Source organism: Cupressus sempervirens, chromosome 1, assembly GCF_028749045.1.
Source record: "Cupressus sempervirens isolate cs-2001-9-10 chromosome 1, ASM2874904v1, whole genome shotgun sequence".
NCBI lineage: Eukaryota > Viridiplantae > Streptophyta > Pinopsida > Cupressales > Cupressaceae > Cupressus > Cupressus sempervirens.
Window position 1 is genome coordinate 389286120 of NC_143118.1, and position 144179 is coordinate 389430298.

At 35.7% G+C, this 144179-nt stretch overlaps 1 protein-coding gene and 2 pseudogenes across 1 annotated transcript; all 3 read left to right on the forward strand.

Moving 5' to 3' along the window:
* Positions 1–17894: 17894 nt before the first annotated feature.
* LOC149577926 (Protein-tyrosine phosphatase-like, PTPLA) lies at positions 17895–99015 on the forward strand. The gene is made up of 9 exons (XM_089826529.1): positions 17895–18064; positions 18147–18232; positions 18344–18391; positions 18947–19035; positions 76346–76399; positions 98063–98130; positions 98239–98288; positions 98434–98531; positions 98657–99015. The coding sequence occupies exons 1-9, from the start codon at positions 18006–18008 to the stop codon at positions 98783–98785; spliced, it is 681 nt and encodes a 226-aa protein (XP_089682655.1). The 5' UTR covers positions 17895–18005; the 3' UTR covers positions 98786–99015.
* LOC149577927 (uncharacterized) lies at positions 77365–78507 on the forward strand (annotated as a pseudogene).
* A 40923-nt stretch (positions 99016–139938) lies between the features above and the next one.
* On the forward strand, positions 139939–143374 carry LOC149577928 (ferric reduction oxidase 2-like; annotated as a pseudogene).
* Positions 143375–144179: the final 805 nt, after the last annotated feature.

Here is a 144179-nt window from a genome sequence, read left to right on the forward strand (position 1 = left end):
TAGAATAATCATTGGGTTGTTTGTGCCATTAATAGTTTGTTGTGCATTTGCTCATTCCATGTGGTGTGCACACCTATGAGCTAGTTTGATGTCTTTATGAAGAGCATAATATTCTCGATCTTTCCTTCATTGATCTTCTATTGTAGGTTTTCTTTTTGACTCTATGACTCCTTTTCATTGTTGTACATGCCCATTTATTCTACACTACAACAAATCCAACCTATTGATTCTTAAAAATCAAGTGTAATACCTAAGAGATCAGAATGGTTACAACATTATTGTGCATTATTTTCTATGAAAAGCACATGAAAATGTAATAGCATATTGAGATTAGTGCATAAATGATAGATTCAAATTTTAAAACATGTGGAATTCCTAAGAGATCAAATTGATTACAACATAATTGTGTGTTATTTCCTATGAAAATCACATGAAGATGTAATAGTGTATTAACATTAGTGTAGAAATGACAGCCTCATATTGTAACAGACTCGAGTATTGATTATGTAATCTTGAAAGAAATAAACAAAGGTTTCCATCATAATAGTTGATCAAGGTACAATCTACATTTCCAAATGTAAAGAATTGGATGTATTTTTATAATAAGAAAATTTAATAACATGTTGAAATTACAATAGAGTAGTGGCATAATTACATAAACATCTTACAAGAAAGTAGTATAACAATTACATGAATATCTTCTTCTCAAAGACATTATATTATAAAGCTAATTAATGTACAAGCCAAATTGGACATAGGGTAGCAATCGGCAAATAAGATAATTTCCTTCAAGGGTTGCTGAATTGACTTATTTTCAAGGTAACATTGGGATAATTTGCACGGTGCTTAACCTAGAACTATATAAATTCTTCAGCCATTGGGTACACCACATCAAACCAATAAAGGTGCTCAAATGTATGACATTGTAGCCACCAGTTATTCACAATAGGATGTACTATTGGAGAAAAGATAAAATCTTTCTGTGTTCATGCGAGTATTTGCTCTATGGCAATTATTCTAATCCTCTCTTTGATTGGTAGAGTTAAATAGACTCCTTGTGGCCCCCACCTTTGTATTACGTATCGATTCCACGTTGTGTTCAAGAGAGATCCAAATTGCAGCCTAAATATTTGACCATGGTAATGCATGGTGCTTGAAATTAGAGTATTGATTTGGTGCCTTCTCAATATTTGTTCTATCCATATTTCTCTAGTTCTAGCCAATAAAAAGGCATACTCTAGTTCAATTGTTATGGATGCCGATTAGAACCATATTTTTCTTGAAACATGTTATATATCTATTGGATTATAGATACAACAACTATGTTGGAAATATGAGGTAGGCAAGGTTACTAGGGGGGTGAATCAGGAACCAATAAAACTTCAATTTATTTCATCAATTAATCTTTCATATAATATTCTGATCTAATTACATGCATGAAAGAATGAAAGCAGTAAAACATTCATAACACTTTGACACAAGATATGGTGACCCAAAAACCTTCCAAATAGAAAGTAAAACTAGGGTGGGGATGATACCCAAAAGCTTTAGTACTCTAGTATAAAGTTGGCTAGTTAAGGCTTACAATTGGTCACTTCTAATGATCTCCCTGTTAGGAGTAATAAGGACTACTAGGTCCACCTTGTGAAAGGATTTACAAAAGATACAATGAAGTATGCACTTGGTAAAGAGATTTGCAAAAGACTATTAAGTCTACCTTGTTAAAGGATTTAGCTAATACACCTATTAGAATGAATCAATGGTTGATCTCTAATATGTAACTTAGATTTGTTGGTTGGGATTCCTTTGAAATGTAATGATCACCTTGTTGTGATAGATAAAACTTTGTCATCCCTTATAGTGCTTGTAGCTTTCTTAATTCACACTTTTGCTCTTCATATGTTTCCTTAGCATTTTTTGATGTGATACAATACATTACATGTATACCAATCCAAAATACAACTTAACAAAGTTAGCTACGATACAAAATTTACCACAATTCATAAAAGTCGGCTCAACTAATGGCACTCTGAAGACAAACTCAGTGAGGTTTTGATACTCGACAACCATTGGCATTGTCATGCTCTCGATAGACATAGAAGCTTAGTTCATGCTAATCACTTCCAAGTACTCTAAACTCGTTCATCACTAATGACTCAGTGAACACTGCAAAACTTGACATATAAATTGAATCACTTGGTTGGCACTGCATGGCTTGGTCACTAACACTAAGAGCTTGGTATAAACTAAATCACTTGGTTGGCACTCCTTGGCTCGGTCAATACTAGATTCACATCACTGACACTACAAACTTGATAGACACTAGAGAACACAGTTGATACTGTGAAGCTCGATTTGCACTGTCACTAATGAATTCGATAGGTACTGCTCAACATGAATTAAATGTAGATTCTAAGACTCAGTAGCAACTATAGAACTTGGTAGTAACTAGATTGCTCAGTTAACACTACAAACTACAAGATAAGCTTGGTAGCTACTAACCAATTGACTAAGTGTGAGTCACTAATTTAAACAAACTTGACCTCAATGTTAATACAACTAATTATTTTTTAAATACTTGAGTCTATAAACATATGCTCCAAATTGTGTTTTAATGGTGGTTGATACATAATCAAGTGCCTTTCTTCCAACATTTGTTGCACAATTATGGATGAGTTTCTTAGTTTATTACAAATTCTATAGAGATTTATGTATTGGATGAAGTTATCTGTTACAACTATTTTGTGTCTCAACATATATGGGTAACATATTACATATTTTCTTTTATTTGATATTATGGACATGTTGCATCATTTACATTTAGCAGTATTTTCTATTATAATCAAGATGATAAATAATGTTCAGACATAACCATCCTTATTTCATGAGGTAATAATATACATCAATTCTCAAAGATTATATGTTCAAAATGAATGTCAAACTTCTTAATTAATCTACTACATGTAATAGAACTACATACTTATAAAATCTGTTGCACAAATTTGATCCTTTATGAAAAATAGATATGAGATATTATGCTACCGATTTACTAAAGTTTACAACCAAACAAATGTTTATTGTTTATGGATGGCATGTGACACCACACCAATCACTCTATAAAAAATATTGTATTTGACTATGCCTTGTTTGAAAGAAGCAAAATAAAAGGATGTGTTTTGTTTAAAAGCCACATTTAGTAAGACACTATAATACAATCAAAATTCATCAATCGAAGGGGTTGATATAGTAATACATAATAATACAGTGAGAGTTCGATGAAACTAAGGATTTAATAAATGGATTATCAAGCTAACATGACCAAAATGTATAAAATGTTTTTTTCCTTGCCATAATATCACTGCTACAATTTATCTGATAATATGTAGCCACACATAATAGAGTTCAAACATAATGAAACAAACATTGTATATACATATCTAGTTTATATATTATTTTTGATGGAGTTTACAGTGAAAAGAGAAGTGTTAATGAGAATCTATTTTTCTGTACAATCATATAATGCCATTGTACAATGATGGATATAAAGCATGAAATGACTGACGCTTGGTTACTATACAATTTTTGAAATAGAGGATCAAACCGTTTATGTACAATCAGTGTACAACTATGGATATAAAGGTGACATGCTACATGGAACACTCATCCTTGCATATGGCTATTAGTACTCATGTTTCTGGTATTTTTCAAAAGGTTTTGACTCTCAACCATGAAATCTACAAGTTCAATCTACTCAACAATTGCCTTGGGTCAGTCTATCTTGTTGTATGTCTCTTTCTTACAAATTAGGTTAAACAGATAATCTTTGTTTAAAGGATCTCTTATAACTTGATGGGCATAATTTCCATCTTCTCCTAAAGAATCAATCAAATATAATTCTTTAGCAGTAACATCAAGCAATTTGGTAACAACATCATCAAATGTAATGGTCCACATGATATATATGTGATCCTCGATATTCATTTGCAGTAGATACCTATAATCATACTCGGAATGACTTACATTACACTTTGGACACATCCACTTCCCATCTATTTCCTTAGTGAGTTTTTTATTACATTGATGTTCTCCAAGTTTTCAAGGGCAAGTTGGATAGTAAAGGTCATTTTCCTTTATAGTTGTGAGAGTGGCCTTCACTATGTAGTGTAGGGGTTTAAACATGCACTCTATTTTTCACAGATATCCAAAATTGTTACCCTTGCTACAAACCCCCTTAGAGTGGTTGTTCTAGGTGTAATTTTTTGTAAGCTCCCTCCAAATTTACTATAAAAATCCCTAATCTCTTGGGCCTCTTCCATGTTCGGGTCTACTGCTAACGTGGTAGCAATGGATGTCATAACCACCTTTCCATTATAATGATTGATGCAGCCATTCTTTACCACAATAACATTTTCTTGATGTTGTTCATATTGCTAAAATATTTGATTATCCTATTTCCTTGCTAGTAGCCCCCATAGAGTGACATCTATATTGGTGCTAGACTTATCTAGTAGCCGTATGGTATGATGTGGCACCTCTGTGTTGTCTCTTCTTCATAGGGTTGATGATGGCCCCACAAACATGACAACTCCAATGATGTCAATGGTCATGTTGTCACTCATATTTGTAATATCAATGATCGGCATAACTGATGCATTGGGATTGTAGGATCATCTTCGAGCACATAAATTGTGGATTCTGTTCACACTATGATTTCCACTCCACTATTCAACTTATTATACATCTTTTTTGCTAGCTTTACGTCTCCACCATAAATTGTGTACATTACACCTTTTTGTATATTTGGGGAATGCATATTAGCAGCTTCATTAAAACTAGTCAAGCATGTTTTAGATCCTTCACTATCTACAATATCAAAGTTGAATACTCATCCAGGACCTCTTTGATTTGTATGTTCCCTCTTATTGCCTTTATCTATAACACAAGATGTTATAACCCATCTTGTTTAGTATGGATTTAGGTCTCTGATAGCAATAGGAATGGTCAGCCTCTAGGTTGATATTGGCGGGCTTTGTATACCAAAAAGTACTCTCTAGCACTTTGTTGAGGTCAAATGTGAGGCATTGTCACTATGTATCACAGGCTCTACCTGGCCTTGTAGTTCTTTTGTTATGGGCTTGGCATGGCCAATAACTTCATGATTTGTTTCAATAATTTTCATGTTTCGTATCACCACCCACCTATACATTGTACATATAATGGGTTAGGTACCTTTCAAATTTAACATTTTAATGCATAGTGAGCATAATAAGTACATAATGATGAGGTTTAGTTGCATTCACCTTGATTTAGTTATTTTTGGGCTACTATACTTATTTTAGTTGCAGTATCATTCTAATACACAATTCATGTTCTTCTATATGGTGGTTGTATTTCATGGGCAAAGAAGTGTTAATTTTGTCCTCCCCATTTGATATGTCTATCCTGTATCACTCAATTTCTTCTTGTCCAAGTCTAAGATAAGAGATTGCAACTATTTGTATGTTTGGATTTGCGAGAGGTTCTCCACTATGAATAAGCTTGATTGCTCCTTTTGTTAAAAAGGAATCCATGTGTTGTAAATAATCACAACTCCTACAAAACCATTACATTAATCTTTAACCTAGTAATACCCTAAATAGAGGAGTAGTTATGAGGTATGTGGAATTGTAAAATGATAATATTCATTCTGATGTATGTGAAGCATACTAATGTGTAACTTAAATGTAAGATCACCTCAACAAGATAAAGGTGACATTAACGTCAAAGATGAAGACATCACTAATTTCAAACTAGATTATTAGAACAAAGTGAAGCTACTAACTAAGTCTCTACAATGCATACTTAAGCTTTCAATACTTATAACAGGGAAAACAAAATGAAATCCAACTACACAAATCTTCTAATCCTTTTTGTACATAAGATTTTTAGGTAGTACTACAATATTTATTCTGATAATAGAGAACTAGACATGATGTATGTGGAATTGTAATATCATAATATTCAACTTGATGTATGTGAAGCATAGGAATGTGTAACTTAAATGTAATATCACCTCAACTAGCTGAAGACATCATTAATGTCAAGGTAGGAGATTAGGAAAAAGTAAAGCTACAAGTAAGTCTATTACATTAAAATTGAAGACATCGTTGATGTCAAATTGGAAGATTAGAAAAAGATGAGGTTGCTATCTAAGTCTCATAGAAATAGGCATACTCAAGCTTTCAATACCTTTAATAGGAAAGACAAACTAGAATCCAACTACACAATTCTTCTGATATTTTTTGTACATAAGATTTTAAGGTAATATTATGATCTTTATTCTGATAATAGAGGAGTAGTTATGAGGTAAGTGCAATTGTAATATTATAATATTCAATATAATGTATGTAAAGCATAGTAACATGTAACCTAAATGTAATATTACCTCAACAAGTTGAAGACAACATTAATGTCAAAGTAGGAGATGAGGAAAAAGTAAATTCATTGACTAAGTCTATTACAAATATGCATACTCAAGCCTCTAATACTTATCATCAAAGCACAACTAAAGATGTCAATAATGTCAAACTAGAAGATTAGAAATGAGTGAAGCTATTAACCAAGTATTTAACAATTATGCATACTCAAACTTGAATAACTCGAATAGGAAAAACAAAATGCAATCCAAACTAGACAATTCTTCTAATATTTTTTGTACATAAGAGTCTTAGGTAATATTATAATCATTATTTGGATAATAAAGGAGTAGTCATGAGGTATGTGGAACTGTAGTATCACAATATTCAATTTGATGTATGTGAAGCATAATAATGTGTAACTTAAATGTAATATCACCTGAATAAGCTAAATACATCATTAATGTCAAGTGAGAGGTAAGGAAAATGTAAAGCTACTAGGTAAGTCGATTACAACTATGCATAATCAAGATTCCAATACTTTTAATAGGAAAACAAAATGTGTTGTGATGTATACAATTTTATTAATGTCAACATGAGAGATAAGGAATGAGTAAAGCTACCAAGTAAGTCTACTACAACTATGCATACTCAAAATTCCAGTACTTTTGATAGTAAAACAAAATGGGTTGTGATGTATACAATTTTAACAGGCTTTTCATACATAATATTCTAATACAAAAACCTTTGAAGGCCATGAAGCTACAATTCATTAAACTTAGCTAAAAATTCCATATACAAAATCCATTGAAGGCATACACAATAAGACTATTAAGAACATATCAATTTTTTAGTGTAATGTAGGATGCTCTCAATGCTATACAAAAGCCTTTAAAGGATTACATAATAAGATTCCTAACCAAACATTCGCTAGAATGCAACATTCAAGGTCATAGTATTTTTGGTGTAAGAAAATTGTACCACCTTGTTAACTGGAAAAAGGTTTATTTTCTTTTGATCTTTCTATACAAAAGTCTTTGAAGGCTTATACAACAAGATTTCTTTTCCAACAAAATATTCGATTTTTAGTATCACATACTATTATTAGTGATGGGATTTGGAACACAAAATTAAAGATCATAGTATTGTCATCATCACAAAATTGTGACACTGTTCTAACAACTAGAAATATGCACAATAGTAAGACATTATTTTTTTCCAACAAAAAATTTGCACTTTAAAACAACAACATTTTTTAGTCACTATCAAAAACCATATCTAGCCTAATTGTCCTTTGGTGGCCCCATTATTTCTGAATATCGCATAAACTGTGCTTTGCATAAGGCTAAGTTTTCCATACTATAAAATTGGTAGTGGCCTATTTCTCAAGTTGTTTTGCAAAATGCTACAAGTATCTTGTACATTACATATATTGCAGTAACTACTTCCTCTACCTTTTTGATATTGTAGTTGTCTACAATATTCATCATAAAGCATGCCCACCATATATCTGTGACAGTTGTATCATAGTTTATAATGATGTTTTTAGCAACAACCTCAATATCGTTAATATTGATTGCAGGGCCAACAACAAAAGTTGATTATGCCTCTGAGGCTATAGTATTTATTGCCTGCTCAACATCTGGACCACTATCATCACCTATTGTGCAGACAATGATAATTTTGTCCTTGTCATATGGGTTATCATCCCCACTGAATGTGTTGATAGTGATGATGTCATCATCATTATGTGTTTCCACCATAAGCTAGTGGTACAAACATGAGGCACACAAGTTGAGTTCATGCAAACGTTTTTGAAATATATTGCAAGAGTTTATGCCAATGTCTTAATGACTAATGATTGACATGACAAATCACTTTCCCAGATGCAAAAAGGCCCTAATCCTTTTCAATAAACTTTATAGAACAAGAATTACATTTGAATAGTATATCTATAATAGATGTTATATATAATGGTTCAACAATATATGTTCACCCATGTGCATTTACAATGCAATACCTATCATACAAATACCTAACCAACACCATATTTAGATGAAGGAAATAAGTAAGCATCTCAAAAATTAGAAAGCATTATAACCATTAAGAATCCTACCATTCTTGGTCATTGTATAAATACAAAAAAGTCAAATCAATGACGATGCAACTTGAATTAATCACTATAGAACTTGTGAATTCTCCTTCACTACTTGATAGGGTGTCTCAACAAGATAAAGGTATCTATATGTTTAGGGGAAATAGTTTAAAAGTTAAGTTAAAGATGACCTATTAAGTGAAAGCCATGCAATACCTATCATAGAAATACCTAACCAACACCATTAATGTAGATGAGGAAAATAACTAAAAATTCTTAAAAATAGAAAAGATAGGGTTTCTCAACACGATAAAGATATCTTGATGTTGAGGGGAAAGGATTTCAATGCTATGTTAAAGATGACCTATAAAGTGAAAGCCAATATTTAAGCAAAAGTTGTAAAGGTGATTCATGTCTTGGGTTTGTTCTCTTGAAAGGAAGATTAAATATAGAACTACAAAGTGAAAGCTAGGACTAAAGAAAAAGATGTGAGGACAATTCATGCATGGGTCTATTCTCATAATCCTAGAAAGGTAACCCAGATGTAATAGGAGACATTGGAAGCACAAGAGGTGAATATCCTATTGAGTTAGATACCAACACATCAGACTAGACCTAAAATAATCCATAAACAATATTGACACTTCATAATGAACTCGAATTGACCTTAACACTGGAGAAAAAGAAGAGTTACCTCAAACAACCACCCTCTATTCCAATAAGATCAGTTGTGCAAGATGAGAAAAAATGATCCCTATTTGTGTAAAGCAAAAAATACATAAGTTGATGTGTAATCTTTTTGATCATGAAGTAGAATTCATTTATAATGAGCTTGATCATGCATGAATTCATTCTAATAATCCAAGAAAGCTCAAATGCATACATGTTGACAAAAGCTTAAGCCCAAGACTAATATATGGACTCTAGGGATGATAATTGCATATTGGCATAGTCTATTAGAATAAGATTAGTTGTACAAGATGAGAAAAATGACCCCTCTTTCTGTAAAGCAAAATTACATTAATTGCTAGGTAACTTTTTTATTATCATGAAGCGACATTCATGAGGCATGAGCTTGATCATGCACCAGCCCATTCTAATAATCCTAGAAAGCTCAATTGCATACATGCTCAGCTAAGCTTATGTACAAGACCAATATATGGACCCCAGGGATGATAAGTCTAAATATAAATCAAATGACAATAAAATGTAACCTAGACGACAATACTCATGAATATTCACATCAAGTGAATGGGCTACTGAATTAGCTACCAATACATCAGAACAAACCTAAATTCAACCATAAACAATAATGACACATCACCTCAAATGACCTTAAGAGCACACAATTTGAAAGCACGTGAAGTGAATGGCCTATTCAATTAGATACCAACACATCAAAATAGACTTGAAATGATCTGTAAACAATAATGGCACATCAGAATAGGCTTGAATTAACTATCAAATAATTTTAGACTCCTAATTAGCTTTTAATAATGAGAGGCCTTAGAAGCACAACTTTCTATGAATGGCCTATTGAATTAGATACCAACACATCAGAATAGACCTGAATTGAACCCTAAATAGTAATGACACATCATAATAAACTTGAAATAACCATCAAATAATTTTAGACTCCCACTTGGCTCGAAAGCACAATTGTCTTGGATGCACAATTGTAGACATTTTAAAAACACGTGAAGTGAATGGGATACTAAATTATCTACCAATTATGCACAACCCTATAAGCTATTTTATGGAAGCACAAAAGAATTACTTGAAACCCAAAAGTGTGTCAAATCATCTCCTTCCAAGATCACACCACATGATATTGTACATGTTGTGGTTCCGCATTTTGATGTTTGGGCAAAACAATACGGTAAAGATCCCAACAACAACTTCTCTTAAGTTTTGCTTCTGATTTATTTTCCAAAATTTGGTCAAGGAATGATTTGAATTCGAAGAACCAATTGGGTTATGTGTATTTTGAACTATAAAAAATTTTGGTTGTTGTGTTGAAATTTTCCTATTTGGTTTTTTTCCCATTAGTATTTCAAATCACTCTTTTGATCACTTATGTGATTAGGTAGAATATTTGTCAATTCTAAAACGAGTTATAGGTTTATGGATTGTGAAAATCTTGTAACTGATTTTAGATGTGATTAGGCACAATATTTGTGAATTCAAAAGTAAGAGTGGCAACTTATGAATTGCATGAAAGTATGATAACATAAATGAAGACTTGTTCCATGATGTGATTAGACAAGAATTATGTGAACAAAACAACAACATCAACAAGTTTTATGTATTGTAAAATCTGATTTGTGAACTCAAAAGCAAGAGTGGTAGCTTTGTGAATTGTGGAAATCTAATAGCAAGATTTCCTTGACGTGATTAAGCAAGGTATTTATGATTTCAAAAATAAGAGTGAGAGTTAAATGAATTGTAAAATATGGTAATAGTAATTAAATCTTGTCCCCTAATGTCATTAGGCAGGCTATCTGTGAATCCAAAAATAGAGCAACAACCTTATAAATTGTGAGCTTTGTGCATTGTGAATATCACAATGGTAAATAAAATCTTGCTCTCTGATGTGATTAGGTAGGATATTTGTGTATTGGTTGGGCAGTGCAGCAAGGCTTGTGGTTCATGACCAATATATTACAAAGTAGATTATGTCCAACAAGTCTGGGCATTACAAGAAGCTCAAGTTCACAATTCAATTGGAATGCTTGACTAGAACTTATAGCCTTGCACTATCTGAAGGAGAGCAATGGGCTCATCAAAGGAGGCTTCTCAAACATTTAGTGAGTGTTATCAAAACAATATTAGCTTTATTGGTTCCATGATATACAATAAGTTAAGTTTTTTTCTAATGCACTTAGACATCCAGAGCCATTTATTCTAGTAGAATTAATTTATGCCTACCTATGTGACAGGTAGCTGATATTTTGCAATTTTAATTATTGAAAATTAAAACCACATAGAATTGCAATTTCATTGTGGAAAAGGAGAATCGACAGATATACACATACCTGTATTATTGTGATGGTGACCTGAAATGATTTGTAACCAATTAGAGGACTTGGATGCACAATTAATTTGTAGACTTTAATTACACATAGTGATATATCTTCGAGGAATGGATGACCAAATTATACATATTAGGAAAACCCCAATACAAATGATAGGGCCCTATAAATCTTGCCAAACAGAATTGATAGTTGAAGGGAATGTATGCTAGAGCTGCAAGAATATTGCAAACAAATAGCAATAGTAACAACAATTGACCCATGGGACCCAAGAGTTTTCATGATTAGTAAATTTTATAAATTGTTTGACAAAACTAATGAGTTCATTGGAATTTGCATGAAGAAAGGAATATGTGTTGAAGCACTCAACATTCTTTTTTGGGACTCAAGAATTGTCCTACTAATTTAAGAATGATTGTGGGTAAGCATTTTCAAGGAGGGGAGATTGTAGTGTTCATACCCTTTACATAAGATAAATCTAGCATTAAACTCATGTGAGCAAGGTGTGATGGACCTTGGACACTTCTAATTAGTTAGCAAGTAGATATAAGAATTTTACATAGTAATTAGTAGTTCAATAGTTAGATTTGTATATTCTTGTTGATAAAATGAATGGCATTATGAAGGACATATTGATGAAATCCAAAGCAATAATCCTATCAAGGAAAATTGTCTTATTTATAAGACCTTACGATTTTCCATCAAGCAGTTACATAGAACATTAGTGAAGGATTGATGGTGATATGAAGGATTATTAATACATGAAGAGCATAGTGGAGGACCAAGGAAATCAAACCATGTCTATTCACAAGCTCAAGAGCCAAGACAATTTCATTAAGTTTTAAAGGAAAATCATTATGAGATAACAACAAAGGCAACTTATTAGAGAAAATTATGTTGTTCAAATCATAAAGCAAGCCATAGAGGTCATATCCTTGACAATTGTTAATCAATGAGGACTGAAGAGTGCATCAAGCAACTTCCTATATCAATTTTGTCATAGAAACAGTTGATTACATTGGGCAAACATAACATAGGCATCATTATCATATTGAATCAAGTAGTTTAAAACAACCATATTGATATACACATCGAAACCTCCACACAATGAAGCATATTGAATATAAGGCAATACAAGATTAAATGACACAGTCCATGAACTCATCATCAATTATGATATACTTAACAATCAACAAGAAGAATAAACATAATTGTTCAAGATAAGACAAGCAGAGAAGAATGCTAAACTTAAATCTAAAAGGGAACTGAAATCCCTAGAATCACAAATCTGGTAGGCAGAAATTGTAAAATGTTGGAGAAAAAAGTTAATTTAATTTCATTAATTAATTTCTCCCTTCTTAAGATTTCCCTTTATGTGCTTTTTGCATTCTCTATTTAATGATTAATTAGTAATTATTAAATAGATTTTACCTTTTAGGTTACCCTTTGTAACTTTTTAGGTTACCCTTTCGAGTTTCAATCTCCTTTTATAAGGATTGATCTTTTGTAATAATCAACATCTTTTCTTTGTTTGAGAATACAATTTGCATGTTTTCAGAGCAAACCCTTGCCTCCTCTTGTCTTTTTCTTCTCTATGACAGGTTTTCTACATATAGGTATTCGAGGGCTTCTTGGATTTGATTTGCGTATTTGCTCAAATCCTTCATGGGATCAGAGCTAGATCTGTTATAGCTTATTCACTATTTGGAGAAAAAGGGAGAACAGGGGTTTGATAGATTAGATCTGGAGTTTTTTATGAATTTCTTAAGAAAATAGGGGGTTATTGATTTTTAGAGCAGTTTGAGGCCAAATGGTGTTCACAGATGGATCCAAAAGGCATCAAAATCCCTGTTGCCATATAAAGTTCATTTGTTTTGGACAATGTTGATTCGGGAGGGAACATTTTTTTGCCCAAAAGGTCATATAGCATCTTGCATGCAATCTGAGGCATGCTTTTTGTAAAAAAATCACAAAAACATTTAGGTTTTTGTTGCAGTGATTTAAAAAACACTGTCGATAGTCATTGAAACTGCTACTAGTTGCATTAACAACCGCGGCCTCACAGATCGCTACGACTCCCATGACCCTCAGTGGTTATCGCTGGCCGCTGCCGCTAGTGAAGCCACCTCCCTCCCACCACCACCGCTATGGCTCTGTTGCCCAAAGTGCTACCAGGCCATCACTCCGCCAGTGGCACATTTTTCTTGATTTAAAAAAAAAAAAAAAAAAAAAAATTTATGCATTTCCAGAAGTCCTGTCAGTTTTTTCATGATATCTTGAGTATACAGATGTCTTTTTTCGATCTAAAAAAAGTGCCAGAAAGCTAGTTTTAAGATGGAGATAATGACATAAGAGTTTTCTAGTTTTGATGCAGTTTGGTTTCCTATTTGGACAGTCAAAGCTGGATGTTCTATTTTTCACTCCGGAGGGCATATCTTGAGCATCTCATCTCCATTTTTTGAAAACATTATATTTTTGGAAAGTTGGTTTAGTTTTCTTTCCATAAATGCTGGTTTGTCTTCCATATTCTACTTTAAGCTCTTTCTATTATAGTTTTTTTCTTTATTGCACTATGATGGATATCTTAGGTGTTTTAGGTCTAGGGATCGTTTTCATGGATTGGGATTTCTTCTTTTGGGTTGTACTATCTGTTGTATCAGCTATTTTCCCTTTCTGATCATTGTTGATATCATTTGTAAGTACATTTATGCAAACACATTGAGATAAGGTGTCACTCCTTGCATTTTTGGGATCTTTTTCATCATTGTGACTTATTGTACTCGCACTACATTATAAAGTGCCATGGGGGATAGTTGTTTTCCTTTTAGTGCCCTCTTCTTTTTTCAAATGAGTGTCTCTTCCATGACATTAACCCCATGATGTGTCAATGACATGTGCCTTTATAGGTGTTTGTACCTCTTCCTCACTCTCGATGTTCTTGGTTCTTTCTATTTTGCAAGAGATATTGGCCCACTTTCTCAGTTGCCTATCACCTCACCCTTGTTTGCATTAGGGGGGGTTCTTTTGTTGTTTCTCATGCTTTGTTGGTTTGATGGAGTGAGCTATGTATTCAGTATTTGATCCCATGTTTGAGGTGATTGTAATGGTTGGATACCTATGCATTTCGGTGAGATGGATCATTTACCATATAGACACTCTTCTTTTGTTTCTACTTTGGTTGCAACCTTCCATGTTTGATTGATCAACTCTTCAGGCTTTGGTGTTTCATGCCATCTGTATCTTCGAGTTCAATTGTTTTCTTTTCTGTGCCTCCTGATTTGATCCAAATTACAACCTTCTCTACCTAGTTAGGTTCTATTTTAATGGAGGTTCTTCATATCAACAGTTACTTTTGATAGAGTTTGCGACTTCTTTATGCTTTTTTGATGTTTCTTCATGATCACTCTTTGTTCCTATTTTCTAGAACATTCCTCTAGTTGGAGGCTTCTGCAGTCCTTCACTAGGTTTTCAACTATCTCTTTTTGGAGTAAAGTATTTCCAATTGGGTTTTCTCTATTTCTTCATTTCATAGAAATTTGGTTGTGATTGGGTACCTCATCAGGCCTTGTTCTCGGGACCCAAGTTTGCTATTAGCATTGCATTGTAGTTTCCTTTCTCTTTTTGCATTGTTTGTAACTATATTGTTGCTCATCTAAGGGGGGGTGTTAGAGAAAAAGGTTAATTTAATTTAATTTATTATATTACCTTTTCTCCCTTCTTAAGATTTTGCTTTATGCGCTTTTTGTATTCTCTATTTAATAATTAGTTAGAAATTATTAAATAGCTTTTACCTTTTAGGTTACCCTTTCAAGTTTTGATCTCCTTTTATAAGGATTGATATTTTGTAATAATCAACATCCTTTCTTTATCTGAGAATACAATTTGCATGTTTTCAGAGCAAACCCTTGCATCCTCTTGTCTTTTTCTTCTTTGTGATTGGTTTTCTACATGTAGGTATTTGAGGGCTTTGTGGATTTGACTTGCGTATTTTCTCAAATACTTCAAAAAATGGCAGTTGATGACAACACTAACACAAACCATATTTTCACCCAATTTATGGAGTTTTCTTCCCAATTTTTATATGAGGAAATTTTTTATATTGTGCTTTCATGAGTTTTCTCACTTGGGTACACTCACCAATAAATCCAAACAAAAGCACCCCAAAAAATACCCTAGATGATTACACAAGTGTTTCGCATCCAAATCCAATTCCAAAATGAATTGTACCTAGGTATGGATAGGTTCTTTTGCCAATTCAATAATATAGAGTTCACTTGGTTTCTAAAAATGATGTTCAATAATCAACACACATGCCCATTCACCCTATTTGCTATGGACATTGTGACACATGTTTATGCTTTATGGCTTGGCTTTGGCCACTAGTCCATATTCTTTCATACAGTTTGGCATACTGCAAAATTCTACAATATATTTTGGACAAGTGGAACTGACTTAATATGACTATGATGTGGACTCAAAGTTCCTAGAATTGAGTGAAAGAACAAACATAAAGAAAAAATTGGGTCTTATAATTTTTTATACATGATCACTACTCTTATGTGAAAGTTTACTCTATGACAGATCATAACTATATAATCGTTTTCCAAGAATCAATGGTTAAATCTAAAGAAATTTTCATGATTAGTAGTTGAGAAGAACACATCTTACACACCATCCTTAACCACAAGATTAAGCCTTCAATTTCATCTTTCAAGTTGAGATAACTGGTCTCTTGTCAACCATCAAAATGAAAGTGACCTGGGTCATAAGGTAAGTTAAATGTAGCAGGGGCATTTTTAATTCCGTTCTCATTTTATTTATCCAAAGGATGATAAATTGACAGATGATGGAAAATACCTTTTCTTTTTGCATTTCATCTAGAACTCTTATATTAAAGAAATGGTGAATCAATTTATTAGTTAAAAATCCAAATTCTAATTTGGGGCAGTACACTTACCTTTGATAGGTGTAAACAACCTAAACCTTTATTTATAATTAGAAAAAAATCAGAAATTCTAGTTTCACCAAAAAATGTTGAACTAATTTCACAATACACTACACAGATGTGGGAACTCTTAGTTGAAGTGAGACTTTTTGAAAACTTAGATGTTCAAGGTAGGTATTTAGGCAACCATGTTTACTTTTACTGTAAAATTGAGATGTCCAAGGAAGGTATCTAGGCAAGGTAGGTATCTAGGAAACCATGTTTACTTTTATTGCAATTTTTGATTAGTATCTATGGGCTATGGGCCCTTGCACCCTCCAATCTTTCCCAGACCTATCCCAATTCAACCTTGGCAGACAATATATATTGAAATCTCAAGTTACAGTTTGGAACCCATGAGGCACGACACCTGGGAAAGCTTAATAATCTCTTCCTACTCTAAATGAAAGCTCACAACCACATTACACACATCTAGGGGAGGAGAATCTGAAGAAACAAGCGGTAGAATGACCTTTTCGATAGAAAATTTATTTAATTTCATTAAACAAAAATAGGGGATTCCCCAAGGATGAACACCTGCAGAACAATTAAACAAAGAACAATCTAATTTCATACACATATGAAAGACATGAAATAACAGAGCACAATCAGAGGCACATAACAACAAAACCGAAGAATCCAAGAGAAAGATGAGTTAACAAGGAAAACCTGCTACTGTGTTGAATGGGTGCAAGGTAAGATTGATATCTTGCCATATACTATAACCTTCCGAACCATTCCAATTCTTGGAAACAAAGAGTCCACATTAGAAAGAAAATCCACACAAAATAAACTATCAAACACTACAACCACTACAGAACTAGGGCACGACAAACCTGTTTTGTTGCGTCTCACAATGTGTTTGATCTTTCCACAACCACTCTAAGGAACCAATTTATAGTGCTGTAACACTACCGACTAAAATATTGGTCACCAAACTTGCATTAATCTTGCTGCCTCTGTGCCGGAAGCATGTGTCGCATGGTTGGATGTAATCAAAACCCTATCACCACTGCGACAACAGTAAGAATCGAAACAACTTGATGGCTTGTGGTGGCCAGAAGAATAGGTGAGAAGGCAATCCACACAACTCTGTTCGAAAGAGCTCCGTGTTGATCCCCAACCATTCTAAATCCTAGGGTGAACCGTTTGTTGGGTTGAACAAGACACTTCTTGACAAAGGATCCCCAGAGAAGTAGCCTATCGACTAAAAATAAATGAAAGTTAGACTATATTTTTAATTCAATTATCTTTAAAATCCACTACAAAACTATAATCAAACACAACATAAATAATTATAAAATGAATAAAAGTTCTATATTTTTTAAAAATTTACATATTTGAATTTAATTACATAAATTTCACCATCACCAAGTTGAAAGCGGCTAATTACTTTCTACCTGAAAGTGATCGAATTCTGACAATTATCGATTTCAGCTAACCATGCGAGAAGGCCCACGCTTTTCAATTCCTCGACACAGGAGAAAATCAGGAACTCAATGGGTCGTCTAGCGAGCCCCTACTTGTTTGCTTACAATGCAACACAGGCATGCGGGTGGTATGTATCGGTCGATTTGACTAGGAATAATTCAGATTCCCCGTCTAAATACATCGATGAAATATGGTTTGCACTAATGCAGGACACTGGCACTGGTAAAGCTGATTCTGAACGTCTTTTCGACAAATTCCTTTGATGGAGCCTATGCGGCCTCTGGTGAACTGATATGTAACCATCCATTCATTCTATCCCTTGCTTTTACACAACTTTTGCAATGTTGACTACGGACTAAAAGATTGACTGCTATAAGTGACTTTCTTCTCTTGTATTGATTTTCAGGTCTATTGCAGTTCTCTGCAGTCATGGAAGTCTTTCATTCAGTTATAGGTAGCCTTTAATTATCTTTAACTGCAAATGTGTTTGTTCCATCAAATAATGTAAGTTTGGGTGTGCCCATCCGCAAATTCGAACTTCTGTCTTATCCAATATTATTTTGCTATAATTTTCAAAGCTTCAGTAAACCCCAATTCCAAGTGATGTATTGAATGTCAATTGAAATTGTGAGATTATGCCCTGTTTAGAGCAGCAGCAAAGAAGTAATGATGTGTATGGTATGCTTGATGGAAGCAAACAGTTAGGGAAGGCCGTTTGAAATTTACTAGTAGAAACTGTTGCGTTCAAATTTCTTGTGATTAGATTTCTTATTTTAAATGCCATTTCGCCTATTTGGTCATCAGACTTGTAGCCTTATGAAAATTAGAGAGCACGTAATACATATTGACGAGTTCGATAGAGTTGCAAATTTATCACAGGCTAGGAGGCCTTATGATGATTATGCAAATTGTTTGAGTGTACGCGTGCATAAGAAAGTAGGTCGTTTCCTTAGCCATTAAAATTGATATGATTTGACGTTTTAAATTGATGACTTGTTTTGTATAATAGGTATAGTGCCCAGTAGAGTACTTCCAGTCCTGATGCAATGGGGAGGACGCACACATTTTGTGGTAGCCATTGTCAGACAGATTCCAGAGGTAATCCTAATTCTGTTCAGTTTACTTCCTTTGTTATAGATTAGGGTAGCTTTGTGCGATTGAAAGAATTTAGTGTAAACTATCATGCATCCTCGTCCTGAAGAAATATTGCAAAATGTGCTTATTTGTCTTGGAACATTTGTCTCAGCCTTTCATCCGAGCCACATGGTTGTCATGTGACACGTAGAAAATTGTGTTTGGTTAGCTGGGAAGGATGGAGACATTAGAAGGTGGCCAAACAATTTATCTTGACTTTCCTAATTTCAGCTTTTGTGTATGCTTCTACAAACAGACCTATTATATGGAACGAGTCCACATGATTAACCATCCGAAGTTGAATTTGTTGATCCACCCTTGTTAAGCTGCCTTGACTTGTCTGCAATATATTTTGTTTTAATAACTAGAGCACATTAATGATTAGACCAAGTGGATGTATGTGTTTCTTGACATAGTCTACAGTTCAGTTTAAAAGCTTGAAATAATAACCCATTAACATTTCAAAAATTTGACGTGATTGTCAAGTAGGATGTTATGTCCTTGTTCTATTGTGGCTAAACTGTCTTAAAGATTGGAGCAGAGAAAAATTTGGAATATAAAATGCATCTACCCTAATGGACTGTTCTATTCAAGCCCAAAACAGACTTTAATGCATTTGGCTCTTGTAGGCATTTTGTAAGTGTGATAGCCTATCTATATAGAGATAACATATACAAGGCCTGCAAGAGCATAAAAGGCATTGATGTAAGGCATTATGCAATGGTATGAAAGCCTCTCTTGGTCATTTATTAATCCTTAGTTGTGATGCATATGTCCCTGTACCTAAGAAAAAAATTAAGTTAGAAAGAAAAGCAGAAAAGTATATTTTCAGTGGACCAAAAAAAATGTTAAGGGTTATAAGCTTTTGATTTTTTTTTTTTCTTGGAAAGTGGCTCATAATAGGATATGGTTTTAAAAGATATCAGAGGTTCTAGTGCTGGACAACCAAAGGAAAGTGAGGAGAAAGGTGACAAAATGGCTAAGGTACAATTTGAAATAAAAAGAAGTTAAACTAATACCTGAAAATGAACTTGTTCAGGTTGGTGCATAAGAAGAAGAATATAGATTAATAAGGCAGTTTGGATGGGAACTCGGAAGATAAAGAATTCCACTCCCCACCCTTAAAAAGCTCCACAAGAGAAAGCAACCAACCAGAAAGGTATAGTCCTGATCATAGTTCAAAATATCGTTATCGGCAACTTATCACCGCGGGCAAAAAATGATATTGAGAAATATCGGAGATAAGTTAGTAACTTCTTGGGAAATATCAGGAACTTTAAATCTAACTTTCTGGTCAAAATTCTGTTTTTCCAATATGGAACCTTCTTTCTCCTCTTTGCCCTTTCTATCCTTTCCAAATCTGTTTTTCAAATCAAAAAAATGTTTGTTGCTCTTTTTGGGCCATCACTACCTTTACCAGACCCATGGGTGATAAGTATGCCTGATTCTGTGATAAATAACCAAATATTGCTGATATTTACCTGTTTTCTCAGCTTTAAATTCCATCTTAACCTTGATAAATTGACGTAGTTTATCTGGATGCAGAAAATGTCGCGATAAGTATACTTATCGCAGATGTACCTACGATATTTTGAACTATGGTCATGATTATTTCTGATACATTTTTGCTTTATCTGCCACTTATTATGATCCTAGAACTGTGCACAAGGTTTTGTCATCAAAGGAGAGCAAGTTTTGGTAAAGGGCCATGAGTGAAGAGATAGTGACTTTGACAAAAACTAGACTTGGGATCTAGTGGAGCTACATCACAGAAAGAAAGTCAAGGGGCTTCAGAATAAAATTCAGTTCAGAAGAAAAATTAAAAAATCTTACAAATTCTCTTACTAGGTTAATTTACACAGAAATTTGCTTGGTGAAGGAGAGCTATAGGCATTTTTACCCCTAGAATCTAGCTCATGATTTGATCATGGTTGTGATCCCTTATGCAACATATACAACAAGTGGGAGATTGTACACCTTGCATGATCAACATTTATTGTCAATGGCTACAGGGGACACCGCACTTGGGTAATTCAATATTTTCATATCTACTTGATGTATGTGAAATTGGAAATATGTATTTATTTAAGGGACCACATGAAGACATGCATTGAGTTGGACTTTGAATAGTACAAAGTTGGCACCATTCTCTAGGTGGAATCTATTTAGCACCAAAATGTGAAAAATCACCTTGGGCAGGTGAAAACTCAAGGAGGCGTGTAAATGGTCATACCTGGATGTCATTGGGAGATGTAACCATGGTTTTGGAAGATACCACTGTGTTTTCATAAATTTCTCAACTTCATAAATAAGAGGCTTATGATAGTATTTTGACATGGTATTGCTTTTGGTAAGGAGGTGCTGCTACTAATCTGCTATAATTGGAGCATTGAGGTCACGAAAGTCAACTTGTTCACAGTGTAGGAATACCATTTTACTGATGGTATAGTGCTGGATATAAATTTGATACTGGATTTTTTCCTGAAATCATTTTCCAAGGCGAGTTTGGTGTACACTATGTGTGATTGCTTCAATTTATTTGCTGATTCACATTTATGGTTCAGATTTGTGGTGATCATAAGTATAATGTAAATCTGATTTAAAACAACAAATTAAATCCAAAATAAAATCTCTGTATATCTTTTCCTCTTCAACAGCTTAAGCTGTTGTCCACCCCCCACTCCCGCCCTCCCCTTATCATTCAATTCATGAAACAAATCCCAGCATTTCTTGTTGTCCCCATTCCAGAAATGCCATGGGGAATGTTTGTTTTCCAAACAAGCAAAATCTCATAGTCAGATAAAGATCATTCAGTGTGAGAGGAACAATAGAAACACAAATTATACTCTAAATTCAGTCACAGAGAATATTGATTTATGCCAATTCTATGTAAGTCAATTTTGAGTATAAATTGTGTTTCTGTTCTTCCTCTCACTCTGAAAGACCTTTATCTGATTATGAGATTTGGTTCTCACAATGGGTTTAGAAATTTGTTTGGAATACAACCATTTCCCATGGCATTTCTGGAATGGAGACAACAAGAAATGCTGGGATTTTCTTTATGAATAGAAATGTAGTTTGGGGAACAAAAGCTGTAGAGGAAAAAATATAAAGATATTTTCTTTAGGATTTAATTTGCTGTTTTATATCAGATTTACATTAGACTTATGATCACCACAAATTTGAATCAGCAAAAAAAGATAGAAACAATCACACAGTGTTCACATAACACCAAGATCATCCTTCAAAAATGTTTCAGGAAAAAATCCAGTATCAAATTTGTATCCAGCACTATACTATCAGTAAAATGGGATTACTATACAATGGACAAGTTGATTTTATTATCCCAAATGCTCCAATTCTAGTAGATTTGTAGCAGCACCTCCTTAACCAAAAACAATACCAAAACTCTATCACGTTGGGAGATTTATGAAAACAAAATGGTCTTTTCCAAAACCATGGTTACTTCTCCCAATGATGTCCAAGTATGACCCTTCACACGCCTCCTTAAATTTTCAACTACCCAAGGTGATTTTTCACATTCTAGTGCCAAAGGTACCACCTAGAGGATGGTACCAACTTTGTAACTCTTTAGAGTCCATCTCGATGCATGTCTTCATGTTGTCCCTTAATTAAATACATATTTCCAATGCTAAATCAAGCAGATATGAAAATATTGAATTACCCAAGTGCAGTGTCACACACAACCGTTGACACTAAATGTTGATTATGCAAGGTGAATCTCTATTCCAACAATCTCCCATTTGTTGTATATGTTGCATAAGGGGTCGCAACCATAATTAAATCATAAGCTAGATGCTAGGGGTAAAAATGCCTATAGCTCTCCTATACCAAACAATTTTTTGTGTAAATTAACCTAGCAAGAGAATTTGACACGTCTTCTAATTTTTCTTCTAAACTAAATTTTATTTTGAAGCCCCTTGACCTTCTTTCTGTGAAATAGCTCCATTTAATCCCAAGTCCGATTTTTGTCAAAGTCACTATCTCTTCATTCATGGTCCTTGACCTAAACTTGCTCTACTTTGATGACAAAACCTTGTGCACAGTTCCAAAATCATAATAAGTAACAAATAAAGCAAAAATAATCAGAAATAATCGGGACTATACCTTTCTAGTTGGTTTCTTTCTCTTGTGGAGCTTTTTAAGGTTGGAGAATGGAACTCTTTATCTTCCAAGTTCCCATCCAAACTGCCTTATTAATCTATAATCTTCTTCTCGTGCACCAACCTGAACAAGTTCATTTTCAGGTACTAGTTTATCTTCTTTTTATTTCAAATTGTACCGTAGCCTTTTTGTCACCATTCCCATCACTTTCCTTTGGTTGTCCAGCAGTAGAACCTCTGATATCTTTAAAAATCATACCCTATTATAAGCCACTTTTCCAAGAAATAGAATTCAAAAGCTTATAACCCTTAACCTTTTTTTGGTAACCAATGAAAATATACTTTTGTGCTTTTCTTTCTAAGTTAATTTTTTCCTTGGATACATGGACATATGCATCACAACTAAGGATTATTAAATGACTAAGAGAAGTTTTCATAACATTCCGAACCTCATGAAGTTGTGTCAACAAATAAGTCTAATTTCTGAACCCATGCTTTTGATGTTGTCTTTCCAGATCAATCATAATAAGGAATAGTAAGTTTCCCAGCCTTTCTCCACAAGTCATTAGTATGTGCTTTTACACCCCTGTGATGTCTATGCTTCATTTATAGGTCCACATAGTCTCTGATAGATATATCAGCCTGAAAATTTGGACCTGCGTACCTTCAATCTTGTATAAATTGATCTTGCTTTTCATTTAATGTAGGTTCATTTTCAGCTTATGGTTGGACTATAGGAGGAAAGATAGGCGTGAGAGATCTAGTATTAGCTTTTCTAGTACGCTGATTTGCACTCCTGTCATTTACTGAATTGTCAGCTTGACAATTTTTTTTGATAAGTATTAATCTTATTTATTCATAAAGTAAATGTTTACATTTGCGAAAAAACGCCTTTAGCCTGGATATTCCTTTACAAACCCCATGCACACAGAAGCCACCTAAGCACCTACCCATCGACACATCACCATCCAAAAACTACACAGAGACAAAAACAAACATTGTAGCCCTACTAAACAAAAGGGGCATACTGATTGATCACAACCCCCACCACAAGCTTACTCCATGAACCCCCATTTTGCTAGCATCTCCTCTCTGGTTTCGTTGACCATAATCCCGCCAACGGTCTCTAGTTTGGTCTTCTTCCTTCCTAGTACGGGCCACAACATCTCCCGAGGAATCTCCCCTACATCCCACTCCCCAATCTTGCTTGGCATATGCTTTTGTTTACATTTGCACTCCTCCATGAATGCTAGCAATTCCATCCATGCTGTCTTGGTTTCACTCATCTGTTGCACAATGGGTGTTGAGGTGCCAAAAAACAGAAAAGGTTGGAAGCCTTCCGCTGCCCCTTCAACACGATTCCATCGTCCCACAGTTGTATGGTAATCCACGTCAATCTTTGCCATGTCCAACCACCACATAACTCCAAGACACCATTTAGGCTCAACGCATAACTCCACCATTAGCTTGGTTATTAGTGCCACCATTGTTGTTGTTGTCACCAACATATCCACCAAGTGTGCAATACGCTGATTTATTTTGTGCTTGCACCAATTTATTTCTCATTGCATCCTAACCAATGTAATTAGAATGTTGATTGCAAGATCCTCTTCCGCATCTCTAACACCCATGTTAACTTCTATCTTCGTAGAAGTAGAGTTTTAGAATCACTTGTTATACTTCTTGAAGATGAGTCCCAGTGCAGACAAGTATTTTGAAAATGGTTTGACATTCTGTAGCTTGTGGGGACTTCCATTTCCTCTATTCTTTGCTATTGTATCACTGCTCTCTTTTGCTAATAAGAAACACCAGCTATCAAGAAAACCGTATTTGATACCATCAATGCCCAATCACTACAACAAAAGACTGGCCTGATTGTGAGGGTAGCATCCACATGTAATAAGGTTGGCTCTGCAAACATTCCACCCAAGCATCAATGATTTGACAACCCCATATAGACATATGACCTTTGGGGCATTTCTCACCGATGTTAGGACACCATAAGTCATCACATTGTGAATTTTGATCTAGACACCTTGAATTTGATATCATTAAGTCCCGACCACAATATCGAAAGATTGACTTCATGATGGGGGCGATACCCATAAGTGTTAAGGGTGGCCCGCAATTATTCCACCCAAGCATTTGAGGATTTATGATAACCACTTTTCTCAGTTCTGGTATGCTTGATTGTTTTGAATGATGCCTATATTCGAGCTTTGTGTTTTGCGTCACACCTTTTCAAACTGAGTCCTTGTATCCTTGATTGTTCTCAATGATGCCTATATACAAGCTTTTTGCTTCGCTTCACACCTTTTGAAACTAAGGACTAACTTAATTAGTAGGCAAATTGGAAGTGTTTGTCACCGCATCATTTCAATAAAGTGATCTCCTAGCTTTGAAAGTAAGGTCGTTGCCATAAATTAGTGAACCATGGGGGTGCCACCCCCCACCCTACCAAAAACAAAATTGCCACGTTTCGAGGTGGGGACGTTTTGGGGAGGCAGGGAGACAATGAAACATGCTGTCATTGCTGCCAAGACTTCGAGGAGAGTGAGGATGTTGGATGTCCTTGGGACATCTTGGGGGCTCTGGAAGTCCCCTAATCATCTTGGGGCCACTTAGGAGTCTCCCATAGCCTTAATTATAAAAACAAACCCTAAACAAAAATTGGTAATAAATGTGAAAATAACATTCATGATGAAGGTTGTGAGTGTTGGAGGCCTTATTTGTGCTTGTTGGCAGGGACTGTGCTACTCGACCCTACTCCTGATGATGCTAGGGGCACTACCCTTGGAACTTGTCGTGGAATTCGCTCTTAAACCCCCACAAGGATGTTGCTTCTTGAGCTTGCTGGGGGCTCTACCTTCAAACTCCCACAAGGGGCATTATCCCTTGATCTTCATGGGAGCTATAGCCCCAATCCCTTGTGAGAGGCACTGCCCCTTGACCTCAAATTTCTACTCACCATTCTTATTGTTAATGCAATCATTGCCATGTTTTTTATGTTTATTAGTTTATACTTCACTTAGTATGCCAAAGTTTCATTTGCAATTCTTATTCTTGACTTTCTTTGAAAGCTCCAAAACTTGGACAGCCATTGTTAATGTTGAATTTTCAATGCACTAATTTTTATATTGTTTAATTTTAATTAGTGTGAACTTTTAAACTTGTTCAAAAAATCCCCAAGGTCGGCCAACATTATGAGACTTGAGTAAATTTATTTGGAGGACAATGTAGACATTAATTTTGGTGCTAACATATGATAATTTTCTGAGGTCAGTTCGGTTGGCAAGGACATGACAAAATCAACATTATAGCCCCTTATTATGTATAAAAAAGGACAAAAATGCTCAAAACTTACCAAAAACTGTAAAAAGAATTTGAATTCTTATAAAACGATGTGAAAAAGCTCTTAAAAATATTGCCGAAAACTTGAAAAAGATGAAAGAATTAAGCACCCTTGATGATTAAATCTTCTTTGAGTAGCATTTCATAGCCTATTGGTGGTTGAAAAGCACAAAAATATTGATACGGGGAGGGGGTGAAAAGGCAAAAAGCCATTTTTTTGCAATTTGTTGCCTCCATTGTTGTCGACTGGGGTATTATTTGAAAACCTAAATTTTGAGCTCAATTTTGTTTTTCTAATTTTAGATTCTTGGTAGGTTTTTGGAGAGCTCAACTGGGTTGTCATTTGTTTTTTCTGGGTGCCTCGATTTTTGAGCCGGTGGATCCGAAAACTGACAACATTTTCTTTCTGGGTTTTTTTGAGCTCTCTTTTGGGCACCCCTTCAAATTTTTTGTCTTCCATTTTTTGGCTCGAAGAATGTGCCTTCACAAATTTTCATGCTTTTTCATTGAAAAACTTGTTGTGGCATCCTTGACTAATATTCTACTCGAGGGCAATTCAAAATTCAATGGTCGAAATTATAGCACATGGAAGCAGCGGATACTAGCAATCTTTGAGTATTGGAATACCGATCAAATTGTTCTAGGTGTTACAAAGCATCCAATTGCATCTAGTACTGATTAGGATACATGGGATCTCAATAACCAGGAGGCGGTAATGCTTCTCAAATTATTCGTCGCTAATGATCAACTCCCTCAGATTTCATCCTGCAAAAGTACTGTCAAGATATCAGAGCATTTGAAGAAACTTCATGAGACTTCTAGCAAAAGTTGAGCTTTTTTCTTGAAGAACACTGTTTTCTATTGTCATGGATGAGTGAACATCTCTTCAAGCTCACCTGAATAGGATTTAGGAAATTTGTGATTAGTTGCTTGCCATTGGTCAAGGTGGAGGAAGAGGATATTGTGGTCATAACCCTCAAAAGTTTGCTGAGCTCCTATGAGCATTTTATGGAGACTCTCAACATCATGTCTATTGGTGTTGATCTAAAGTTTACGGATCTCTGCACACTTCTGCTTTTATAAGATCAGTGGAAACAACAATTCGGTAGCAATTCTAGCTCCACCTCCACAGAGAAAGCCTTTGCTACTAAATCTTTTTTGAAGGATAAAGGCAAGTCTTAACAGTCTTCTTAGTAGAAGTCCTTTTAGCTTTAGAAGGCTCCGGAAGAAGAACATTCAATGCAACTATTGCCACAAGTTTGGTCACATGAAGGTTGAATGTTAGAAATGCTTAGCTGCCCAATCTAAGTAATTAGGTCCGAAGCCCAAAGTGAATAGTGCATAGCACACGAAGTAGACATAATCTGCCTTTTACGCTTTCATTTTTAAAAGGCTTGTAGATCATGTGAAGTCGTCTAGTTGGTATATTGATTCAGGTGCCTCTCATCACTTCACCCACTGCAGAGACTGGTTCACTGACTACCAACCTTTCTTAGATTCTATTATTTTTGGTGGTAGAGAAAAGTACACTGTTGTCCGCAAAGGCAACATTCAGATTCAATTTGCTGGGAGGAACCTCATTTTCATTGATGTGTACTACATTCCAAGGATGAGACTAAATCTACTCTCAGTTAGTTAGTTGCTGCGACATCCTCTATAGTTGGATGTCACCTTTAGTTCACATTAGTGTACCATCACTGGTAGGGCGACTTAGTCTATTGTTGCAGTGGATCTTGAGGATCATGGTCTTCTCCGACTTACTGATTCTGGTGAGTCTTGGGACTTAGCTTTGGCTGCTCAACAGTCTTCTGTTAGCACACTTTGGCATCACCGGTATGGGCAATTAAATGTGCATTATCTCTCTCAACTTGCTCGGGAAGAGCTTGTTCTAAGTTTGCTAGAGATTTAGATTACAGACATTCTCACCAAGCCTCTTGGTCCTGATAAGTTTGTCAAATTTTGAGGACAACTTGGTGTTGTGGATAGATTAACCATTAAGGGAGGGTATTACAATAATAGATAAGCTTCTATTATTAGTTAATGGTTATCTGTTTGTAATCTATTGTAAATATTAAAATGTTTCTAATATTTAGTTAGTTGTAGTTATCTGTTAGCTTTCTTTAGCCTTCTTTTAGCTAGAATAGAATATTTCTATTCTTGATGATCGTTTCCTAAGGAAACATCAATTTATTCTTTTGTATACATTGACCTTTTGGTCTTTGTTAATAACAAGCAAGTATTTTACCAATTATTTCGTAATAACAACCTTCTCCTTCAAATAATGATACTTAATAGGAATGTACTTGGTACGAGAGTGCATGACGGGGTTCTTAGAAATATCAATAGCGCTGGTATTATTGCAGTATATGCAAATAGGATCATTAAATTGAATCTTGTAATCAACCAAAGTGTTCTTCATCCAAATTACCTGAGTGCAACATGAAACAATAACAATGTATTTAGCTTCAGCAACTTCAGCTGTAGATAAGGACGTGCAAGACTAATTCTTGCTCAGCCAAGAAACCAAATAACCACCTAGGAAGAAGGCACAACTACATGTGCTCTTCTTGTCATTCACCGAGCCACCCCAATCTGCATCTATAAGGCTGTTAGAGGCAAATCAGAACTTTTTGGAAACCAAAGACCATATTCAACAGTCCCTTTCAAGTATTTAGAAATCCTCTTAACAGCTGAAACATGTAGTCGCTTGGGTGATACTTGAAAGCATGCAACATAACCAACAACTTGTAGAATACCTGATCTAGTAGTTGTAACAAATAACAAGCTTCTTACCATTGACCTGTAAAAGGTTTGATCAACAAAGGGAGCTACATCATCCTTACTTAGCTTGCATCCGATTTCCATAGGAGTGCTGACCGGATTCCTATTCTCTATTTTAAATCTTTTGTGTAACATATTTAGCTTGTGAAGTGAAATACCTTCTACTGATCGACTAATTTGCAACCCAAGGAAGTAAGACAATTCACCCATCATAGACATTTCAAATTCACTTATCATGCAATCAGCAAATTCCTTGTTGATTTTGGATGTCACTACCAAAAATCAGATCATCAACATAAACAACAACTATGAGAATGTTGTTACTTTCCTCCTTGACATACAAGTTGGTGTCCACATATCCTTTCTTAAACCCTTGCTGCTGTAGATAGTTGTCCAGCTAGTCACAGCAAGCTCTAGGAGCTTGGTTAAACCATAAAGTACCTTTTTCAGCTTGCTCACATAATCCAAATTATTATTTAGCACAAAGCCTTTTGGCTGCTCAATATGAACTTCCTCATTTAGATCACCATTTAGAAATGCTGATTTAACATCCATTTGAAGAACTTTAAAACCTTTCAATGAAGCATAGGCTAGAAACATTCTAATAGCTTCTATTCTAGCTACGGGTGCAAAATTCTCCTCAAAATCAACACTTTCAACTTGTGAGTACCCTTTACAAACCAAGCGTGTCTTACTCCTTATGACTTTACTTTCTTTGTTCAACTTATTGTGAAACACCCATTTTGTCCCAACCACGTTCTTGTCCTTGGGTCTTGGCACAAGCTCACAAGTATTGCTTTTGTTGATTTGCTCTAACTCTTCCTTCATGGCTACAATCCAATTCTCATCCTTGGTTGCCTCTTCATAACATTTAGGTTCATACAAAGACATCAATGAAAAATCATCATCCTCATAGTAATTAACATCCTTTATAGTAGTCCTTGTTCTCTTTTCAGCTATTACTTGATCTAAGAGATGATTCTTTTGAACAAACTTAGGAATTTTGAATAAAGAGGAATCACCAATTTCACTTTGAGTATCATGCTTGGAATGCTCATGCGAGGTTCCAGCGTCATCATGTGAAGAGATTTCACTCTCACTATGTGATTGTGTCTTTTCTTTGGCATTTTCAACACCATTGCTGGTTGTTCCAGCTTGTGTGGGTGGAGATGAAGTAGGTACAAAAGTGCTGGTCTGAACTTTTCTTTAGTAATATTGTCCACAATTTCACTAGAATTGTTAGTAACCTCATGAATATTAACATTAGTGCTTTCAACTATTTTATGTAATCTATTGTTGTAACATTTAGAGGCTTTACAATTTGAGGAGTATCCAAGAAAAATCCCTTCATCAGCTCTAGAATCAAACTTGCCCAAGCTATCTTCATCTCTTCTAATATAACATGGGCTGCCAATTTTAAAAAAAATACTTGACTGTAGCTGGTTTACCTTTACAAAGTTTGTATGGTGTCTTGTTGACCTTGGACCTCAACAAAGACCTATTTTGAATATACACAGCTGTATGGACATCTCTCCAAAATGTATCACTCACTTTCCTTTCAATCATCAAATAACGTGCCATCTCTCAGACTGTTCTATTTTTCCTTTTCACAATGCCATTTTGTTGTGATGTTCTTGGAGCTGAAACCTGTGTTCTAATACCATGTAGTTCACAAAAGCTCATAAATTCATTAGAAGTGAATTCTCCACCATTATAAGAACACAAGCATTTGATCTTCAAATCTATTTTATTCTCAACTAAAGCTTTATAATACTGTGAATTTATCCAAGGCTTCTGATTTTTCTTTTAGAAAAGCAACCTATGTTATGCAAGTATGATCATCAATAAATAGCATAAAATATTTCTCAACTTGAAGGCTTGCTGTCTTTGTCCACAAAGGTCCGTGTGAACTAGCTCGAGTGGTTTGCTGTGGTAAATTCTTTTGGTTTGAAGGAAGCTCTTGTTTCCTTCCCTTCTTCACAATTCTTGCAAACAATATCAGTTGGCTTCTCTACCTTTGGCATGTCTCTAACCACTTCCTTCTTGCTGATCTTGACCAAATTGTCAAAATTAATGTGCCCAAGATGCTTGTGCCAAAGCCAAGCATCATCCATACAGCTTAAACAACAAGTTTCAACATTATAGTCCTCAAGAATGTAAAGATTGTTAGCTTCCCTAGTTGCATTTGCTATGATGTCTTGTAATGACCCCATCTTTTAGCCTTCACGTTCTCCAAAGTCTAAGTGGGGCATAAGAGGAAATTAAATTAATTTCTTATAAAGTCATTAAATAAATTTAAATTAAAAATTAAAAGTAGACTTTATATTTAATTAATTTAATTAATTATTGTATTACAAGGGAGAAGCCTCTAGAGTGTGTATTAATTATTGGAAAGGTGGAAACCTCTAGTAATTTAATTTTCTAGAAGCACAATTAATTATTGTATTGCAAGGGAGGAGTTTCTAGAGAGTGCATTAATTATTGGAAGGGGGAAGCTTCTAGCAGTTGCAATTAATTAATGTTTTAGTTCCTTCTAGAAGGGTGAAGGAAAATGATAAATAGGGGTGAGAGTCTCATTTTTGAGCATGAGATTTTTGTGAATGACATTTGATAAGAGCTTGGATGTGTGAATCACATATCTTTCTTGGCAATAGAGGAGGTTCATCCTCTCTTGTAACATTCTTGACGTCATTCCCTTGGGGTTTGGCCTTTGGAATACATTGCTTTGTACTTGATTTCATCATTTTGAGAATTAATAGAATTTCAGCATTGGTTCCATCTTCAGTTTGCATAAAAAATCTATTTTGGCAGTTGGTTCAGTTTTTGGGCATTCTAGGGTGCCTATTGCAGTGGTATCAGAGCCCATTATAGTGTTATCAGAGCTATAAGTCCTTGCATCCTGTGGAGGTCTTGTAGGGAATTTGGTATCAGAGCTGTCCTGGGTTATTATAGTGGTATCAGAGCATGCTTGCAAAGTGCTTCACAAAGTTATAATTGGTGGGTGCCCATTACAGTGGTATCAGAGCCCATTACAGTTGTATCAGAGCTCATTACATGTCTTTCCCTTTCTTTATAATGCAAGAGTTTGAATTAAAACGAAGATCATACCCTTGATCACATAGCTGACTCACGCTGAATAAATTATGTTTCAGCCCTTTAACATAGGTTACATTTTCAATAATATTTTGACCATTATTCAATAAAAGATTACTTATACCAACAATTTTAGCAGAATAACTACCAACAAATCTTACTTTCACTCTTCATTTGTTTTATGGAATGAAACTATTAGGATAATAGATAAGCATCTATTATTAGTTATGGTAATCTATTTGTTCTATTGTAAAGCTTATGTTTTTAACATTTAGCTGTAGATAACTATTAGTTTTCTCTTAGCTAGAATAAAAAGTTCCTATTCTTTACAATTGTTTCCTAAGGAAACATCATTCCATTCTTTTGTATATGTAGACCTCTCAATCTTTGTTAATAACAAGCAAGTATTTTACCAATTACTTCATAATATGGTATCAGAGCCAATACTTCATTTTTTTTAGAAAAAAATATAATTTCTTTTTGAAATTATTTGCTAAAGATTTTTCGAAATTATTTTTGAGATTTTCTCTAAAGCCCGTCTTGGGTTTCTGTTTTTTCGAGAAATTCCTCTATTCTCACCTGGTTCTTGGGTAGGGTTTGAGGATCTGAAAATTGTGTTCATCCGAAAAGGTCTTTTTTTTTATCAGTGGTCGTTTTTCTTCTGTTTGCAACTGGTAATAATTGTGCCCTCTTTGCACAAATCGGGACTTAATCTATAAACATCGCTCTCTCTGCACATCAAGTCTTCTTCAATCGATCTCTTTGCAAATCGTGGCTGCAGTACAATGGGTTTTGCTTGCGATTTGCTCTACAAATTGTGTCTAGAAACATCGCGATTTTCTGCCTGCAACTCACAATTTTCTGCCAGCAAATTTGTGACTACACAGGCTTCCTTGTATGCTCACGCTGCAGTTGCTAGGACTCATTATTTTCTACAAAATTGCAGCATCCACGGGCTATTTTCTAAGGTTGTGCATCCATTTTTCAGTTGTGGGTTTTTTGGGTAAAGAAATCCTTCTCATTGTATCACATCTTCATTCTCTTTGCCGCCTTAGCTAAATGCCCCTCTGTGAAAAAAACAGAGATTTTGTTTTACCAAAAAACTCCATTTTTCTGCAAACTTTGATTTCCATGGCTGTCGACTAGGGTTTTACTCGAAAAAACTACTTTTTGACCTCAATTATCTTTTCTAATATGAGATTCTTGATGGGTTTTTCGAGAGCTCAATTGGGTTGTCATTAGATTTTTTTGGGTGCCTTGATTTTTGTGCCTCAATTTTTGAGAGCTGCTCTAAAAGTCAACAACATATTCTTTCTGAGTTTTCCAAGCTCTCTTCTGGGTACCTCTTCAAAAGTTTTGGGTCTTCCAGTTTTTTGCCTCGAAAGATGTGCCTTCATAGATTTTCACGCTTTTTCGTTGGAAAACGTGCTATGGCATCATTGACCTATATTTTGCTCGAGAGCAATTCAAAATTCAACAGTTGGAATTATGGCACTTGAAAGTAGCGGACCAGGGCAATTTTTGAATATCGGAATATCGATCAAATTGCTCTGGGTGGTACACAGTGTCCGATTGCCCCTTAGATCAAGATAAATGGGATCTGAATAATCAGGAGGCAGTGATGCTTCTCAAATTATCCACGTAGCTGATGATCAACTCTCTCAGATTCCATCTGGCAAAACTACTGCCGAGATATGGGTACATTTCAAAGGTCTTCATGAGACTTCTGACAAAAACAGAGCTTTCTTCTTGAAGAGGACTCTGTTTTCTATTATCATGGATGAGCCAACCTCTCTCTAGGATCATTTGAATAGGATTTAGGAAATCCGTGATTAGTTGCTTGCCACTGGTTGCAAGATGGAGGAAGAGGACATTGTGGTTATCACTCTCCGGAGTTTACCAAAGTCCTACTAGCATTTTATTGAGACTCAACATCACGTCTTTTGGTGTTGATCTAAAGTTCATTGATCTCTGCACGCTTTTGTTTCAACAAGATCTGTGGAAACAACAATTCAATAGTAGTTCGAGCTCCACCTCCACAGAGCAAGCCTTTACTGCCAAATCCTTTTAGAAGGATAAAGGCGAGTCTCAACAGTCTTCTCAGTAGAAGTCCTTTGCTCCAACTTTAGAAGGCTCCTGTAAGAACATTCAATGCAACTATTGTCACAAGTTTGGTCATATGAAGGTTGAATGTCGGAAGCACTTAGCTACCCAATCTAAGCAATCAGGTTCATAGCCCAAAGAAAACATTGTAGAGCACATTGAACAGATGAAATCTGCCTTTTACGCCTTCATAGCTAAAAACCAACAGATCATGTAAAGTCGTCTGCATGGTACATTGATTCAAGTGCCTCTTGTCATCTCACCCACCATAAAGACTCACTGACTACTAGCCTTACTTTGATTTCGTTATTTTTGGTGTCAAAGAAGAGTACATCGTTGTCGGTTAAGGCAACATTTAGATTAGTTTGTTGGGAGGAATCTCATTTTTCTCGATGTGCACTATGTTCCAAGGATGGAACTAAATCTACTCTCAGTTAGTCATTTATTGCGATATTCTCCACACTTGGATGTCACCTTCAGTCCACATTAGTGTACCATCACTGATAGGGCGACTCAGTCTATTGTTGCAATAGGTCTTGAGGATCATGGTCTTTTTTGACTTATTAACTCTGGTGATTCTCGAGACATAGCTATGATTGCTTGGCGGTCTTCTGTTAGCACACTTTGGCATTGGTGTTATGGGCACTTAAATGTGCATTATCTCTCTCAGCTTGCTTGGGAAGAGCTTGTCCTCAGTTTGCCAAAGATTCAGACTCAACAACTTGGAGTTTGTGATGCATGCTAGGCTGGGAAGCAACATTGAACACCTTCTACTAATGGCGATTCATGGAGAGTTTCTCAGGTACTTCAGCTTGTTCATGCCGATATCTGCGGTCCTATTGCCACTCCTCCTGTTCTTGGGTCCAGATATTTTCTGTTGTTTGTCGATCATTTTAGTAATAAAATGTGGGTGTGTTTTCTTAAAAAGAAATGAGATGCATTTCCAATATTTAAGAAGTTTAAACGTTCAATTGAAAAGAGTCTGGGAAATTTATTATTACTCTTAGATTAGACAATGGGGGAATTTTAGTTCTAATGCATTATCTAGCTTCTTGGATACTCACGGCGTCAAACATCAGTTAACTACACCCCACACACCACAATAGATTAGTGTATTTGAACGTCGGAACAGAACAATCATCGAGATGGTTCGATCTACGCTCGAACTTTTAGACATGTTCTGAAGAAGTTCTGGGCAGAAGCAATTAACATTGTAGTTTATCTTTTGAACCAGCCACCCACAATGATGGTCAAAGGTAAGACTCTGGAAGAGGCCTGGTTAGGTCACAAGCTTAGAATCAGTCACTTGAAGGTTTTTGGCTCCCTTGCTTTTGTTTGGATCCCTGATGTGTCATGCACCAAGTTGGATGCCAAGAGTCAGGAAATTATGCTTGTTGGTACAATAGTTTTCACAAAGCCTACCGCTTGATTGACACTAAGACATCTTGTCTCATGTACAGTCTTGATGTAGTCTTTGATGAGCAACGAGGACCATTAATGCTTGTTTTTCCTGTTCCTAATCCAACAAACCAGCCTCTGAAGGCTCATGATTTGGGAGTTAGCCTTCCATTAGATCCACTTGATGGGAGGGCTCCAGTAGCCCTTGTAACTCCAGCTACACCAGTGATCCCTATATAGACACCTTCAACTTCTCCTCCAGGATCACCCGGATTTTTAGATGCTTCACTTGAGTTTGATCTCAATTCTTCGGATGAGGAACCTAATCACTAAACATCTCTTGATACTAATGTTGGTCATTCTCCTCTCCAGCCTAAGTGGTGAGCTAAGACACTTGCTAATCTTCATGATGATGAGCTCACTGATGGGAGAACTGCTTGGAGACAGAAAAAACTTACAGATTCTCTTAACTTTGCTCTCATGGCCAACATTCATAGTGCGTTTGAACCTCAAACATATTCTGAGGCTAAAGGAATTCAAGAGTGGGAACAAACCATGACATCTGAACACCAGAGCCTGCTAAAGAATAACACCTGGGTTCTTTCTGATCTTCCACTAGGGAAGAAACCCATTGGCTGCAAATGGGTTTACAAAATCAAATACAAATCTGATGCTGCTTTGTATAAGTATGTAGGCGCACTTTTAGTACCCCTATTTCAAAATTTCAATATTTGGTTGTCCTGGTCGGTTTTCCCATAAGTTGCCTGAACTCTCTTTAAACATGGTGTTGTAAAAGATGAAGATCATAATCTTGAGATGCAGATGTAAAAGTTTTATGCCTCAGATTCAGAAGTTCAAATATCAGAGTTCAGATCAAGATCTATATCTACAGATTCAAAATTCAGTTCAAGTGTTTGGTGATATCATTGTCAGAGTGTAAATGTGGAGGCGAAGGCCATTGTGATGATCATAATGGTTCTGAAACAAGTTGTCAGCATTAAGGTTATTATGAATGAGGTATTTTAGATTGAACAGGTTTGTGAAATATACAACATCATAAAGATAACATACTTCATTGCATAAGAAAATGCTTATTGATAATAGGGACGGCTCTAGCCCATGACTCCACTTATCTCAAAAATTGTCCATGCGGGTTTAGTAGATGCTATTAAGTTGATTGTGGTTGATAATGTTTGGACACAAATACAGATATAATGCAAAAGCACGTGACCCATCTGACAAATGTTCAACACCCGATCAGGCAATCATTTGTATGAATATGCTAAGTCTAATCATGGTGCAGGTGATTCAGAAATTATCATGATGATCATGGTAGAAAATGTCTTAAAGTAGCTTGATGGAATGCTAGTATGCATATAGTCGGCTTGGTGAAGAAACCTTACTTTTCTCTCAAATAGAGAAAACCCGATGATCATTGGATTCAATTATGGATTCGCAGAAGATGTTTCCATTTGCTTAATAATATGTACTCCACGAAGGTCGGTTTTTGTGAGACTCCAAGTATTGGAGGCAATCGACACACTGTCTACAGTGAGAAATGAAAGAACCCAATGTTCTTCCTGACAAACTTGGCCAAATTTCTTTAAATTCAGTCTGTAAAAGCATCAATAATGCATAAGAATCGCTTGACAGAATGCACACGGTCAGTCAATTTTCAAATCAAGTGCCTTTACATATTGGGAGCCGCGGTTTGAAAAGATTTTCATAAGATCTTTGCGGGTCCCCGTGCAATGGTATTAAGTTTGAAGAATATATATTTGAAAAAGGATTCTTGACAGCGAAGTCACAATGCACAAAGTAACCATTATATGCAATGGGAATCATCTAACCAAAGTAACAGAGAAGAATATTGGCGACATTCTGACACCCTACTCTTCACGGGGTATTCAAGCCACGACATTCAAGGTGGAAGGCAAGACTCTTGCATGCGATGGCACTAAAAAAACTGACTCCTCTTCACTAAAAGCTGGGATTGCGAACAACATCACAATCTGAGGCAAGGATAGCAAATGGAAACGGTGAACAGACCTTGAGTCGGGATATTTATCTGCAAAGACATCAGTTTGGCTTCTTTCGAATGATATCCTGCTATTTTATTATAGTCGAATTTATTTTAGTACCATGGTGACTGTTTTTACTGTGTATGTTTCTCTATATGATCATCTATATCTGGTATTAGACGGGCTCAACATTGCTATAGGCAAAAATAAAGAAGCCAAATACAGAGCATATGCATCCATCTGTCGTGGCACTCTGACATTACCATAATAATTGTTTATTATAACATCTAAAAACACCCACGGGTATGAGATAAAGCCACATGGTGATTGGTTGGAGAATGAAAGTATGAGCTTCATCGAATTGAAAGCATGGAATGGTGCAAATCAAAGAAAGCAGAGTGCGGGAAAATAATAAAGGCCTACTTTTCTGGATACCATATAGAAAGTGGTTATAAACTTTAAAGAAATACTTCTATTTGGGAATCAACCAAAGGATATAAACGCATGATATCTTGTTATCTAAAAGATGATGCTTGCCGAATGGTAAAATATTAAAAAGAAAAAGGCAGAATTCACGAAGTTTTTTTAAAAAAAAGATTCAGTTAGAGAAACTGAAAAGCTATGGGAACTTTCTATCATGATAGCTAAGAAACATCCTGTTGCAATGCGCTTAATTCCTGATCATTTCCCAAAGGACGGGACATTATTTTCTAGATCTGAAGTGACACCAAGAGATCATAATATAGAATCTGGTTCAGAGACTTTTCAGAGGCATAGAGGCATTGAAAGTCTATATTTTGTAATAAATGGTAGCTTGATATTCATATCCTGATTCAAAGTTTTAAACAGTAAAAGGACTGTTCGGTTTCCTTTATGAGGAAGTGAAAAGACAGGATCGACTTGATCCATATTCCATGCATTTTCACAATATATTGTCTCTTGATTTTTGGTATTCAGAGAAGATGGAAGATCGTGAGTTCCTGTGAACTCTATGGATTGTAAGGAAATTCTATAAATGCTCTAGGAAACTCAGTATTGGGGGTCGGCAAAAATTGTTGGCATGAGGAGAGGTTGCAGAGATAATCATACTTGGTGTCAATTCTTTATTGTTCGTGTTCTTCTTTTGCTGCGTACAGACGGAGAGCTGGAGTAGGGAAGGGGGGCATTTTAGTTTAGATATTTCATTCCATTGCAAGTAGAGAGTCGGAAAACTTGTAAGGGTAGCATAAGTGATTCTATTTACTTTGCTGGGTTTTCATGTTTGTTGTACCAATAGTTTTGATTTGCATGCGAATAGACAAAATAGTTGTATGTGAAGCTGTAGTTGCTTTCTAGATTCCATTTCATGTTGGTAATTACAGTGAAAGTAATTCCATTTACCTTTCATGTATGATTCTTCTCCTATTCACTCTGTTATTTAGATGCATATGAATAGAAAGGACAATTATATATGGAGTTGTGATTCCTGCTTGAATTCCATTTCACGTTAGTAGTTGCAGTATAAGCAATTCTATTTGCTGTCTATATATGATTCTGCTTCCATTCTCATTAGTAGGATATGCATTCTTAGATTAGATAGGTTTAGGTTAGAAGATAGACTTTATGATAATCTGTGATCAACATTCCATTGGGGGTTATATGTTATCCACTTTATCCTTGCCTGAATTGTTTGTGTCTACAAGCAATTTGGTTAAAACCATAAGAGATAATCTGATGATCAGTAAGAAAAACATATTCATTGAAGATTAAACACACTCAGTGAGCTGTACCTGTCAATTCAGAGGGAAACTAGTTATTCTCAGAAACAGTTTCCCAACTGTTGCGTAAAGTTGTTCTTCATTACAAATTGGGCAAATTAAAAGGAGAATCAGAAGAAGAACAATCTATTTACCAACAAAGTACAAAGCTCGTTTACTTGCGAAGGGCTTTTCTCAGCGTCAGGGCATTAATTATTAGGAGACCTTTGCTCCAACTGCAAAGATGAGCACAATTAGATTAGTCCTAGCCATGGCAACACAATTTGGCTGGAAGGTCCATCAAATGGACATTAAGAGTGCTTTCCTAAATGAAGATCTCCACGAAGAGGTCTACATGATGCAACCTCCTTGTTTCAAGGTTGCTGGTAAAGACAATCAAGTTCTCATATTGGTGAAAACTCTCTATGGCTTGAAGCAGGCCCCTAGGGCATAGTACATAAAAATTGATAAGTACTTTAGTGATCAAGGCTTCCAGAGGAGTTCTTCATGCTTAAATTTGCACATCAAGACTACTGATAGTGACATCATCTTTCTGATTATTTATGTGGATGATTTGATCATCACTGGCAGTTCAACATCCTTAATTCAAGGAATCAAGTAGAATTTATGCTAGTCTTTTGATATGACGGATCTTGGGCTCATGCATTATTGCCTAGGTGTTGAGGTTTAACAACAGTCTTCTGGTTTTTCAACAAGATTCTGATTTTTCTTCTTGAGCTTTTTAATTTCAGCCAAGGCTGCAACTAGTTGAAGTTCTAAGTCAACTTCATCATCATCCATAACCGCGTCATCAAAAACGTCTTGGTCTTCAAGCCGAGCGTCCTCCATAGCTATATGTGCCATATGCTCTTGAAGATCTTTTCCATATGTATTATGTAATTGCTCCCAAATCTCTTTGCTGTATTGAGGTGGAGAAATTTGTCACATAGAGAATCTGCAAGACAACTTATGATAGCACTCATTGCCTTTGCATTTGCTGTCACCATTTTTTCAGAATTTGAAAGATTAAAGGGTGGAACATATTCAGCTGAAACACATTCCCAAACCTCAAGTCCAAGAGCCTTGATGTAAGTCATCATTCTAAAGCTCTAAATGGTGAAATTCAAGCCATCAAATCTTTTTGAGGATCATCCTCACTGCTAGAAGTATTATCATTGCCATCTTTAGAGTATATTACTCTTTTTGATTTATCACCTTTCCAATGACGTTTGGAAAATCTTATTATTCTCCTAGCCTTTGTGTTCCTTTCATTTGGGCATCGTCTCTGACAATGGGACATTTAGACGAAAAGTGGCCTTGCTTCCCACAATTGAAACACTTCAAAGAGATCTTGCCTTTGTTCTTGGTAAGAGCATTTCTCAACTTCCTCACAAGGTCTGAAATTTCTTCATTTGAACCTTCATCCGAACTTTCAATTTGTTTTTTCTCCTTGGCCTTACTAGTGTTAGAAGCTTTGAATGCCATCTCACTTTTGGAAATCCCTTCAACAATAGTTCTCATCTCAAAGGCAGTTAGAATGCCATGCAATTTATCAATAGTAAGAGTATCCAAATCAGACATTCCTTCAACAACAAATACATTAGCATTAAATTTCATGGTAATAGAGTGAAGAATCTTTTGAACCACAATTTGCTCCTCAATGATTTCTCCCAAGCCTTTCAATGCATTGACAACCTCATCAACTTGAAGAAAATAGGCTGCAATGTTCTCATCTTCTTTCATGCGAAGACTCTCAAAGACAACTCTATGTGTTTGTGTAACATCCCATTCTCTCGGGTCTTAATTAACAATTAACATAATCAAAGAAATACAACTATTACTTCAATTTCATAGGAAGACAGTTATATCAGTCATTTTCATGTGGAAGAGATTTACTGTTAAAATCAGTTAGACAAAATTTTCTTAATTAGATCTTAAAACACCATCAGGGAATTTTACTATAGAAATTTAAATCCACATACCAGGGAATTTGAATCGATAAACCATTGTAAGAAGGCTTCTGCAATCACCCAGATTAGTCCACAAATATCTCTATAACAAAATCATATAACGACTACCATCCAATACTGCTATATCAAAATCAAATGACGATTACAATTAAAAACCACTATATAAAATTAGGGCATCACAAACCACTGTATCAATTAGGAGATCGATTACCATTGGATCATTTAGGACTTCTGATACCACTGTATCAATTAGGGCTTCCGATACCACAGATTCAATTATTGCTTCTGATACCACTGATTCAATTAGGGCTTTTGATACCACTGTATCATTTAGGGTTCCAGTTACCACTGAATCAAATAGGGTTTCAGATACCACTGTATCATTCCTTTCCTTCTGATTACTTAACTGTGGTAATAACTCAAGATTAGAAAATATGCTCATATTTATTATTCGTATAAATGAAAGACAATCCATAAATCTATCTCTTGCATCTGAGTGTAAATTAACTGTAATGATGAAATAACTTGATTACTCTTACCTTCTTGCATATACATCATAAAAGTAAAAATACCTGTTACCAACAAACAATTGAATGTATAGCTTATCTTGTCTTGTTGTATATCCGATATCTTGGGGAGAGGTGAAACATTGTTAGGGACTTAACCACCCAACCTTGGACCAAATCTTATCCCCACACGATCTTTAATGAGAAAGGCTCTTCCTACCCGTAATAGACGGGTCATCTTGCCATCTACTGGGCATCCTAGTATTTCTCACACCATATGATTTGGCAGTGGGAGATTACAAAAACAGGATTATGCATGAGCTATTATTTATTCATTATTCTAAATTTAATATATCATATCTGACTTTTATTTTCTAAGCCATTGCAGACCCCTTCTCACCTCTTCACCATTCCATGACACTTGTGCTGGTGAATTCCTAGGTGTTGGAAGTCTTAGAGCAACCGGCTCTTTCTTTTGGTCCATAAGTTGGTAAAAGAATATTATAAGTTTCTAGCTTATCTCAAACTGTGACTCAAATATTATGTTCTTAAAAACTAGCAGAAATATCATTGATTCTTATCATGATTTTATTGCAACTTCAGCAACTCTTCCCCAAGAGGTTTTATCCGATGATTGTAACTACAGTTTAGCTGTTATGTAATTCAAAAAACAAAAGGAAAATGATAAAGAGTATACAGCTATGCTTAGAACATGAATGATTATGTACTTCCAACTTTTTCACAATCTGTGATTTGAAAAATTAAATTCTTTAAAACATGCAGAAATAATACCATCCCGATCTTGATGACAAGTAGTAATAATAACTCCTGATGATATGGATTCTTTACTATGCTTAATGGTAAGCAACTCTCTAGAGTTATTTAGTTATAAAGGAAGATAATCTTCAGCTGTAACTATGGAAATCGTTTTGCAATAACAAAGGAATATAACAATAACTGGGACTGGCTACCACATAACCTGATATAAATCCAGAACTCTCTGGAGTCTTGCGAAGTGATTTGTATCAACTCTCCTTCGGTTTGCTTGCAGGCGAATCCACAGTGTGAAAATACTACATAAATCTTCAACAAGAATAGGACATGTAGGAGAGGCTGGGTTAGGACAGCGCTGCTATGAATGAAAGGATTCTGAATGGACTTACAGAACTTCAGTAATGCATTGATGGTGAAGGGTGCCGCATAAAGTAGAGAAGAATACGAAATTAAGAAAGAATGAGAGTTCTCATCTCTTTTTTTCTTCCCCAACTCCAGTAACACAAAGAAGGTCGGATACCATTCGGAGATGATAATAGTACTGAAAAAGATAACGTAGTAAGGAAATAATGGGAGGTGAATGAAATATATATAAATCTGTCTCTTCTCAGGGCTTTCACATAAAATCCTGACTTCTTGGCTCCCTCCATTTTCAAAGATAATAAGCCATTATAAATAATCACAACTTTTAACCATCTTCTCAATTCAATGAATTCGTGATTAACGATCAACTAGCATGTTATCTTTACTCGAAATTATAACGACTAACGATCTTACAATTTCACAGGATTACAGCCAATTTAACTGTCATCTGACTTCATGTGAACCTCAACGGCTATATTTCAAATTAGGTAAAAAATTGGGATGTAACAGTTTGAATCTTGGCATTCTTGACTTTGACATCCCCATGATAAGCATTAAACAAGTTGTCCCATACTTATTTGGTTGAGGTACAATGCATAACTTTGACAAATTCAGATTTAGTCAGCCCACGTAATAAGGCATTCATAGCCTTAGCATTGTTCTCAAACTCTTTTTTATCATCAGGATCAGTGGGTGGTTGAGCTGGAATGGTGTAGCCATTAACCATACTAAGATAAACATCACAACCTAATGACATAATGTATGTCTTCATGTGCACAACCCAAAAGGTATAGTTAGTTCCATCAAATAGGGGTGCATGGTTTGTGGCAAGACCTTCTAAAGCACTCATGGTGACACATGACAAACTTACTCTTAAGATATACTGAGAAGAGGAGGGGGTTAATCAATGTTTTATAACTTTTCAATCAGTGAGAAAACCAAGTATGGGCATAGAAGATTGGAACACAAGGAATTATCTCGTGGAAACCCTTTTGGGTAAAATCCACGGTAAACTAATCACAAACGAACTGGGTTACAACCTCATTAAAAACTTCAAAGCTTCAACTCCTGTCAGACATTAGAAAAACCCAGGCTACAACCTGATGCTAGAGAGGCTACAACCTCTTTCAACCAACCTCATTTTACAACAAACTTAAAATTTGACATGATTTAGCTTAATGTCTTTTCTAGTATCAATAAAGACTAATATAACAGTGACAGTGCTATATTTCTTTAGAGAACATGAGAACTGATGTTAACAGACATTTAACAACACCTTCAATTCCACTCCCAACAGCTTCTAGTTAATCCCTGTCAGCAGATTCTCAGTGCTTTTCTATATTAAGTACCACAGGCTTGATAATGCAAGTCACAAACTACCAGCTTCTGCTGTTCTTTTGCATTAGAATCTGTGTTGCAATCTCTGCTCAGAGTACCTGAACTCTACCCCACGTATATATCCCTTTTGAGATGGATTATCAAGTTAACCATATGTTTGACTAGCACAGATAGACCTCGTGCTTCACATATTCAATTTCTTCATACTAACCGCTAAAAATGGTGACTAAAATTTTTGCTTAATCTCAGGGTTAGTGGATATTCTTGTATTTTTCTAGTTGTACCCAGAATCTGTCCAAAATACCAACCTCCTTCAAGAAAACACACGTAGACACCTCAAAAACATGTATTTGCCAGCACACCCCATTTTTTTTAATTCCTATTTTTGATACACACTGTTATCTATATTCTTCTTCTGCACTTTAGCTATCAACATATCTGTTATTAGTTTTTATATATTCACCCTCAGAACTCTCCTTTTTGTAAATCACCCACTCTCCATTAAGAGCACCATTTTTTTGCATCAAAGCTCCCTTACTTTCATCAAAACACCAACGTTATCCCAGAAAATCATACCCTTCACATATGACAGATGCCCATTACACTTATTTTCCCTTCTGCAGTTCTTTCGATTACTACCTTTGTCGCGCTCATGTCCCCATTGCATGTTTGACTGTATCATCCACACGACATGCTTCAAGTCATTTCCTTTTTTGACTCTCATAAATTCCATCATTAGACTGCTGATACTTGTCTCTTTTTGTGTCAACAGTCATGGCCCACAAATTGTCTTTCTGAAGTGATACCTTAACCATCATGACCTTGAGAAAAGAGATGCGGTTAACCCTTTGCAGTTTAACTCTCCCTAGAACAAATACCTTTTGTCAATCTGAGTTACACCCACCTCTGTCAGAACGGCATCCATTTGAAAAATAAAATGCTTGAATATATGTTCACAATGACACCTATAGCATAACGATAGTCAAGAGCTGGATACTATATGTTCACTTCTGTGTATCCTGCCACATGTTATTATGCCTCTAAAACTGAACACGTAGATATTCTTCAAACTAATAAGCAAAAGAAATTGATATTGACATAAAATCTCAGTTAGATATATGAACACACCTAGATTTGAAAAGTCAACAATTGACATGGCAAAGAGAATGACAAGTAGGCACCTAAGCAGCTTAACCAAACAACCTGCTCAACCGAGTAGCTGAAGCAACTAAAACTGGTTAAGCTAGTGAAGCAGCTCAAACAGGTCAAGCAAGTCAAGCACCTCAAGCAGCTGAAAACACTTAAATTGAATTCTTTAACGTCTACACAAACATGATCACCAATATTTCAACATCAATGACGAAAACATCCTACAGTGGTCAATTTAAAAAATGAACTAACCTTCAATGGCAGGTTAGAGGGGAGAAAAGTGCAATTGTAACCTTTGTGTTTGTCAAATGAGTTGCAAACTTGTAAAGACCCTTTTTTGGGATGATCAAAGGCATTGTGAAATGCGTTTTTCTTTTTAAATGCCTTTTGTTTAATGTTTAAAATGGTTTTTCCTCATGGCTTGCGGCTGTGCTTGGGTTCCTGGGTATGTTTAGGGTTCTGCCTGGGAGCCTCCAGTCACAAGTGTCTCTTTGAAAGAAAGACCGACATGGGACTTGGGCAGTACCTTCGGTGAAAACCTAAGGGATCTAGACCCATATTTGTATGGAACCCACACATGTGCAACCACCATATCCAAAAGACCCATTAACACAACTTTAATGACACAATAAACTAATCAAACAGAAATTGCTTTGTTCACATACACTAGTATACATTGGTCACACAAGTACAAAATGGACCTTACTAAAGGAAACAACATTTTTAAATATATAAACATTGTCGAGTGGTTTTGGTCCTCAAAACTGATCCTTTGTGATATCCATGACATCAAAACAAAAATCACAATATGAAGTGATGAACTATGGTAGAAGTGCACTTGCATCCTCAGCCCAAAATCACTAGCTCTTTGTGGATTCATTTGCTTGAATCTTAGACAAGTTTACAAAAGTTGCTAGAGCCTAGAAGCATTAGTTAGGATAGGGTTTAACTTAGCTATAGTCATAGTGTTCGCTGAATTTTCGGCTTCAGATTTGAAATTCAGCGAACCCATAAAAATTGAAAAACAATTGTCCAAGTTCGTCATAAAATTCATTTGAAGCCATTTTTGGATTTCTGGACAAGACAAGCTTCTAAACAATGGCCTTTGTCTGCTTATCTAGAGCTGGGTTAGGGCAAAAACTCATTGGCAAAAATATTGTGTCCGGCACCGGTGGAGGGTCAAATCTAAAGCCCATATGTGTAGGTCATGTTAGATTGCATTTGTCTGCTCTAGCCTCTTGTCGGTTCCAACCTATTGCCGTTCGTCTGCTTTAGTCTTTTTGTTTGCTCCATTCGTTCCCTATTTACACCTTGTGCATATACTTTGCCATAAAAAACTTCATCAGCCACGGCCATTTGCAGCCGACGACTCGCTTTCATAACATGCTTATTTATTTGTTGAGGTTCGAAACTTTAATAGGATTATAATATTAAAGGTTATTTTAATTATTATGTTTTAATATTTTAAAAGATTATGATACTAAATGTTATTATATATTTATTGTAAAAAAAAGTTTATATTATGTATATATTTTATATTTATTTATTTATCTATTATTAGTAAAATATTAATATTTTGTATGTTTATTTATATTAATTAATTTATCAAAAAAATAAATAAATTTATTATAATACTATTTTAATTTTGTAATATTCACAATTTTTTTTATTAGTAAATATTAGAGAAAAAGATTATTATTATTTTAATTTAATTCTCTTTATTAGCAAAGAAAAGTAAATAATATACAATATTCTATAATTCTCTCCACAAAGATACAAACCCTCCCATAGTCAGGAAATGGGTTTATATAAGGCGAATTTATTGTCAATTTTTTTTTGGCTTACCAAACTTTATCCGAATTTCATAGTTGGCAAACTTGAACTCGAACTCGAATCTTGTGACTTAGACTATAAATCTAAAAAAATTTATTAGGAAATTAATTTGGTAAAAAGTTGTAAAAACAAAAAATGCTGTTCTTGCTTTCAACATGACCCAAATTTTCTTCATTTTTTGTTTTATGCCCCCAGTGGGGTAAATGGGCATTGCCAAATTAAATCCTCTGAGATCAAATGGATCATCATTGCATGTGCCATTTTCCATAAATTTATCATGTCTAACCATCTTCCAAAAGTCCTTTGAACCCTTCAAAAATGCTCAACTTTCATTCTTTAAATATTTTCAATTTAAAGTGTTATTTTTCTTGAGTTTCATAGACTTGTCTATCTGACTTTTGGTACTCACAGCTCCACTGGTTGTGCTAGTCTCAGCAAGTTTGGCTGGTCTGACCAGGCACCTAGTTCATGAGTCCTTGGGCCTTGGTTTGGTCTGCTTGACTTGAGATTTGTGGAGACTGGGCAATGTCCAGTGAGTCTTATACCTATGGTTGTTGCAAACATAGGGACAGAACACTTAGGTCTTAAAAAGTAAATGTCTATGTCAGAGCAGTAAAAATAGAAAAAATTGGAACAGAAACAAAAAAAAAAAGAACTTTATAAGCCATAGATCTGAAAATTAAAATTTGATTTAAATGCTGAACCTGAAATTCTGATCATAACACAATTTCACTTTGACTATAAAAAATGAATTATCTAATGGTTAACCAACTTTGATATGCAAACAAAACAGCAGTAGTAATCAAATTTCAGTTCTAGAAAACACAGAGAATAGCATTTTCAAGAAGGTGTAGATGCCAATTGAGGCAAAACAATCTGCAACCAAGTTGTCCCTGCATTTGGCTGAAATACAACTTATTTTTTAGAACTGTGCTTGAAAAACTATGTTGATTATGTAATATGTAGAAGGAATATAGAAACATCCAAAAACAACCCTGAAACATCCCAAAGGTGATCTGTACTGAATTGGGAAGAAAGAACTCCCAAAAGGGTACTCAAAGCACAAAGTCACATCCTCAAAACAAGTTGGAAATGCCTACTGTTTAAGAAACAATATTTGTTTATCAACATGGTACGATAGAACTCTCGAAGCCATGCGATAATACAAAGAAGCCATGTGATAGTTGTACAATAAAACTCCAGATTGCATACGATGGCCTTTTGTATCACACAACAAAACACTAAGAGCCATGCACCACAAGTCTCCATTGCGTGCAATGAAACAAGGGCTCAGTGTTTCATTGTATGGCTTGCTGCCTTCCTGAGGTACAATTAAACTACCAGATTTCATACAAGGAACTAGGTTAATTAACTGCATAAAGTAAGCCTCTACACCAGGGAGCACCAAATGCATGCATCTTGAGGAATAGGCAGTCGATAGCATCAATACATCAAAGTAAAGCAATAAGCGCATCTAACATACTATCCTCACAAATACATCTCTAATCCATCACAATGGCAATATAACATCAAGTACAACATGTGCATCAAGTAACTATTATGGTAAAATAATGAATGTGTTATTAAACAAACATCATAAATGATTTATATATACAAGCATACACAAGAATGTTTCTATAACAAACAAAGAGAGAGAAATAGAAACATTATGAAGAGACAAAGAGAAAGTTTCCATATTGAACAGAGAGATTATGGAAACATAGAAGAGGAATGACCACTAGAAATAGGAGTAAATCTATGGAAGAGAGAGAAACCAAATCAGAGAGATTTAAGTCTAATACCCTCCCTAAATGGTCAATCCAACTTCAAAACAAAAAAATTGCAGGCGAATCCTCAAAAGGTGTAAAAGACAAACTCAGGCTGATCAGTGAGCTCTGCATGTTCTGCAATATTGTTCCATGGCTGAGACCCTCCTTACTTCCGCTATTCAGAAGCAATACAAGTCCTACATTGTCGGATTACATGACCAAATTTGTGGCAATAGTTGCACCGAATTTGCTTCTTCTTGGAGCTATCGTAAGATTGAGAGGATGACTAAGATGGGCCTTTATCCTTGTGAAAGGATTGGGCTGAAAATTCTTGTTCAGAGGACGATGGAGCACCGCTAGTAAATTGTTGTTTCCAATGGTCTTGCTGCAGAAGTTTGGTGCATAAATCTGGAAATTTAAGGTCAATATTAGTTGTCGTAATGTTGACTGTCTCAATAAAGTGCTCATAGGATGGTGGTAAACTTTTCAGAGTAATGACTGCCATATCCTCTTCCTCCATTTTACGACCAATGGCCTCTAGCTGATCTCTGATGCCCTTAATCTTTAGAAGATGTTCTTGTAAGGAAAACGCTCATTCATAATAGAGAATAGCTGATTCTTCAGAAAGAAAGCTTTTCTTTTGTCTGATGTCTCGTGGAGATCCTTCCATATATTCCAGATTTCTATAGTTGTCTTGCTGAATGACACTTGAGATAGCTAATCATCAGTAACTGAAAGCTTAATGAGCATAATCACTTCATGATTGTGCTCATCAAACTTCTCTTGAGTAGGAGTCTCGGTACCGAGAATAAGCGCCTCAAGGCGATGGTACTCAAAGATCGTCATCATTCTCTGCTTCCAGGTGTTGTAGTTCTTTTTGTTGAATCGTTGACTGCCTTCAAAGAGAAGATTGGGGAGGGATGTCACGACACGTTTTTGATACAAAAAACTTGAATATTTGAAAAGTCATGAACTTTGAGGCAGATTAACGGAGGACTCAGAAAACATGAAAGGATATCCAAAAGAGAGCTAAAAAACTAGAAAGTCTTTGAAATTAGATTTTGAATTTATTGGCTCAAAAAGTGAGGCATGAAAAATGATGCACCTAGAAAAAACAGAGGCTGACCTTATTGACATTTGCAAAAACCCACCAAGAATCTATAAATAGATTTCAAATCCGGAAAAACAATTGAGAGGTTCGAACAAAACCCTAGTTGGCTTGGAAAAAGGGAGCAAAATCTAAGAAACAATGGCAGAAAACTGTGAGAGTGTAAAAGGGAAAAAGTAGAGTAGTAAAGTGGTCAAATTGACCAAGGAGAGGGTCGTTTATGCAGGGCAAACAAAAAATGGCACAAGTTGAGACTCTACAAAAATGCACAGGTTGCAAAAAAAAAGAATTGTGCCCAAACAAAGTTGCAAAAACACATCCAAAAAATAGCTGGAAAATGCATGAAAATGGCCATGATTTTGCAGGGAAAAAATGACAAACAAAAAAGGCTTGTCATTTGCAAGAATAGGGCCACGAAGTTTTGCAAATCCCGTCCAAACCCACAACCAAAAACTAGGTGTGGTTATAGGAAGACGTCTACAAAAAGAACTCAACCAAAGAAACGAAATTGACCAAACAAAAAGATGCCTAGTCTCAGTACAGAAACACTAGATAGCTTTAGAAAAAACAAATTCTTGCAAAGAAAACATTAGAACACATGCAAGCAAAGGATGTTGAAAATCGTGAGTCTAGAATTTCATTAAAAAATTAAAAATTTTCAAAAGCTATTTTGAAAAATAACTCAAGAATTTCAATAATAAAAATGTTATTTTTCAAAAATTTATAGCTTTGATACCATGTTATGGTAAAGTAATGAATGTGTTATTAAACGAAGATCATAAATGATCTATATATACAAGTATACACAAGAATGTTTCTATAATGAACAAAGAGAGAGAAATAGAAACATTTTGTAGAGAGAAAGAGAAAGTTTTCATATTGAACAAAGGGAGAATATAGAAACATAGAAGACGAGTGAACATTAGAAATAGAACTAAATCTACGGAAGAGAGAAAAACAAAAGTAGAGAGATTTAACTCTAATAGTAGCTGCATAATCCATAAATACCATACATCATGAATACTTGAAAGATAACAAGAGCACAAGACGAGAGAGAAGGCCAAGGCAAGGTCCTACAACTAGAAGAAGACAATTCCTATTCTTTGATCCCTAGCAGTGGTATAGGTAGCAACGCCTCCCAACCACATGGAATTATAATAACCCCAACCAATTATAACTTTGTCAAACACCAATTTCTTCTCTAATTCAGTCGTTTGACATTTCGTCAAACACTTTGCAAGCAAGCTCTTATACCACTGTAATTTCCTGTGCAATTCTGATTTTTATTTCCTAATTGCTAACTTGAGAATTTTGTCGAACACTTTGCACACAAGGGATATATATATTGTAGATCTGAAGTCTGACTTCTTTCTAAATGCCACACTTTAATTGGTATGCTTACAAAACTCCACTCAACCAACAACAAATGTTTTTGTATTTTTTTGAAACATAGAGCATTGACTATAAATGAGAAAATATGCATCTACATCAATAAGACATTAGGGCGACAATTCTGATGTAAACTTTGATATAAATCAGATTACAAATTATCTCTAAATTCTTCACATGCCTGAAAATATTTAAATCTAACCTCCATGCATTACATATGAAATAGATAGGAACTTGAAAAACTGCTCAAGGGAATTTGGATTTTTACTGTAGCAAGTTCCTGTATCAGCAATGACATTGTAGCGAATTACTATAGTGACAACATTGTAGCAAGTTATTGGAGCAGCGGTAATGTAGCAGTGTTATTGTAGCAATGTTACTATAGTAGAGTTCTTGTAGCAATATCCAACTTATTCCTTACTCCACAAATCTGGCCCTAGGCCACACATTTGGTACATTGAAAAGATGGATTTGTCTTCTCCAACAACTGCAACCCTTCGGAAGATATTTCACCACCTCAATTGTGCAAATCAATGGGAGTGTTCGTTCCCAACGATCAATGTAGCAACTGTAGAAATCCTTGGCTCCACAAGTTATTCAGAAGTCATTCGATGATCAATAGTGAGGCTGCCCTCCCCATTTATTCTTTTCCTCCAATAGATGGACCTCCTCCTAGAAGATTCTTTTAATTTATTTAATTAAATTTAGTCACTTTTAATTAAATTAATTAAATATAAAGTCACTTTTTAATTTTAATTTTATTTAATGACTTTATAAGAAATTAATTTAATCAATTTCTCCTTATTTCTCTACTTAGCATTTAGAGAATGTAACGACTAAGTATTCCACTGAGATGCTAAAAAGATGGGGACATTACAGGAACCCTTAGGCCTACCCCACCATGCTCATGGAGATATCACCCTGACCATAGTCACATTAAACAAAAGCATACAAGGCTAACACACATGCCAAATAGTGCATTGCGACAACTCAATGATCATGAAGACAATGTAGTACAACAGGTCACCAGCTAGTTATGCTATAGGATAACTATTTAGGGACTCTAGTGGAGTGTAATTTGCTTGGCATTGACAAACCCACATTGTATATGGCATGGCTCAACTCCCTTAGGAGGCCTCATACTTGGTATGACTTAACTCCCTTGGGAGGCCACATACTTGTTGTGGCTGAATTCCAATAGGAGGCCTCACACCATGCCCTCGTACCAACTTCCACAAAAGACTAGAGAAAGTATAGACACTACACCCTTACATTAGCTCTTATGGGACGCTCAGAGATGTACAAGTGTTCTCTTATCTTACCGTTAAGTTTTATTATCCAATTGTTAACTATTTGGTTATCACTTATTAAATCTCTTCACATTACTTGGTCGTCCACTTCCGCACTGGGGTATACGAGAGAAGCCACTCCACACATCTATCCTACATACCCATGCTGACCACCCGACGAGTGTCCGTAAGCAATGCAAGTTCCCAAACTAACCCCCCAAATGAATAATCTTTCAACTAGCCTAAATCTTGGAGTTCGGATCTTGCAAGATCTCACCGTATGGACACGCACGTGCTTGTGGGTGGGAATAACCAACTCCACAAAATAATCAATCAAACCAATGCAAGGGTTGGATATGAGAAATACAACAAATGATACAAGTACAAATAACTCACCTAATTGGGCATTTGTCAAGAGTATAGATTCAACACAAATCTCAATGTCCATAAAGTAAATACAAAAACGAATGGAAACATGGAATACATATCATTTACATTATCCAAACACACGCTACCAAAATCCCAAAAAAATATGGTTGGCACACATAATGAGGCAAAGATTAAAATATTACAATAATAGATAAGTCATCTATTATTAGTTAATGGTTATCTATTGTAAATATCTTAAGCTTTAGTTTGCTTTCGTTTTTTGCTTTCTCTAGAATAGAATGTTTCTATTATTTACGATCATTTCCTAAAGAAACATCGTCTCATTCTTTTGTATATATGACCTTTCGGTCTCTGTTAATATCAAACAAATATTTACCAATTACCTCGTAATATGGTATCAGAGCTAATGTAACAAATGATACAAGTACAAATAACTCACTCAATTGGGTATTTGTGAAAAGTATAGATTCAACACAAATCCCAATGTCCATAAAGTAAATACAAAGAACGAATGGAGACATGGAATACATATCATTTACATTATTTAAACACACGCTACCAAAATCCCAAAAAAAAATGGGTGGCACACATAATGAGGCAAAGATTAAAATATTACAATAATAGAGAAGTCGTCTATTATTAGTTAATGGTTATCTATTGTAAATATCTTAAGCTTTAGTTTGCTTTCGTTTTTTGCTATTTCTAGAATAGAATGTTTTTATTCTTTACGATTGTTTCCTAAGGAAACATCGTCTGATTCTTTTGTATATATTGACCTTTCGGTCTTTGTTAATATCAAGCAAATATTTACCAGTTACCTCGTAATATGGTGTCAGAGCTAATACTTAAATTTTTTTGGAAAAATTTATAATTTCTTCTTGAAATTATTTGTTTAAATTTTTTCAAAAATTTGAGTCAATTTTCTCTAAAACCCACCTAGGGTTTTCTACCTAGAGAAATCTAGAGCTAGGGTTTTGCGACTCCTCTCTGAAAATTGCGATTTCTTTTTTGTCTGGTTCTGCAAATCACGGGTTCGATTTTGAAATCCACGGCACATCTCTGGGTTTTTCCCTTGCAAAATTGCGGCTTCATTTTTTGAGATTCATGGCCTCCTCATGGTTGATTTGTCTGCTAATAGTGGTCCAAAATAGCATCTGAAAGTCAGGGTCTGCAAATCATTTGATAAATCACGATTTCTCTACAAATCGTCTGCAAAATCGACTCTGAAAATTGCGTTTTTTGCTAGGTGTCTTCTCTACGTTTTTCTCTGCTTGGCGTTTTCTCTTTCAACCTGCAATCTCGACCATTTGAGGAGTTAAATCTCCACTCTTCAGGGCGGTATCCGCCCCTAGACGAACTCTGCAACAAAAATCAGCCTTTTCTTTCCAGGAAATTGCCATTTTTTTTACAATTTCGACCTACCAAGCCGCCAGCTAGGGTTTTTCCCGAAACCCTAATTTTTGGGGTCAGGAATTTTTTTGATTGCAGATTCTTGGTAGGTTTTTCGAGAGCTCAACTAGGTTGTCATCCGTTTTTTCTGGGTGCCTTGGTTTTCATGCCTCATTTTTTGAGCCAACGGATCCAAAAACCGACAACATATTCCTTTTGGGTTTTTTGAGCTCTCTTCTGGGTCACTCTTTGATTCTTCTGAGTCTTCTATATTTTTGCCTGAAAGAATGTGCCTTCACAGTTTTTTATTAAAATACGTGCCATGGCATCTCTGACAAATATTATGCTCGAGCATAACTCCAAATTCAATGGTCGCAATTATGGAACTTGGAAGTAGTGCATCATTGCAATTTTTGAATATTGGGACATTGACCAACTTGTTCTGGGTGTTATGAAGCGTCCGACATCTCCGTGTCTTGATCAAGATACATGGGATTTGAATAAGCGAGAGGTAGTGATGCTTCTCAAATTATCCGTGGCTGATGATCAACTTTCTCAAATTTTATCCGACAAGACAGTTGCCGAAATTTGGACACATCTCAAAGGTCTTCATGAGACTTTTGACAAAAGCAGAGCCTTCTTTCTGAAAAACACTTTGTTTTCTATTGTCATGGATGAGCACACCTCGCTCTAGGTACACCTGAATTGGATTCAGGAAATTTGTGATCAGCTACTTGCCATCGGTTGCAAGATGGAGGAAGAAGATATTGTGGTTATCACTCTTCGGAGTTTACCAAAATCCTATGAGCATTTTATCGAGACTCTCAACATCACATCTACTGGTGTTGATCTGAAGTTCACTAATTTGTAATGTCCCCGTTTTGGTTGACATTGTTTTGCGTGCTGAATCAGTCTATCATGGACTCTCGTAGACTGGTGGTTGTGATGAGAGGGTCATTCTGGTGTTTATTTGAGGATTGGATGACTTATTATGCTCTTGGAGATATTATTTTATCATTACTTTTTTATACGCGGCCTACATGTTATAATTTTAAGTTGAGTTGCACTTTTTATTTTATAAAGTTATTTAATTATAAAAGTGCATTATAATGAGTTTTTATAATGGATGCTTCTAGAAGTTCTTAGTAACTTCTTAGAAAAGTGAATAAATAGAGGGCTTGGCCTCTCATTTGCATATACGGGATTTGGTAACTCAACTACATCTTCTATGAGCATTTGTAGAGCTTGATAGTCTGCAAATATTCAGCATAATCTTTGAGAACGATACCTCTCAAGAGATTGCATAACTGAGGAAGTGAAAGACCTTCTGAAAGGTTGCACATTGGAAGTGGTACTCAGCCATTTCATGTTGTTCTTCATTGGTATATTTAGTTTGGACAGAGATTTGATTGAGGGTTTGATTTAAAAAAAAAAAGAAGCAAACCCGAAAAAAGCAGGCCAAAAAAGCAGAACTGAAAAAGCACTTCGAAAAGGCAGCTTTGAAAAAAGCAATCCGGAAAAGCAGTTCAGAAAAGCGGATCCGAAAAAGCAAAATGAAAAAAGCAAATCCGGAAAAAGCAGATCGGAAAAAGCAAAGCAAAAGGGGCAACATTGAAGAAAATTATTACAACCATCTACAACCAGGTTCCTTTGTTAGTAATGTTTTTTAGGTGTTATAAGTTTCAGCTGTAGGTGTACATTATACCAACATTATCATTTTTTGTAATCCATGTAAATGCCAAAAGTCTTGGCCATATTTCATGAGCATTATGTTAGAAATTTCATTGCAATTAAGGAGATAATAGTTGTTGGTGTCATTTGAGCAATTCAATTTCATTATTTATCAACTAGTTAGTTTGCATACCAACTGTTTGTTAAAATGCCAGTTAGCTGTAGGTGTTCATTTCTCATCCTTAGATCATATATATGCATTGAATATTGTCAAAAGTAGTTGCACATTCATGTTAGGTCATTGTGTAGTCCATTTTGAGTCTTCTAGCAAAGATTCTCATTGATGCAAATTGAAGAAAGTCATTTAAAGCAAGCTGAAATACTATATCAGTCATATGTCCCTTGCATGTGAATTGTTTGATGAAATTTCTTGAGCTTTTATCAGCATTTTGAGAGCAGATTTGAGTAGGGTCATTACATGATCTCTGCACCCTATTGCTTCAGCAAGATCGGTGGAAACAATAGTTTGGTAGCAGCTCCAATTCCACCTCCACAGAGCAAGCTTTTGCTACGAAATCCTTTTAGAAGGATAAAGGCAAGTTTCAGTAACCATCTCAGCAAAAGTCTTCTGCTCCAGCTTTAGATGGTTCCAGAAAGAAGAGCATTCAATGCAACTATTGCCACAAGTTTGGTCACATGAAGGTTGAATGTTGGAAACGCTTAGTTGCACAGTCTAAGCAGTCAGGTTTGCAACCTAAAGCGCACAGTGTAGAGGATACTGAGCAGGCGAAATTTGCCTTATACGCCTTCATGGCTAAAAGACCTGCAGATTATGTGAAGTCATCTGCCCGGTACATTGATTCAGGTGCCTCTCGTCACTTCACTCATTGCAGAGACTAGATTACTGACTACCAACCTTATTCAAACTCTGTTATTTTTGGTGGCGGAGAAGAGTACACGGTTGTCGGTAAAGGCAACATTCAGATTTAGTCTGTTGGAGGGATCTCATATTCCTTGATATGTACTACATTCCAGGGATGGAACTAAATCTACTCTCAATCAGTCAGTTGTTGCAACATTCTCCACACTTGGCAGTTACCTTCAGTTCACATTAGTGCACCATCACTGATTGGGCGACTAAATCTATTGTTGCAGTAGGTCTTGAGGATCATGGTCTATTCAAACTTTCTGATTTTGGTGATTCTCAGGACTTAGCTATGGCTGCTTGGTGATCTTCTATCAACACACTTTGGCATCAACGATATGGGCACTTAAATGTGCATTATCTCTCATAGCTTGCTCGGGATGAGCTTGTTCTTGGATTGCTAGAGATTCAGACTCAACAGCTTGGAGTTTGTGACGCATGCCAGGCTAGGAAGCAAAATTGCACACCTTTCTCTAGTGGTGATTCTTGGTGAGGTTCTTAGGTACTTCAGTTTGTTCATGCCGATATCTGCGACCCTATGGCTACTCCTTCTGTTCTTGGGTCCAAATATTTTCTGTTGTTTGTTGATGGTTTCAGTAGAAAAATGTGGGTGTATTTCCTTAAAAAGAAATCAGATGCATTTACTATATTTCAGAAGTTTAAACCCTTAGTTGAAAAAGAGTTTGGGAAATCTATTATTACTCTTAGATTAGACAATGGAGGGGGGTTTTGTTCTAATGCTTTCTCCATCTTCTTGGATACACATGGCATCAAACGCCAGTTAACCACACCCCACACCCCACAACAGAATAGTGTAGTTGAACATAGGAATAGGACAATCATCGAGATGGCTCGTTCGATGCTTGAACACAGACATGTTCCGAAGCAGTTTTGGGTAAAAGCAGTTAACACTGCAATTTATCTGTTGAACCGATCACATACAATGGCGATCAAAGGTAAAACTCCGAAAGAGGCTTGCTTAGGTCACAAGCCTAGAATCAGTCACTTGTCCCTGATGCATCACACACCAAGTTGGATGCCAAGAGTTAGAAACTCATGCTTGCTGGATATAGCAGTCTTAACAAAGCCTACCGCCTGATCGATGTTGAGACATCTCGTCTCATTTACAGTCTAGATGTAGTCTTTGATGAATAGCGAATACCATTCATGCCTATTTCTCCTATTCCTGATCCAATAGACCAGCCTATGATGACTCATGATTTGGGAATTCGGCTTTCATTAGGTCCACCTGATGGGAGAGCTCTAGTAGCTCCTGTAGCTCCAATTATACTAGTGATACCTGTACAGACACCTTCGACTTCTCCTGCAGGATCACCTCGCTTTGTAGATGCTTCACTTGAGTTTGATCCAAATTCTTCTGATGAGGATCCTGCTGATCAAGCATCTCCTAGCACTATTGTTGGTCATTCTCCTATCCGACTTAAGTGGTGGGCTAAGACACTTGCTAATCTTCATGATGATGAGCTCATTGATGGGAGAACTGCTTAGAAAAAGAGCAAAACTACAGATTCTGTTAACTTTTCTCTTACGGCCAACATTCACAGTGTGTTTGAACCTCAAACATATTCTGAGGCTAAAGGAATCCTAGAGTGGGAATAGGCCATGACATCTGAACACTAGAGCCTGTTGAAGAACAACACCTGGGTCCTTTCTGATCTTCCACTAGGGAAGAAACCCATTGGCTGCAAATGGGTCTACAAAATCAAATACAAATTAGATGGCACTTTGGACAAGTACAAAGCTCGTTTAGTGGTGAAGGGCTTTTCTCAACATTAGGGCATTGATTATGAGGAGACCTTTGCTCCTACTGCAAAGATAAGCACCATCAAATTAGTCCTAGCCATGGTTGCATAGTTTGGCTGGAAGGTCCATTAGATGGACATAAAAAGTACTTTCCTAAATGGTGATTTCCATGAAGAGGTCTACATGATGTAGCCTCTTGGTTTCAAGGTTGCTGGTAAAGACCATTAGGTTCTCAGATTGGTAAAAGCTCTCTATGGCTTGAAGCAGGCTCCTCAGGCATGGTACATCAAGATTGATAACTACCTCAGTGATCAAGGCTTCAAGAGGAGTTCTTTAGACTCAAATTTGTGCATCAAGACTACTGACAGTGACATCATCCTTCTAGTTATCTATGTGGATGATCTGATCATCACTGCAGTTCGACATCTTTGATTCAGGGAATCAAACATAACTGATGCCAATCTTTTGATATATCTGACCTTGGGCTCATGGATTATTGCTTAGGTGTTGAAGTTTGACAATAGTCTTCTAGTATATTTATCTCTCAATCCAATTATGCCAGGGCCCTGTTAGACAAATTCCAAATGTAGGATTGCAAACCTGCATCCACACCTATGGAGAAAGGTCTCAAGTTATCAACAAACTCTGATTCTCCTTCCATTGATGATACTACATACAGGCAACTAGTAGACAACCTCATCTACCTCTCTGCTACTAGGCCTGATATCAGCTTCGCAGTCAAGTATATTTCACGCTTTATGACAACTCCTAAGGTTGATCATTGGATGGCATTAAAGCGTGTGCTTCGTTATGTGAAGGGCACTTAAAATTATGGACTTCTGTACTCTCAAAGTTCTAATCCTAAACTCAGTGGGTTCACAGATTCAGATTGGGTAGGCTCTGTTGATGATAAAATGTCAACATTTGGATATGTGTTCAGTTTGGGATCTAGTGCAATCACATGGACCAGCAAGAAGCAGTAGGCAATTTCTCTCTCTTCTATAGAGGCCGAATATAGAGGGACTGTTAAGGTAGGATGTGAAGCTGTTTGGCTTTGTCGGATGCTTGAGAATATGCAGATGTCACCAGCAGGACCGACTACTTTGTTTGTTGATAATGAAGGCATTATCAAGGTAGCATGGAATCCAGTCTTCCATGAACGAACCAAGCATGTGGATGTTCACTGTCATTACATACGATAGCTGGTTGAAGAAGGGACTGTAGATTCGCAGTATGTTCCTACCACAGATTAGATTGCAGACATTCTCACTAAGCCTCTTGGTCCTGATAAGTTTGTCAAATTCAGAGGATAGCTTGGTGTTGTGGATAGATTAACCATTAAGGGAGGGTATTACAATAATAGATAAGTCGTCTATTATTAGTTAATATTTATCTATTGTAAATATCTTAAGCTTTAGTTTGTTTTCGTTTTTTGCTTTCTCTAGAATATAATGTTTCTATTCTTTACGATCGTTTCCTAAGGAAACATCGTCTCATTCTTTTGTATATATTGACCTTTCGGTCTCTGTTAATATCAAGCAAATATTTACCAATTACCTCATAATATAAAATGCTCCAAATTCCAACTTCTCAAATTTTAGTAAAAATTAAAATCCACTTCCAAAATGTGGTCAAACGAACAAGGATCTAATAAATTCCCAAACCAAGTTCAAAATCACAATTCGGCAAGAACCAAAAGCCCTCATTCTCAATTTGAAAACACATCTTCGGATTAGGATATAAAATACCTTGGAATGTCCTCTAGTGATTTTGTCTCTACGGTCCTACTCTTTGTAGTAGAGGCTACTAACTCACAATTCTAGTCAAGCCAAACAAGGCGACATATGAAAACTAGATGGTGCACAAAACAAGGCAACACCAAAAACACCCAAAAATCAAACATCTCAGAATTTGATGAAATTGAAAACCCACTTCACAAACATGCCCAAACTCCAAAAAATCAAATAAAAATAAACTTCCGGGAACACATGCATAATCTGTCAGCATAATGTTGCCAGAACTTACAAAATTTTAAAGGGGAGAACATAAAATACTCACACTTGCCCAACCGGATTGAGAAATCAAACACAAACATGGGGGAATGCTAATTCTTAGCCCAAGATCCTATTGCAATTTATTTCATTCGAATCAACGAAGCCGATTAAAAATCTTTATTGAATTGGCTGAAATCTTTGGCAAAACAGAGCAATCCAGACATGAATCCACTGCGAGTGGTCTTGTGAGGAACCGGTGAGCCAAACTTAGACAACGAGCAAAACAACAAAATGGCCAAAGAGGGTTTGGAGGAATTTCTCCAAAACCATGAAATAAAACAAGTGAAAAGTGAGAATGAAACTTACTTTTTGGCATAATATGAGCACTTTTCAAGTGACTTATAAAATAGATTAACCCACTTAATGATCTATTTTCTCCTTTTCCCAAATTAAATAAATCAGTCCTAGATATTTGGAATTCAATTATGGCAAATTAGCTGACCAATAAATTAAATTAAATCAAATAAATAGAATCCCCCAAATCAACATTTAAATTAATAATTTCCACGACAATTGTGGAACCCTAAATGCATAGACAAGTTCATGGGTCTAATCGCATAATGCATTAAGAATATGGATTTACCAATTACCGGAGGGTTAATAATAACAAATATAGGGATCCGTCACCCATACAGGGACGACAATGACTCAACTTAAAAGGTCAAAGTCACTATCTCTTGGTACCCACTATTGAGGATACAGGTACACACTTAGATCTTGAACTCAGGGTGAATGTACCTAGTACTTGTTCAGTAAACAACAAACATCAAGTGTAGATGCTCAATATATAAAAAGCTGAAGCACATAATGTAAAGACTTGAACTAGCCACTAACTAGAACGCTGATGCACAACTGTATTTTGTGTTTTCTTTTTGAAGTTTTTTCTGATTTTTTTCTGATTTCTGGGATATATGAGTTTTTGGTTTTTGATATAAATATAAGCTTGCTTGAACAATTGAATAGATTCAAACATAACACCAAAATGAATCGAACACAAATTAAATTGATTTCCAAGTTGCATCCAATATTAATAGTATATTGAAACCTGTTTTGATCATTTCTTGAAATGTGAGATTCGTCCACAGAGAAGGTCCAATTCATTGATCTGATTTGCCTCCAAGACTCAGCCGTATGCCTCTGCAACATTAAATCCTTGGCCCAATGTGAACCGGCCCCTTAATTTGGTAAACACAATCTCTGATATTTAAATCACAGAGTTCCCAATCAAGCTGCAGCTGGAAGTGTAGGTGTATAAACACTAAATGAAATCGCAGACCAGTTGGGAGGCAAGAATTCCTCAATTTGCAAATCCCTAATGCTGGATTGGATAGCGTCCAGCGTTTCCGCTCTCAAATCTGACTTTCAGACGCCTGTAGGAAGTGTGCACAGCTTAATCGACCAATACTTATGAGAAATCATGCTTCCAGAGCAGTTTTAGACTTTGCCAAATATTTTCCATGGCAATTGAAATTCTCCAATATGCAGATGTCAAACTCCCAGGCAAACAATCCTAGTCACAAAAGAACAATTTGAACTCCTTGATTTGCTACCAATCTCCAAGACAGGTTAAATCACAGGAGGAGAATGTTGCAAATTATTTACCTCAGCATAATTTGTACGTCACAATTAGAACTCTGAGTAAACTCTCCAAAACCCTAAGCCAGATAATCAATTAAGAAGATATAATAATTAAGTCATATTTATAATGCAATTTGAGCCAATTAGCTTCACCCACACCCCTTTTACTTACAAGCAACTTTTATAATATAAAGTCTAGTCACTTTATAAGCACAATAATAATTAAGTGTACATTAAATATTCATTAAATTCTTATACTCAAAATAAATGTGACTCCATCAATAATCCATCATGAGATCAAGTACCCAAATGCCAGACGATTTCCCCGCTTGAATTGCTCAACCAAAAAATGCAATTGGCCAAAGGTGACTTACTAAAAATAGTAAGTCCCAAAATAGAAATTTCTTGACAAAGATTCCCAAAGCCAAATGTCAACTCACGAGGGTCACAATGATGAGCTGACAAAACCATACTCTAGAAACCTACTAAATCGGGGATATTACAGTCCTCCCTCCCCAAGATTGCTTGTCCCCAAGCAATCGCAATCCGGGGTGCTGTAGAGTATCCTTAGGCTCCTAGGTAGCATCCTCATCCGGTAAGTCTTGCCACTTAACCAGAACTCTAATGGTCCTCAGTAGCAACTGCCTCTCCCTAGTATCAAGAATTGCCTCTGGAATCAATTCTAATCTCCCTTCATCATCTAATGGAGGCAATACAAGAGATGGTACCACATGTCGACACAAAGACCTTTTGAGGCGTGAAACATGAAAGACATTATGAACCCTACTATCCTCAGGCAATTTGCTGCACAATACAAAAATGACCATAATATCACGGCTTAAGTTTCTCTAGACCACTCTTCTTGATAGAAGACTGTCGATATGGCTACAACATCAAATAAACCATGTCACCCACCTAAAACATCCAAGCTGTTCTCAGCTGATCAACATATTGCTTTTTCTGATTCTGCGCTCTTTGTATGTTGTCTCTCAGAGACCTCACTACATCTTGGCTATCTTGAAACAATTCACTTGCACTCGGCACTCTACTGTCACAACATAACAAATCCATAAAGCTAGGTGGATCATATCTATATAAAGCCCTGAAGGGTAACATTTGAATGGTCATGTGATGAGTAGAATTGTAGCAATACTCACATAAGTGAGTCCACTTCACCCAAGCCTTCTATTGAGAAGAAACATAATTCCGCAGATATCCCTCAACCCATTTGTTCACAATTTCAGTCCGACCATCCATTTGCAGGTGATAACTGGTACTAGGAGTCAACTTAGTCGCACACAATCTAAAATCTCCTACCAAAAAATGACTCATAAATCTGCTATCACGGTCACTCACAATAGTTTTGGGTAGACTATGCAATCTGAATATCTCCCTGAAAAATAACTTAGCTAACTGCACAACTGAATAGGTAGCAATGATAGGGAAAAAATGAGCATACTTCGTGAGTCTGTCTACTACCACATATATGCAGTCTTGTTTATAGGCTTTAGGAAAGCCCACAATAAAATCCATGGAAATCCCCTCCCACTTCCTCTTAGGAATAGGGAGCAATTGTAATAAACCTACAGGATACATGTCTTCCAATTTTTTCTTCTGAAAAACAAAACACTCTCAAACATAGCGCTGAACATCAGCCTTCAACCCCTTCCAAGTGAATCTTTCCCGAACCTGTCTATAAGTCTTGGAAAACCCCGGATGACCAGTCATAGGAGAATCATGGAATGCTCGTACGATAATTCCACGCACATTTGACCTCAGAATCAAATACATCCTTTCCTTGTAGATAATCAAATTACCTGAAAGTGAATAACTATCATCTTGAATGCTACCATCCAAAATACCTGAAGCCCATTGATCCATGGCGTATTCAACTATAATTAAATGTCTCTAGTCCCCTGAAATCTTAGTAACTATGCAGAGATGAGGCCTCCTTGAAAGAGCATATGCAACAACATTTTGTGTCCCCTTAATATAGGAGATATCAAAATTGTAAGGCTGTAGCTTGCTGACAGACTTCCGTTGCCTCTCATTTAAATCCCTTTGTCCAAGGAAATGCCTCAAGCTATTATGATCAGTCTTAATGCAAAACTTGTTGCCCACTAAATACTGCCTGAACTTGGCCAAAACATGCACGATGGCTAACATCTCCTTATCATAAACACTGAAAGATCTCTCTGGTCCCTGCAGTTTCCTACTCTCAAAAACAATGGGATGTCGATCTTGGGACAAAACTGCACCAATACTCTCTCCAGAAGCATCACAATGTAAATCAAAGGGCCTAGAAAAGTCAGGTAAAGCCAACACCAGACATGAAGTCATGATAGTCTTAAACTTCTCAAAAGACTCTTGTGCTTGAGCCGTCCACTGAAAAGCACCCTTATAGGTCAGATCTGTAAGGGGAGCTGCATGTCGTGAGAATCCTACCACAAACCTATGGTAACAGGCACAAAGACCTATAAACCCTCAACTGTGTTAGGCTCTCTGGTGTAGGCCACTCCACAATAACACGAATCTTATTTGGGTCCATGCAAACTCCATCAACACTGATAATATGCCCCAAATAAAGTAACTCCGTCATACCAAGAGCACACTTGGACTCCTTGGCATACAAGGAAGCCCGATCCAGTATACCCAAAATTGTATCCAAATGAACAACATGATCATCCCATGTCTTGCTTTAAATCCACATGTCGTTGGAAAACTGCTAACACAAATCTATGGAGCTGGCTGTCGAACACCCTATTCATAGTAGACTGAAAAGTAGCAGGGGCATTGGTCAAGCCAAAGGGCATGACCAAAAACTCAAAATGCCCACAGTGACACCTGAGTGTTGTCTTCTCTATATCTTGCTCTCTAACCCGGATTTCATGATATCCGGATCTTAGGTCAGTTTTTGAAAAATACTTTGCCCCATGCAACTCATCAATGAGCTCATCGATCTGTGGAATAGGATACCGGTTCTTAATAGTCTTCTTATTCAACATCCGATAATCAATGCACATCTAAAGAGTGTCATCCTTCTTCACCAAAACATCTGAAGAAGCAAATGGGGACTCACTCGGCTTGATATGCCCTATGTCAAGCAACTCCTGTATGCTCTTCTCAATCTCACCTTTGAGCTACTTTGGATGCCAATAGGGCGTGATCATAATGGACTTAGTGCCCTCCTCCAACTCTATGATATGTTCAATCCCTCTATCCAGAGGTCTACCAGGAGGTAAGTCACTAAACACTAAAGAGCGTTTGACTCGCAACTGCTGAATGTCTGGGTGATAATTTGGCTCCTCAATACTCTTCATGGTAGGCATAATCCTACACACCACTGCCCAATCTATAACATCCTCACGAGGAACTAGATGCTGTATGCACCGAAGGAAAATCTGCTTAAGCTCTTCATTATGGATTGCCTTGAGGATTTGTGGCTGCCCATCCTTGATGAACCTCATCTCCATCCTCTTTGTGCTCAAGTAGATATCCTTAAGAGTATGTAGCCATGCCATCCCAAGAACTATGTCTGTCCCACCCAACCATGTAAAAATCTACTGTGAAAGCATATGTATTAAGTCTCACTGGAAGATCTGCAATCTTGTTACACCTCAAAGTGTAACCATCAGCTACCTGTACTTGTAGGCCCTAAAAATCCTCTGTTTGCATACCTCTCCTAGTAACTAATCGAGCATCTATAAAATTATGAGTAGCTCTAGTATCAAATAATGCAATCACGCTTTGTCCAACTATGAGCTTGTGCATCTTGAAAGCTCCCCCCTTCATGCTAGACAAGTAAGCTACCTTGAGGTTGAAATCATCCACCTCATCCTCATCGTCATTAATCTTATGCTGGTCTTGCTCAAAATTCCCAAATTGCTCTTGGAAACCATTACAAGCCTCATTATTATAAAATGACTCCATCATCCTATTTTTCCCCTTAGGCTTCATAGGGCAATCATGGTCAACATCATAGGGACCCCTGCAGTAGAAACACAACTTCCTCCTTAAATCATTAATCCTCTCTCGATCCAAAGCAGCTACAACAGGATGCTTACCATCAAATTTCTCCTCTCTCCAAGGAGTTGTCCTATCGTAAGAAGACATAGCAGGCTTCGAGGCAAATTTGCCCTTGGGTGTAGAAACCTCTAAGTTATGAGCCTTCTTCATAGCTTCCTGTAGTGGGGGGGGGGGTCTTATGACTTAACCCAACCCCTAAGTGGCTTAGCAAGATCCTTAATAAAAAGCATAACCCTCCTCTTTGATATGTCATATACCATCACTGACAATTTTTGGAACTTACTGATAAATGCCTCCAAACCAGGTGTCTATCGCAACTGAGCCAACTCTCTGAAATAAACCTCAGGGTCCTTGTCAAAACACTCTATCAATCTGTCAACAAACTCTTGATATGATGTGGTCTGATTATGATGGAGAGATAATAAACCGTGGTACCACCAGTCATGCACAACTCCATCAAGGTGTAGAACAACAAATCTGATATCGTCCTCTTCAGTCATAGGACATAAAGCGAGGTAGGTGTCGAGCTTGTGGACCCAAGCTGTAGCAGTCACTCTACCGCTCCCATCAAAATGAGCTAGTTTCATCTTACCGACCACCTGCTGAAGCTCAGTGTGCCTAGGCCGTTGTCTGTTAGTAGTAGGCCTACCTCGGGAATGTACACACTTTTGTGTCAGATATCTGTCAAAACTCAAATTATCCTTTAGTGCCCAAGGAAGAGCACCCCACTCATTAAAATTAGTCAAAACATCATCAACAAATGGGGTTGCTTCAGAAGTGGTACTAACTGCATCTAGCTCTCAAAAAGGTGGGTCTCTGGGCCCTGTCCTGAGCACCAATATAACATCTCCTATCCACCCTATCATCCATCTTGACACGATCCTCGACCCTTTGTTTATCATCAGCATTGGGCCTCTCATCCACTTGTGACCTGTGAGAACCAACTGAAATATCTCAAACTCTCTCTACCCCGATCCTGTGGCACAACTAACTACTGCAGGTTGTCAGACAGTTGTTGTAGTGCACCTCTCATTTGTTGTCTTCTAACTGCAATATTCCTAAATGTCTAAATGGCTTCTCTATCACTTAGCATCTATGGCCCGAAGTCCAATGCCACCAGAGCCTCCCAGACTACCAACCATAACAAACTGAATCTTAGGCTTTCCTTCTCTGGGAGGAAAATTATGACCCCTATGGGTATAATGCATACCTGGAACAAATCTTCGGTTACTGTCCATGTCACTAAATGCATAACCCAACAATTACAATCAACTTTTGAACAAACTGAGCCCAATTCTTGTAGGCTGGCAGGAAACCACTCTAATACCACTATAAAGACCCGAACCAGCTTCTAACTGAAACACTGATGCACAATTGTATTTTGTATTTTCTTTTTGAAGTTTTTTCTGATTTTTGGGATATATGATTTTTTGGTTTTTAATATAAATATAAGCTCGCTTGAATAATTGAATAGATTCAAACATAACACCAAAATGAATTGAAAACATATTGAATTGATATCCAAATTGCATCCAATATTAGCAGTAGATTGAAACCTGTTTTGATCACTTCTTGAAATGTGAGATTCATCCACAGAGCAGGTCCAATTCGTTGATTTGATTTGCCCCAAGACTCAGCCGTATGCCTCTGCAACATTAAATCCTTGGCCCAATATGAACCGGCCCCTTAATTTGGTAAACGCATCCTCTGATATTTAAATCGCAGAGTTCCCAATCAAGCCGCAGCTGGAAGTGTAGGTGTATAAACACTAAATGAAATCACAGACCAGCTGGGAGGCAAGAATTCCTCAATTTGCAAATTGCTAATGCTGGATTGGATAGCATCCAGCCTTTCCCCTCTCAAATCCAACTTTCAGACGCTTGTAGGAAGTGTTCATAGCTTAACCAACCAATACTTTATGAGAAATCACGTTTCTAGAGCAGTTTCAGACTTTACCAAATATTTTCCACCGCAATTGAAATTCTCCAATATGCAGACGTCAAACTCCCAAGCAAACACTCGAACTCTTTGCAGTCACAAAAGAATAATTTGGACTCCTTGATTCGCTAACACAGTCCTATCAACAATTCAGACCCAATCTCCAAGACACAGATCAAATCACAGTAGGAGAATGTTGCAAATTATATACCTCAACATAATTTGCAGGTCACAATCAAAATTCTCAGTAAACTCTCCAACCCTTAGCCAGATAATCAATTAAGAAGATATAATAATTAAGATATCTCACATTCTCCCAAGAAGTCATACTTATAATGCAATTTGAGCCAATTAGCTTCACCCACACACCTTTCACTTACAAGCAACTTTTGTAATACAAAGTCTAGTCACTTTATAATATAAAGCACAATAATAATTAAGTGAGCATTAAATATTCATTAAATTCTTATATTCAAAATAAATGTGATTCCATCAATAATCCATCATAAGATCGAGTACCCAAATGCCAGACGATCACCCAGCTTGAACTGCTCAAACAAAAAATAGTAACTAGCCAAAGGTGACTTACTAAAAATAGTAAGTCCCAAAATAGAAATTTCTTGACAAAGGCCCCCAAATCCAAATGTTAGCTTATGAGGGTCGTAATGATGAGCTGACAAAACCATACTCTAGAAACTTGCGAAATTGGGGACATTACACATAAAGACATACAGTCACATGAAGGAGAACATGACATGGGGTAGATCTTGCAAGCAAGTGATTACGACTCTGTTCCCACTTCGTACTAGCACCAATGGGCAATCCACAAATAGTAGTGGTGTAGTACAATATAACAACATATAATTACATGATATTTAATTTAATTTAAATCATTCAAATAATAATTTCTAATACTTAGAGCAGATATATCAAGTGGAATTAAAGGACAAATGTTCACAACATAGAGGCACAAGAATCATGAATCCAAATGACATCTTTTATATGCGACTATAATCCATAATCCTAAACCTGAAAATAGATCAATCATTTCCGGATTATTCTAAGCATATAATAATTGAAATAATAACTGAATTACCCAACATCATATATGTCATAGTATAACATAAAATCCCAGACATTCATCTGGAAGCAACATCAATAATCCCAAATATAAAATGCACTAGATAACATCATAAGACATCATCATACATATATGGTCAAAATACCACTAACAAGATGGTCAAACACATGAGTTGACATTACTACAAGAACCAAATCAGGCGCAGCAGCCTCAAGCATCACACAATGCAACCACTATTCATATCTCAAGGGTACTCATGGAACAACATCGTAATACCATACCAATCCAATTAACCACTAGCACATACCTCAGTGGAGCCATCTAATACATCACAATCTCATAAATCAGGCATAGAGCAACAACATTAATCAAACATCCCAAGGTTGTAGACCACTCATTGGTCCCAACATAGTCGCTTAGAAAACAAGCACATCACGTTCACATCCATCAAGATGGCATACATAAATCAGATGGGAGAGGGACTACAATGCATATCTCCTAGTTATCATGCATTGCTTATATATTCAGGCATATCTACATTGTACGCATCTGATTAATGGAATGGGCATTATATTCATATATTATTGATCATTATTGAGTCAATCAATTGATCATATCATTTAGCATATCTCTTGTGCTATTAATTGAGCTTCTACATTTTGGCATTTTCATTCTTTTCCTTAGGCAAACTCTTACATTCCCCATCCTACCTTCCTATTCATAGAAATTTTGTGATAATTCAGGCATTCCCTTTTGATGTTTCTGCACTTCTCTGCCTTGCTCCTTTCATGAGTGCAATGCTCTCTCACCCAACAAAAGGTAAATGATCATGCAAAGGTTAATCTAACATCAAAAAATTCTAAATATGGAAAACATATGCATTAGTGAAACAATACAAACAGAACCTTACATAATCTCCAAACCTAGATGCAATATCTTAAAATCTAAATAAACACAGAGTGCACTCTATTGAACACAAATAGTCATAACAAGTAATGATGTTACAAACTATTAATGGTTATTTGCAAACAAATTTGCATTTCATCAAGGATTCCCATATAGTATTGCATTGACAAAAACTTACGATCTCAGGCTGAAAACATATCGATCAATTAAAGTGTCAGAATTTATCTATTATTTTGCCACATGGATCAGGAAGATGGATATGTTAATGTCAATGTTTGAATTGATTCAAAGTTATACAGACACACAATGCAGTTGTGTCAACAAGTGGCAGAGAAGCCTATGCACACATTGACACATGCATGTAAATTATAATTCTCCTTACCCCTCCGTTTGTTTCAACACACTTTTTGGTTACTGAATTTGGTCAGCCTAGGAGCCATAAAATAGAAACAGAACCATAATCATGATTTGTAAGTTAGATGTTCACTATACCAGAAACAAACACTTGTCAAATTCAAAACCCCAACCAATTTACAACAGACTTAACGATTATGTTACATAACAAAAACACAACCTACCATGGGAAACTTACATAGGCTCGTGTCCCACTCTTTCCCTTAATTTTTAGAGTTATACAAACCTTTTTCAGGCACAAAGACAATAGACATTACTAGGAGCTGGAACAATTGTATCATTATTAGAGTCTTCACTGTTGCAGCACACAGAAAACACCACAATAGCATCTGCCAGGAGCACTATGTGCAGATTTTCAGCAATTTTCTCTGCAACTCATTGAAGACAGGCTTGCCTCCGCTTCACTACTTGCAGGTGGTTCAGGATATGGTCAAAGAAGCACATCAAGTTTTTATGCAATTTGTCAATATCATTATTATCCAGATAAGAACCAGCTGTTGAAGCAACATAGAAGCACAGCTCATAGATTGGGTGGCATCAAACACATTCTTTTGTGAGGCCTCGCCCCGACCCATCGTAGCATAGTGATACTTTATTATTATTTTGATACTCACGACTCCAGATGTCGAGGCATTATCGGATACTTGAACATATTATATTATTTCATGTTGTGTGATGTTTACTTTCAGATATTTGAGTTTGTCATTTAATGCTTTATGAACATGTATGTTGATGAAATAAGTAAATGCAGGATTAGCACTTTGATTATGAAATTTTAATGATTAAGAATATGAGTAGGATGAAAGAAACCCTGATTGATTTTAAGATGTATGTTTTAATTTATGTGATCCCTTGATACGTATATACATATGTGCATGTGATTTTATGAGACTACTGATGTGTGCAATGAGTGTGCAAGATATGTTAGCCGAGAAACTCAACGGAGGAACGAAACTGATTCCTATGTGCTATTTGTGGAAACCTTGTTGTTCAAAACTTAATTATATTGTGAGATGTATGAATATATCTTTCCGTGATCAGTGAATGTTAATGTTTCATAATTGTGTTCTTATAGTGTCACTTGACACTCGTGAATTGCTTATGCATTCGGGTTATTTGTGTAACCTTTGGATCTAAGTCAGACTAAGTTAGTGACCTTTTCGCTAATTTAGTTACCCCTAATCCGGATTAGTGCTTAATCTGCATTTTGGAATTTGTTAGATAGTCCTAAATATTCCTAGCATTTATTTGGTCCCTAATCAATTCCTAAGGCCTTAAAACATGAAATCTTTATACCCAAGGGGTATGGTTATGGGTTGGGGGCATTTTCCACCCCCTAAGCCCCTTTTGTTGACTTTTGAGGTCACTCAAAAACTCTATTTTTGCCTTTGTGCGAAAATTGAAAGTTGTTACCATGAGTTGAATAACCTCAACTCCACTTAGAGGTTAACTTTAGGTTTGGTTGAGTTAGAAACTTTTAGATTTTTAGGTGAGTGGGGGAAGTTATTGCCCTTTTTGGTGGTTGAGTTTGGATCTTATTTAGAGGCCCTTTTTGGAGTAGTTTTGGTTGTTGCCCAATCTTTACTTTTAGAGAGGAGTCTTGGAAGATTGAAGGCAAGGAAGGAAAAGCTCTTCTCAAAATTGTTCATTTTACCATAACCTCTTTGTGAAGGTAGGAGTTCTTCATCTTCTTTGTTCAGATTGTTCATGCTTGTTTCATGCTTATGCTTTTGGTATTGTTTATTGGTATGCTTGTATGTATGTTGGGTATGTTTGGGAAGGATTGAAAACTATGTTTTCTTGAGTGCCTTTCTTTCATGATTTTGCTTGAATTTCGAAGTTTTCTTATATGGGTGTTTTGGCATTACTCACCCTTGGATAGGGCAGAAGTGGCCAATTTCAGGAAAGGTATTTTGTTGAACTCCAACAGTGTAGAGTCTCTTCTCAGGACGTGAAGAGGGAGAGAGGGTAGGGTGTTATGGGCCCCTACCTGTCAGCACAAACCTTGTATGAGTTTTGACATGTAAGAATGGAAGAACGGAAGTTCTTGAGTTATAGCCCCGATTGGGCATCTATTTTGGTGTTGTGTCTGACATCTCCTGTTGGAAAAATCCACCTTTCCCTAGTTTTGATTCATTGTTGAATCCTGTTGTGAAAACCTACTATGAATATGAATGTTTGATTTTGTCTCCTTGTTGTGCTTGTTTGTCACCTGGTCAGATTCTGTTGCCTCCATGATCTTAGCAATGTATTGCAGAAAATGATATGGACCCCTTGATAAGGGTCATGAAGGAAATTTAATTGGATTGTTGTAATTTTGGGATTGGAATCCTATGTAAATTGTATTTAAAAACTTTGTTGTAATGGCAACGGCGCCAGGTTTTCTTCCTGGTTCTTTTCTGGCTGAGCCTTTGAATTAGGTTGCCAATAAAATAGTGATTGAGTATTATTCTTCTCATGAGTTTTCTTTGTAATTTTCGGTTATATGGATGCACATCAAAAATAAGATGAAATGATGATGTTCAATTAGGCAAAATTCAAGTTTCATATATGTTGAAAACGAAAATTATATTATGAACATAGGTTCAGTTTCGTGATTATTGAAAACAAAACAATTCTTGCATTGTTGTTAAAATGGATCGTTCAAATTCTTGGTATATTTAGTTTGGAACAAGTCCTATTAGATTTATTTTGAAAAAAATATAACCCCTCTTGACAATTAAATCAACTTGAAAATCTATACTTAGAAAAATAAAGACAAAAAAAAATTGTCCCAAGAGAGCAAAAACTCTGGTTTTTGTATGGGAAACAAATTAATTCCCCTTTTGGTGATAGAGAATCTTTAAAGATTCCTCCAGTTATTCTTGTTGAATAACATAAATAAATTATCCAATGGATGAATAAAAATGAATAATATCAATCAAACAAAATATTTAGCATATTAAACTTACTAATATCTATTTTCTACCAAATAAACTTTTGCTTTAACTCCTCCTTAGTTGCCGCCAACTTTTGGAAATGTTTTAAAAAGGTTTTAAAGCAAAGTCAATTTCATCATACTTAGGGTGACATCACCCTGTACTTCCCCCCTTATCCTTTTTGGAGCAGCATAGTTCATGGGAGGAAGCGCACAGTTCTTAGTTCCCTTGGAGATTGCATTAAATGTTTTTCAAACCTGTCCTTATCTTGAATTTGGGTCGCCATTTTCCTTGGTAGTTTCATGCGCTTGCTTGTCATGTGGGGCACGCTGCCCATAGTGCGCCCAGTCTGCGCTTGGGCAGTGCACCCCTGTCCTTGTTTGCTAGTTTGGAGGGTGTAGGGTGTAGTATTGGGGGGGCCCCGGGGGTGGTTGGTTAGTAGTAGGTTTGGTTTGTGTTTGAGTTTTGTTTAAATGTGGGTAGTATTAAATTAAGTTTAGTTTAGTAAGATTTAGTTAGATTTAATTTAGATTAGTATTAGTGCTAGGTTAGTATTAATGTTAGCATAGTTAGTATTTTAGCTAGCATTTTATTTATTAAAAAGTTTTTTTTTAGTTAGTTGTAATTTATGACCAGTTTAAATTTATGTTGATAATATTTAATTTAATATTAGTATTAGTGTTTTAAGCTTTATTAAAGTAGTGATGGACAAGAGTTTTTTAAAAAAAGTGTCTTATAGTTTTCAATTATTATATTTGTTTTATTATGTTCTATAAATTAAATAAATTATGGAAAGGTTAATTAAATTTTGTTTTTTAGTGTTAGGATGTTGAGTTATTTGTATTAATTAGTATTAGTAAGAAGTGTTTAGATTATAAGATGAAGTTAGAAATTAGTTCTATTTTAGTAGAAATTTTATCAATATATTTAGAGGTGTTAGTAAACTTCGTGTGAGCTAGTATCTTGCCTTATCATGTTAGTATATGATAGACTATTAGATAATGTTTGTTAGTTTTGTTTAGTTAAAATCTAAGTTCAGTTTGCTTTGTCATTCAATTAATTTCAATATATTGTTATATCTTAATATAATAACAAATCAAATGTTGATATCATTTTAATAACGAGAGTTCAAATTTAAAGATTGATTCAATCCTCATGATTACAAACTTAAGAGGAAATGTAATGAATCTATTCTTGCACTTGCGTATTCAACTCTTGTACCCTAGTGAATCTAGTTATCTATTATTATCTTTAAAAAAAAAAAAAAAAAATTTGTGTTTTTGCCCTCGTATTTTTGGGCATGACATCCTTACCCCCCTTGTATAATCAGGATCAAGCAACAAATTATTAATCGCTTTTCTAATTCCCACACTTTTAGCATCGTCAGGGTCCATGCCCAACTCCACAAAAGCTGAATATTGGAGTTTTTCGCCTCATACTCAATATATGCAATGAAATCAACAACCATTTCCTCCCCAAAGACTTGACAATATTGAGTACTCCACATCACACGGCCTACAGTGATGCCCCTCTTTTTACCATAGCCACCTTAATTCCTACAGCTGCAGCTACCATCCACAGATGCCATGACAGCATTTAAACATAATATGATTAAACTCCTGTCCTGTCGACACATGAAATATCACATCACACCTGTTCTCAGGATTTCATGCCCATTATTGTGTCTTTCAATCCATTTTGATGCAATAAGAGAAAATCAATTATGAGCTCTGGATGACTAGCAATCAATAATTTTAATTCATAATTTGATATTAAGGTTATGAAATGGATGTACAAGTTGTGTCTGTTTCAATAGAATTTCTGAATTTGTCTGCTTCCTTTTCATTTTCCTCAGACCTTATTTCTCACCATGCTTGTTAGTTTTACATTTTCAGTTGAACCATACTATTGTGGTTTTGGTACTGTGTTATTGGTGATCACTGATATTTGTGTGGTACTGTGTTTTCATTTTGAATTGAAAGTATAAATTCTTTTTGATGTATATATATGAAAAAATATACAATCCAAAGGTCCATACTAGTGTTTTCTACATCTTTGATTGTGAAACTTTAATACAAGGATTTGTTCCCTACAAATATTTGCTAAACCACTTGTATATATTCAGGTTCAAAAACTACCTCTTGTGTTCATAACTTTCATGGCATGGTCTTTGTCTGAGGTATGCACTCTTCACCATTCAATTCAAAATCCTTTGTTCAGTTTCACTATATATGTTTAATCAATACCATTACTTGTTGATGTTATAGCAGCAGTTCACTTTCTCTCTTAAATTCGAGATAAATAAATAACTGATAGGGTCAGCTGGAGTGGTGTGACACTTCATTTCGAATAATATTTTTGAAGCTGGATCAACACAGAAATTCGCCTCACTTTGTAATGTCATTTCTTTGTAAGAGGCAGACTCTTCATTGTCAAGACAATAAAGGGTCAAGACAAGTTTACTTACTTTCAAGAGGAATTCACATTCATATATAGATCACTATTTTTGCTTGAAGAAGATCAATATGAAGGGGAATTCATTTTTATCTGTACATTCTCATCTAGAGAGGTGCTATCATTATTGTTTCAGTTTGGCCTAGCGTTTGGTCAAATTGTAATCAGTCTTCTAATAAATATATAAATGATATATTTGTTGCTTGGTTTTTCTCCCTCACTTAGGTGGGTTTTCCCAGGGTATTTGTTGTCTCTTATTGCTCATTATTTAATGATTTTCTGCTTATCTTCATTTCTGGTTTAAAAAAAAATTAAAATGGTATTAGAGAAGGCTTAAGAAATGATCCTATCATATTTAAGAGGTCAAGGCAACTTGCTGAGGTAATTATTTCAAGAATTAAAGATGGTAGTTCAAGCGTTTTGACATGCAGGTTTCCACGCAATTTCTGACATTCAAAATAGTAGACTACTGTCAAAAGTTGGAGGAGATTTGAAACCCATCCAATGCAATCATTATATGCACTTTCCGTATATCACTTGTTTGTGCTCATTTCCTTGAGGAATTTGCTGCTAATTATTTTGAACTAGAATGTGGTTTTATGGTGTAGAACGGATAGTAACATTGTGCACCCAGGGCAGCATAATCTTAAAATAAGTGGGGCTAGAGATTCTGAAATTATTTGAGGGTCTATGGCTACTGTGAATAGAGGCGAAGAGTCCAAAGCCTTAAGTTTATTTGAAGTAATTATTGACCATTTATATTATCAGAGAAGAAGGCACAGTTACAGGTGTGGCATTCTATGGCATTGAAGTAACTGTGCATGCTTTTTGCACTTCTGGCTGATCTTTTCTTGTTGTTTACTCTGAGCACAGAGCTCACTTACAGGGTGAGAATGCACAACATTGCCTTATGCTGTGATTCATTTAGGAGAGGCAGCAGATTGGGAATCTGCTGGATGCATCTAGGGCTTCTTATGATGCTATGGAGTAGCAGTAAGGGGTAAGGGGAAAGTCAATTTCATATAGATTGGACAGGGACCTGGACTTGCATTCTGACCTGCATGGAAGAGGATCCTCAAGGAACAGGATTTCTGTGCAACATTTGCATCCTACTTACTGGCTGGTATTTCATTGTGCCTTGCAGTCATGGGTGCAGAACAAATGCTTTGAGCCTATAGTAGTGGCAGAACCTATTGATCTGGTAAAGGTTCCACTGGACCAACACTACATGAAAGTTAGTTTAGGAAAAGAGCAGTGCTTTGGTAATTTGCTTGATTCTTACATTAAATATTGATTAGATCAGTAAGCTTTCCCACTCAATTGGGTAGCAGAATGACAAGGGTATGGTAGTTGTGCAGTTGTGGGTGACAGTGTTATCCTGCTGTAGTAGTCCCATGGGATCTGATTTTCCCATGACATGGTGATTTGGCTCAATAATGCCCAGTTTGCTGGGTTCCAAAATAATGTGGGGTCAAAGAAAATGCTTGCCTTTGTAATTTCAAACATATTTCATTCCTGCTCCAGACAGGATGGGTGCTTCTGCCATCCCTATGGGAAATTGTGCCAATTATTACGTACAAATACTAGGCTGTGCATCTAATGAATATGCCCTCTGCAATGCCCCCAAAAGATGCTCATGCTGATCACAGATGCCTGATCCTCTGTGCTAGAATTGTGAAGTACTGTTCGCCAGAGAATTTTGTGGAAACTACTGGGAAGCACCCTGGGGAACATGAGGCTCCTAAGGATATGGGCATATATCCTGATGATACCTCTAACATTCAGAGGGAATCAGATGTACCATTCAAGTCTACTAATCTGAAAGATCCCTGATGGATGCCCTTGCTGATCTGCTGTAGTTTTTAAATTAATAAACTATATTTTCCTGTGATTTCTTTGATGGTCTTTGAGAATAGACAGAAGTTGCAGAAGGTTTTGTTTTTTGTTTTGTGTTTTTTGATAGTTTTCACAATAGTAATGAATAATGAACAATAAACATGAGAGGAGACTGAAAATAAATAAGAGCATAGAGCCAAATCAGAATTGCTATAAATCGTACCAGGCAGATTTCTGATTTATAAAGCCAAATAATATATCCAATGCAGTTCCAAGGAGCTTACATCCAACAATGATGCCAAACTGTTGCAAATGGCAGCCGTAAGACTGCAAGGAATCACGTCCCAGCTGAAAGAATCAATCTGTAACACTGAAACCATAAATTTGCAACCTGAATCCACAATAAAGAATGGTGTACTCTATCCCTGATAGCAACGCACACTGTCTGAAGAATCTAATGCCAATAACTGCTGAGGGCTACGTCCTAGCCAATCTAGAACCTGGGGTTTGCGTCCCAGATGATGAATTGCTCTCTTAGAGCCAATTCACAAAAACAAGTTTTTCAATATGCAAAAGATAATCTTAGAATGAAGCTTCCATCTCCTTATAACCCCCTCTCAATTGCAAATCGAACCCTAAGTGTCTCCAAGTGGTGTTGTGTAGTGAAAATGTTATAATTTCTTATTTTAAAGTAGTCATGTTACTAGAAAATGACATTTTTCCTCATAGACAGAATTCCATTCACTGAAATGCCCTGAGACCAAAGAGAAAGATTTAGAGAATTTTGAGACCTTTCCAACGAGCGATCACACCATAGGATGCGCATCTAGATGAGGCCAAAAAACTCCTTATTACTCCAAAATGGCTAGAACTTAACCTTATTTAATTTATTTAATCACCAACTTAGGAAATATTTAAATATATTAAAATATTTCCCAAATGGTTCCAAAAGGCCCAAAATGATCAATCAAACATGAATCTGACCTTGTCACCTGTCTATGACTGATGCTAGACAAGATGTGTCAACTGGTAGTCCATCCCTAAAATCTAGGGATGCTCCTAAAAAGTAGGAGACAGCCCCAATCAACCAAAATTGAGTCCCAATGACTCTCCTGCTGTGTGCACCTCTGAGAGAACTGTCACTGAACTGGGAGTTCCTCCTAAAAAATAGGAATGCCTCCTAAAAAATAGGAGATGCACTCTAAGTCTCCAAAACGTTCGCCGAGGTCTCTAAATGCCTCCTAGACAACTCCTAGTCAATCCCTACAAATTAGGAATCTCTCCTAAATTGTAGGAAACTGTTGTCTACTGCTCCAAACTACTTGGGAAGCTCATGCATGATTCTCAAAGTCCCTGGGTTGGTTCCCTCTACACTCTACTGGCCTATGAGAACCAGATAATAGACCAACCCTGCTAGAAATGTTGTCACTAAAGAAGGGCAGAAATTGGGGACATGACAGTCCTCCCTTCCCAAAGATTGCTTGTCCTCAAGCATTGTCAATCCAACTCCACAAACATCAAGCAAGTCCATACCATAACCAAGAATGATCCCAGGGTCCCAAGCCATCCTAGAAGGTTTGTAGTTCCATCTTCTAGAAACATTGTCTTGCACTGCACCCAAACAAGTAACCTCCTGAAAACCCGCTGAAGGAAGAGCAATCAAATACTGTACCAACTCTGTCAACTCCTCAATGAACTGCTCTCTGAAAGAACCAAACTGGAACACTAAAGGCGAAAACTCTAGTAAGCCTACATTGGCTTCCACATCCTCAACTATTGAACTGCAAATCCAAGTGATTCCAGGATTCCAAATCTGCCTCAAAAGGGAACCACCATGCTGACGCTTCGTCACTCTGATATAAATATTAGTGAACCACAAGTTGTAAAGCAACTCATTAGGACCCTGAAGCACCAATGTATCAATGAGACCAGTCCCCGGATCCCAAACCAAAATACCAAATGTGCTGAATGAGATGAAGAAGTATCTCAACCGCACTCCATGAAACATACATACAATGAAGCAGACCAGCAAGGTGTGAAAGTGAACTCCCATAAACCAATATTCCAACCCACATGACCACCTAACAATGCTGCTATAATTCTGACCAGCAACTCGAATGATATCATAGACATCATACCAATGCCAAACAACAAATGTCCCAAAGAAGCACTCCTTAATGCCCTCATACTGAATCATGGATGTGGTCAATGCCAAGTCAAGTAGTAAATGATTCCAGCTTGGACAACCACTAGTCCATAAGGAATCGAAGACTATGGAATCACCAAACAACAAAGATACCACTGCCATATCAATGGATGTAGATGACAAACTCGAAGATGAAGTATGTATGCCATCATGAGAAAAACCAAAGCATGTGTCATTTGTACCCAACATTGTAGGATTATCAATTCCTGAATCCCATATCGATCTGAGAAATATTGCTCCACCCAACCACTGCGCTACTCTGATGTAAACATCTATATACCAAAAGTGAAGCAACTCAACATGAATCCACTGAAGAAATGCCCAACACATGTTGATACCGAGATCCCAAATCTTTGCATTGACACATCCCTCCAGCATGTTGATACTTATTATGTTGCTGTTGTGAAATTGTACCTCATCTAACCAACTAAGAATTTCACTCCAAATGAAGCCACAATTACTACCAACAACCAATGCTATTAGGAATTCACAAATGAGCCAATCATCGGCAAGGAAAGTTTGTTGAATACTTTTCCAAGTCTTCCAAACAGCTGCTGCAACTTTACTTATATTTCCACAAATTAGTGTGCCTTCATTAAAGGTTGTTAAGTAAATGTTTTGTTTAACCATGTAACCAACGAAGTCCCTTATATTCTGATCTTGAAAGCCCAATGTAATATTTAAAAAGTCTGAATCTTCAATCAAAAGGTACATCGCTGCCCTATCATATGGAAGAGGTGATTAACCCATTGATGAATGAGAGATGTTTCTAATTCTCAACAAAGACAGACTCTTTGTGGCTGGTCCACTAGGTATGCAATTTAATATATCATCAACTCTTGGTAGGGAAGGATCAACTTCACACTTGAACACCCCAACTTGAATGTAACCAACCCAAGGTTCAAAGTTTGACTCATGAGATGAAAGAGAATTGCTGTTCAAAGTCAGAAAATCAGAAGTATGTTCATACCTTTCCACAATGTTTTTGCAGTCTTCTCTTGCCTCTCCTTCCAAAGTAGGTGACTCCTCTAAAGGTGCTGGTCCATGGGGTGTGTTCAAACGAATATAACATGTCCCATTAACTGCCTTAGCTGCCCAAAATCTGATCCATACCTCTATCTCCATAACTGATATGTTTTCCATTACTAACAAACTCCAAGGTGTAGTATGCCAAACAAACCAAACATTATCAAAATGCAATATCTTCTTAGTAAGCAGCCTCTTAGTCTCCCTAATCATCTCTTTAAGACAAGATGCTTCGTATGATCTTAACAATTGTCCTTCCATTGTAGATGATGCATGACTAACCAAATCAGAATCAATAATGTTCCATTCTACACAAATGAAAATAACACTTGTGGCTGGTCCATCAAGTGTGACACTAATATCATCATTGTTTGGAGCCTTTAAGGGGCTCTTTAAAAGAGGAACGTCATAAACTTCATGATGCAAACTAGACCAAACTGAGTTTTCTAAATCATAACTCTTTTCCTCTTTACACATCTCAACATGCTCTTCTTGTGGACTTACCTCAAGAAGCTCTTCCCTTGTATGCTCAACATCCTCACTTTCTTCCTTTGGAAGAAATAAGGATCTAATGTATGACTCTTTTTGTCTTCTTGCATTATCAAGCTGATTGCATCTTTCCTTGACCTCTTGTAAGTGTTGTCTTGCTTGGGCAGCAAGCATCTTGGCCTTCTTAGCTCTATGTGACCATCCATTGCACGTCTCTTGAGCCTTTTTCACATCTTCCAAGGTGGGGTAAACACAATCAAAACCTTTATGGTTTGAATCCACAATATAAATCTCATGTGCAACACACTTAACCTGAGTACCATCATAGGAAGACTCAACAACCTCATTACCTTCATGTGAAATGGATGATACCACATGACTAGAGCTACTATTGCAAAAATTAAAATAGGGATCAGACTTTGGAGACATACTTTCAGCATCCCTAATGGACTGATCCATGATTGTAATCTCTTCCATTTTGTGATCAACTTGATGAATCAATGGTGTGCTATGTGTCTCCTCCTGATCTAGAGTTATTTCTTCTTTAGGAATCCCACATGATGACTGATTTTTGTTTTTCATAGGCTGCAACTCATAAGATAACACATCTTCATGCCTTTCTTCCGCATACCCTGCAAGTGACTGATCCATTATGGTGTTTTTATCATGAACATCGATAGGTTGACACAAATCTTCTTTCTCACATGAAAACATATCATCAACTATGGCATGGTATTCCTTTTTTGCAAGCTTAACCTTATGACAAATTTTTGGATGCATGTCAATGTAATCTTTGAAATGAAAGTTCTCCCTAACATATTGAGGAAGAGTATTATACTCCTCAAGTATGCTAATTACTTCCGTTTTCCTATCTAGTGGCAATGGATCCTTTCTAGAAGAAGATGATGATCCACTAGCATGTCCAAATTTCCTTGACATAGAATCATTGAACTGCTGCAATTGAAGCTTGAATTTTTGTTGTGACTATTCCCATTCTTTCCACAGGGTTATATCTCTTAACAATTTTGCCATAATGATCTACCACGCTGACCAACTGAAACTAACATGCCAGAGCAAAAATCGAACCTGTACTATTAATATGAATTATCAAAACTTTTGATCCAGTACCCAGATGCCAAAATGAATTATCAAAACTTTTTAGCCAGTACCCAGATGCTGAAATGAATTATCAAAACTTTTTATCCAATACCTAGATGCCAAAATCTGTTGTGACAATTTCTCACAAACCCTACAGGCTGGCAAGATGTAGGCTTTGATACCACTGGAAGATCCCTGATGGATGCCCTTGCTGTTCTGCTGTAGTTTTTAAATTAATAAATTATATTTTCCTGTGATTTCTCTGATGGTCTTTGAGAATAGACAAAAGTTGCAAAAGGTTTTGTTTTTTGTTTTGTGTTTTTTGATAGTTTTCACAATAGTAATGAATAATGAACAATAAACATGAGAGGAGACTGAAAATAAATAAGAGCATAGAGCCAAATCAGAATTGCTATAAATCGTACCAGGCAGATTTTTGATTTATAAAGCCAAATAATATATCCAATGCAGTTCCAAGGAACTTACATCCAACAATGATGCCAAACTGTTGCAAATGGAAGCCGTAAGACTGCAAGGAATCACGTCCTAACTGAAAGAATCAATCTGTAACGCTAAAACCATAAATTTGCAACCTGAATCCACAATAAAGAATGGTGTACTCTATCCCTGATAGCAACGCACAATGTTTGAAGAATCCAATGCCAATAACTGCTGAGGGCTACGTCCAAGCCAATCCAGAACCTGGGGTTTGCGTCCCAGATGAAGAATTGCTCTCTCAGAGCCAATTCACAAAAACAAGTTTTTCAATATGCAAAAGATAATCTTAGAATGAAGCTTCCATCTCCTTATAACCCCCTCTCAATTGCAAATCGAACCCTAAGTGTCTCCAAGTGGTGTTGTGTAGTGAAAATGTTATAATTTCTTATTTTAAAGTAGTCATGTTACTAGAAAATGACATTTTTCCTCATAGATAGAATTCCATTCACTGAAATGCCCTGAGACCAAAGAGAAAGATTTAGAGAATTTTGAGACCTTTCCAACGAGCTATCACACCATAGGATGCGCATCCAGATGAGGCCAAAAAACCCCTTATTACTCCAAAATGGCTAAAACTTAACCTTATTTAATTTATTTAATCACCAACTTAGAAAATATTTAAATATATTAAAATATTTTCCACATGGTCCCAAAAGGCCCAAAATGACTAATCAAACATGAATCTGACCTTGTCACCTGTCTATGACTGATGCCAGACAAGATGTGTCAACTGGTAGTCCATCCCTAAAATCTAGGGATGCTCCTAAAAAGTAGGAGACAACCCCAATCAACCAAAATTGAGTCCCAATGACTCCTCTGCTGTGTGCACCTCTGAGAGAACTGTCACTGAACTGGGAGTTCCTCCTAAAAAATAGGAGATGCACTCTAAGTCTCCAAAACGTTTGCCGAGGTCTCCAAATGCCTCCTAGACAACTCCTAGTCAATCCCTACAAATTAGGAATCTCTCCTAAATTGTAGGAAACTGTTGTCTACTGCTCCAAACTACTTGGGAAGCTCATGCATGACTCTCAAAGTCCCTGGGTTGGTTCCCTCTACACTCTGCTGGCCTATGGGAACTAGATAATAGACCAACCCTGCTAGAAATGTTGTCACTAAGGAAGGGCAGAAATTGGGGACATGACATAATCCAATTGATGTACCTAGTGATTTTGCTATAGGTCAGAAAAAGCCTCCGCGGGCTTGACAGGCTATACAGGAGGTAGAAAAAGTTGCAGCTTCTTGAGGCAATTTTAGAGAAAGTAAGAGACCTCAAAAGTTTTTAATTTATGTCACCCTTGTTGAGAGGGAGTCTTAGAATCAACGATCCTTGCTAAAATGAATATTTCTCTGAGATGGAGAAATATGAGGTGAGTGCCCTTTGAGAGATGTTGCTCTTTCCACACATGGGAGTAGCCATGACAGCATCACATTAAGTGACTCCATGACGACATCACATTAAGTGACTCTGTGTTGAGAACTTCTGCACAAACTTCTTTCCTCACGTGGGAGTAGCCATGGTGGACATCATATTGAGTGAATCCATGGTGTTATCAGATTGAGATATTCTGTGATAAACGCTTTTTCAGAGATGGGTGTAGCTATTGTGGGTGTCATGTTGAGAGACTCTATGACATGGATATTTGGAAAGATACCTCCCTAGCTAAGAGGGAGTGTTGATGTTATAGCGGCAGAAGTTCTCTTTTCCTCCCAAATTCAAAATGAATGAATAACTGATAGGACCGTCTCAAGTGGTGTGACGTTGCATTTCAAATAATAGTTTATTGAAGCAAAATCAATGCAGAAAGTCACCTCACTTTGTAACGTCATTTCTTTGTAAGAGGCCAACTCTTCATTGTCAAGATAAGTTTATTTACTTCCAGGAGGACATTGCATTCATACATAGATTGATGTTTTTTCTTGAAGGAGATCAATACGAAGGAGAATTCATTTTTGTCTGTAAATCCTCATCTAGAGAGGTGCTACTCATTATTGCTTCATTTTTATGTAGTGTTTGATCAAATTGTAATCAGCCTACTATTAAGTATATAACTGATATAGTTGTGGCTGGATTTTTCTCCCTAAAGTTGGAGGGTTTTCCCAGAGTATTTGTTGTGTCTTATTGTTCATTATTTTGTGCTTTTGTGCTTATCTTCATTCCTAGTATAAAAGATTAACATAATCTAGACTATTTTAAGGAAATTCCTTTTTCCAGAATGTATGTATTTTGGCAATGATTTATCATAGTAAATGCATAGCTATGAACAGATCTGGTTTATACAAAGTGGTCTCTGACATTATTTGAGTATATAGTCAGGTTTTCCCATTGAAGAGAATACAATATAGCAAGCATGCGATATTGTACAGAGAATATTGTGAAATAATATTAGATGGCCAGTTGATAACAATGATGAAAGGGAGGAGATTTCATGTTATATATAAGATAATTATCAACATTTATGAAACAAATGAAAGTAAAACTGGTAGGAGAGCAGGAATTTCCATGGCATTAGAAATATTAGCTTGCTACTATTTGTAATCTTCACTTGCTAGTATGGTCAAGTAATTGAATGGCAAAAGTAAGCATGCTTCTTTCGACATTTTGACTTCAAAATTTAGACAAAATCGCAGAAGTAAAAGAGGAATGAATACAAAGCCAAAATCAATGCAAATTGATTGCTAATAGAAAGAATGGTATCTACAATTTTTCTTAATGCATGCCTGTCAGAGTTGCAGAGACAATAAAATTATAAATGTAACAGCCGCAAATGTAATAAATGAGTAATATAAAGTCAAAAGCAGTGAGACTGGAACTTCGACAAAAACTTGAAATCACAAGGAAGAAACCCCAAAACAGTAGTTGATTGGGCAATGAATGGTTTGCCAAAAATTTAAACCAAGCCAGATGTTATTGGGGTGCAAAATAAGGAGCATGAAAAAAAAACTGGTAAAAAACTGGATGGCATTTGAACTAAAGACTGAAGCATCCAATGTTTTTGTGTATTTTGCACTGATAATCATAAGCAGTTTAAAAATTGCTAACTTGAAATTAAAAAAATATAAATGATAGCAAACATGTGAAAAATGGCAGTACTAGAAAGAATCCAGCTTGTCTATCATTGGGGACAAAAAGATGAAAAAGAAACAACGTATTAGTTATAAATCAGAAAATTGTCATGACCCCATCTTGTTTGGAATTGCTCATAATCACACCAGCGATTATATTGACAAGTCAGCAAAGCTTTTAATTCAAGAATGGAAAGTCTCTTTCATGTTTAATGTGTCTGAGCAGGCCGACTTCATAAAAGAAATAGTAATTAATATGATAAAGGCCAACTACTAATAAAGGGGTCGACCTGCTTAAAAGGAAGTTATAGAGAATATCCTTAACATAGTGACTAGCATTTGCCTAGAAGATGTGACAATTTGTTAAGGAACTGATTTGTTTGAGAAACAAAAGGTGTGATCAAAATTGGCAAAAGCAAGGGGTGTGCCTTGTTGTCCTTGTTTATGATTTGATGAATAAAAAATGATTCTTTTCAAGGTAGAATCTCTTGGAGAATGCTCTTCATTTGTGAAGATCCTTTAAAATGAAATGGATATCTTGGAAGCTATAAATGGAAATGGAAAATGGGACTAAGAAAGGCAACAGAGAAGAGCTGTGAGAATTGAATCAGATTCAAGATTACCAAAACTCAGAAATTAATATAGCAAACTGAAGTTTATGTATTGGTATAATATTGTGGTATGGAGTATAATGCATTACATGATGAATCGATTAAATTGTTATGTCTTCATTTTGATTATGATATATGTGGATATTTCATCACCTCTAACTTATGACTACTTAGTAATGAAGTAGGCATGTATAATGATGATGAAGCTTCCTTTATGACCTACAACCATTATGCTCCCATTATGGAGGAGATATATATTTCATACCAGAAATACATGTAACATAAGGGGCTGTTCAAGTAGAGTAGCCCTGAGTAGGGCTGGTTGGCCAAATGACGGGTCTCATTCCACTCTTTGGCTTAATGGATATGCTCGAGACACCTTGTATGATCCGTCATTGTACTTCGCAATGCAGATAAATAATTGGGGGATTCTTAAGATAACCCAATTTGTACTTTATATTAATTATGTTAATGTTTAGGACTATTTATAATATTGTGCACTTGCATAAATTTATCCATCTTTCATAATGATAACTAACCTGGGTGCAGGCTCTAATCAAGATATAAAGTTGACAATTGACATTACTGTATATACTCCAATATCTTATTTGGGGATTCTAGGGCAAATCAGAGCAAAGTCCCAGTAGGGGACATTATAGAAACCACCTTATTTTTGAGAAAATACACAACTTAGTGGTCAAAATAAATTTAAGTCTGACAGAGCAAAAAGATTGCAAGTATGAATATGCAAGGCAATATAAGGGGCAAGTTTTTTGCGAGAAAAATGAAACATAAAGAAAACAAAAAATATGCGCAATAAATAGGAGGTATTGGAAAGAAAAGCACCACTTAAGGGTTCCAACAAGGGAGCAGCTGAAAGTAGGCTCAGTTCCTTAATATGGTTACTCTTGAACTTTCCTCAAATTGCCATCATGGCAAAGCAATCTGGTGGACCTTGGTCCATGAATTTCCATAAGTGTCACCTTTACTTTTAGGTGTCCCCATGTTATCTAGAAGAGAGCTTCCTGGTCTATTAAATTTGAACTTGCGCCTATGGTGTGAAACTCCGTGCTCCCCATCACTAGACCCGAATACAGTAGGCAATATATTGTATATTAATATATATATTTGTTCTTTAAAGTAGTTAATGTGTATACTAATTAAATCAATAAAAAGTATATTATATTATTATAAGTCTGCCCTATGATTCTTATGATTTATCTGATACCAATTCCTCATTATTTCTGACCAAAAGTTCACCCTTGAAATAATAAATGGTAAAGCTTGGGAATTCGACCTGTCTAAATGATGAAGGTTGCACAATTGAAAATAGGAATATCATCCTCCTTTGATCTTTTTGTTTATTTTCATCTTTGTTTTTAGAAAACCCGTAGAGCATTTAGCAGAATCTCTCAGACATATATGAAAACTTGATAACATCCATCACTGCCCCACTCTTGCCACTTCCTCCACTCTCCTAAGTCTGAGGTCTCTATCACATTTGAATTAATAAATAGGATATGACTACCTTCCTAAGATTAGAGAGCATGCATATGAGTAAACAAAAACAATACCAGCTGTTTTAATGATGCACTTTTCTTCCAATAGTGTGTAAAAATTTTTTTTTCTTTGAAGGTCATCTATTTGTACATTCCATGTTCTTTGTTTGTTCAAAGTTTTGACACAAGGCAAAGTCACCATGGCAGAAAGTTTGTTGAATGTGGGGACTCCCTAGCATCCACATGATGGTCAGGTTGACAAGGTATTTCTTTTCTTTCTTGGGGGTGTTGAGGTGTTTTCTTGTCATATGTTGCAAGGGGACCTGGGTTGCTTCTGCTTTGGCAAGGATGTCTGAGGGATGTTCCTCCCTATAGGCAGCAGCAGTGATGGTGGTAGGGAGACATTTTATTCCCCATCCAAACAGCAACACCTTTTGAGGGGAGATGCTTCTCCATGGGAGATTGAGATTTTGACTTTTTGTTAAAGGCACCACTCCTTTTATATGATATTTTTTCGTTAAAAAAAGGGTAGGGTAGTGTTGTGGCTTCACAACACATGCCCCATTTTGAGTCAAAATGGGGACCCCCTCTTCGCTTTTAGGGCAAGGGATCTCATCCTCTAGAATAGGGCACCTAGTTAGGCACCTCGATGAATGGGTCTTAGTCTATGTCTAGTTAGTCGGCACCAAACAAAGTTGGGGAACTAGAAAATCAATTTTTGACAAGGCAAATAAATGGTGCACATGTGCACACCCTTGAGGGGTGCTCTATGGGCGCCCAAGAAAATAGCTCTAGAGAAGAGCATATGCGCACCCTTGGTCTCTAGATGCCTATAAATAAAGGGTCTTCCTCGCATTATGTTCATTTAGCATCCTCGCATTATGTTCATTTAGCATCTCGGAGCCCCCCAAAAACTGCACCTTGGCACCCTCAGACATCCGCACCCTTGCAGTACATCCAAATAGTTGTAGCTCATCCACCAACTCCCTAAGGTAAATCTTGGTGCACACATGCGCGCATGCACAACCTACAAAGGTGTACAATATGCGCAGGATGCACATATATGAGTTAAACACCCATCAAAGGCACCACGCATGTGCACTTGGTAATGTGTGCAAGGTGTGGTCACTAAGAGCATTACCAGGCCAGGGTGCGCACCATGCACACATGCACAGGTGCGCTCCGTGCACACATGCACAAGTGCGCTTTTTTGGCCCTTTTGGCTAAATCTGTTAGTTTTTTGCTATTCTTTTGCTAGTGTCTCGTTAATTTTTTCCAGTTCTTTCGTACTAGTTAGCGTCTTTCAAACTTTCCACATCAATATACTGACATGTCTTTTGTGCAAGTTAAAATGACATCATGCTCATCATCTTTGGCGGCAAAGATAGCACTTAAACCAGTCACCTTCAAGTTCCAAGGCACACCGTAGAAATCACAATTTGTGGATAAGCACTCAAAAGTCCGTGACACAGAGATGTGCCATAGTGATTGGAACACATTCCCGGTTTTGTGCAACAAGCCAAGGGAAAGGTTAGAGATGATATTGTCGCTAATTCTAAGCAGGTTAGTGAATGTCTCTTCCCACCTTGTGTCCATCCAATCTTTAGAATTGATAATGGCACTAGCCCACCATTACATGCTAGGGGAGAAGGTTGTAATAAGTGTTACGAGGGAGATGGTTTTGGATATACGTCTTGATAATTTAGGGAAGGTTTTCCACCTACCACCTGCAAACTAATTCTAGAAGATTACATGACATAGCAAACAGGTTGTACAAGGAGCATGAACAAGAGGCAAAAGGCATAGTGCAAGAGAGGTCAACATGACCTGGGGGTACATGATAGATGATATTGGCTACAGTATAGAGCTTTTGAGTAGAGTTATGGGACTTGTCATCTTGAAACCTGAATGGTCCATTTCATTGAAATCATCAAGAGGAGGGGGTTACCAATTGACTGGGCTACCATCATTAGCAATAACGTGGACGAACAACTCAATTAGGTAAAGATTGACCCTCACTTGTACATGACTTCCTATGTGGTCTATCTTTTGGGTAGCTAGACCAACCGATTATCCAGGATTAGTAAAAAAGGAAGCATGCAAGACAAAACTGCTTGGCCGTACATAGTGTACCCTTGGTACAAAAGAAACTCCTATTCAAGAGCCCGGAGTACAAATTGGTAAATGATGGCTTCGTCTTTGCTATACTTTGGTTCATTGAAGGGGACTTTGCAAAGAGATTGTTTATAGAGGCTATTGCGAGATTGTTTATAGAGGCTGTTGCCTGAGTAGCATTAGTTCATTCAGTTCAACACATTCACATGTATCTGGGTGGCAGGGACCCTTCTGTGTCCAAAGAAGCTTCCCTGCTATTTGTTCAACCGATTAATATTATAGGAGATAGCTAGGCAATTGGCCTCAGCATATGACAGGGTCAAAAAGCAACACGAAGACATGGGTATGGCCCATTACCATTGGAACTTTCAAGGTCAAACGAAAGTAGGATATAGCCACATATGAGTTGGAATGGGATCAATGTCCCTTGGATGATTACCCAGTAGCTTGCCCCTACTTTGACAACATTGGAATGGTCCAACATCTCGTAGGGAAGCAGTTCATACTTGATGCCTCTATTGAAGATCACCAGATGAATTGCACAGATGACTACAATGTTCGAATAAGGAACTATTGTAAGATGAGTCTACGAATACCAGAGAGAGCCCTCAATTTAAACATACCATTAAAGATATGGAATAAAGACACCCCAGATTTTTTGGACCCATTATACAATAGGGATAGGATCTTTGAGAGGCCTATAATGAATGCCGAGATTGGCCGAGAGAAGAACGATGACATACAACATAGGGCCAAGCATGTCATCCAGCTAACTAGAGATTGGACAAGGAAGCCTTTTCACTTGGAGCCAGTTCCTAATGCGCCAACACTACATGATACAATTAGGCCCAAGAAAGGCAAAGGAACCAAAGTCACTGTTCCAACTTACTAGGAAAAGTCCCTGATATGACCAGAAACAATTTAAAAACATGAGTGGGAAATGGCCTTCTTATGTAGTGACAAGGTCAAGGGGAAGAAAAAAAAGAAGGCAATGTAGGAAGGAGCCCAACCAAAAGAGGCTCAGAGCAAAGAATCACTGGCTTAGGGCAAAGAAGCTCAGCCTCCACCTATCGAAACCTTGACCCAAACAAAAGCCTCTCCGTCAGTACCTAAGAGGGCTAGGACCAAGACAGTGGTAATAAGGGAGAAGAGGAGGAAGCTTAAGAAGAAGAAGAGTGCCTCATCTCCTCAAATCCCGAAGACCATACTTGAGACAAAAGAGGAAGAGCAAGGGGACAAGATCGAATATCTCCTGCTCAATAGGAAAACCCAGTCAGCTAGGGTCGTAGAAGAGGAGAGACGGAGGAGTGCAACCTAGACGCATCCTTTCATTCCAGCACAATCAATTCGACTTGAGGATTTCATTGACGAGGAGGGATGGACAAAGTCCATAGAAGAAGATGACCTTGATGTCCTTGACCTCTCAGAGTTCGATTTTATGCCCATTGGGATACATTTGGAGGGCAGAGTGATAAGTGACATGCCTCGGAGAGAATCTCTAGGTGAGGACTAGAATCAATTGCTTCCATTGACCAGTGGGTATACCACCTCCACCACTAGGAAAGCCACCTTCGCCTCCTCCACCAGAGCAAGAAACCACCTTTATGCCACTGCCAATCACTGGATCAAATAGTCAAATAGCTGGCAGGGATGATTTTCAATAGTTACATAGTGACAAAGTTTTAGAGGAGGGGTAGATTGCTGGAGAGAGTAAAAAACACTTGTGGAAGGTTCAAAAACTTCTCCTTAGAGGACAATAACAACCACTCCATCAGTCAAGCCATTTAGGATAGAAAATACCCGAGTGATCCGAAGCAGCTAACCTTCATTACGAGGAATTGGAGCAGTGACTTAATAGCACATATAGCTATTCTTCCTCCCCATGCACATATTGAAGACATTTCCCTTAAGGACTACCAGATGCAGGAAGTAGTATTAGGAAAGGCCACCCAAGATACGACCAAAGTTTTGACTACAACAGGCCTTAGGTGCTTTGGTACCTAGATCAAGATGGGTCGAGATATTGGAATTAAGAAAGCCAAATGATCTGCTCTGGGAGTATGTAAAGGAGGTAGTTAGTCCATTGGACCCTGCTCATCCCGAGGTCACTTTAGCAATTGCCCTCGATAAATGAGCTTCGGCCACAGGACATGGCGACTCATTTTTGGATGCATGCTAAAGGTGGTGTCACAATTTTGAGGACAAAGGAGTATTGATTAATTAATCTAACATGGATGCACTGCTAGGTATATAGATGAATGCAGATAGACTGGTTACCATAGTAGACTAGGATTTTGGGGTAATGGATGAAGTGGCCACATGGACCAAGGACTTGGAGGCATTGCAAACAATTAAGGGCCAGAGATACTAGATGCTACTAGATATTTATTTTGTGGAAGAGTTAGATAAAGTAGATGATTGGATTGAGAGGATAGTAGCAGGAAATAGGGTGATGATCGGGATGTATGAAGATATTGATGTAAAAAATAGAGCCCTAGATCAAATTTTGGAAGTTAATAAGAATTATAATGCGGCGAGTCTGGAGATTTTTGAAGCTGACTCCAGGACTTGATTGTGTTTGAGCGAAGCAATGGTGCAATAGTTCGGAGCTTTATTTTAGACTTCAGCCTCAGAAGATGATGTTAGGCATATTTTTAGAACTAAGGTGGCACTCACAGAGTCATACTGCAAACTAGAGAATTTTGTAGAGATCAAGCAAGAGGTCAGCAAGTATCGTCGAGAAATGTGAACAAACTATGAATTTTTGGTCTTGCGGATACCCTTGAAATCACTACTATTATTCAAAAGTTCAAAGCAGCTCACGTAGACATCATTTTGGTACAAGGGTCACAAAACCCAAATGCTGGAAATTGAAATTTTGACACTTAGAAAAATTCTATGAATTTTGGTCTTGCCACCTATAGGTGCGCTTTTCACAAGGTGTGCAAAGCACATATGTGAGTTTTTCACCAAGGTGCACCAAACATTAAGGTGGGCTAACAGTTTTGATCAGTTGTGGTAGCGCCAACAGTTAACTGCCAATTGTTATTTTTGAGCATTCCATGCACCAAAAGCACATTTTGACAACAATTTAACTTCTAGAAATGCCTAGAGAAGGCTGAGCTTGCATTTTTTGAAGCTCTAGTGACTCCTAGATCATCTCATGACTTCTCTCTTCTTATCTTCTTTTATTGTTTTAAGTCATGTAAATGCTCATGCACACATTGATATAAACGAGGTTGGAGACCTACTTAGCACCATTTTAGAGAGTAAGTTTGTATATAGTTAGCTTTATTTTATTAGTTTTCAGCATACTGTTTGCATTAGAAGAGCTCTCACTCCTAGCAGAAAACAAGGAGGTTTTCTTATAAAAACATGGATGTAATATGTACTCTAGGCTGATATTTTGATGCAATAATAAATGCTATTGTTGCTCTCATTCTAAGTGTAGTAAATCTTGCTGGATTGTGTTATTTTTATGAATTCATGTTCATGAATAGTAATGGAGCTAATGGTTTTACTGTGTTATGATAATTGTGTGATCTTTTAGTTTTGGTGTTTGCCTTATGTTAACAAATTCTACTGTTGTGATGAATTGGAGAAAGGATCACTATTGTTCTTGCATAGTGTTTTATCTCGTGTGTGCGCACTTTCCGTGGTTGCACAATTTGATGACTTGTGAAACATCTTTCAGTTTTCATTAAAGTTTTCATTGACGATTGCATCAGTGGAGTTGAGGAAGTGTTGCTCCTAATTTCATTGGTTTCCTACCAGGTCGTTTTGCTAATTTAATTCGCAGATGTGTTGTCGCTTTGGCTTACATCTGTTAGGAATTTCCCTTTCAGTAATTTTCTTTAATCTCTCATTATTTAATCTTCGTTATTCGCTTTTCAAACACGTGGTTAAGATAGGAATTCATATAGTTGCATTGATTAGAAATTGTATTCATCATAAAATGGAAAATACAAAAATACATTGGTTTTGTGGTTATGTTTCATCAAAGTTGTGCAGAATTGACAGATACCAGCAAAGGCCTCCTTGTGAACACCCACATTTATCTTCAATTGAGCTACCCAAGGGGTTGAAAAACAACATTCGAAACCTTGGAGTTGGTCATTGATCGGCTTTTCAAGAGAGAGATTTGAGAGGATTTCTGCCATTAGCATCATGCCAAACGACCGCTCAACAGGGAGTAAGCTAAGGACAAGAGGTGTTCTAGTAATGACATTCTAATGCTAGTGTATGTGCTCATTTGTGGTACTGTATACCACTAATAATAACAGAAAATAGCATTTTGAATAAAACTCAAATTGACTATGGGGATCTGCTTAGCAGATTGCATGTTGAGGATGAGATAACGTGAGCAGAGGATTCCTGTTTTAGCACTAATTTCTAAGCAATAAGCGGGGACTGTTTCATATTTGAGAATCTAGTCTTTGTTTGTTCAACAAGAAGTCTAAAAGATGTAACCATGGCTTCTAATAAATTTAGCATCCAGGGAAAGTAAACAAAAAACAAGATGTGGTATACTCCAGGCACAAGACATAATATTAGAGGATATTATTAGTTCACAGGGCTCATACTCAAGGCTTCACAGACCACTCTGGGCTTGGGATCAAACTAGGAGAAAAAAACCTCTGGACAATAACATTAGAAAAACAAAATAATTTAATTAATTCCATAGTCTCATCAATTTGATGTTTTAGAGTACATTCTATGAACTTGCTGAAGTTGCCAAAATTTTATAGACTTATGCATGGTCTTAAGTGGACTCACTTGTCAGTTTTGATTCATTTTTTGGGGGTTGGCTTGGTAGTAGGAGAGTACTATGGAATCGGTCACCTATAGGAATATTGTTTTGCATAGTTAAATGACATGATAAGTAAGGATATAAAAATAATTTTGTGTAAATTTTATAAGGTCCCCTACCATTCTATTCATAAAACAAATCCCAGCATTACTTGTCTCCATTCCAGAAATGCCATGGAAGATGGTTGTATTCCAAACAAGTTCCTAAACCCATTGTGAGAGCCAAATATCATAGCTAGATAAAGATCTTTCAGTGTAAGAGGATCAACAGAAACACAATTTATACTCTAAATTCACTTACATAAAATTGGCACGATAGTTACAAATCAATGATACTTATGAAAAAAATCCTGCTTAAAAAAATCTAAATTTCATGTCTTCATTTTGAAAAGATTTAGATTTTAATATCTAAATTACTGTTTCGAGTTTGGTTACAAAGAATTGGTTTGCTGGTACAGAAATTTTTTGAAAAGGGGTTTGGGTTTAGTAGTGTGTAAGCTTAGAAGCTTGAATTAAAATTAGAATGTCACATATTATCACAAAAACATTTAAACAACAAAAAACACCATAAAGTTGTAACCATAGCATCATGAATCATGATCACACCCATCATAGCATCATATACTTCAAGTTCAACATCAAAGATTCAAAACATTAAAGATCAAATCATAATATCAAGTTCAAGTATCATTGTTTGAAGTTCAACTAGTGGATTAAAAATTTGTTGATATTCTTCTTTTTCATCATCTTCTTCACTTCCCTTTTAAAGATCTTCTCTTGGCAACATATTTAAGGTAGTCTTAGGTGGTCTTAGCCTCTTAATTGTTCTTAGGTGGTAGCAATTTTCAAGTCTCTAAGTTCGAGAGTGAGTTTGAGCAATTTTAGCTTGCTGGAAAGTAATATATGTCTTGGGTGTGAGCAAGTGGTTGAGCTAAGTTTGTTAGGAATATAGAATTGAAACTGAGTGATTCTTGAGGAAATGAGCTAGAATCATTAGAAAATCCTTGTTCTAGATTCAATTTGACCTCAAAAAGCCAAGACAAGTTTGTGGGAGATAACATTGCTGAAGGCATGTTGAATCCTGAAATTTGGCTGAGTCTGGATTTTTTTGGAAACCCCCCAAAATCTAGAAGTTGCATTTTAACTCCTATGAAGTTGAGACCTGTTTCAAACCAAAGTAACGAGAATCAGAATCGGATCTGAATAAGCAATGCCAAATCAAATCGTGAATTGGCCACAAATCAGAATCGAATCAGCCACGAATCGGAATTGAAATGAATTGGCAAATTAAAAAAACCCTTGAAATTTAGTAACTTATTTCATAAACCCTTTATTGCTGATTCGATTTATCGATTAACAAAAAATCGTTTGGCTTGAATCACCGTGATTCTCGTTACTATGTTTCAAACATCCTGACAGTATTTATACAAATATAACTTACAGTATAAGAAAGGACTTAAATGTTATATTTGTATAAATCCTCCTACCCTAAAGCTGAAAAAGGATTGAGTTCAACATCAGATTGACCGGTTAGTGATTGCTCCACCCAGGCACCAATGGCAATGAGTTGGTCTAGGTGGCTGAAAATCAAACCCTGTCTGGACCAGCAGTCGAACTGTACCAGGACCAAGTACCAGTTCGAACTTTTCCTGGTTCAGCAGTCAATATATGTGAACTGGACACCTAGGATTTTGTTAGCGGTTTTTTTTTGGGGGGTCTTGTAGTCATTGATGTAAGTGAGCTAAGTTGATAACCTATGTAGGCATTGATGTAGGGATTGAAGATTAAGTAGAAATTGCAGCTGCCTCTGCCTTATGGAACTCCAGTTTAGCAGGTGACACATTTAATACGTCTACATTTCTGTTTGGTGAAAATTGTTGAAATGGAGTGGCTGTGGTATATTTTCCTCTGGTAGGCAGTGCAAAAATTAGCAGTCTCTATTTCTACATATGGCTATTTAATTGTCATCAATAATATGAGGTGTTCTATTTTGGTAAACATTTGAAATGTATATCTAAATGACATTAAAAAGGTAAAAATCTTTTTACTCACTAGAAAGTGAGAAGTGACATTCTCATTTTTGGGATTTTTTTGTTCACGTCATGAGATTTTAGCACCTTCTAATTTTCACTCCACAGGTCATTCGATATCCACAGTATGCATTAAACACAATAGAACTTTGCCCTGGCTGGCTTACTTGGCTCAGGTATGAAGATTTAATAGCTCATTTCCTGGAATTGATCTTTTGATCGTCCGATTTGATACCACATTTTGTCATTGTCAAATCTTTGGAGCTAACATGCATTTTTTGCAGATATTCTGCTTTTATTATCTTGTACCCCATAGGAGCACTAATTGGAGAGAGTAAGCTTATAACTTCATAATGTGCACTGATTCTCTTGGCATTATTTACGTAAAAAGACAGTAGACCCAATTTAAATTGTTTTCCTTGTGTATTTCTCTTCTAGGTATGGCTTCATAAATTGAAACTCTATTTTCATTTATGCAGTGCTGGTTATGTATAAAGCACTTCCCTATATACAGAAGAAAAATCTCTATGGCAATGCCTTCAACAAGTTACCATTTAGCTATTACTCATTTATTGTGGTATGTAAATCACAAATTATATTATATTAGTCAATTTTGTTTTTCTGTATTAATCCAAGGACCAACTTAACTCCACCGTTTAATATTTATGCATTTGATTCTTTGTTGATGATTGACAATTGCAGGCTGTACTGGTATGTTATCCATTTTTATGGCTAAAACTATACATGTATTTGTTCAAGCAAAGGAAATCCAAGTTAGGGAAAATGGGACAAAGTAGGAAGGCTCTTACACCCAAAACAAGGGTAGAATAGCTGAGCTCAGAGGTTATTGTGTCGAAGGTTTGTATTTCTTATGTATTTGTCAAGTGGACTATTGAGAACTAAAAAAAATCTGACTTGTAAACAATAGAGAACACTAAGATAAGACAAACAATGCATTAAATAAAACTGTTGTCTATTTGTGAATGAGTTCTTATGCTAGGTGTAATTTACCTAATATTTGCAGTCTTCAATATTACAAGGCTAACAATTTTTAGAGGAAAGCAACTGATATTATATGCCGATATTGATCAAGTGATCTAGGTGCTAACATATAAAGATGCGCTTGCACTTTTGTGGAATTAAAAAAGCCAAATGTTCAGAACTTACTAAGAACATTTCAGGGCCAAGGTATAGGATAAAAGGTTGAATGATTTCAAGTTTGGCCAAAGGAAAAGTTTAGGTTTTCATATGAGATCTAAATAATTACAGTTGTTTAATATTTTCTATATTTCCATTGGGTAAATTGGTAGAATGTTCTTAACATATTTAATAAATTGGTTAAAATATATAACATTTGTATAGTTTATTTATTAGTCTCCATATTTGTTTTCCTTATCTGCAGGAATCTTACAAAAATGAGTTGTGTGATTCCTGCCACGTTGCAATTCTCTCCTAGTGCTTGTGCTTTGTATATTCTCAAGACTGCTTGGATAGATAGATTATCTATGATGTTATATGCATTGGATTAGGTCGTAAGAGGCCTGCTTTATCGTATGTGTTAGTCCATACTTGGTGTTCGCTGTTGGTTTACTATTATATCCATGCATTCATATGTATGGCTTAGAGCCATAGTATTTTTTTCCTATTAATTATACCATTGGACGATTTGAAAATTGTAATCTCCGCTGCAAATGGGTTTTGTAATGCAACACCTTTTGGGATTGCCACAACAAGTAGTATCACTGCCTCAAGTTCCACTTCAACAGGAGCTGCCGTTGCTACCGTTGCTTGCATCCTCCTTCTGTGTTCTTCTAGATCTTCCATGGAATTGGCTAATCCCACCTCAAATGGGTTTCTTCTTCAGATCTTTTTGTCCAGGTATGCCTGCGAGTGATCTTCCACGTAAGACCTTCACCTGGCCATCTTGGACATGTCTTTCAAAATTGTCATTTGCAAGCCTCATAGTAATAGATACCTGCCAAACAATGTCATCAATTATGAGCCTCTTGAGAGACTTAGTAAGTACTCTAGCGTGACCATTGAAGAAATCACTATTCCTAGCTTTCCAAACTGACCAAAGAACTCACTTGAAAGAATAGACAAATTTTTTTTTAATTCTTTCTTGAGGTGTTGGACCTGTCCTGCAATGTTCTTCCAAGAACTAATATTAATACCAAGAGGGAAACCAATTAGGTTCCAAACTTCTCATGCAAATAAATAATTAAACAAAGATGGCCATGACTGTTTTAGGGAGCCTACAGAGAGGACAAAATTGAACTCCCCATTTTCTTTAAGATCAAGGAGCTTGAGGAAAAAAAGACTCAAAATGAAGCATCTTTTCTTAGGCACAATAGGCTTGTACCAAACACCGCGAAGAATGATTTGCCACATAGATGAATCAAGGTCAAAGTTCCAGGAATCAATAAGTTGGGTAATGATAATAACACTATCAGCGAGAATAGAGTAACCCATCTTAGCCTTGACTTGCAGGAGGGGAGTGCCATATGATCAAAGGAAGCAAGTGTATCTATTGACTATAGGGTCACAAGGTTGAGGAAGAACCAATGTCATTAGAATATCTTATTTATTATCATTTTAATGGTCAATATTGTGTAACTCGTAAAGATTAGAATGTTTCTAATAACAACACTTGTTAGCATAAATTAGTTAGTTATTTATTAGTCCCTGTCTTATCTATAAGGCAAAGAACTAAATGTTCCCAACTGGGGTCCATAATTAATTTTTATAATCAAAGTCACCGTATTGAAAAAGCTAAAAAATGATTTATTTTTAAATTAATTTTTAGACATTAATAACTTATTTTTGATTGGTTGATCTGCATTATCCTAGGGGTAAAATTGATTTATTGTATAAGAAATTACCAGAAGTTAAATTCTAGAAACTTCGTCATTGTCACCGCCTAAAAAGCACACTGGCGCACTGGAAAGTTTTTTCAACTTAGACATTATAGGCTCACTGAATGATTCATCTGTGGGGGCAAACCGAGTGAACCCATTGGCAAAGGTGTTCTCATAGGTCTTCCAAACCCCAGTACTGGTTATCAGCTTCAAAATCCTACATCTAGCCTTGTCAAGCACTTGGGTAATGTTTAGATTGGACAGAGGAGTAGGGGAAACAATCTCTTCTGCATTTCCACGGTAACAAAACTCATGGGAAGGATCTATTACTTCATTCCGAACAACACAAACCCAGATCTGTCCCACCAAATGCCTCAGCCACATTAAACGTAGTGGCCCTTTGCGGAACCCTAGCCAGGTAGCTCTTCTTCCGCTAGCTCAACAACAAAATAGGCCTCAACAGATGGAAGCAAGCATCTACGCAGCTAACAAAATGGCCTTGTTTAAAAAATTTAAGTAATTAATTTCGTCAATGGACACCCCCTCCTTTGTTCGCATTGTGGAGTGGGCAGAATGACTCTACTTGGAACAACATGAACGACATAAGATTATTGTCCTAAAGTGACTAATATCACTTTCTAGTTCTTGACGTTGAATTTAATGAAAAAACTTTTGAATTTTCAAACAATTGTAATCAATCTTACTGTCCATGATAATTATAAATTAAACATTGTTTTCATTGGACATAATACTGAATTTGGGTTTGCGTTTTGTGCAGTCACAAGGCAAAAAAATAGAAATAAAAATATTACTTAACCTTGAATATTGTCACTGGACATAACGCTGAATTTGGGTTGTGTTTTGTGCAGTCACAAGGCGATAAATAAAAAAATTTATTACTCTGTGTTTTCATTGGGAACCTTGAAAATTGTCACTGGACGTAACACTGAATTTGGGTTACGTTTTGTGCAGTCACAAGGATAAAAATTAAAAATAATTATTATTGTGTGTTTTCGTTGGGAATTCGGAAACATAATGCTGAATTTGGGTGACGTTTTGTGCAGTCACAAGGGGAAAAATAATTTTTTTTTTATTACTCTGTGTTTTCAGTGGGAACCTTGAAAAATATCATGTAACACCTTTATGAAAGCATGGCCTAAAATATCTCATTTTAATAACATTATTTTCATTTCATACAACTTAAACAAGATTCTTAACATATTAATCTTAAATGATTTTAAAATAATAGTGTGTTATGTTATAAATTTTTTATTATCTTGCAATTATCAAGAATTATAGTTTAATTGTAATGGTTTATTTTATATTTATACCAATTGTTTCTTTTTTGTTTTATTGTGATTTTTTTTTTCTTATATGTTAACAACAGTAATTTGGTTGGAAAAAATCTAAATATAATATAATATATTTAATATTTGTACACAAATTAATTAAGATTCATAAGGTTAATGTTTTGATGAAAAATAGAGTCAATTTATGATGTTGCTAGCTTTATTCATTATTTTGAATACAACTTAGCAAACATGGAGAAGTAGAACTCATAAGACAATTTAATTTATTTTTAAGTTTTTTTTTTCAGGTTAATTTTTAAATTAAGATTAGTTTTTATTAATGCCAATAGGCATTCTACAATGGCAGAAAGGGTGAATTATGAATACAAATGGCATTCTACAATTACTTTTGAGCTAAAATTTGACAACCATTTGCATCCCAAAATATCAATATTTGTTGTAAACATAATATACTTTACAAAATAATTTCATAAATGCCAAAATATTAAGAGTAAATTTTAAGTATTTTATAATTGATATCTATTGACATTTTTTAGATAGATTTATTTAAGATATCGATACTAGTTATTAACTTAGATTTATTTTTGTTGACTATTTCTTATTGAAAATTTAGCTACTAATTTAAAATTACATTATGTTATTTAACTTAGGTATTTCTAATTCTTTTTAAAATAAAAATATTATCTATAAATTTAATTTTCATAGAGACTTTTTTAATAGCTATTTGTCAATACTTACCTCTTTCATAAAACTTCTTTGCATTAACATAGTTTATGATTTAAAATCATCCAATTGATGTTTCATTTACTCATTGCATATGCCAAGGACTCAAGCTTCTTATTTTCTTATGTTCTTGCATAAGTAGTATAATTTGTTAATCACTACTTAATTAATGTTAGTTTCATTTCCTTCACATTAATCATTAGAATTGGTTTATAATAAATTTAGATTAAGTTTCATTGTGTTGAGCATTTTGTTGTTAGTTACATTGCTGCAATTTATTGCTTTATTCACATACAATGACACTTGAGAGATTACATCAACAACCACTGTTATATGAAAAGAACTGGTTTAGATTAGTCTCATTGTTCATATCTTTCATTGTTGTTTTATGCTTCTAGTAGAGACTATAATTACTTTGTTGCATGCATGGTGTTAATACCATCCAAGTATATATGTCCGTGGTCAATAAATAAATGAGCCTCAATTAGGATGGCAATTTACTTAAGGGGTGATTAATTTCCATGTTAAGAGTGCGAATTGAGTTGTCTACACGAACTATTTATCCATAATGGAGATTAGCCGTCTATTATGTGACTCCAATCATTTCCATCAACCACTATATAAATCTTCTAATGGCTCATCCATTATCCAACACCTATTTTACTCCTATCCAATCCTTTTCATAAATACTCACCTATTTGACCTTATCACCTATTTCATCTCCCTTTATTATCACCTTATAAAATTAATTGAACATACCTTCAATAGCCATAGCCCATTTTAGCACATCTTTAAGGGTGTTATCTAACGAGTGAGATGCATAATTTTTTATTTTATTTTCTATCACACACACATCCATTACCTTTCAAAACAATAAGAAAAAGTAGAAAAAAGAGAGGAAAAGAGTAATAATTTGCCTTTTGCTGAAAATCACTTCTTCTGGTGGCTTGAGAAATTACCTTAATGAAAACTTGACAATCATGCATTGTGTATATTCCATTTATCCCTTGCATTGTACACTTGGAGAAAGTTTCATCTATGCCATCCTATCCACCCCTATATTGTTTTGCTTCATTAGCACTCATCCACCCTATGTACGTTGATGTTCCTTTTTAAATTTTGATCTTGAAAAGGTTAAAGATATTCTTCAACATTAGGTATTCATTTTGTTTATTCTTATTTAAACCCTTCAATCCTTATCCATTATCAATTACCACATTTGATCTTGCTTATGCCATATATAACCTATATGCATTATATCCAAATCCATACCTTAGTCTTGATCAAAACTAAGTACATAATTGATGAAGGGTGCTTCCCTTATTATCACAAACACACCCAACAAAACATAGGAACAAACAAGAAATTTCAATAATCAAACATTTGCAAGAATAGGTACACCTGTTTTCTATTATATTCAATGAGATGAAGTTAGTATATAAAAATTTGAGCATTTTCATTACAAATATTTGCTAGACAAAGTCACCACATACACCATCAAAATTGACCCAAGTAATCCTACGACCTTTTATACAAGAAAATTTTAACCACCCTAGAAGGTTCTAGAAATTATAACCCTAAATTTTGAGGGTGACCTTACCTAGAATATTATTAAGTTTTTTTTCTTACATTAGAAAAGACCCAAAACAAATTTCCGAAGTCAAAACAAGGTTTGAAGGAATTATACTTTTCCATTCTATGTAATGTAACTTCTGGAGGTCATAACTCTTGACCCATTGTTTGATTAGTTATTATAAACCCATTTTAAAAATGATAGGAAGTGCTCTACATGAATTCAAATAGTTAGTCAAGATTTGAACCCCTATGAAGACTTTAAATCCTTCAAAATAGAGTTCAAATTTTTTTACCCTTTGGTCAAGATATTTTTTTTTTCAATATCGTCAACACCAGACTTGATCTTGCAACAAAACAAAATTGGAAGTCTGATATTGCTAAAGCAAACTCCATGGAAGAAATTAGAACATTCTGAGTTATAATGAACAACTTAATAAAAATAGAAAGTTTTCAAAAATAGTAACTTTGCACAAAGATGCCCCTTATTGAAAAATTAGACAATATTTTTTGGTGATGCAAGATTGCTCTTACACCTTGGATGCTCTTAATCATAAATGCAAAAATGTATTCAAAAGTCTCTTAGCATGTCCATTCCTTTGGACTACATTCCATTAAAATTTACCATGTCATCACCTTATATTTCCATGTCTAATCAAATAAATTGTTTGTTGCTAAGATACCAACACTTTGAATAAACACAATCAAAACATTATACAAAATATTGTTCTAAACAAATCACAAATCAACACAATCTATCGGCAACATGTAGCCTAACCCATCAATTGCATCATAAAAAATAGTGACAATTATCCACTATTTTTCTTGTCTTATACAAGTTTTTGAATCCTCAAAACTATGCATTTCCTATCATTTTTCTATACAAGGCGTTTCATTCTAAAAATTAGACATTATCTTTTTAATCTATCACCTATCTTATATAGGACAAATTCTTCCTAAAATTGTACTTCATCAACATCATACTTTTAAGAACACTTATGGAAAGATCTAAATGTTTGTTGACTCATTTTATCTATCGAGTCTATAATATTTGTCTTTAAGGTGGCCATCCAAGATCTAGAGGCCTAATGAAAAGAACAATAATAAGAGAGAAATAACATGACAAGAACAAAATACATTCTCATTAACAATGCAATAGATGAATTAATTGGATTCACTTTAATGAATCAACCAAAATTGAAATTGAATATTACAAATAAGAACCCTTGGTCAAGTAGGCCAAGGTCATACTTAGGAAGGAATAATATTATGGCAGTTACATCTTAATATTATGAGATGATACATAAAGTCAAAACTTATCACCCACTTAAGATGGAAAAGTGAAAGTGTCACATGTCCACTAAAGGTGGACCACTCTCTAAAGTGGAAATATGTTTGTACCACACACCTACTTAAGGTGGATAACATTCCAAAGTGGAAAGGTGTCTGTGCAACACATCCTCTAAAGGTGGAAAAGTGAAACAAATAAGTCCACCAAAGGTTGAAGTCTCACTCAAAGTAGAAAAGTATTAATGTGATTACACCACTAAAAGTGGGAGTATTATTATGTGGTCCATAAGTAACTTAACACATGTCTTTAAAATTTAGGAGAATACTTTGTTATGTACCTAATTTTACACACCAAGATAGTCTTATCATTTATTTGATTTATCTTAACGATATATTTCATGTGCCACTAAAGGTTGTCATTGACTAGAGTTGATATTATAAGGAATGATTGTTTATTATTAGTCCCTTCCTATATATAGGCAGAGAACCAATATTCTCATTAGACCTAGTCTATAAATTTGTGCAAGTAAAAAAAATTGAAATTCTAAAACTTGGAAAGATTTTATTTTCAAATTAATTTCTTTTTTCAGATTGGTTCCAATCAAGTTTTCTGGGATTAAATTTATTTATTTTAATTGAAAAATGACAAGAAAATAGATTATTAAATTGCATTAATTGTCCTTATCAGTCATTTTAAAGAGTTTCCTTCCACCTGTGTACGTAAGTACATTTTTTTTGGGCACAAACATTGTACAACACGTATGAGATTTTTCTTTTTCATCAGGTTGTTGAAAAATCATGTACAAAAGTTGTCTTTTTAGAAACATTTGGCCATTATAGGATTTCCAAACTTTTATAGGCTAAAATTTGAATATGCTATTATAGAAATTCAAAGATTCTAGACATAGGCTCCAACAGAAAGAATATTCTCCAACGTCAAATAGAAATAGTAATCTAGTTTTTAAATTTTTATTTTTTTATGTAACTTTGTTTTTCATGCACAAGTTTCACTAAAAAAATTTATTTTGGAGTTATGCTTAAGATTCTCTCCATTAGAAATTTGGGTGTTCGCTAAAGAAGCTAGAAAAACATGTTTAGGAGATTTGAGGCGGTAGAGTTAATTTTAAAATAGAAAAAGAAAAGTACAAGTAAAACATAATATATTGATTTTTTTAAAAAATTTCTGTGGAATAGGCTTATTTGCAATAGCTCAATGCTTCTTTCAATGAGGTTAACAATTCAAAATCTATGTTAGTTCAATTAATTAAAAATATTTACTTTTATTTTATTTGAGTTGATCAATTTTTTTAGGAATGATTTAAAATTATTTTGGCTAGTGGTTATTGTTCTTTAATTTATTTAGAAGTAATACCATGATTATTACATTTATCTTTTTTTTTTTTAAGTTGCCACTTTGATTCTTAAATATAGATTAACAATATTAAAAACAAAAAATAATTTTTGAGCACTCTGCAACTCCTGCTCTGGTTTTCCCACTCTCTACTTTTTCAAATCTCCACAAAACCTCATGGGGGGGTGGATTCACCTCCCCCTGTCCCCCTAGCGTATGACCCTCCTAGTTCTGCTCCTTTGATCATGCTTGCTCGTTAGATCATAATGACCTTTGTTGTTGGATCTCATAGTGTTTCTGTTGCTTAGGTCATAATCACTCCTCAACCTATGGTCACCTCTATTGTTGGGTTTGACAGTGTGCCTAAATTGTTGTCTTCATCCCCCACCTCTCCTAGATTGGTTGGAAAAATGTGCTTGTGGGGGCCCCTCGAAATATGCTCAAATATATCCTTATGGACGCTATGTCTACGAAGGAGGGAAAACAAATTTCCCTTATGGACTCAATTGTTGACAAGACCATGATAGATTTGAAACTTTCTTTGGTGGGAAGGTTTTTTAATTTTAGATCCTCTATCAACATGATAAGGAAATGGGTTTCATCCCATTGGATGTTCAAAGGAAATGTTGCAACCTTGATGATGTGAATAGGTCTTTTCCTTTATTAGTTCACTACCATGAAGGACCTCTCATTCTCTCTAGCTCAAGGATTTACAATACACATTTCCCAATGCTTTCTAAGTAGAAGCCAAGGTTTGACCCTTCAATCAAGATTAGTTATATGGTCCTTGTGTGGTGACGCTACTTGGCCTTTTCCTTGAGTACCAAGATGAAGATATTTTTTGTTGGATTGGTGACTAATTTTCAAACAATAGAACGACACATTTTGTAACCCTCTCCAAATTTTGGTTGGTGTTTTTCAGGTTCTATGTTGATGTGACTATAAAAAAGACTCTACCTAATTTTGTGGTGTTCAAATCAAAGTTTGACAAGTACACCCAATCACTTGTCAATGATAATGCCACCTTATACTGTTAAAAATGCAAGGTCAAAGGACATGCTACTACAACATGCAAGAACATTCCCTTTATGGAATAGAAGGACAAAAACAAAAATCACCTCCTTAGGGGTTGCCAAGATATCCCAAGCAAATGCTCTATTAACATTCTCAACTTGGGTGTGAATACCAACTCTACCCAGGTTGTGAGTGTTACAAGTTCCCACTTTGGTAAACTAGGGATGGAAGAAGGGGGAGATTCCTCAACCATTTGTGATGATCCCTTTGGCCATTGTTGGGAACTTGGACAACGCTCAAACTAACACCTCAATTAAAGATGATTCTAATGGTCCACCCACACCTGTGGGAGCCCCTAGGGAAGACCACATTAGCATCAAAGACATCTCAAGGGATATGACCCTCAACCCTTTAGAAAATGGGATCCCTTAGGACACCATTGTTCTAGAAAAAATTCAAATTGATCCTGAAGCTAAGGAGCTAGATGACATAGATGGGGACTAGCAAACCTAGAAAAAAAAAAAAATAACAAAGAGTTGATGTGAGCCTAGAGACTTTAAGAGGAAGATCACTTGAAAGACTTTGGAGGTCGAACATTATGGCAAGGCAGATTACTTTTGGTAGGTAACTAGCCCTCAATGTTACCCAAAAAGATAAGAAATGATCTTTCTCTCCTACTTGGAGAAGTGTGATTGACACATTGAAGGAGCATTTGCATCATTTTCCATATTCATTTGCTCATGAAAAGTACGATTAAGGGTTGAAGTTTAATATTTTTAGATGCATTTGATCTACATATGCAACACATCTGTAAAACCCGATCTTGGAGAAGAGAGTTTCATTCCAACTTCTTGCTCCAAGTGTTTCTCTTTGCTCTCAAAGTAAGTGTAATATTTGGTTTTGTATTCATTTTTTGATCATTTTTCTTATTTGATGCATTCTTTTGCTCTTTGTTTATCATTTTTTTAGTTTGCAGTCCTAGATTTTTGCTCTAAGTTAATAAATAAAATAAAAAATCTCATTCTTTGAAAATGCAAAGGTTCTTCATCCGAAAATGTATTTTCATACAAGAGTGAAGCACTTAAACATACCAGGTTGAGTCAAAACAAGAGGTATGCTCTTCATTTTTTGTTTCTTGTTTTGGATAAACTTTGCATGTTTGTTTATTTCATGTTTTTTTTTTTTTAAAGAAGAAAAGTTGGAATTTTCCCCAAAAGAATGCAAGTATCTTTCATATTTCCCTTTTCCATACCCAATCCATCTCCAAATTTGTTTAAACTTCATATTTCTCAAATGTGTAATCAGACTTCTAAAACCTAATTACATATTTACACAAAATAAAAATATTAATTTTTTACCATATGTAAATGCATCTTGAAAATCCAATTTTGGGAAAAGGTCATGTTTTTAAAACACAAAACTCTCATCCATGATATCCATATGCTCCCATCTTGTATTCTTAGCCATTCAAATCAAAGCGATATTCTTGCCTGTATGATCTACTTCCTAAAACTCATTTTTGGCCATTATTGCCCAAATTACAAATTGTTCAAGCCATTTCCAATCTTCTAGAGTATTTGAAAAGTAGCTAAATCATACTTTGAACACTTATTCTTAATAGATCCATTATTGTGTTTCAAATCCCAAAAGTCTTCTTGGATCTGATTCTATCAGATGATGTTTTCACCCTTTGGAACTTTCATGTTGCAGCTCAAGACATGTTTGAGAAGTTTGTGCATTCAAAAGGAAAAGGATAAATTAAATACTAGTATGAAAATGAACTAACACATCTTGCTCCATCTCAGGTTTTATCCTTCTTTGATGAGACTACAAACACATAAATTAGTCATGTTGACATGATATATTTCTTAAAAAGGATTGGGAAATCCTCACAAGACATATTGCAGATCAAAAGAAGTAGTGTTTACTTGGTCTCTATCTTTCCCATGGAAATCCTTAAGTTTGAGTTCGTATGGTAATGTGCAAATAATTTTGATGCCAAATCAAGAACAATCAAAGTTGCGTATGGGAAATTTGTCCTCAGTCTACAACTGGATGTGATAGAAAATGTTTTTAAAGTTCCATAAATTTTGAAGTGTATCGATCTGACCAATGAGAAATCTTCGTAGCTATAGAATGAGAGAAAGCATGATGACATCAAGTACTCTAATGGTAAGTAGTTGATCAACACAAGAGAAAAATTATATAGATGGCCTTAAGCAATTCATGAGATTGATTTCTCCCAAGAAGTCAATGATTTTATCAATCTTTTGAGCAGAGTTTGTGGCCTCAAAGAATCCAATCACTTTAAATTGTGGATGTATAAGTCCGTCTACCAAATCTTGAAAGGATAGAGCATATCTATTGATGACACAAGGAGGGATGAAAAGCTAGGGCCATAGGCACACCTAACTATTCAATCATCTTGTTGAGTAAACACAATGCAAGAAAACAACACAGAGAACAACTCCAAGGAGACAAGGAACAACAATTTTTTTTATTGATTCATCCAAGTATTTGCTTAAATGCCCAACTATAAGGCCTTTTGGGTTAGGACTATCAAGGATTTTACAAAATCCCAAAGCTAGACTTTTCATAGGTACTTAAATCATATTTCTAGCTCTTCTACTTCCCACCCACCTGTTAGAATACCTATGCTAACCTAAACCTAAACAACCCTATTTATGCTTGCCAAAATGATTTACATAAGATTTTAGATCATTATAAAATAGAAGGTCAACCTTAAAATAGCCTACACACATCCCAAGACAAGATCCTAAAATCAAATTAATGATCCAAATTAAATACATAAGTTAGCTCAAACTAAGAACTAATCACAAATAAAATCAATCAAAGAAGGAACCGAGTATTAGAAAACATCAAGTTCACTCGACACATAAAGCAATGCTTGGTCACCAAAGCACTCAACCAATACTGAAGCACTCAACCAACACTGAACAACTTGACCAACATTGAAGCACTTGGCCAACAATAAACAAATTGGCAACAAATGCAAATCAACAACCACTAGAACTCAACACTAATAGGTATAATGAACAAAGATGAGCAGGAAAGAAAGGCAACCTAGGTTGCTCTTGCATTAGAGAACCAAGGTTCAAAGAAATGATTTTTTTGAAGCATTGAAAATTCACAACTTGAGCTGAATCCAACTCAGATTGAAATGTCCATGCAACATCTTCAATTGGTTTGTTCTTCCACTTCACTAAATATTCATAGTAATCCTTTCCTCTTGTGCTTTTACCAACTATTTGATCCAATATTTGTTCAACTTCTTCAATCTTCTTCTTAGGATAATCATCTGGTACAACAACTTCATCATTTGATTCATGATACTTATGTAAATGAGAAACATTGAGTATAAGAGATATATCCATGTCATTAAGCAACTCAACTTCATAAGCATTACCAATGTCAAACTTTCTCATCATCTTACAAGGACCAAATTTCTTCATTTTCAAATTACTATATGTTCCAATAGGAAAATTTGTCCTTTAAATGAACCATCACGTCATCACCAACTTCAAAAACATGATTTCTTTTAGACTTATTTACGTTCTCCTTATACTTTTGATTACTTTGTTCTAACTTCAACTTTTGTTCCTAATGCAAAGACTTCATAAAATCAACATATAGTTCCCCTTCAACACTTCTCTTCACCAACAACATCCTTAAAATTTGATAAATGTCTAAGCTGCATTCTAGTAACAATGTCAAAAGGTGTTTTTCCAGTACTCCTATTCACCTAATTATTACATGCAAACTTGGCTTGTGCCAAAACCATATCCTAATTACTCAATTTATCTCCAACTAAATATCTCAATAAATTACCCAAGATTTTATTCACAACCTCTATTTGTCCATCTGCCTATGGATGGAATGTAGAACTAAAGTTGAATTCAATATCCATCTTCCACAAAGTCCTCCAGAAATAACCAAAAAATTTATTGTCTTTGTCAAAGATAATATTTCTTGGTAATCCATGCAATCAAGCAATCTCTTTGAAGAAAGTCTTAGCAACATGTACAACATCTGATGTCTTCTTACATAGTATGAAATGTGTCATCTTATAAAATCTATCCATAACAAAAAATAAGGAATCATACCCTCTTGTTGTCTTAGGTAATCCAAGAATAATATCCATACTATTGTTACTCCAAGATTTCTCAGGACCAAAATTAGGTGTATACAATTCGATATTTTGAGTTGTTTCTTAGCAACTTGAAAAATTCTAGAACTCCTAAAAAACTTCTAAACATCCTTATACATCTGTGGCCAATAATACTTATGCTTAAGAAAACTCAACGCCTTATCAATTCCAAACTGTCCAACCAAACCACCACAATAGTTTTCTTTAAGTAGACTAACTCTCATAGAATTTCTTGGTATATGCAATTGAATTCCTTTGAACAACATACCTTCTTGAATGAAATACTCATCATAATTACTCATTTGATTTGATAGATTTGGTGCTCTGCACTCGCTCCACACCTTAGAAAAACTAGGGTCCGTATTATACAACTCCTTCATTCCATCAAAACCAAAAATTTCAACTTTCATCTTGGTCAATAAAGAACATCTTCTACTCAATGCATCAACAACTTGGTTAGTAACTCCACTCTTATGCTTTATTATAAATCTGAAACTCTGCAAATCTTCAACCCACTTCATATGTCTCTGATTCAACTTATGTTGACTTCCCATATACTGTAAAGCTTTATGATCAATTTACAACACAAACTCCTTAGGAATCAAATAATGTCTCCACTTCTTCAAGGCTTGAACACTAACATAAAACTCTTGATCATGCACAAAATAATTCCTTTTAGTATCATTCAACTTCTCACTAAAGAAAGCAATAGGTTTACCTTCTTGACTTAACACAACTCCTATTGCACTTCCACTTGCATCACATTCAACTTGAAATACCTTTTTGAAACAAAGAAAAACTAATATAGGTAACTCATCAACCTTTTGTTTCAAAGTCTCAAAATTCTTATTAGCTCCATGTGTTCGCTTAAAATCCTCTTTATCCCCTCTCATAGTCTCGGTTATAGCATTACAAACATAACTAAATTCTTTATAAACTTTATGTAAACCTAGCCAAACCATGAAATTTTCTTACCTCACCCACATTCTTAGGTGTAGGCCATTCCAAAATTGGTTTAACCTTCTCAGGATCCATTCTCAAACCATCAACTGAAATCACAAATCCCAAATACACAATCTCTTCTTGCATGAAGGAACACTTTGTCAAATTAATCAACAACTTCTCTTTCAATCTCTGCAATACTTGTCTAACATGCTCAAAATAAGATAAGATAAATTTATTAATGTCCAACAAGAGACCAACAAGGGTCTAACGGTTTGGAAACAACACAAAGGGAAAACACCAGCAGGGGGAGCAACAAACGGTGTCTACAGAAAGAGCATGAAAGAAAAAAACAAAAGAACCAAGAAAAAGAAATAACAACATCTAAAAACTCCTCACAAGTGAGTAGTCTAGAACAAAAAGGTAGACATTAGAGAAATCAGGTACTTTGGAAGGTCGCCTCTAAGGTCTACTAGAGGGGCATTGCTAAGTGTAATCTCTGTGGGGTCTCATAGATCTGGTGTAAACCAAGATAGTGCAAAGAGGTCGCTTCGATCCTCGGGTAGGAACTGTAGGACTAAAGAAAGAGGTGATGAGCTGTGTAGGAATCAATGTCAAGAAAAGCTGGAGCTGTAAAGTGTGCTCACAAAGTTACATGGTCTCCTAAAGGTAGAGTGCAAGACAATGCTGGTTAATATATTTGAAGAATGAGGAAAGAGACTAACCCTCTCTAAACAAATAATAGAATCTCCCTTGGATCTCATAATAAATGAGATAATGAGAAAATTATGTGAGACTTGGTGTCGACTTCCTCGAGGTGACAAAGTTGACAGATCTTGTCCTCCCTACCAATTTGGTGATTAGTTTGAATACGTTCCTTAGTCTTACCAAATATTAGAATATCATCCAAGTAAACAATCACAAATTGACCCAAGAATTGCTTGTGAACTTCATTCATCAACCTCATGAAAGTACTTGGTGCACTAGTCAAACCAAAAGGCATAACCAACCATTCATACAAACCATCTTTTATCTTGAAAGAAGTCTTCCACTTATCACCTTCTCTGATTTTAATATGATGATAACCACTCTTAAAATCAATCTTAGTAAAATACTTTGGTCCACTCAAACAATCCATTTTGTCATTTATCCTTGGCATAAAAAACCCATGTTTCACCGTGATTTTGTTAATAGCTCTAGAATCGGTACACATTCTCCATTCTCCATTCTCAGTTCTTTTTAAGTGCCAATACAATAGGTACAACACATGGACTTAGATTTTATCTGATCATACCTTTTTGCAACAACTCTTATACTTGTTTGTTAAGTTCTCCATTCTTTGTAGGTGTCAATCTATATGGTGATTTATTTAGAAAGCTAGCTCCAAGAATTAGAACCATACAATGATTTATACTTCTTATTGGTGGTAAACCATCTAGAATATCCTTAGCAACAATCTTCTTGCACTCATTCATCAACCTTTTAGTTTATGTTGACACTCTACTTACACTATCTTTTTCTTTTGTCACTCAACCTCTATCATCTTCTATTAATCGACCTCTAGCTATTGCTTGATCATCACTACATTCTATTTCTTGGCCACTATTAACACAACTCGGCCCTCTAGGAATTATAGCAAAACAAATTTGGTTCTTTTTCATCTCTTTGTCAAATTTGTTTTTATTAACCATGCAAACTCTAACAATAGTACAATTCACTTCATCAGGATCTTCAATGGAAGGCAACACTATTTTCATTTTTCCATTCACCCAAAGTGTATATTGATTTAATCTACCATCATGCACAACATGTCTATCATATTGCCAAGGTCTACCCAACAAAATATGGGAATAATCCGTAGGCATAACATCACAGAAAACTTCATCAAAATAGTTTGCAATCTTGAATTTTACAAGACATTTCTCACTTACGAACAATTTATGCTAATCCTTGACCCATGAAAAATGATAGGGTTTAGGGTGTCTCAACCTCTATAACTAAAAATTTTTAACCAACTTCTTTGATGCCAAATTTGTTGAACTTCCATTGTTAATGATCACTTTGCAACATTTTTCTGCCATCTTACATTTGGTCTTGGAAAGACTTCACCTTGGGATAGGTTCCTCATCAATTGTCTTATTGCACAAGGTTCTTCTCACCATCAAGTTTTCTCCATCCTCAGGTCCACAAGGTGAACCCACAAGATCCCCTTGAATCACAAAATTTTTGTTACCTTGTTCATTTTTACTAGAGTACCTACATTGAAATAATCTCTGCCCTTCTTTTCAACATTTCAAATAATTACCATGAAAACCTCCTCTAGATTAAAAATAAAACCTCTTCCTCAGTAAGAACTAGTACTTCCTCAGTATGGATTACCACCTTTTTTCTTTATCTTGCTCTTCTCATTAGTTTTCCATTTAGATTTGTCCTTATATTGCATAGAATTGTCAGATTTGCCACCTTCTGCATCAGATCTATCTCTGCCTCTCTGGAATCTACCACCTCTACTTTTTTGTCTTTGTTCATGCTTTTTTGTTAAGATCTCTTCAACTTTCAAGGCATATTGATATGCTTCTACCACACTTTCAAATTTCAAAAAACTTATTTCATCTTGAACTCTAGATCTCAATTCACTTAGATACCTCACAACTTTCTCAACCTCATCATCCACAAGTACAGATCTGATGTCCAATCTATAGAATTCCTTAGCAAACTCCTTCAAAATCATGTCATTTTGTCTCTAATTTTGCATCTTTCTCAATCAAAACTTGGTAATCAGTAGGAAGAAACTTGTTATTCACTTTGTTCACCATTTTCAACCAACATCTTATCCTTTAATTTCCTCTTCTCTACCTATCAATTTGAAAATGCTCCCACCATAGTGAGGCATGACCTTTAAACCTAGTGACTACAATCTTCAACTTCCTATTATAAAGAGTGCCTTCAAACTCAAAGAACTTCTCCATATCAGAGATCTAGTCCAACACAAAATTGGTGTCCAATTTTTTATTATAAGGAATGACTTCCACACTAGGCTTTAAATGTGCCCTAGATAATAAACCCAATAATATTTCTTCATGTTGATCTTTCTCAGGTTCTAGATTAGGGTTTGGTGCAATTGCTTCATCATTACTCACATCATCAAGATGTGCTCCTCTCCTCTTGGCTATCTCCACAACATCTAATCTACCTATAATTTATCTCAACATATCCATAATAGTAGTGTCAACATTTCCTCTACTTTGAACCATCTTGACGAACATGTTCTTGCAAGATCATAACCTTCTACAAGTTATGGTCAAATCTACAGATCTACCACCCTACAACCAAATCCAACTTAGTGTTCGACATGATCCAATCTCCTCAAAGATGAACTCAAGCTCTGATACCACCTAATGCAAGGAGAGATAAAAAGCTAGGTACAGATGATGTGACAACCAATCCTGCTTCTACCCCAAGCTCTCTTAGGGTTTCCCCAGGTCATTCACTCGACCAAATAGGGCTTCTAATCACCCTATACTCATTAGGACTCTATTCCAGAGGTCCCAAAACATTCAATTGATGTCCATCAATAAGGTAGAACAAACATGCTTGCTAACGTACCAATATCACAAGTAACCCCAAATGTTCACTTGACTTCCCCAATGGATGATTGGTCATCTACGAAGGTACTTGAAATTCCTTCAAGGTCCTCAATCAAAACCAGACTTGAAACCCTAATTAGGTTCCAACTATCGAGCAAAAATGCACTCAAATGCTTGTAATAGGGCCACAAGCAATTAGCCCTCCAAATGAAGTAAAACTCAAATGCTTTGAAAAACTCCTTTACAATGGGTCAAACAAATCACTAATCCACACAACCTTTTTAGAGACCTTAAGGATTTTGGGGGTCTAGGGTTCCCAATATGTCTGTACATTGTAGGCACAAATTTAGCCTTAAAACAAGGTTTTTAAGGGTTTGGTAAGCAATTTGAGGCAAAGATGGTTTTTCCTAGCTTAGGACTTCTCTAAATGATTGTCACTAGGATTGAGGCTACTCTACAACAATGCCTAACATACTCCAAGTTCTGGTTGAAGTATCACAACGTTCAACCACTCTAAATCCACTTGCTCTTACTATGATCCATAGCCAAGTTACCATGACTTGCCTAGGGCATCACCTCAAAAACAACTCCTTAGCATTCTATTGCCCCATCTTCACTATACAAAATGTACATGAAATCATGTTCCAAATTCCAAAAGGTTGTACAGAACCTATGGTGGGAATTTGATGCAGGAGTATCCTGGGTGGAAGAGCAATCTTACATCACCCAAAAATATTTTATTTTTAGTCTTTTCTATTTTAATAAGGACTAGTAGATAGGGTGGTTACTATTTATGGGAACTTGCTATTTTTAGTAAGTTTGTCATATGAGCTCAGAAAGAATGTTCTCATTTTCTACATGAAGGTTCATTTTAGACATATAAGAATACCATACAAATCTCATTGCTCTAGCTTAAGTATCAAAGAAGTTATTATAGATTTTTAGTGGAAATATTTGCAGAAAAATATTCAGGCTCACCATTGGAGGCCTTAGAGTGCTTGGATGAGGTCTAAACACTTGATGGAAGGGTGCTTGCATTGTTCTGAACCTATAGTTTATGAGTTGACATTTCTGAAAAGTGGTTATAATAGCCAATTAGAGCAATGATTTGTAAGTTATGGCCTTTCAAAGTTGGGCTACTCGAAATATATAAAATAATTAGAAAAGATGTATTTGGATGAGTCTATATGTATTGTTAGGGTCTATTTTTACTAGGTATTAAGTTTCAATATCTAGAACCTTCTCGGGTGGCATAAAATTGCCTATTTAAGAAAGACCCAAACATTATCTTGTACAACTTTGGTGGTAGTTCGCAGTTTAGTCTTGCAGATTACCATAATGAAGGTGCCCATGTGGGTTAGCATTTTGTACTTGTGAATTTTGTGATTTCGCATTTGTGGCACAAATAAGAAGTCCATATTTTGTTCTTGCATTTATTGTTGTTTCTTTGTCTAAGTTATGATTTTATGGTTTTAAGGGGAGCACCCTTCATCAAGTGGTATCAAAGCTAGAGTTCTTGAGTGTGTGGACAGATCACCAACTATGAGGTAGTTCACACCGGGATCATGATTTGTGTTGAGCGTGTAGACAGATTGTTGATTGTGAAGTAGTTTGCACTAAGGTTTTAACAAAAGCACGAAACTGCCTCCATAAAGAGAGTGTGATGGAAGACATGTAGGTGTTAGACTTGAGGGTTTCCTAGCCCTTCAAAGATAAATGAAAGCATTGGAAGAACAAATGCATAGAGGAATAAATCTTCCCATAAGAGATGAAAGTGGGTATGAGGATGAAGTAGAAGAAAATACCAAAGCACAGGCAGTTCTAAACCCAGAGGAAGAGGCAATTTTTAGTCCCATCTCCAAGATTGGAAAAAGATATAAGTTTGAAGTTTCCACATTTTTGCTCAAAATATTAATCTAGAGGAGTTGATCAATTAGATCAATGAACTAGAAGAGTAATTTGAGTATGAAGCTATTGAGGATCCTAATAGGGTCAAGTTTGCATAGGAAAAATTGAAGGGACATTCAAAAATTTGGTGGTAGGAGGTTTAGTTGGAGTGAAATAGAAAGGGAAAGTACAAAATCACCAGATGGGAATGGATGGTAGCTAAATTGAAGCAAAAATTCATTCCCATGGATTACAAGCTTGATCTATTGAAGAAAATTCAAGGGTTGAAGCAAGCAAAAAAGTTTGTTCAAGAGTCTATCAAAAAGTTCTATCGAGTTCTCATTAGAATTGATCACGTAGAAGTTGATAAGGAGAACATGGCTCATTATCTTTATGGGTGAAGGAAAAGAATTAAAGATGAGCTGGTGTGGTTCAAATGAATAGTATTGAGAAGGCATACCAATTTTCCCTAAAAGTTGAGAAGAAATTGAGCAAGAAGTTTGACAACAATAATAGTGGAAAAGGTCACTGTGGAAGATCTAGGAGATGATCTTATGGAGGCCATAATTATGATTAGAAGAGCAGGGATGAAGCTATAAGTAGCAATCTGAACTAAAGGGGAAATAATTCCAATCATTTTCATGCTCATAATAATAGATATCAAAGAGAATGAGGCAAAGAACAAGGATTTGGAAGAGGAGGCTTCCATGGGAAATGTTTTCACTACAGAGAAGAAGGGCATAGAGCATTTGAATGTTCCTAGCACCAAGGAAGGACATATTGAAGAATAGAAGGTCAAGATAGAGTTACACATGTTGATGAAGATGCCATATCCTCACATTCTGAAGATATTGAAAGAGGAGAAGTCCTAGTTAACAGAAGAGTCCTACTGAGTGGTGAGAATGAACTTGATAAAAAAAGGAGCTTGTTTTCAACAAGGTGCAAATGTGAAAATAAGTTTTGTGATGTCATCATTGATGGTGGAAATATTGAAAACTTGGTGTTAGAAATGATGGTCACCAAGTTGAAGTTGAAGAGATAGAAACACCCACATCCATACTGTATTGCTTGGGTGCAAGATGACCACAAGGTCATGGTTGATGAGGAGCACTTCGTGAAGTTTAAGATTGGAAGCTACTAGGATGAGGTACTATGTGATATCATACCTATGGACATATGTCATATATTTTTGGGTAGGCCATGGTAATTTGATAGGCATGTTGTACATGATGGGCAAGAAAATACATACACTCTAACAAAGGATGGAGTGAAACATAAATTGAAGTCGTTGAAGGAGAAAGAAGAAAAGGTATGTAGTGCTGCCAAAATATGTTTTGTTGATGGAAAAGAGTTTCTCAAAGGTGTGAAGCATGAGCATATGTATTTTTCTATAATACCAAAAGATAGTAAAGAAGAAGTAGATGAGGTACCCACAAAAGTTGCAGATATATTGGGAGAGTTTTATGATATTGTATTAGATAATGTACCTGATGGATTACCCCCTATGAGGAAGATTAGTCACTAGATGGATTTGGTTCTAGGATCTAGTTTATCAAACAAGGTAGTGCATAGAATGACACCAAAAGAAAGTAAAGAGTTGAATAGACAAGTTCACGAGTTATTACACAAGGGGTTGATTTGAGAGAGTCTGAGTCCATGTGTTGTACCAACTATATTAGCATCAAAGAAGAATGGAGAATGGAGGATGTGCATAAATTCTTGTGCTATCAATAAGATCACAATCAAGTATAAATTTCCATTTCCAAGGATGTATGATCTTATGGAATATTTGAGTGGAGCCGAGTATTTGAAAAAGATAGATCCGAAGAGTGGGTACCATCAGAGAAGGTGATGAGTGGAAGACTACTTTCAAGACAAAAGAAGGATTGTGTGAGTGGTTAGTCATGCCTTTTGGGATAACCAATGCATTGAGCACTTTCATGAGACTCATCAATGAAGTATTGAAGGAGTTTATAGGTAATTTTTTAAGACATTGGAGGAGCATTTGATTCATATTCACAAGGTGTTTGATAAGTTAAGGGAAGAAAAGTTACTGATAAACCTGAAGAAGTGCAGTTTTATAAAGAAGGAGTTGGTGTACCTGGGATTTGTAGTCTCAGTAGAAGGTTTGAAAATGGGCCCAAATAAAGTGAAGTCTATGCTTGAATGATCTACTCCAAGAAGTGCAACAAAGGTAAGATCTTTTCATGGACTAGCTAGTTTTTATATAAAGTTCATAAGAGGTTTTAGCAATATTTGTGGACCCTTGAACAAAACAACGAGAGGGGATAGGAAAGCATTTAACTGGATGGTAGGGGTAGATAAGAGTTTTAATATGTTGAAATAAAGAGTTACTAAATAGCCTATTTTGGCACTTCTTGATTTTAACAAGGTGTTTCAAGTAGTTTGTGATGCTAGTGGTACTACAATAGGAGTTGTTATGAGCAAAGAAGGTAGACCTGTTGCTTACTTCAATGAGAAATTGAATGATGCCAAAAGAAAATACTCTATTTATGATCAAGAATTTTATGCTATAGTCCAAGCATTGAAAAAGTGTAGACACTATCTTCTTCCTAAGGATTTTTTTTTGTATACTGATCATCAAGTTTTGCAATATTTAAACAGTCAAGGAAAATTGAACCAAATCCATTTGAAGTGGGTTGAGTTTTTGCAAAGTTGTATGTTTGTTTTGAAACACAAGAGTGAGAAGTCTAAAAAAGTTGAAGATTCTCTTAGTGGAAGATGACTTTTTTTGACAAAAATATAGATAGAGGTGGTTGGGTTCAAGGAACTCAATACTTTGTATTCAAATGATCCTCATTTTAATGAAGCATGGAAGGCTTGTATAGAACATATTACACTTGACCGGACAAAGTGGTTGGATTTCATGATCTAGGATAGTATATTGTTTAGAGGAAGCCAACTGTGCATTCCTAGAAGTTCAATGAGAAAGAATCTCATCAAAAAGAAGCATAGTGGATGATTGGCTAGACATTTTGGTAGAGATAAAACCATTGCTTTGGTTGCTAAGAATTATTACTGGCCATAGTTGCAGCAAAATGTGAAGAAGTTTGTACAAAGTTGCAAAGTATGTCAAATGGTGAAAGGAGTAAAGTAGAATATAGGGTTGTATCAACCATTACTTGTACTAGAGAAGCCATGAGAAGATATTAGTATGGATTTTGTTCTTGGATTACCAAGGATGCAGTGTGAGCATGATTCTATTTTGTGGTGGTTAACAAATTTTCAAAGATGACACATTTTATTCCTTGCAAAAAGACTAGTGATGTTGTTCATGTGCTAGAGTTGTTTTTTAGAGAAGTGGTGAGGCTACATGGTCTTCCAAAGAGTATAGTTTTAGATCGAGATACCAAATTTGTTGGGTATTTTTGGCATACATTGTGGAAGAAATTGAAGATGGAGTTGAAGTTCAATTCATCACATGATCCATAGACTGATGGATAGATAGAAGTTGTGAATCACAATTTGGAAAACTTGCTAAGATGTTTTGTTGTAGATGAGCCAAGAGGAGGAGATCTAATTTTACCACATGCAAAATTTGCATATAATAATTCTATGAATAGGAGTACTGCTAAATCACCATTCTAGATTGTATATGGGAGTAGTCCTATAAATGCTTCTAAATTGAGGTAGTTGGATAAAGGAGAGGTAAGTAGTGCTAAAGTAAAATAATTTTTTGAATATTTGAAGAACATCCATGAGGAGGTGAGGAAACACATCATAAAGATGAATAAATAGTATAAAGTCAAGGCATATGTGAAAATGAGGTATAAAGAATTTCATATTAGAGATAAAGTTATGATTCATTTGAGGAATGAGCATTTTGCATTGGAGGCCTTAGAGTTCTTGGATAGGTCTAAAAACTCGATGGAAGGGTGCTTGCACCATTCCAAGCCTATAGTTAAGGACTTGGTGTTTCTGAAAAGTGGTTATAGTAGCTAGTCAGAGAAATGGTTTGTGAGTTATGGCCTTTCAAAGTTGGGCTACCCAAAATATCTAAAATAATTATAAAAGATGTATTTGACCGACTCTATATGTATTATTAAGGTCTGTCGACCCTAGATATTAAGTTTGAATGTCTAGAACCTTCTCGAGTGGCATAACATTTCTTATTTAAGAAAGGCCCGAACATTGTCTAGGATAGCTTTGGGTGGTAACTCACAACTTAGCCTTTTATATTACTATAATAAATGTTCCATATGGGTTAGAGTTTTGTACTTGTGAATTCTATAATTCCACTTTTGTAGTGAAAATAAGAAGTCCATATTTTTTTCTTGCATTTGCTATTGTTTCTTTGTTTATGTTATGAGTTTATGGTTTTAAGGGGAGCACCCTTCATCAGAAGTGGCCCTATGATCCCATTATTGCAAATAGCTTGAATTAGAACAAAAAGCTAGTGGAAACCAAATTAATTTAATGAAGCACCCAAAGCCTTACTTTAACACTTCTAGTCTAAAAAATCCAAATCTAATCCATATACAAGCTGAGAACACTAAAAAACATAAAATTGTTACTAAGAACTTGTTGCTCAGTCCATACAATCCAAAAAATAACTTCTCTGACCCCTTGAATAGGTTAAAAATGGCCTCTTAACTATTTCAAATAGTTATCTCCTCTTCTTGGAAAAGTTGCACAAAATGCAAGAAACATTGTCAATGTTGCCATTGATAATATTAACAACAATTGAGCAACTTTTACATCTTGTTGAGTTAGAACCTCAAACTTGGCCCAAAGTCCATGAAACTTTGCATAATGTCCAAACAAGACTTAAAACACCTAAATATGTTCTCAAAACCTCTATTTGACCATTCTACACTTCTAGCCCCCAAAATACCTAGTTTGGCCTAGTGAGAAACTAGAACCAATTTTGATCTATTTGGGCTTGTCAAACCTACCAACCACATTCTTAGGACTACATGACTCCCTATATTCACCTAGTGGTGTGGCTAGCATCACTAAAAGCCAAAATCCCAAAGGGATCCCTAGGTCTTCCTAAGCCCACCTAGGTGCCTCTGCACCATACCCCTCCACAGAGAAAAGGCTATGTCACTCCTGTGGATAAGAGGTTTGTGCTGATGCCCAAATTTTTGAAGTCTTCTATAGAAATCCATGTGGCTTATGAGTCTAGAGAGATAAGGTGCTCCATGAACACCATGTTCCTAGTGGCTTTCTTAACTCTTGAGTCTAATACCTTTTCAGCTTCCAACTTGTTGGTAGAAGGGACTACTATAGGTTCCAAATCATTTTGGAGTCCTTGACTACTGTGAACATTAGTAGGCAATAGTCCTTTAAACTGAACCAAATATTGCACATTTAAAACTAGAGATATGCCCAAATTTGATAGTAAATCAATCTTTTATGCATTTGCCCCATATTTAGCTATGATCTTGCAAGGTCCTACTCTTTTCATCTGCAACTTAGTAGGTACACTTTCTACAATCTTGCCTTTTAAAAGTGTACCATGACATAATCTCCAGTGGAGAACTAGATATACCATGACATAATCTACTTTGGCTTTTAGCCTTTGTGTATTGTCTTGGATAGTCTTCCTCATTTGCTCATGTATTTTTGCATTGTTTGGGAAAAATCATTAGCATACCCACTCCTATATTCCATCCCTCCAAGATCCCTCAACTCACACACACCTCTAGGATGCATGCCATAGACAATTTCAAATGGGCTTCTTCCTATGGTCCTATTCTTGCAATCATATATGCATACTTTTCTTGGAAGATAACCATATCCCATGTTCATCCATAATCCTTAGTTAGGCACCTTAAGAGGTTACCAAAAACTCTGTTAACCACCTTAGTCTGACCATCTATTTGGAGATGGTAGGCTGATCCAAATGTCAATTATACCAAGTCTACTCCACAAGGTCTTCCAAAAGTGACTCAGTGACTTTTACATCCCTATCTAAAACTATGCTTAATGGAAGACCATGAATCCTCACAACCTCTTTGAAGAATAGATGAGCAATGTGGCTTGCATCATTAGTAGTTTTACATGGAATAAAGTGTCCCTTCTTGCTGAACTTGTCAACAACTACATAGACACTGTCATAACCCTATTTTGTCTTGGGTAATCTTGCTATGAAATCCATGCTCACACATTCCCATGGCTTGTTAGGAACTGGTAAGGGCTGATAAAGACCTAGATTACTCATCCCACCTTTAGTTTTCATACACACCATGCATTGTTCCAAATACTTGGTTACATCTTTGACTAATTTAGGCCAATAGTAGAATCTTTGGACCAAGTCTAGAGTCTTTCTTACACCAAAATGTCCACTTAGACTCCCATTGTGTCTTTCTTATATTAGGTTCTCTATTATTGATCACCTTGGCACACACAACTAATTACCCTTAAAGAGGAACCCATTTTGTAAAGTAAATTCATAATACTTGTTATGAAAGTGGTTCTCAAAATCAAAACATACTTTGTATGCCTCTCCAAGTATTCATCCTCCTCATAGAGACTCTTAAAGCTCTCTATCCTAATGGTGTGTAGCTAAACTTCTTGGACAGTTAATAACCTCCTGCTCAAGGCATATTCTACCTTGTTCATCTGCCCCTTCTTGTGCTTGATTGTGAAAGTGAATGCCTGCAAGTATTCCATCCACTTCAAGTGCCTAGTACTCAACTTTTCTTGAGTGTTGATGTATCTTAAGGCCTGATTATTAGTAAATAAAACAAATTCCTTGGGCAAGAGATAATCTCTTCACTTCCTAAGGGACTAAACTAAGGCAAAAAGTTCAAGGTCATAAGAAGAATATTTCTTTTTTAGCTTCATTGAGATTTCATTAGAGAAGGCTATTTTCCTACCTTATTGACTCAACACTCCCCCTATTGCCAGGCCACTTGCATCACACTCTAGGGTGAAGAGTTTTTCAAAGCTAGGTAGTTACAAAATAGGTTGGGTAGCTACTTGTTTCTTGAGCATCTCAAATGAATTTTCAGCTTCTAAGGTCCATCTAAACTTGGACTTGGTCCCACCTTTTATGGTCTCCAGCAAAGGTGCACATAGGACACTAAAATTTCTAATAAAATTCCCATAGAATTGACAAGACCATGAAAAATCCTTATCTCAATTGATGTAGTAGGTGGTAGCCAATTTAATATTACATCAACCTTCTCTTGATCCATCTTTAGGGTTCCCTTAGGTACCACAAAAACCAAGTACACTAGTTCTTTCTTGAAGAAGTCACACTTCTCAAGATTGATGGCAACCTTCTCTTCATGCAACCACTGCAACATTGCTTCAACATGTTTGATGTGTTCCACCTTGGTCTTGCTGAAGATGAGTATATCATCTAGATACACCACCACAAATCTTCTTGTAAAGTCTTTAAGAACTTCATTTATGAGCCTCATGAGTGTGCTAAGAGCAATAGAGAGATCAAATGGCATCACTAGCCATTCATAGAGCCCATATGTGGTCTTGAATGCTATCTGTGGTCTTGAATGCTGTCTTCCATTCATCTCCATCCTTAATCCTAATTTGGTGGTATTTACTCTTCAACTCCAATTTTGTGAACTGCATTTCTCCTCCAAGGCAATCCATGAGATCCTCAATCCTAGGTATGGGAAACCTATACTTGATCGTGATCCTATTTATGGCTCTTGAGTCTATACATAATCTTCATTTTTCCTCCTTTTTTGGATAATAGTATAATAGGAATTGTACATGGGATTATGCTTTTCTTGATTAGACCTTGGTCCATTAATTCTTGCACTTTTCTTGCCACTTCCAAGTTTTGGTTTGGAGTGATCTTGTATACTTCTTTCTTAGGTAAGGATGCACTAGGAACAAAGTCTATTTGGTGGCTTATGACTCTTCTAGGAGTTAGGGTAGCAGGTGTTCCATCACTTAATATGTTCTTTTATTTTTCAAGCAATGCTTTTACTTCCTTTGGTAATGGTTCTTTGACTATATTCTCCTCTCCTTTGGACTTCAATACTACTACATAACCCTGGCTCTCCTCATCCTTGAGGTCCTTGAATTTTTTTTTTCTACTACACAACAAGACACTTGGCACTTTGGATTGTGACACATCTTCTTCCAATAGGGATTGGATCTTAAAGGGTCTACCATCCTTCTTAAATGAGATGGAACTTTCCCTTCTATCATATACTACTTCTCTATAAAATTGCCAAGGTCTTCCTAATAGAAGATGGAAAGCATCCATGGGTAGGATGTTAGACAACAATCTGTCCTTATACCCTGCTATAAAAAAATCCACCCATGTCTATTCATTTACCAATATACTTTGACCCTTATTGAGCTAAGTCACTTTATAGGGATTTGCATGAGGTATCTTGGTCAACTAGCTTATTTACTACCTCCTCTAATATTATGTTGTCAGTATATCCAGAGTCTACTATCGCCTTGCATACCTTTCCTAGGATCTTACATCTAATCCTAAGGAGAGCCATGTTATGCATAGGCTCATCAAGGGTTGGTTGCTTTATCAACACCCTTCTAAACATAAGGTTTTCACCCTTCTCTAATTCTATGTGGTCCACTTCAGATTCCTTGCTACAATTTTCCTCTTGAGCATATGATATCCTCTTGTCATGGTTAGAAGAAGAGGTCTTATCAAGGCATCTATATGTTGGGTGGCCTAGTTTTCCACAATTATAACACTTCACAGTGGAAAAATAAGAGCTATTCTTTCCTAATCATCTACCTCTATTTGAGCCTCCTTGGTTACCCCTTCTGATACCATAACCTCCTCTAGGGTTCCTTCATTGGCTTTCTTAGTGAGTTTAGTCTCACCTTGGTTCCTCTTCTCATTGCCTCTTCCTTAGTATCCTCCTCTTTGTGCTCTCCAATTTCTACCTTTTCCTGTATCTTTGAAGTTGGAATCTCCTTTCTTCTTGTTCTTTTCCTCTACCTTTAGGGTGAGATGATGACACCTTTGAATAGTGATAGGTGCCCACAAACTAAGCTCCTCTTAGATGTTCCGCTTCAAACCACCCAAATACCTAGCCACCTCATTACAACATTTGGGGTCAAATTGTGATGACAATTTGCGATGGTAGTCTAATTTGTGGTGATTTTCATGTTTTTTTTACAATTTTCCCCGATGAGGTAGCAATACCAATGTAAGCATCATAATTGTGACAACCGCGTAAGTATAAACAAAAAAATGAAAATACAACATAAATCATTCCCCATTTTTTTATTATTATGGAGAGTTGTCTGCAAAAGAAGGTGGAAAGCTCCAAATGAGGGTGGAGATCTATGAATGTCATCGTGTCCTTTTGCTTGGTGTATTTTTGTTCCTATGATACATCTCTTCATTTCATTTTTGTTTCCTTACTCTATCATTTCGTTGTTGTGATCTCTGCATTTTGTTGATGTACCTTTACTCTGTGATTTGGTTGTCATGGCATTGTGATCTCTATGTTTCATTTTCATGCCCTTTCTTTGTGATTTTGCTCTGCAATTTAATTGTTGTGACCATGTCATCTTTGCATTTTGTTGTCGTTCCCTTGCTTTTCAATTTTGGTGCCATGCCCTTGCTTTGCAATTTTGTTTCCATTTCGTGCCCTTGCTCTATGATTTCGTTGTCATGTTGTGCCCTTTCTCTATGATTTCATTGCCATATCCTAGCTCTGTAATTTTCTTCAAGGGTATGTAAATGTTGGTTTCTTTTCCTTCAAAATAGGTATCCCTCTTTATATCTCCTTTTGAACATGTCTATTTAGAGATCTTTTCTAGGTGCTTATTACATCTTATCCATACAACAAAAGAATTGATCCTGCTGCATACACATTCCTTAATCCAAAAAAAAAACCCACTCGACCCATGCTAAGTGACTTACCTCAAGATCCTCCACAAAAATAATGCAGACCAGGAAAAATGGGCAAAGTTCACAAGAAATTATTCAAAAACATACCATAGTAGATATTTTTAGAATGAAACTAGCTATAATCAGTTAAATGGATCTAGTTGCTGATTAGTTGGGTTGATTACAAATTAATGTAGAACTATCATCAAATTAGGTACAATAAAATGAACAATTAGTTGTTCCCAACTAGTAGAATCAAATACAGTTTTCCATATAGATAAATTTGCATATGCAAGGAATTGAAGAATAACTTCAGTAAAAAGTTGAGTATAAGGATTTGAAGAAGTTATGCTTCTGTGTAAATGTCATAATCATGAGGCTCATTCCCTTATAGAAGCCTCTACCACAATGAGATTACTTCTAAACTATGCAAAGGATGTTGTAGTGGTTCCCAACTTTGAAACACTCTTATAATGTTAGAGTAAATAATTAATTATTTATTCTATTACTTAAGCTTACTTAGGTAAATGCATTTATTTAATATTTTGTATTTAAGGCATGTAGTGGTTAGTTGTTGACAACATGGGAGTTTGTTCCCTTCTAGCATGTTCCACCTTTTTGTGGAAGTCTGCTAAGTTGTCATCCTTATCTTCTACCACCTTTCAGCTTGTTCTAAAAGCTTCCTTGAGGTCTTTATAAGTGACCTCTCTCTTATTGTAACACATCTCATTATATATCATATTGCATATTGTAAATACATATTCTTCTTGTGTTTGCATATTGTCTTTCATGTCCATTTAGGGTTTTTCCCTTGCTCCATGCTCTTCCTCTCTTGGCTTCTCTTTGATAGATTCTCACATGCAAGTGATCTTGGGCATCTTTGAAGTTGGCTTTCATCAACTCCAACATGGTATCAGAGCCTTCCTGCTGTTGCTTGGTTGAAGAATTTTTGAAGCTATGATTTGAAGTCACAAACCCTAGTTTATTTGTGCATTTTTTCTTCAAATCAGGGGACCAATGAATTTTTGGAGCACTTTAAACCCAAACGAACATTGGCATTGGATCTGGAAGGGCTGTTTGCAATCAAGATTCATATAAAGCTTTTCAATTTTGGAGACAGAGCTCCGAGAGGCAATTTTTTTTTAGTTGCAGGCCATTTCCGTACGAATCATACGAATTTTTGAGCAAAAAAAAATTTAAAAAAATAGTGTCAGGCTGCGCCACTATAGGGCCACCTGCGCATCGCTCATTAGGCGATGACTCTCATTTTCCCCACCGTGGCCTCCACAGGTGGCGCCCCCCTCCTCTGCTCAACTATGTCAGTGATCTGCAGTAGCTCCACCCCCAAGCTCCTCCGGCCTGCATCAGCGCTGCTCTGCTCTGATCACTCCTGCACCACCTACCTATGTGGTAGTTTTTAAATTATCAAAATTCTACATAGTCAGTCATAGTCTGGACAGTGACAGCTCAGCAATTGTGCAACCCAGTCAATGTTTGTTGCATGTCCAACACGTGACATGTGGCAGGGCTACCATGTGGTACTTGGCCACATGGCTCCTGCCACGTTAGCACCTTTTCCACGTGGCTACCACATGGAGTGCCATGTGTCATGCCAAGTGGCTTTCTTTTTTGCAACGACGACCTCCAAGCCATCAATTTTAATGCCTTGCCTTGCTGACATCAGCATGATGTCATCCTTACATCAGCAGACCTTCTTGCACCTCTTCTAGGTCCTTTTAGACCTACTCTCAATTTTTTGGCCATAACTTGAGCATATAGAGGTATTTTCTGATCTGAAAGAAGCACCGAAAAGTTGGTTCCAAGACAGAGACTTTGGTGCAAGTATTTTTAGGTTTTGATGCTTTTTTATAGCCCATATTTTTTGTTGAAGTCTGAAGTTGTTTTTTTGACTCTAGCGAGCATATCTTTTGCGTCCCATGCCCATTTTTTGAAAATTTTATATTTTTGGAAAGTTGGTTCTCTGTACTTTTTAGAAATGTGGTCATTTTTCTTAGTTTTTGGACCATGCTCTTTCTATCATAGTTTTGGCATTTTTTCTATATGGTGGATATCTTGAGTGTTTTAGGCCCAAGGATCATTTTCCTAGCATGGTTTCCTTTTTTTTGGGCTGTACTTTGTTTTTTGCAACTTGCTTTTAGTTTTGATCATTGTAGCTATCATTTTGAAGCACTTTTATATATCACACTATGATAAAGTGCCACTTTTGCATTCTGGGGGTCATGAATGTTGTTTTGAGTCAGTTGTACATGCACTATTTTCATAAAGCACCATGGGGGGATAGTTGTTTACTATTTTAGGCATTCTCCCTTTGTCAAGTGAGTGTCCCTTCCATGACATTAGCCCATGCAGAGTTAGTGTGACCGTGTCTTTATAGGTGTTTGTACCTCTTCCTTACTCATTGTTCTTGGTTCGTCTATAGGAGACTTTAGCCCACCTTCTTAGTTGCCTATCATCACACCCCATCTACATTAAGGGGGGGTTATGCTATTGTTCTAATGCCTCTGTGGTTTGATGGTTCAATAGTGTGAACTATGTATTCAGTGGTTGATCCTATGTACAAGGCGATTACAGTGGCCGGCTAGATATGCATTTCAGTGAGATGGATCATCTACCATATATACATGCTCGGTTTGTGCCTTCTTCTTTCATGGAGGTTCTTTAGATCAACTGTTTCTTCTTGTTGGCAAATTTGCGGCTTCTTCATGCTTCAGTGATGCTTCTTCATGATCACTCCTTGTTCCTATTTTAGGGGACATTTCCCTAGTTGGAGGCTTCTTCAGTTCTTCACTAAATCACCTCTTTTTGGGGGAGGGTTTTTCCCACATGGTTTTCTCTCTTTCCCCATTCACAGAGATTGCATCTTTTGCATTGTACATGGGTACCTAACATGGCCTTGTTGCTGGGACCCATTCTGCATTTTCATCTTAATTTTGTGAGCTTAAGGCATTTCCCTAAGTTGCACTAAGGGGGGGGGGGGGTGTTAGAGTAAATAATTAATTATTTATTCTATTACTTAAGCTTACTTAGGTAAATGCATTTATTTAATATTTTGTATTTAATGCATGTAGTGGTTAGTTGTTGACAACACGGGAGTTTCTTCCCTTCTAGCATGTTTCACCTTTTTGTGGAAGTGTGCTAAGTTGTCATCCTTATCTTCTACCACCTTTCATCTTGTTCTACAAGCTTCCTTGAGGTCTTTATAAGCGACCTCTCTCTCATTGTAACACATCTCATTATATCTCATATTGCATATTGTAAATACACATTCTTCTTGTATTTGCATATTGTCTCTCATGTGTATTTAGAATTTTTCCCTTGCTCCATGCTCTTCCTCTCCTTGGCTTCTCTTTGATAGGTTCTCGCATGCAGGTGATCTTGGGCATCTTCGGAGTTGGCTTTCAGCAACTCCAACATATAAAAATTTGATACTTGGGATCATCACAAGGAGACTATGCTAATACTTGAAACACTCTTATAAGCATTTGATATTTGGACTGTAAATTCTTAGAGACACTTGCAAGTGATTCCAATGTCATAGTAGCTACCATAACACTTTCTTGGATTCTATCCAGTGGCTCCCATAATATCCTCTATGTTGTCTAGCTCTTGTTTCTGCCATGTAGTCTCTTTCAAAAGCCACTCCTTCTCCTTCATTGTCATGCCTTAAATTTTGATTATCAAACTTTTGAATATCTGTCTCTACCTTATCTAAAATTAACTTCACATTGTGTTGAAACTCTGGCATAGGTGTTTGATCATCGATATCTTTCATTTCAGCATTCAATTTTTCAAGATTGGTCAACACCCTCACTTGTAGACCTCTCATGTCAAGCACTTTCTGTACTATTTCAACACCATGTTTTTGCTTATGAGCTAATAGTTCTTGAGGTGCATTTTCTTGTAAAACATTCATTTTGTTGAACAATTGTAAACTCTTAGAAAGTGCATTTTTGTTTTCATGTATGTATGTATATATAATAATGAATAATAATAATGTTTTAATGTATATTAAAATAATAACTAACATTACCATTGGATCATATAATAATGAAGTAATCAACCAAGTTAATCATAAACTACATCATTTTAACTATTGTTTCCACTATCATAGTACCTACCACAATATTTTCTTGGATTCTATCTAGTATCTCCCATAATATCCTCTATGTTGTCTAGTTGTTGTTTTTGCTGTGCGGTCTCTTTCTAAAGCTGCTCCTTCTTGTTCTCTTTCTAAAGCCTCTCCTTCTCCTTTTCTCTTGTGCCTTAAATTTTGACTATCAAACTTCTAAATATCTGCCTCTACCTTATCTAAAATCATCTTCACAGTGTGTTATAACTTTGGCATAGGTGTTTGATCATCAATAGCTTTCATTTCAGCATTCAAGTTTTCAAGATTGGTCAACACCCTCAATTCTGGACCTCTCATGTCAAGCACTTTTTATATTGTTTCAACACCTTGTTCTTGCTTCTAAGCTAATAGTTCTTCAAATTCATTTTCTTGTAAAACGTTACTTTTGTTGAACAATTGTAAACTCTTAGAAAGTGCATTGTTGTTTTCATGTATGTATGTATGTATGTATGTATGTATACAAAGAGATCTTGTGGATTGTGGATTATGGATTATAAACAAGAAAGAAAAGAAAACATGACATTAACCATTATCCATTTATTTTGGTTGATTGTGGAGACTTGCATGTGAAAGAGGGTGGAAAGCTCCAAATGAGGGTGGAAAGCTTTGAATGTTGGTGGAGATCAATGGAGATCTAGGATTTTGTTGTCATTCCCTTGTGATCAACATGCCGTTGTTTTGTGATTTTATTTAAGTGGAGAAGAGGTACCTATGTAAATGTTCTTTTCTTTTCCTTCTAAACATGTATCTCTTGTTCATATATAATAGCTTTGGTCCGATTCATGGATAACTAATTATGATGATTGTATGCATATGTCCACATATGTATGTAAATTAGTTCACTATGTGAACTACTTTACATGCATATATACACACTTGAATAGTACTTGTGCTAAATTAAATTAATCATTCATGTCTCGAATTCACACAAGCAATTATCCTTGCATTCAATTGAATTTATTCATATCAAACTAAAAATGCAAAAATCTGTATTTATAGATTAGATTATCTCTTAGTGATTGAGTAAAGATCTCATGCATAATATCATCAGGTAATGATTGGATTCATTCACATTAAGTCATAATAGGATCAAGCAGATGATCTATTTATGTTACTCCATAATTATTTTATTGAACATTTTATTTAACATAATCAATAATACTAGAATTATCTAGCTACAACTAGTACTCTTGTTTATTTTATTTAATCATATATATTTAAGACTATTATTTTTCTTAAAATTAGACTATATATTTTCTATCACTAGAACACAAATATAGATCTCTGATAGTTATCTTTTTTAATTTCAAGATCTTCATATTTAATGTGAAGAGTTTCCACTACTAGATAGTGGAATAGCCACCATGTGGAGCCATATAGCTCTTGGCTATTTCCACCAAATTATATTTTTATTATATTTTTGTCCTTCAAAAAAATTATAAGTGAATGTTCTTCTAATTTTCCATATATTTAATAATTTGTCACTTGTCATTTGAGGTAATTTTCTATTATGAGATAGAGACATATATCATAAGGATGGACATGCTAATTTTGATCATCCCACTTTCAAAGCTAATTCCCTGATTGACTTAATGAAACTACTTGCAACTAACACCCTTATTTTCTACAACTTGTCCGATCAGCCATTCACACAACCATCTTCCTCCTACCCCACCATAGCATGCAACCCTTTTTTGACATTTATATCTTACTCCCACCATTTTAGAAGACCAAGTCCAATGATTTGTATCTAGCAAATTGATGATATAAAAATTCAATATGGAGGAGGATATATTGGTGTCACAAATGAATCATCCCATATCCATAAACAACAACTAATCTTCTGTTAGTCCCTCTCCTCTAAAGAACCAATACATGGAGCCATTATCATCATGAGTAGACTCACTCTCCTTAGACAAATTCAATTGAAACTATTCATGCCAAACTAAGTATGCAGCAATATGTACTCAAAAATTGTATTATCTCTTGGTCATTGAGTAAAGATCAAATACAATTTTCCAAGGTGAAAAAATTGCATATGCAAATGTATGTATGTATGTATGTGTATATGTATGTTACATATACATGTATGTATAAATGTATCTCTACTTCTTGTTGTCGTACCCTTGTGATCTTTGTATATGTATGTTTGTATGCATATATACACATATACACACACACACACATGTGGGTGTATGTATATTTATATATATGTGTGTCTATGTATGTATGTATGTATGTATATAAAGAAAGAGATCTTTGTATATACACATACATACATACATAGACACACATATGTGTGTGTATGTATGTATATATAAATATACATATACATACACAAATGCTTCTCTAATCATCTGTTGGGAGAAATATAAAGAGATGCATGTTTAGAAGGAAAATAAAATAACATTTACATAGGTATCTCTTCTCCCCTTGAAGAAAATTGCAGAGCAAGCACAACTACATTTCTGCCCGAACACCACAAATTATACCACTATCACAAATTGCCATCACAATTTGATCCCAAATGTTGTAATGCTACAAAAGGTACAAAGATCGCAAGGGCATGATATGGCAATGTAATCGCAAAGCAAGGGCATAAAGATCACAAGGGAACAACAACAAAATGCAGAGATCACAAGGGCATGAAAATGAAATCCTAGATCTCCATTGATCTCCACCAAAGGCATGACAAGGAAATGCAGAGATCATAAGGGCATAGAAATGAAATGCAATGATCATAAGGGTATGGCAATGAAATACCCACCAATGTTCAGAGCTTTCCACTCTCATTTAGAGCTCTCCACCCTTTTTCACATGCAACTCTCCACAATCAAAACAAATGAGGAATGATTTATGTCATCTTTTCATTTTTTTGTTTACATCTAAAATCAACTTCACATTGTGTTGTAATTTTTCCATAGGTGTTTAATCCTTGATAGATTTCATTTTAGCATTTCAACATCCAAATTTTCAAGTATCCTCTTCATTATATAGTCCTTTCTACCCTAAAAACCACTTTTTTACTTCATTAAAATTAGTACTTGAACAAAGCCAATGATAAAAAAAATCCCATATTCCAAAATCCAAACAATAAAACAATAAAACTCACTTAACCCATGCTTAGTGAGTTATCTCAAGATCTTGCACAAAAATAATGCAAACTAGGAAAAATAAGCAAGAAATTTTAGAAAAACATATCATAGAAAATATTTTCATAAAGAAACAAGCCATAACCTAGTTAAATTGGTCTACTTTCTAATTAGTTGGGTTGATTACAAATTCCTATGGAACTGTCATCAGATTAGATACAATAAAATGAACAATCGGTTGTTCCCAGCTAGCAAGATCAAATACAATTTTCCAAGGTGATAAAATTGCATATGCATATGCATGTATGTATGTGTGTGTATATATACGTATGTATCTTGTCGATTGTGGAGATCAATGGAGATCTAAGATTTCATTGTCATGTCCTTGTGATTGTTGCATTTTGTCGTCATGCCATTGTGATCTTTGTATATGTATGTATGTATGTATATACATATGTACATATGTATATGTATATATGTGTATATATATGTATGTATGTATATAAAAAAAGAGATCTTGACACAACAGAAAAGCAATAAAACTCACTCAATAGGTAGCATGGCCATAGGTATTATCACAAACTTTTAAACATTACTATATAAGGAGTGAGTTAGGATGTATATAGGTTAATGTTACATTAATTATAAACTACAACACAAAGGTTCCACTAGGGTATTACAATATTTTAACTATAGAAAACTACCTAATTTGCCTGAGTGGTTGTATGTTGTCAAATAATAGTATTAGGTGAGTAAAGCTCACCAATGATTATAGGAATACAACTACATCAAAAAAATTAGAAACCATAACTACATATTTGTTAGACTGAGTAGTTCAAGGGTCTTGATCCCATGGATATGGGTGTGTAGGCTGCCTAGTAGGAAGAGTATGCCTCCAGTGTGCAAACACCCTGGACATAGTTAGGTAGCACTTGACTATTTTAAGACATTATATGTTAACTCACAAGGATTATATTTTAAGACATTATATGTACCCAGTGTACCTGGCTTTTGAAAATAGAAGGCTAAACTCTACATGTTAACATTAACTTGATTGGTCTATTTAGACCAATTGATTATTGTCACAAGCCTTTAAACATAACTATATAAGGAGTGAGTTAGGACACATATAGGCTAACCTTACATTAATTGTAAACTACAACACAAAGGTTGCACTAGGGTATTACAGTATTGTAATTTTAAAAAACTGCCTAATTCACCTGAGTGGGTGTATGGCAGAAAAGAGATATATTAGGTGAGTAAAGATCACCAGTTGCTATAGGAATAAAACTACATCAAAATAATTAGAAACTACAACTACATATTCATTAGATTGAGTAGTTCAAGGGTCTTGATCCCATGGATATGGGTATGTAGGCAGCCTAGTAGGTAGAGTATGCCTCCAGTGTGTAGATGCCTTCGACATAGGTAGATAGCCTTGGAAATAGCTAGGTAGCACTTAACCATGTATATATGTATGTATGTATGTAACTATTCTCTACTTAATAGTGCCATTCACATGGAGGGGTAGTTGAGCTTGCATCTTCTACAATACTTCATTTCCATTATTTGCGCTCTTTGAATAAAAGGTATATAACTTTATCACTTGTAAGTATAATTTTCAAATAGTACAAACCACAATAGTTTCTTATAATTCTATGGTTCTTTTTATATGTTTATAAAATTGAAGTTTAAAAATTAATTGCATTTATGTACATCTTTTTCAAGTTTGATATTTCTCTTTTTCCTAACTCATAGTCCAAGAATAATTTTTCAAAACACATACTGACTAGTTGGAGATTGAGCCAAAAAATTGTAAAATCGATTGTGCCAAAAGAGCTAAATAAAATGATTCGTGCATGATAATAATATTTTTATGCTCTTTTTGGTACAATTGTTCTTACATCTTATAATTTTTGGTGAGAAAAAAATTCCAAATCAACTAGGTAGGTGATCCAAAATTAAATCATAATTGGTTGAGGCATGTTTAAATACCTTATTTCACATGTTATTGAATGTTATTTATTTATGTGATACTGTTAATGAATGTTAAATGATGAACTAATGTTAGATGTTAGCCTTGGACATTATGAGATTATTTTATGGATGCCCATAATTGTTTTTTACTTCATGTGACAATGAATGAATGTGAGATCCGTCTCTCCTTAGCTACTCTTTCTAGGTTGTACCAGTTCTTTAGCCCAAAATAGATAAATCATGATTTGAAATGAAAACTTGGTGCTTAACTAATGAATGAGAAAACCAAGTGAAAGACCTTGTGTGATGAAGGATTATATGATTTTCTACATATTTCACCACATAGTAGTGCATTGCAGGTTCACATACATTCTTAAGTAGACATTTGTGAGCACTAGGTGTGTGAAGGCTCCATGCAAATACATGTAGAAGTAAAAAAGGTTATGATGAACATTTTTGATGACATGTTTGCCAAGAGCATACACAAGTTCATCAAGGTGACTTCACATTATTAAATTTTCATGTTTTCCAACATCAATGCTCTTCCTCCATATCCCACACAAATAAAAACTGCTACCTCCAACATTGCAACCATATGATAAATGGGAATAGCACATACCCGAGCCATAACCTAGTTAAATTAGTCTAGTTGCTGATTAGCTAGGTTGATTACAAATTCCTATAGAACTGTCATCAAATTAGGTACAATTGTTCCTAGCTAGCAGGATCAAATATAGTTTTCCAAGGTGATAAAATTGCATATGCAGATGCATCACTTGAATGCCAGGAATGAAGTACATTCCCCAATTTATAACGAATGGTTGGATATAAAGGCTCCATATACTAGCCCAATAGTGGAAGCCAAGTATGTAACCATGCATGTATTTCCATATTTAATGTCATTATTAATAGGTATTATATTTCCCCTACATACATACATTGTGTGTGTGTGTGTGTGTGTGTGTGTGTGTGTGTGTGTGTGTGTGTGTGTGTGTGTGTGTGTGTGTGTGTGTGTGTGTGTGTGTGTGTTGCCCATTAACTCTGCATTATTTTTGTGCAAGATCTTGAGCTAAGTCACATAGCATGTGTTGAGTGAGTTTTATTGTTTAATTTTTTGGATTCTGGAATATGTATGTAGCTAGATCAAATTTTCAATTGTGATAAGATGTAATAAGCACCTTGAAAAAGATCTCTCTTTATACATTCATACATACATACATACATGTATATGTATGTATGTATGTATGTATCATGTGGAGATCTATGATTTCATTTTTGTGCCCTTGTGATCACTAGATTTTGTCACTAATACATTTGGCATCGATTTGCGATGGCTATGTGTCGCAATTACGACAAAAATTTGTCACCATTGCGACAGTAATAGACATTGTTATTTTTTAGTTGCAAATTACGACATCTATCCTATACCATCGCAATTATAATGCCTATCCGTCACTATGCAACCACTTTATTATGACATGAACCTCGTCACAATTCTTGTGGCCAACGTCGCAATTGCAATAGAGACCCCAAAAATTGCAACAGCAACTGCCGTCGCAGCTACAACAACTCCATCGCAATTCTTGTAGAGGGCGTCGCAATTGTGGTGAACACCCTAGAAATTGTGATGGCAGATGGTGTCACCGCTATAGCAACCCCGTCGCAATGCTAGTAGTTGACGTCACAATTGCGACGGGTACAAAGTAAAACAAATTTTTTTTTTTTCCTCAGTTGAATCCTAATAGGAATATCAAAAGTATCTAGTACTCCAGGTGTTGCATACCTTTATTTTTGTATCCACTATTTTAGAATCTTCAAAAACAATTAAAGTTTCAAGAATGATCCAGGTACAACATGGTGAGACATATTTTCATATTATATATATATCCTAGATCCACATAACTTCATTCCAATTGCATCATTGCATCACTTTTAGATTGAATAGGAATGCCTTAATAGTAGCTAATACATTTCCATACATATATTATTCCAAAAGAAACCTCAATGATATGTGTAGGGCTATAAAAGTTCTAATTTTTGAATAATTGTGCACATAGATACATAACAAACATTTATCCTGATATACAAGAGTTGTTCAAATCAAAATATAATGTTGACTTCATCAAGAATACACAACATCATATTTGTGTCATATCCAAATTAAGTCTTTAATAATTAATTGTGAACATGGCACTGAGAAAACATTGGTAAAAAAGGTTTCTTCTGATGTGTAGCTGTTATCCTGAACTGAAATAGGATTTTCAAATATAGCTGGAGAGATTGCTTTGTCAACAGGCCTAATAATTTGGTTGACATCGATAAAACCCATCAGACAACATTTCTTTGAATACTTCTACTACACTCACCACCTGTATTTGATATGCATTGTCTTCTTTGCACTGCACTTTGGAGACATGACATTCTCTCTAGCACTACCTGGAATTTTCCTTTTTCTTCTTGACTGTTATCTCTGGTTTCTATAGTCACAAAAAATTGTACATGTTATATATGCCAAAAAACTGTCTTCAAGCATGGTACAACTGGCTATTGCAAAGCACCCAAGTAAGTATACATGCCTTATTTAACTCAATTTGTTTATGTACAAATAAAAACAAGTGGAATTTGAGTGGAAAAGATACAAATAAAAAAACATTTAGTTTCAATTTATATTTATCTTGCATAAGCACTTTTATTCACAAACCAAATTATTTTAGGGCTCATAGATTGCAAAGTAAGGAATCCATTATTCTGTGTTTCTATGAACTGAGTTGTGTGCATTTATATCAGATTCTCATTCACATCAAACTATATTATTCTAACAAAATGTTTAAGCATATTTGAAGATATTTTATACCCCCTTGAACCTTAGGAGGAGTTCGTTGGTCATTCATTTAACTTATGTCGATTATTTTCACATCATTTGACAAAAGGCTCATTCAAATATTTTAAGATAGTTTTTGAAAAGCTGTCAGAGTATTAGTATGTCTATTTTCAACTTTTGATGTTTTTAAAGGATTTTGAGATTGTTTCTTGTCTTAATATTTTTGTTTTGCGTTAACTGTCATTACAAGTCTGTCCAATTCTTTAGGGAATAAGGTAGAGTTTCAATGTGATCTTTAAATGTTTTTTGATTATTGGGAGACCAAGGATGGTTAGGAACTTTCTAATATTGTTTTGTTTGAAGCTTTGATCTGCCAGTAAATGTAATCACCAGCCAAAATTTACAATTTCATTTACATACCTAAAAATTATAATTTTGTATACCTTATTTATACAAAATTTTATTTTCATATGGATATGAATATGAGAAGATCAAAAAGTCTACTATGGAAACACAAGTTAAGTACATACAATGTAAATGAGTCAAGACACTCTTTGACTAAGAAACTTCTATACATGCAGGGTTGGTGTATAACCCTATGAGTGTTATTCTTTTGAACCTTCCTTTTATATCACGTTCAGAATGGTATCCTTTCAGCATTGTTTCTACTTCTACTTCAAGCATTGACTTGAACCAATTCTCTATACTAATCAAGTGCCAACGAGGATGGACCAAAAAGATTGACAACTGCACAAAATGTATAAAATTGGTAGAGAGACCTTCACATCTTCAAGCAGCTATTGAAGGTCCTTATGGTCCAGCTTCTAGTGACTTCTTAAGGTATCAAATTATCTGTTCAATTTTATTATTATATGGTAAGACTGTTAGATTATCATGGTGAGAAAACATAAGTTGCAACATATATTATATTGTACATATATTTGGGCATTAGTCAACTTAAATCAAGACACAAGATATGCTTAAAAGGTGTTGATATAGTTAAAAAGCCTTGATAACTCCTACAATTAGTTACATAAGAGAAAATACTATAACTTGACTAGGGACCATTACAATTTTTTTCAAAAATGTTGAAAATATGCCTTATTCATCCAACATAAAATGTAAAATATGTAATCTCAATTATGTTCATCTGTGTAGGTATGAAGCATTGGTACTGATCGGTAGAGGAAGTGGAATAGCCCCACTACTGAGCATTTTATCAAAAACATTGCATCAACATAACATTAACAATGGAAACCATGTTCCTAGGGAAGTCCTACTCATATACTCAGTCAAAAAAGCTGAAGATCTATGTGTCCTAAATCTAATTTCTCCCTCAACTATCTGTCCAAATTATTCTAGGCTGGTGAAAGTAGAGGTGCAAGCATATGTAACTCAGGCAAAAACCCCAGATATTGAAATGGGAAAGCTGGATGTAGAGGGAATACCTTCACCTACTAAATATTTTTTAACAATGACCACAACAAAGGAGGAAAAATCTTTGAGGCAGATAGGTGTATGGATTCTCTACATTCTATAACAAGCACAAACAATACTTTATGGCATGCAACAATAATTGCTTCTGCATTGTTAGGATATCTTATATTGAGCATCGTACTAACTCACTTCTATATATACCCATTGGATAACAACACTTACACTATGTTCCCATGGTGGGCCAGAGGACTTATAACATTTATGTGCATGAGTTTGGGGATTGTGATCTTTAGAGGCTTAGTTTATATGGTTTGGAAAAGAGTTCAAACCAAGAAAGTCCACAAGTCAACACAGGAGATGTATGAGATGCAGTCAAGAGGCAATATAGGGGAGCAACAAAGTGACACCATTTTAAATGGATGCAGTATCCATTATCATCAATGACCTAATCTTCAAGGTAACTTCATTTCTTGTGTAATAAAAAAAGATTTCATCCCTTCTAGATCTACTGTGGAAATCATGGAAGGATGTCACTCGATCGTTTGTTCACCATCTATAACTAAGAAAAGCGACTGGCTATGCCGAAACTTGGACTAGGGGCAATTCAAAAATTTTATACTGGGCTTACATGGGTCTAGCACTAAGCTATAAAGAATTCATGAAACACATAATATATTTTATATTTTATATTTTTTAATTTTATCTATCTAAAAATGTCAGAAAAGTGCAAAACCATACATGCTTTCTAATTTTTAGTAGAAAAGTAGGAGTTTCCATTGCAAGTCAAATTGTGATATTTCTATTAGGATTCAACCATGTAGTTTTTGGGTCAAATTCAATGATCCATGTTTCATGAGTAATGGTTCACAAGAGCCCATCTCTCATGAGAATGAATGGAACACTCAACATTCATTGCACTCACTGACCCATGAATGGAACACTGGCCTGGATGCAATGAGTGCGAAGTGTTCCATTTACTCGCATGAGAGATGGGCTCTTCTAAACCACTACTCATGAAACATGGGCTAATGTGTTTGACCCAATAAATACACAGTTGAATCTTGATAGCAATATCACAAGTATCTAGTACTCCAAGTGTTGCATACCTTTGATTTTGTATCCACTATTTTATATGGCTCTATTATGAACTAAAACATTCTTGTAGTTTGCTTGACCCAAATATTATAATTCTTCTTTGTGATTGGCATGTCAAATTGGAAGACATCATTGGAAAATTTGGTCTGGAAATGGATGGAAAAACTATGGGTGTTATAGTGTGTGGACCAAAAAGTATGCAGGAAAGTGTAGCATCAGCCTACAGGAGTCACACTTCCTTACCGGGTTTCAAATCCTCTACTGCACTGGATTTTCACTCCATTAGTTACACTCTCTAGTCAAGTCTTCTCACAAGATTTGAAGTCCTACCCGCTTTTCTTTCTCAAATGCACCTGTGTATGCAAAAAAAAATTATACTTTGAACATTCACCATACTTCATGAATATGCCTATATCATGTCCAATAATTCATAGACCCCACATAGTATTTTCCTCTTTACCAAACTTTGTAGTTTTCTTGAGTACTATGTAACTTTTATGTAATGAATTTAATAAGAATGATATACTTTGAGCCATTCTAGAGGTTTTAAATTTTTTCTTTGTCTAACTTTTCCTTATGGTATCAGCTGAGCATTCTCACAAATGTATCGATAATTAAAAATAAAAAGAAATTTCAAGATTATGGAAGATTTTGGATGATGTCAAAATACTAAGAATAGGTGCCAATTATTTGGATGAATATGTAATAAATTTTTATGTTCACAGCATTAGAAAAAAATTAAACACATAAACAAGGGACATGGATCTCCTTTCCCTCTGTACAAACATTTGATAATAACAATAATGTGTATTCCATATCTATTTTTAATTGGATTAAGAAGAAAAGTTAACAACATTGTTATAGCAGAATCACAATAGCATCATGAACAAAATAACTGTAGCATCATGAACAAAATAACTATAGCAACAACATTATAGTAGGAGGAGAAAATCCCAAAGGAAACTAAGACCCAAGGTAAAAAGGATAAGCCTCAAACTTAAAGTACCAATAAAGGCGAGGAAGGAAGGAGTACAGGTAAAAAATAGGATCCTTTGAAGGATAATGTCACAAAGAGGGAATTAAGGAAGGATGAGGATCTTCTTGATAAAAAAGAAGGAAGAATTGTAGGATGCC

What these genes read in the sequence shown, in the direction of transcription:
- LOC149577926 (XM_089826529.1), top strand. Translation starts at nt 18,006, where the DNA reads ATGGGTCGTCTAGCGAGCCCCTACTTGTTTGCTTACAATGCAACACAG. An exon ending in GGCCTCTGGTGAACTGATAT is followed by an intron (nt 18,233 to 18,343) that starts GTAACCATCCAT and finishes ATTGATTTTCAG; the next exon opens with GTCTATTGCAGTTCTCTGCA. An exon ending in AGTCTTTCATTCAGTTATAG is followed by an intron (nt 18,392 to 18,946) that starts GTAGCCTTTAAT and finishes TTTGTATAATAG; the next exon opens with GTATAGTGCCCAGTAGAGTA.